We start from the raw sequence: 144,179 nt of genomic DNA on the forward strand, positions 1-144,179 counted from the left end.
TATTGATCCACAAAGTATACTACAAATAAATAAAATGTGTAACTACCACACAGTTTCTACGTAGTTGTCAGAATTAATGTGGGAAGCATTCACGTAAAATTTGCATTTTGAGCTTCTATTACAAAATCAGTATTAATTAGTCTCTATTAGTTGTTGGCAACAATTGACTGGACCCAAATAGCCCCTGACCCTCTTAGAAAGGGTGTCTTCTTATGGTTGCCACAGCCCCCAACATCTTTATGATCTTACACATAATGGCTTCTATCATTTCATGTTACCTCCTGTCCCGTAGGCATTTGATTTTTTTTTTTTTTTGCCACTCTAGCCCATTGGATTTTGAGGGGGAAATGTGACCTGTGCTAAATAACCCAATAGGCTAACTAAGCATGCGTTGAGCCTGCTCTGAAAACAGGGCCATCAAAACATGAGACTTGGTTTTGAAATCTTTATGTTCTTAAAACATGAGAGTAACTATGAGAAATGCCAAATTTGTGTTGGATTTTCTAATATCTATTTTATAGCTTAGGGGGTATTTTTAAGTAAATGCAGTGGGAACACATGGCACATCAGTAGTTTTTCAATGCTAAGACTATGTAGATCATTACATGAACCCTACGACGGGCCTCAAGAACTTTGCCCCTGAGATTTCAGGTATGGTGGGTCAGAAATTACGGCATCCTTGGGGCGCCTGGGTGGCTCAATTGGTTGAACGTTCGGCTTTTCAGCTCAGATCATGATCCCAGGGTCCTGGGATCGAGCCCCATACTGGCCTCTGCACTGAACTTGGAATCTGCTTAAGATTCTCTCTCTCTCTCTCTCTCTCTCTCTCTCTCTTTCTCTCTCTGTCCCTTCCCCACTCACACACACTCTCTCTCTCTCAAATAAACATTTAAAAAGATGAAATGACATAAAATTATTAAAAGTCAAAGGATATTGGAAAAAAACTTTGGTCAAATGAAGAGATAAAGTTTTTACTACTACATTAGCATCAAACAAGTTACTCTCAAAACAGGGGCATCCAAAAGTGAGAATTCTTCTCTAAATTGACACATTATTAAATTATATTATTAATTTAATATACCATGAAATACAGACTTGAAGAAAAAATAAGAAATTTTGTGCCAGCAAATGTATATTTCACAACAAATTATAACTCTCATGAAGCTTTACTAAGAAGCATTGAACCAAAAGGCATAGTGTCTACCTATCTGCACAGCAAAATGGTTTGAAATACTGAAAAGACTAGCACACGCAATAACGTTGGGAGAATTTTTTTAATGTTCATTTTTGAGAGAGAGAGAGAGAGAGTGAGAGTGAGCGGGAGAGAGAGGGAGACAGAGAATCCCTGAAGCAGACTCCAGTCTCTGAGCTGTCAGCAACAGAGCCTGACATGGGGCTCAAACTAATGAACCGCGAGATCATGACCTGAGCTGAAGTCAGACGCTTAACCGATTGAGCCACCCAGGTGCCCCAGTAATGTTGGGAGAATTTAACTGCCTTCCTCCCTGATATGTGATAGGTGAAAAATAAACAAGGGGATAAGTAAAAAGGAGACCTGATAAAGGCCTACAGATGAATTTAAAGGTGCAAGTACTCTATAACAGAAAATTATAACTGTCTTTGAAATATCTTAAAATCTTCTGTACTGGACCATAAAGAGACTCTCATTGTATAGGCCAACCTTCCAGAGCCAGAAAAAAAATGGCAAACTCCTTCATTTTCCCAAGCCCAACCCAGAAGATGCCTTGGAAGGAGGAAAGAATCGCATTGGTCTGAAAAACTACAGTAAAACTGTGGAGAAACCCTTGGGGAGGCAGGAAGCAGTCATGATACAGTTTGAGAGGCAACAGCAGTTTTTGGCAGAAATAGGCTGGGGAGCTGCTCAGAGAATACCTGGGGGAGAATTTGACTTGCCCTCTGTTCTCTCCACTACATTGTCCTAGAACTTTCTTGCCCACATCCTCACTCTACAAGGCAAGGAAGGAATGGCAACATTGCAGTGGCCAGGTCGGTTGGATGACAGTACAGTGGCAGCCATTTGAGGGGAGAAGTTCAAAGCCAGTAGCGGCCACCCTGTGGCCTTTGAGCTTCTCTCCTATTTCCTCCCTACCCTAAGCTAGCACTCCCACACATCCATGGCGTACGGGGTTATGATCCAGGTGAGAAATACTCCTGAAAAGAGCAGTGAGCAGTGTCAGGGCAGAGATATAAGGAGAGTTCCTTAGGACATTCTTGCCTTGGTCAAGGAGAGGCAGGGAGGGGGCAAGAGGGAGTAGTCAGGTATAGACTGTGACATCAGGGGCTCTTCGTCCTGAGATATAGTCACACACGTACACCTACATGCAGGCAGGCGTGCATACACACACACACACACACACACACACACACACACACACACACACGTGCCTATACCTTAAACTAACCCAGAAGGTTAGGAAGCAGAACTTAGGCTTCTGTTCATTACTCTGGACCACAGTCCCAGGACTGTAGTCCTCAGGACTACATCAAACATTGGGGAGGAAGACACAAAAGCAATTTAAGAAAACATTACCACTCAGGGGCACCTGGATGGCTCAGTTGGTTAAGCGTCCAACTTTTAATTTCGACTCAGGTCATGATCTCAGGGTTCATGAGATCAAGCCCCACACCGGGCTCTGTGCTGACAGTGAGGAGGCTACTTGGGTATTCTATTTCTCCTTCTCTCTCTGCTCGTCTCCTGCTCTCTCTCTCTCTCTCTCTCTCTCTCTCAAAGTAAATAAACATTAAAAAAAATTACCCCTTAAAGTAGAATTCATGGAATATATAGATTACTGTCTCAAAATAAGCCTCTCTCAAAGAAAGAGCAAAGGATTTTAGCACCACAAAGTAAGAACAGTAGCAAAGAAGACCCAAATAGATATGCAGGCCAGGAAAAGCAACAGTTTAAGTCAGGAACTCAATATGCATCATTAAGTCACAAAAATGGGTGCAGCTCATCTTATCTGGAAGCAGAGTGACCAACCATGGTGTTTTGCTGAGTGAAGAGTTTCACGGTCAGTTCCAAAACCAGAAAGGCCTGAGCTTTGGCACCCTATCCAGAAGACAAGAAGTCATTCAGAAGACTTCAGTTAGAAATAAAAGTTAGAAAAAAGTTTTAAATGTTATCAAGTAAAACTGTCAACATTCATGTAACAGGAGATCTAGAAGGAGGAATTATAATTCTTTAATTGTAAAGATTTAATGACTGAGAAATTTTCCAGAATTGATAAAGGCTGAAAAATCTAAGATCGGAAGGGTTCTAAACTGTCAAACAGGATAACACGTTTACTGTAAACATCAAAGAGAGAAAATTCTAAAAGCACACAGAAATTGGGGTGCCTGGGTGGCTCAAGTCGGTTGAGGGACCAACTTCGGCTCAGGTCATGATCTCGCAGTTCGTGAGTTCGAGCCCCCCGTGGGGCTCTGTGCTGGCAGCTCAGAGCCTGGAACCTGCTTCAGATTCTGTGTCTCCCACTCTCTGCCCTTCCCCGCTCATGCTCTGTCTCTCTCTGTCTCTCAAAAATGAATACACGTTAAAAAAAAATTTTTTTAAATAAATAAAAGTACACAGAAAGAGAGCAAAATACCCACAAAAGAACAAGCAGCAGATGAATAGGAAACTTCTCAAAAACAACATTGGATGTAGAAAAGACGATGGTCAAATATTTTCAAAGGTATCAAAAGAGATGAACTTCAAAAGTAGAATTTTGTATTCAACTAAACTGCCTTGGATATAGAAGGATCTAGAAGGCTTCAAGAACTTTGTCACACAAATCTCTCTGAAAGCAAACTTGGAAGAAATATTTCAATAAGAAAAAAAAATAAGAATAACCTAAGATACATGGACGCGACTTAGCGATATGTTCTATGGTATGAAAGAGAAAGGAACAGGGGCGCCTGGGTGGCTCAGTCGACCAAGCGTCCTACTTGGGCTCAGGTCATGATCTCGCGGTCTGTGAGGTCAAGCCCCACGTTGGGCGCTGTGCTGACAGCTCAGAGCCTGGAGCCTGCTTGGGATTCTGTGACTCCCTCTCGCTCTCTGCCCCTCCCCCACAAGTGAATAAACACCTATTTTTTTTTTTTTAAAGAGAAACTAAAGGAACAAAAAAGTTCATCCAGAACATAAATTGTAAATATCATAGTGAGGGTACGGGGGTGGCCTGTCGTGGGAAGAAATGGGACGATAAAAGAGAGATCAAGTATGCTAGAAGACAGAGATGCTTATAAGCTCAAGGAATTGAAAAGTCCTCTAAGTGGGAGCCCCGGGCTATTTCTGGCGCCGGTGCGGCCCCCTGGAGGCCAGGCCGTTTGCACCTTCCGCGGCGGTGGAGGCGGCGCGTGCTCAGCGCCCAGCACCGCGCGTCCGGCAACCCGGGGCGCGCCCCGCAGGCCCATCGCTCCTCCACCTGCTCCGGAGCGGAGGGAAGGTAAGCGAGCTGAGCTGTGACTCCAGCCAGCCCTTGACCTCCAAGCACGGAGAAGCGGGGCGGGGCAGTCTGCGCAAACGGCCTCCAGTGAGTCCCCAGACGGCGCCGGTAGGGAGTCGGGGACCCAGACAGGTGCCAGCACCTAGAGACCTCGGGCGGACCTAAGGGGAGCAAAAGCAAGGACACTGCCGAGACTGGAAAACTCCCACAACTCCAGAGAGGAAACCAAGGAGCCAGACCAAAAAAAAACCGGATTAAGAGGAAGAAGAGGGCATCTGGCAGTGTCCTCGGAGGAGAAGGGGGAGGAGCAGTGACCGCTGCGCTCCCAGCTCCTTCACCGAGGCGGTTTCCTTCCGGGACTTGCCGGCTCGGCTCCGCTCCCACTTGCCCCTTCCCCCAAGCCCGCGCGTCCCCGCCCCCCCACCTGCGCCCTCACCAACACCCTCCACCGCACACGAGCCGCCCGCAGGGCCCCGAGGCGCCCCGAGTGGGGAGCGAGTTTCCTTTGGTCTCGGTTTCCAGCGACCCCTCTCACCCACACACTTGCCCTCCCGGGCAAAGCTGACTTCCTACCTGCCGCTCCCTGCTCCTGCTGAGTCCCACACTCTGCGGTGGGAACACAGGTGACTGGGCTCTGGGTTTGGGGGTGAGGAGGTCCCTTCTGCTTCTCCACTCTTTCCTCTGGCTTCCCATAAGGGGCCTGGGAGAGCTCCCCTGGCCTTAAAAGGGGCCCAAGCCCCATCTCATCCTGATCTGCCCCCCCTCCAAGGCACTGGCAGCAGCAGCAGGTGTGGTCAATGGGGCCCCCAAATGCCCCAACCAACCTGTGCCTCGCCAGATGTGACCCAGTCCCTGGGTCCCTTGTGACCCAGGTCCCTAGGGAGGGACCTTCCTTCCCTAGTCCTTGTTCTAGGTCGGACAGCCCCTTCTGGGACACGGGAAGGGAGGCAGGAGGGGCTGCAGCCCACCACCCTCTCTAAATGGGCTCCGGCCCACCTCACTTCCACCCTGGAATCGATTGCAGTGGTGGAAATGCAACACCTTATATCCAGCTGAGATCCAGGAAGCCCAGGTTCTCTGTGGCAGCCACCTGAGCTGGGCTGGAACCACTGCCCAACCCAGCCACTTTCACCTTAGGCCTCAAGTTCCCCTTTCCTCTCCCCACTAATAACAAGGAGGTAGCCTTGCCCTCCACCACCCTTCTGCGCCTCCCCACCCTGCAAGGTTCTGGTTCCATCTTTCCTCTGTTCACAAACTACTTCTGGACAGTTGTGTTGTTTTTGTTCAATGTTTCCATTCTTTGACATCCATCATTGCTACTGTGACCAGTGCCCAATGTTCATCCTCATCACCTCCTCCTATTCTGCCCACATTTCCCTCCTCCAAGATGCTCTTAGGGGAAGGGGCTTGGGGCAAAGCAGGTGGGGGTAGGGACCACCCCAATCCCAAGGAAGGTGGGGCCCTGCCCCTAGCATGCTGCAGCAGAGTGAGGAACGGCACTCCTGTGTTGACTGGGGAGGCTGTAGGGACCACCTTCTCTCCCTGTTCTGCCAGTGAGGAGGCAGCCATTATTTTCCCCAGCCTGCCCTCACCCCCAATCTGGCTTCCTATCTGCAGTTACTCGAATTCAAAATAAAACCCCCCTTGGGGCGCCTGGGTGGCTCAGTCGGTTAAGTGTCCAACTTTAGATTGGGTCATGATCTCGTGGTTTGTGAGTTCGAGCCCTGCATCAGGCTCTGTGCTGACAACTCAGAGCCTGGAGCCTGCTCTGGATTCTGTGTCTCCCTCTCTCTCTCTCTGCCCCTCCCTGCTCATGCTCTGTATCTCTCTCCTTCAAAAATAAAGAAACATTAACATTAATTAATTAATTAATTAAAAACCCTTGAAAAGAAAAGAAATTGACAGAGAAAAATAACCAAGTAATGATCTTAATAATTTAGTGGCAACCACCTAAAAAAAATTAGAATATCATAAATATCTTTCGGTGTGACACCCCCTCTCAAAATCTGGATCTATTCAATAAAAAACAGAAAAGAGAAATAAGTAGGAAATATGAAATGAGATGGTATAAAGTTCTAAAATGTTATTACATTTAACTAATGTAAATAAATTAAAAACAGAAAGCAAAAGAATCCTAAAACTGGATAAGAAAGCAAAATACAACAAACTGCCTGTAAGATAAAAATATGCAAAAAGTTTGCAGATAAAGGGATGGGTACAGATACATGTGGAATAATAATGAAACAAAATAAACGCCAGGAGACTAATTTTAATATGGCAAAATACAATTTTTTGAGCAATGAACACCTTTATTACAGGACCAAAAGTAGGAGGAAGGAAGATTTATTTGCCTTTCAGGGCTTTAATTTTCCTTAGAGAGAAGTCTAGTTCCTTGCCCTCTGGTTACATAGTCATCTGCTCGGCCACACTGGTAACATTTATTACCTTCAGCTCTAAAGGAAAATGGAGCATTAAGACTAACAAAATAATCAAGATACAGTTTATAATGCCTTAAAGAGAGAGAAAGCAGCAACTAGTAGAATTCCAGGAGATAGATAGACAGATGTAGCTGGAAATTTTAAAGGCTGGTCACCAAAATTTATTGATAAAGCACACTAAGAACAAGTGAAGTTACAGATGCTGTAAGTAACATGATTAATAAATTCACATAGATAGCTGTATAATCAATAACAAATTTTCTGAAGCAGACACAGAACCTGAACAAAAATTCCCCAAAACGCCCTCAGCAGGCTTTTGCCTACCTCTTGCTCTCCAGACCTGTGTCTCATGGCCACCATGTACAGTTGCTGTACAAAGCTTGTAAACAGGTATTGGGGTTCACCAGCCTCTGTTGGAGAGGCAGGCAGGGGGGAAGGAGGTTGGGAATAGAAATGGACCAACCAACCTTCAGTATCTACCACATCTTGGTTGTATCATTATTCTGCCCTAACTTGAATGATCAAGAACACCTGGGTCTAAAAAAAATTCAAGTCCTATGTTTTTACGTTCAGAATTTCAGACATTGTCGGCTGGCATCCAATGCATCTAAGGCAAGTTTTATACTTGCCTCTTCCAAGTTCTTTTGTAGTTTTCCTAATTATTATTCTCTGGAGGTTTTTATGAGCTTTACTTTTATTATAATGTTCTGAAATTATGTGTGAATATGCCTAGCTAGGTCTTTTTAAAGTCATTCTAGGGGCGCCTGGATGGCTCATTCTAGGGGCACCTTGAGTGTCTGGCTTTGGCTCAGGTCACAATCTCCTTGCTTGTGAGTTCAAGCCCCACATCAGGCTCACTGATGTCAGCCTGTCAGCACAGAGCCTCCCTCAGATCCTCTGTCCTCCTTTCTCTGCCCCTCCTCTGCTTGTGGTCTCCACCCCCCCACCACCAAAATAAATATGTATATATATTTAAAAGTCATTCTACGCAGCACCTTGTGAGCCCTTTTAATCTGGAAACTTGAATAATCCCTTTCCAATTCTAGAAGTTTTCTTCTATTATTTATTTGGCAATATTTTCTCTTATTGAGACTCCAATTAGTTTGCAGATGTTGGCTTTCCTTGATTGTCTTTCTCGCCTATTTTCTGTTTTATAATTTTGGACTGACTTTTTTCTTCTCTATGTATGGTTTTTCTATTCAAAGTGTGTGCATAGCCCAGCAGTGCTGGCCTCACCTGGGAGCTCATCAGAAAAGTAGAAATTCAGGGGTGCCCGAGTGGCTCAGTCTGTTAAGCCTCGGTTCTTGATTTCAGCTCAGGCCAGGATCTCACAGATCATGAATTTGAGCCCCACATTGGGCTCTGCCCTGACAATGTAGAGCCTGCTTGGGATTCTCTCTCTGCCTCTCTCTCAAAATAAATAAGTAAACTTAAAAATAAAATGTAGAACTTCAGGCCTCACCTCAGAACTACTGAATTAGAGGGGAACCTGGGTGGCTCAGTCGGTTAACCTTCTGACTTCAGCTCAGGTCATGATCTTACGGTTCGTGAGTTCGGCCCCTGTGTCGGGTTCTGTGCTGACAGCTCAGAGCCTGGAGTCTGCTTCAGATTCTGTGTCTCCCTCTGTCTCTGCCCCTCCCCTGCGCTCTCTCTCTCTGTCTCTCTCAAAATAAATAAACTTAAATAAATGTAGAACTTCAGGTCTCACCTCAAAACTACTGAATTAGTCTTTGCATTTTAATGAAATCCCCAGGTGATTCTTACGTACATTTAAGTTTGAGGGGTATTGTGGGTTTTTCTCCCACCGTCATCCTCCATTTCTATTGAAATATTCTCATTGTGGCATTCATATTTTTTTTGTTGCTGATAGCCCTTTCTTATACCATTTCTTTTTCAAAGTATTTTATTCTGTTTTATATATATATATATAATATTTTCTTGAAACTAATTAGTCTTATTTCAAGCTCTCTCCTGTTTCATGAGTTATCTGTTTCCTCTGGGATTTGGCTGGTGGGGGGCTGGTGTATCTTGGTCTAGCTCTTTCCTTTTGCTTTTCTTTTTCTTATATATCTGTTGATCCTCGATAGTTTCTTTATATTTAAGGATAAAAGATGTGGTGGGCTATTTCATGCACTTGCTATAGGTTTCTCCTTCTGCTGCATAAGAATAATAAGCGTGTTTCCCTAAATGGGAAGCCATTGTATGTGAGAGAGACATGTTGAGCACGCTTTATTTCATCATCAGCCACCAAGGAGCCAAACTCAGGACTCCCCTTGGAAAACTGACGTCTTCAAATACCTTCCTTAGGAGTCGGATTTTTCTTTTTTGTGATGCAGCCTCTCTGGTGGGTGAGGTAGGGAAGTAAGGAGTCGATTGGAACAATTCTTCTGTATTTTCCGTCCCACTTTGCACTGTAGTCTTTTAAGCCTGTGGTTCTGTGGTCTCCCAACTACACCACTACCCACCCACCCCCCCACCCCCCAGGCTATAGTTGAGCTGCATCTTGAGCACAGCTACCCAGGAATGTATCAGCATTGCATGATGCTTTTGTAGACAAGATGATGTGATGTGGGTGGATTTGTATTCAATGGAATAATCTGAAAAGATTGAAAGAGTGCTGTTTGTTTCAAGCTGGGAGAGGGCTTTACCGGTGAAGAGCAGAGACCTTAGTAACCAGACTGTTTTTATAGCAATTGATATAATGACATTGAGAGTATGCTGATGAAATCTTCAAATGAGGTAAAAGTAGAAGGCTAAGAGATTTGATAGAAACAGAATTTTTTAAAAGGCGGTAGGTTGGAATGATGGATTTAATCTAAAAGAACAAAGTTTAATATAGGCAAGTACAACATCCAGGACTTTGTCCAAGAAACTAACCACACAGGAGTATAGCTTACAAGCAGCAAATGTGATGTGATATAGATGCTAAAAATAGCAAATGGAATTTTAAGTCATACAGATAGAAGTAGCATAGGGCCATTAATAGGTTTGGTTCTCTCTGCATCAGGCAGTCCTTATTCGTGGTATTGTATTCAGTTTGGGGAGCCATTATTTGGGAGCAAACTTATCCTTTTTTAAAAAATGTTTATTTATTTATTTTGAGGGGAGAGGAGCAGAGAGACAGAGAGAGAGAGAGACAGAGAGACAGAGAGACAGAGAGAGAGAGAGAGAGAGAGAGAGAGAGAGAGAAAATCCCAAGCAGGCTCCATACACAGTACAGAGCCCAAGGGTGGTCTTGATCCCAAAACCTTTGAAGCAGATCTGAAGACAGTGTTTTGGCTGATGACATGATCACAGGAAGAATAACTAAAAGAAGTGGAGAGGGGCGCCTGGGTGACTCAGTTGATTAAGTGACCACCTCTTGATTTTGGCTCAGGTCATGATCTCCTGGCCCATGGATCAAGCCCCACATCAGGCTCTGCGCCGACAGCATGGAGCCTGCTTGGGATTCTCTCTCTTTCCTCTCTCTCTCTCTCCTTCTCTCGCTGTCCCTCCTCTGCTCATGCTCTATCTCTCTCAAAATAAATAAACTTAAAAAAAAATAAGCGGAGGGGTGCCTGGATGGCTCAGTTGGTTAAGTGTCCAACTTCAGCTCAGGACATGATCTCACAGTTCGTGAGTTCGAGCCCCGCGTTGGGCTCTGTGCTGACAGCTCGGAGCCTGGAGCCTGCTGTGGATTCTGTGTCTCCCTCTCTCTGCCCCTCCCCCGTTTGTGCTGTGTCTCTCTCCCTCTCTCTCTCAAAAATAAATAAACATTTAAAAAAAAGAAAATCATCAAAAAAATTCACATAGGCATTAAGCATTGGCATATGCTCATATTCTTTTCAACTTTGAGATTTTATGAAATACGAGTGAGGAGGAAGGAAATACAGGTTTGATGCTTTATTAAGTTACAAATGAAAAAAGTCAACTCAGCTATTTCCAGAGAACTGATCAGTGCTCTATAAATTGTGGCTTTGATTTCAGCGAGGTCTACAATATGTCCTGTAGCCTCCCATTTGACTTCTCACACCCTCGGCAATGGAAAAAAGAGAATAGAAAATGGTGATTAATCAGATTTGTTATTCTGGAATAACCAAAATTGAAGAGGCTTGGGCTTCTGATAGAACAATTATCTTAACTGTTAGCTAAACTTTCCCCATTTTCTGTGAATTTCAATGATTCCTTCCATTCCTGTTATGATTGATGTTGAAGTTTAATAAGAGAGTCTTTAACCACGGCTGCATTCTTGGCTACATGATAATTTCTGGAGACCTAAAACTGTTCAGGTTTGTAAGAATACTAGTAGTTAGTTTCTTTTAATCAGTTAAAAGAATTAAGTGGTTTCTTTGCTGATTTACAGTTTGAAGGATAATCTCTGAAAAGCTAGTTTTACACTAAATTTTACCAAATAATTCTGGTATTCTGATTTAAGGGACCCAGGGACACGTTTAATGAGAAATGGTAAATGTTTCTCTTTTTTGCTAAGTGTTAATTTTTTTGGTTAATGCTCTACCTTTATTTCTTTTGATATGCTCAAGACATAGACAAATATTCCATACTTAACAGAGTTAAGTGACTCATGCATGTTTTACAGAAGCGAGGGGTGCAGCCAGCCCCCCTGCTGTGCACATTTCTGTCCGTTTCCAGCTACAAGTTCACAGTTACCATCATCATCCCCAAAATGTATCCTCCTCAATTGGCTCGTCTTTCTCTTTCTTTCCTTCTCTTTCTCTGTGGTTCCTGCTTGGTTAAATCACAACCCAAGGAAGTCCTGTGTGCCTCTCCCCGCACGGCTCAATATGGCTAGAGCAAGCTGCACAAACATGTTGCTGGTTCTCACTTTGAATTCCCAAGCACTGTTCTTGAATAGGCCCTTAATGCTCTCTGCCCTTAATGCCATCATCCATTTCTCCTCTTACACTGCCTTCCAAATCCTCGCTCTACGCAGCTTCCTATTTCCCTAAGAAAACAGGAGCCTGTCTATACCAGCCAGCCACCCATCTACCCATCAAACTGCATCTCGGCCGGCAGGTCTGCGTGTTCATGTTCTCCTGTTACTGTGGATGAGCTATTTGTGCCCCTCGCAAAGGTCAACGCTTGGGGGCCTTTGAACTTGCCACTCCCTCTGCCTGGAGCATGACTCCCTCCTTCACCTTGCTGGGGTCTACACTAAAGTACCAGTGAGTGTCTCCTGTTCAAAATAGTAACCTCCACCCCCACCTTCCAGCCTCTTTCCCTGCTTTATTTAGCAGTTATCATCAAATAACATGTCATATATTTAGTTTGTTTATTTTGATTATTATTTATCTCTCCATAGACGACTCAACCTCAAAAAGATGTCAGTTACCCATAATTTATCTATAAATTAGGAGGATCCCAATAAAAATATCCAGGGATATGTACAAGAGTAGGCAAGTGGATTCTAAAGTTTCATATGGCAAAAGAAATAATAGACAGGAAATCTCTGAAATAAAAGAGCGATAAGGTAGAACCAATCGTACCCTAGAATAAAATATATTATAAAAGCCTAAAGTATTAAAACAGTATTAGACAGGCATATTAATTAACAAAACAGAGACAATATGTGGGAACTTAATGTACAAGAAAGGTTGTTTCTCATGTCATTGGGGAAAATATAAACATTTCAGTGAATGAATTTGGGACAAGTTTCCCACCTGGGAAAAAATAAAGTCAAATTCAAAGCAATATGTAAATTTAATGAGAGTCCCTAGAAGTAATTTTGTTAGTTACCACTATGTGGTACGTTTCCAAATTCCAAAAAGGAAATTTAGATGAGTTAGAATTGTCCAGAAATTTGAAAAAGTAAGACTATTAGTTAGGGGAACTGACATTATCAGATATTGAAACAATATAAACCTATGGTAACTAAAAACTATGGACTGGGGGCGCCTGGGTGGCGCAGTCGGTTGAGCGTCCGACTTCAGCCAGGTCACGATCTCGCGGTCCGTGAGTTCGAGCCCCGCGTCGGGCTCTGGGCTGATGGCTCGGAGCCTGGAGCCTTTTTCCGATTCTGTGTCTCCCTCTCTCTCTGCCCCTCCCCCGTTCATGCTCTGTCTCTCTGTCCCAAAAATAAATAAAAAACGTTGAAAAAAAAATTAAAAAAAAAAAAACTATGGACTAGACACATGAACAGACAAGTTTATCCACATTCATGTTCATCCCTTCCTATTCCTGTTTGTTGAAGATAAAATACAACATTTGACTGAGTAAAGTATTATCTTTAAACTACCTTTTGTGTTATAGTTTAATCATCCGTTACTTTATTAATGGAATTTGAGTTTCCATTAATATAAATAATGTATCCGTAAGCAAATTTTAAAATAATGCTTTATCAAGTTGAAGATTGTATTCTATCTTCAACAAATGTGTGTATGTATATTTATACACACAATACCTACATTCATATAATAAAGTTTAAACAAAGTATGTGTGTATACACACATCACACACTAGATACACAGGTGTCAACATGGATGAATCTCATCAGCGTTATATTGAGAACTTGAAAAGTGTATTATTCCATTTATATGAAGTTCAAAACATTGCAAAACCAAAAACAAATTGTATAACAATAGATACATATTTAATAAATATACAGAAAAAACAAGAGGATAATAAATGCACATCTAATGTAGTGGTTACTTGGTGAACGAGGGGGAAGTGTTTGGGATGAAGGGTGATGGGATTTGGGATGGGGATAGACAGGAAGTGGAGGGCAGAATACATTAACAGCACGTCTGAGACTCATTCTCCTTAGAAAGACCTGCTTGCAAGTTTAGACCTTGGCTGGTGTCTGGGAGCTTGGATTTCATCTTGGGAGAGTTCCCACCATTGGCCGATAAGCATGTTTCGCTGTGCCTAATGACAAACAATGTAATTTATACCAAACACCTGCTATTTTTTCAGAAGTCTTGGAGCCTATAGGTCCAGCCCCCAGTAAAAACCCTGGGCACTGAGCATCTAATATGCTTCCCTGATAGGCAACATTTCATGATAGGCAACAACACATGTCACAACTCACTGCTGGGAGAATGAAACACATCTCATGTGACTCCCCTGGGACAGGACTCTTGGAAGCTTGCACCTGATTTCCTTGTGCCTTTTCCTTTTGGCGATATTGCTTTGTATCCTTTCACTGTGCAACCATTACTGGACTCTGAGTCTGTGAGTACTCCTAGCTAATACCGAAATGAGTCGCTTGGTCTTAGGAATCTCTTTCAGAGTGGGTTATATAGGTGTTCACTTTTAAATTTTTATGGGGGCGCCTGGGTGGCTCAGTCGGTTAAGCGTCCGACTTCGGCTGAGGTCACGATCTTGCGGTCCGTGAGTTCAAGCCCCGCATTGGGCTCTGTGCTGACAGCTCAGGGCCTGGAGCCTGTTTCAGATTCTGTGTCTCCCTCTCTCTCTGACCCTCCCCCATTCATGCTCTGTCTCTCTCTGTCTCAAAAATAAAAAAAAATAAAAACGTTAAAATTTTTTTTTAATTTTTATGTCTTTCATATATTATAAATATTGTATGTACTTACCAGTGAATCAAAAGGAAAATAAAGGAAAAATGAATAGTTGCCCAAAGATGAGATGCAACTGTGTAGACGGCAGCCCAGTAAAATGAAATAGAATGGCAATGTCTAGCATCAAACCATAGATTACTGTATTCCAGGAACTGAAACTGTGAAAAGGGAATCAGGAAACAATGAAACTGGAAAATTAACCAGAAACAGCCATGGCTGTGAGCCCCGTAACTTCCCCACCAACCCATCTGCCCTCCATGTTCCTCCTCTTCTTAATCTTCCTCTAGAGTGTGCTGCAAGGATTGAAGCATATTCTTATTTTTCTGTACAGATTGCCTTTTTCTCTATTACTATTTATTGAAAAGACTATGGGGGCATCTGGGTGGCTCAGTCGGTTAAGCGTCCAGCTTCGGCTCAGGTCATGATCTTGCGCTTTGTGAGTCTGAGCCCCGTGTCGGGCTCTGTGCTGACAGCGCGGAGCCTGGTGCCTGCTTTGGAGTCTGTCTCCCTCTCTCTCTTCCCCTCCCCTGCTCTGCGTCTCTGTCTCTCAAAAACAAATAAACGTTAAAATTTTTTTTAAAAAAGAAAGGACTATGAATTACTTTGGCACTTTGTTGAAAATTAATAACCTATATCTGTGTGGAAATATGGATGGATGGAGGGAGGGATTGATGGATTTTCTATTCTCCTTTTTTGATATATGAGTTTTTCTATGCTCCATTCCTACATTGTCCTGAGGCTGTAGCCTTATAATACTTTTTTATTTATTTTTTTAAAAATTTTTCAACGTTTTTTATTTATTATTTTGGGACAGAGAGAGACAGAGCATGAATGGGGGAGGGTCAGAGAGAGAGGGAGACACAAAATCGGAAACAGGCTCCAGGCTCTGAGCCATCAGCCCAGAGCCTGACGCAGGGCTCGAACTCCCGGACCGCGAGATCGTGACCTGGCTGAAGTCGGACGCTCAACTGACTGCGCCACCCAGGCGCCCCTTATAATACTTTTTTAGATTAGGCAGCATAAACCCTCCCAGTTTTGTTTAAAATTGTTTTAGGCACTCTACATTCTTTTCATTTTCATAGAAAATGTGGAATCAGCCCGTAGATTCCTAGGGGAATCTACTTTTCTTTTAAATTGTATTGAACCTTTAACTCACTTGGAGAACAACTGCCATCTTAACCATATTGAGTCTTCATTCCACGGATGTGCTCATCATTCTTGTTTGATTTTAATTCAATACTGCTTTATTTGCTTCACATTGTTTCTGCTTTGGTCACTAGGAACTCTTTCAGTTGGTTCTTGTGTTGTTTTGACATACACATCAGTGTGTGTGTGTGCATGCGTGCGTGCATATGTACATACATGTAGCACTTTCCAGGGAATCACAAGGTTCTCTACTCTGGCTGATGAGAATTCAAATGCCTCCTAGTTCTGGGTCTTGTTTAGCTCTCAGCTCCCAAGTGCTTTTCGTTGCCTGGCTTTGTGTTGTTGTCCCCTGTGCATGTGCTGTTCTGTATTTAGCCAAAACTTAAGATGACCTCTCTGCCAATTTCTGGAGTCCTTTCTCCACATAGCTTACTTCTTTCTCTATAGGACTCTGTTCTGTGAATTGTGCCATCTTTCCAGAATCTGATCTCTGTCTCTTCAACTCAGCAAGATTTCCAAGCTTTGTTGGCGTTTCCCCTCCCTGAACTGTGGTCATGAAAGAGCCTCCAGGCAGAAAGTAGAGGTCTCATTGGGAGAATATTTTTATATCCTTCTGGGTCTATTGTCTGATGTCTGAAAGCAGTTGTTGTGTACAATTTGCACATTGTCTGGTTGTCGATGTGAAAGGTAAAGGGTGCCACCAGTATTCCACTGTAACAGGAAGAACAACACCCTCTACTGTTTTGGTTGTTATTTAACATGGTATCTATTTTTATAATTGATTACATTTTCTAATATTAATTCCATATGAGGGAATACAGAAATGTAAATGTCTTGAACTGTTATTAATTCCATAATTTATATCTGGAGGTTTTTTAAGCTTCCTACATAGATAATTATGTCAATATAATATTTTTTGCGTCTTTCTTTTCAATTCTTAGAATTTTTTTTCTTTCTTTTGCTACTTTGCTTTGAGCTTCCAAGACAATATAGACTCGAAGTGGTAATAATGGGCATCTTTTTTTATTCTTTATTTAAAAAAAATTTTTTTTAACATTTCTTCATTTTTTGAGAGACAGAGAGAGAGCGCAAGCAGGGGAGGGGCAGAAAGAGGGGGAGACACAGAATCCGAAGCAGGCTCCAGGCTCTGAGCTGTCAGCACAGAGTCCGATGTGGGACTTGAACTCATGAAACGTGAGATCATGACCTGAGCCGAAGTCAGACGCTCAACCTACTGAGCCACCCAGGCGCCCCTATTCTTGATTTTAAAAGCAATATTTGATATTTGCTGTGGCTGTTTATTATTTCTTTTTTTTTAAATTTTTTTATGTTTTATTTCTTTTTGAGAGAGAGAGAAAGACAGAGTGTGAGTGGGGGAGAGGCAGAGAAAGAGGGAGACACAGAATCTGAAGCAGGCTCCAGGCTCTGAGCTGTCAGCACAGAGCCTGATAGGGGGCTGGAATCCACGGATGTGAGATCATGACCAGAGCCCAAGTCAGAGGCTTAACTGACTGAGCCACTCAGGCACCCCTCTTTTTTTTTTATTTCTTATTTATATATTGCAATATAATTGACATATAACATTATATTAGTTCCAGGTATACAATATAATGATTCTGTATTCATATACTGTATACTTGTGAAATGATCACCCAATAAGTCTATTTAACATCTATTTTTCAAAGCCTGATTGAAATACAAGTTAAGAAAGTTGTCTTTATAATTAGTTTGTGGATTGTTTTTATGGTAAACTGAAAAAAGTGCCCCCTCCCAAAGTTATGTTTTCTTCCTAATCCCTGGAACCTGTACATATTACCTTATACAATCCAAGAGTGAAAACTCATTTGTATGGAGAAAGATGTTATTTTTTTTAAATTTTTTAATGTTTATTTTTGAGAGAGAGAGACACAGAGACAGAGTGTGAGTGGGGGAGGGGCAGAGAGAGGGAGACACAGAATCCACAGCAGGCTCCAGGCTCTGAGCTGTCAGCACAGAGCCGGATGTGGGGCTTGAGGCCACGAACTGGGAGATCATGACCTGAGGTGAAGTCAGACTCTTAACCGCCAGAACCCCCTGGCAAAAGATAGTGTTAAATGAAGAACCTTGAGAGGAGTCTACTCTATGCAGGGTGGGCTCTTAATATAATTACATGGTTCCTTATATGAGGAAGGCAGAGGGAGGTTTTACACAGACATAGAGGGGATGGCCAGGTGAAGACAGACAGAGACTGGAGAGATGTAGCTGTGGGTCAAGGAACACGGCAGAAGCTGGGAAAGGCCAGGAACAGATTCTCCCTTAGCGCCTCTGAGATGATCTTGGCCCTGTCAAAACCTTGATTTTTTTACTTCTAGATTTCAGAACTGTAAGAGACTAAGTTTCTGTTGGTTTAAGCCACCAAATTTGTGGTAAATTGTTACAGCAGCCACTGGAAATTAATAGTGCTTTTATTTTTAAAAATTATACTAAATCGCATCAGATGTGTTTTTTGTATTTACTGAAATAATATACTTTTTCTCTTTTAATCACTTAATATGTGGATTATGTTAATAAATTTTTTTAATTAATTTATTTATTTTGGGGGGGGACAGGCAAGGGAGGGGTAGAGAGAGAGGGAGAGAGAGGATCTGAAGCGGGCTCTGCACTCAGAGCGGAGAGCCAGAGGTGGGGCTTCAACTCACAGAACATGAAATCGTGACCTGAGCCAAAGTCGGACGCTCAACCCACTGAGCCCCCAGGCATCCCTATATTAATGAATTATTTAATGTTAAAGTAAGTCTACATTCCTGAGACGAACCCAGCTTGTTCATGATGTATATAGGTTTTATTTGCCCTTCCTGCAGACTCTCATTAATGATATACTGTTTCCTTGTGACTTTAATTATTTTTGACTGCGTGATCCTTATTTTGAGAGGCCAAATAATGTCCCCTCTCAAAGATGTCCGCATACTAATCTGCATGGATATATTACCTTTCGTGGCACAAGGGACTTTGCAGCTAGAGTTAAATGAAGGGTCTTGATCGAGGGAGATTATCTTGTAGTAAGCAGGACCCAGCATGATCAATGGGGTCCTCAGCAGTGAAGGAAGGAGGCAGGAGATGGAAGGGAAGGTGTGTAAGGCAAGCGATGACAGAGACTTGATGGGAAAGACTGGAATTGCCCTTGCTGGCTTTGGAGATGGAAGAAGGAGCCAGCAGCCAATGAATGGGGGCAGCATCTAGGGCCAGGGATGGACAAGGAGCTGGATGCTGCCCATAGAGTCTCCAGCCAGAGGAATCAGGTGTCCTGCTGACACCTGATTTTAGCCCAGTGAGACCCGCTATTGACTTCTGACACTCAGAACTATAAGATAGTAAGTTTGTGTGGTTTTCAGCCACTGAGTTTGTGGTAATCTGTCCCAGCAGCTACAAAAAACTAAGACTTTCATTAATCTCGGGAATATACTTGTAGGGCTTCCTTAAAGCCTTAGATGAAGGAGCAATCTTCCAGAGAGAACTCATATTTACTTCTAGTTGTCTAGGGGCACTGTTAGCCCAGAAACACTGTGAACTACACTGAGGGCTTCAGGGAATGTACTCTTGAAGTTCAACTCCAAATAAAGGCCGGTGCTTTTTAGTATTTCCCTCTCTTCTTGCTCCATTAGACAAGGAAAGTTTTCTCATAGTCCCCTGGATGAGGAAGAGAAGTGAGTTGACTTCTATTTCCCCCGAATCCTGGATTAAAACCCTTTGGGGTCCAGCTTAATATGAAGAGAGCCTCCAGTTAGACTTCCCAACCCGAGTGGCCCTAGGCTTTGACTTCTGTCCCTTTTACCTCAGGAGGCTATCAAAACCCCAAGTTTAAGTTTGTCTGGACTGGAAAATGCCCTCAAGACAAAAACAATTTCACCGTCCTCTCTGGTTCTCACTTTACTTAGGTTTTGCCTTGTTTTCAGTACTTTCAAAGCTTCTTGTATTTTTTAGTTGTAGATAGCATTTGTAATTTACAGTAACAGGACTGGTCTGAATCACCTAATCCATCATATTCCAGGAAACCTATGAAAAAGTTTGCATTCCAAGTCTGTCGACACCATCATCTAAACTTCATGTTGGTCTGATTCCACTGTCTTACATTTCTGTTCCTGTTACTCCTGATGCTTTGTTTTTCTGTTTTGTTTATTTGTTCAATTATAATTTTATTTTCAACAGATCTTCACTTGCCAGATTTCTTTGTAGGGTAGGTTGAAGTTGCTTTCCTCCAGAAAGAATTTGCAGTTATTTTCTCAGTTACCTGGAGGAATGTCGACCTAGTACCAACATGAAATAATTTGCTTGAAGTTTTATACATCACCCAGGTATTATGAATGGAACCAAAAACATGCACGAAGGCTGTACATTCTCAGGGAAAATTTTCCCTGTCTTTCCTCTGCTCCAGTGTTGATCCAGGCAAATTTTCCTGCTGCCCCTGCCTGTCCCTCCCCACCCTCATCTTTGGATAAGTTTGTGTTTGTGTTTTTTCCCTCCCTTTACATCTTCAACCACTTCACTGATGATGTTGCCCTTGACATTTAAGCATTATTCAAGGTTCTCTTATAAGACTCCATAATGTGGTCATCTCAAGTCCTGTGTACATATCTTGAATAGAGATCAAAATCAAAGCTTAGTAACATCAGGGACTGGCATTTAAATACTATCTTATTTCTTGGCATCTGAGAACTGCTTATTTTATGCCAATTACTTTATATCATTTCAGCGATGCACTTGAAAAGAAAATTTAAGCATTTTAACCATCATTACTAGTTGTTATGCAACAGAAGTGTATAGGGAATCTGATCTGCCATTCTGCTAAAATTCATCATTTTATTTTGACAATGAAATTCATCATATTTATTTTTTTTTATTTTTAAAATTTTTAATGTTTTATTTATTTTTGAGGTAGAGAGAGACAGAGCATGAGCAGGGGAGGGGCAGAGAGAGAGGGAGACACAGAATCTGAAGCAGGCTCCAGGCTCCAGCCCAGAGCCTGACGTGGGGCTCAAACCAACGAACCGTGAGATCATGACCTGAGCCAAAGTTGGGACGCTTAACCAACTGAGCCACCCAGGCACCCCTGAAATTCATCATTTTAAATTGTCAACTGTCTGAAGGAAATTAAGGGGCTAAAGGACTAAGGAGCTAAGCCTGGAGATCCTAAACTATGCACCAATGTGTTCTGCCTCTAGGAAGCCCTCCCTGATTAGATTCTATATCTATCTATCTATCATCTACCTATCTATCTATCTATCTATCTACCTACCTACCTACCTACCTACCTATCTATTTAAAGTAGCCTTCATGCCCAATGCGGAGCCCAACATGGGGCTTGAACTCACAGCCCTGAGATCAAGACCTGAGCTGAGATCAAGAGTGGGAAACTTAACCCATTGAGCCATCCAAACACCCCAAATTTCATTTAAATTCAAAATGGATTAAAGACTTGAAGGCAAGACCTGAAACCATAAAACTCCTAGAAGAAAACAGACATTGGTGTTAGCAATATATTCTTTGCACCAGTATCCTCAAGCAAGGGCAACAAAAGCTAAAATAAACAAGTAGGATTACCTCAAACTAAAAAGTTTTTGCATGGTGAAGGAAATCCACAAAACAAAAAGGCAACCTATTGAACGGGAGAAGACACTTGCAAATCATTCATCTGATTAAAGGTGAATATCAAAAATATGTAAAGAACTTACACAACTAAATGTCAAAAAAGCAAATAATATGATTAAAAAATGGCCAGAGGACTAAACAGACATTTTCCCAAAGAAGACTCAGAAGATGCTCAGTGTCACTAGTCATGAAGGAAATACAAATCAAACCTCAGTGAGATACCACCTCACACTGGTAAGATCGACTATTACCAAAAAGACAAAACATAAAAAGTGTTGGTGAGGATGTGGAGAAAAGGGAACCCTGGTGCGTTGTTGGTGGGAATGTAAACTGGTGTAGCGACTATGGAAAATAGTATGGAGATTCCTCAGAAAACTAAGAAGGAACTACCATATGATGCAGGAATTCTGCTTCTGTGCATATGTTCTAAGGACATAAAATCACTATCTAGAAGAAGTATCTACACTTCTGTGTTCATTGCAGCATTATTCAGAGTGGCCAAGATATGGAAACAAACTAAGTGTCTGTTGACAGAAAATGGATAAGGAAGATGTGGTATATACATATATATGTATATATGTATATGAAATTTTATTCAGCCATGAGAAAGAAGGAAATCTTGCCCTTTGTGACCACATGGATGAACCTAGAGGACATTATGCTAAGTGAAATAAGCCAGACATACAAAGACAAATATGGCATCATCTCCCTTACAGGTGGAATCTAAAAGAAAGTTGAGCTCATAGCAGGAATGCTTGGCTGACTCAGTTGGAGGAATGTGCAACTCTTGATCTTGGGGGTGTGAGTTTCAGCCTCATGTAGGGTGTAGCAATTACTTAAATTAATAAAACTTTAAAAATAATAGAGTAAAGTTGAATTCATAGTAACAGAGAGAATGGTGGTTTCCAGAGATTGGGGAGCAAGGGGGTAAGTATTGATCAAAGGGTACAAACTTTCAATTATAAGATGAATAAGTTCTAGAAGCCTTATGTACAACATGATGACTACAGTTAATAATAATATAAGGTATATTTGAAATTTGCTAACAGGGGGTCCTGGCAGGCTCAGTCAGAAGAGCATGTGACTCTTGGTCTGGGTCATGAGTTTGAGTTCCATGTTGGATGTAGGGTTTACTTAAATAGATGGATAGATAGATAATTAAATAAATAAACTGAAAAAAAAAAGAAATTTGGTAAGAGAGTAAATCTCAAGTGTTCTTACCACACACACACACACACACACACACACACACACACACACACACGTGGTAACTATGTAAGGTAATGGATATGTTAATGAGTTTTATTGTGCTAATCATTTCACAATGTATACATATATCTAAATATCATATTGTATACCTTAAATACATACAATTTTTATTGTTCAGTCATACCTCAAAAAAGTTGGCAGGGGGAGGGGCACCTGGCTGGCTCTGCATGCGACTCTTAATCTTGGGGTTGTGAGTTCAAGCCTCATATTGGGCATGGAGCCCATTTTATTATTTTTTATGTTTGTTTTTTTAAGTTTGTTTTCATTTATTTTGAGAGAGAGAGATAGAGAGTAAGCAGGAGAGAGACAGAGCAAGCAGGAGAGAGGCAGAGAGAGAGGGAGAGGGGAGGGACAGGCTCCACACTATCAACACAGAGCCTAATGTGGGGCTTGAACTCACGAACCAGGAGATCATGACCTCTAAAGCTTGGGTATATGTTGTGGATGGAGAAGGATATAGAAGTTCTAGTCACTAAAGTTCCTTTTTGGCATTTACTGATTCAAAGTAACCTTCAGATTATTTGTTTCCCAGGCATCTTGATAGGAAAAACTTTGTCTTGAATAGAAGGGGAATTCTAGTCACTTAAAAGTGATATAGTAGGGACACCTGCGTGGCTCAGTTGGTTAAGCATATGACTCTTGATTTCAGCTCAGGTCATGATCTCATGGTCATGAGATCGAGCCCTGCATTAGGCTCTACACTGAGATTGGAGCCTGCCAAAGACTCTCTCTCTCTCTCTCTCTCTCTCTCTCTCTCTCTCTCTCTCCCCCCCCCCCCTTCTTGTGCATTCTCCCCCTCTGTGCAAAAAAAAAAAAAAAAAAAAAAAGACATAAAAAATGGTAAAATAACTCACTTGCATTCTGGGGGTGTATATCAGACTCCAGTGTGTTTGATTATCTTTAATTTGTCTATGAGGCACTGATCTACTCTGCATATATTAAGTTAACTTACTAATTTATCAACATATGAGAAACACAGTGATCGCAATTTATTGAAACCCCATGAGGCCTCATTTCAAGGGCCACCTTGACACCACCCATCATTGTACCTTCTTAAAACAGATGTTTGGGGACGCCTGGGTGGCTCAGTCGGTTAAGCGTCTGACTTCAGCTCAGGTCGTGATCTCGCGGTCCATGAGTTCGAGCCCCATGTCGGACTCTGTGCTGACAGCTCAGAGCCTGGAGCCTGCTTTGGATTCTGTGTCTCCCTCTCTCTCTGCCCCTCTGCTGTTCATGCTCTGTCTCTCTCTGTCTCAAAAATAAATAAAAAAAAAACATTTAAAAATAAATAAAAAGAAACACTTTAAAAAAAAAACAGGTGTTTGTAGCAGAATGTTCGACCATGTCTAGGGACATAAGTCAATGCCTTTTGGGTAATATAACCTCTTTTATCACAACCTGAGCCTTCTCTATAACAGTAAAATAATTTTGTCCCTTCCTCAATGACGTGAAATGAACATAAATTTGTGTAGTCATCACAGGCTCTTTCATTTCACAGCAGTGGCATAAAACTCTAAGGTGGGCAAAATACCCCCTTCTCACAGGCAACTTGCAGTAGTGTTCCCTCGGAAAGTCTGGGGGCAACAAGTGGAGGTTGTGTTTGCAGGCCAAACAAATAATTTGAATCAGGAGTGTGTGTGTTAGAAGTAAGGAAAGATTCATTGTGAGGGCAAAGATGTGAATCTGCTGGGTTTTTCGTTGGAAGGGCAAACGTTCAGTTTAAATCGATAGTTACACTATGGAGCCTGGAAATGTAGAAGTTTTCCTTGATCTTTGACTACTACTACTATTGATGATGATATGTTCTGTTTTACCTTCAGCCACTTGAAGAGCCACCCTTTAACACACGATGGAACACACCTACCAAACTCAAAATTGCTACTTAATTTAAGCTGGTGAAAGTAAAATGTTTACTTTGTATCTTCAGTATCTTACCACCCTCTTATACCACTCGGTTTCAGTATCAAGTTTGGTGAATTATAGCGTGCCCATTAAAAAAAATGAGATACAAAAAGATTGAATTATTGTAAAGGGGTGCCTGGCTGGCTCGGTTGGTAGAGCATGTGACTCTTGATCTTGGGGTTGAGTTGGAACCCCACACTGGGTGTAGAGATTACTTAAAAATAAAATCTTAAAAAAAAAAACACCTCACAATCCCGGCACACTAAAATACTTTTCAAATATAGTTTTTCACTTTATGCATATGTATTTTTAGAGCTAAAATACATTAACAGTTTATCTTACTCTTGTGTACTTAGTAGTCTATCAAATGCATTTCCCATATTTCTTATTCTAACCATTTAAAAAATTACTGTGGTTAAATATACCTGACATAAAATTTATCATTTTAAGTATTTTAAAATGTACATTTCTGTAGCACTAGGTACATTCACATTGTTGCGCAACCATCATCACCATCCATCTCCAGAACTTTTTCATCATCCCCAGATGAACTCTATACTCCCCATTCCTGCCTTCCGCTGGCAACCATGATCTACTCAGTCTCCATGAACTTGACTATTCTAGGTACCTTATATAAGTGGAATCATATAATATTTGTTTCATTGTGTCTTATTTACTTCACTCTGCATAATGTCTTCAAGGTTCATGCATGTTGTGGTGTCAGAAATCCCTCCCATTTTCAAGTTAAATAATACTCCATTATATGTGAATATACCACATTTTACTTATCCATTCATCAATCAATGGATGCTTGGGCTGTTGCCACCTTTTAGTTATTGTGAATAGTGCTGCTATGAACAAGGGTGTAAAAACATCTGTTCAAGTCCCTTCTTTCCATTCTTTCAGGCATTTACCCATTAGTGGCCTTGGTGGATCATATGGTAATTCTATGTTTAATTTTTGAGGAACCACCATGCCATTCCCCAAGTCTAATCATTTCTATTGACTGTATAATACCCCATTTGTTTTCTATACCCTTATTTCCCAAGCCATTCCAGAATGTTTTCTAAGGATCCTCAAGTTTTCATCCCCCCCCTCCCCCCATTGGATGGGAATGAGTTTTGGTTTAAACAATGCTCCAGGTTTTTGTCCCAGTTAAAAACAAAAACAAAAACAAAAACTCCTATATGGGAGCACCTGGGTGGCTCAGTTGGTTAAGCATCTGACTTCGTCCTAGGTCATGATCTCACCATTCCCAAGTTCGAGCCCCACGTCAGGCTCTGTGCTGACAGCTCAGAGCCTGGAGCCTGCTTTGGATTCTGTGTCTCCCTCTCTCTGCCCCTCCCCCACTCACGCTCTGTCTCTCTCAAAAATAAACATTAAAAAAACCCCTTATATACACATATTGTGACTTCTGATAGCTGATAATTAAGTTGATTTTTGCTTCGTGTCATCTCATAACTACTCCCTTGTACCTAGGAAGTGCCCTATCCATGGGAGCAAGTCCTCTCTAGCTAGACCTCTGCTTTCCAATCTGGTCGTCACTAGCACACATTTAAACTTGAATCAGTTAGAGTGAAATAAAAATAAAAATTCTTTCCCGCAGTTGCACGAGCCACATTTCCAGTACATAATAGTCACATGGGGCTAGGGCTACTGACTTGGGTGACACAGATGTAGAACATTTCCATGATCCCAGAAAGTTCTGTGGTGAGTGCTGCTCTAGACTCTGACCTTTTGGCTGAATTAGAGCCTATGAGTTAGTCCCAGAAATGACTAAATCCGAGGGGACAGGCCCATGATACCCCATTCAGAAGAGAAGGTCACCAACTCTAAAACGTGAGTTTCATCGTTTATAATGGGCATATCTCTTCCAGGGGCAGGAATACTTCTGCCTACTATTTCCCCTATCATTCTTCTTCAAAATATGAATTAATGGCCTCAAGTTTTTTGGTGATGGTCACCTAATCCAAGTTGGGTCGATTAAATTCCATCTCCTTCCCTTGGAATTTGAAAGCGGGAAAGTGAAGTGTTCAGTCAAGTCCTCTAGGGGTTTAGAACTATAAAGCCAGGAACGTAAGTCCTATCTCACTAGTAAAACAGATTTGGATAAAGTAACAGAAAGAAAATGAAAGCCAGGTAAGCAGAGATTAGGGTGCTGTTTAGGGTTTCTGCATTCTGGTTTCATAGGCCCATCTGCATTCCTGACTTTGGAATCAAGGACAAAGCCTACCCACATCCTAATAGTGAATTCTTGTATGCTGAAGTTAACTTAGATTGGTTTGTTTTGTCATACTGGGAGTTGGAACCCTAACTAATACACACACGGACGTACGCTATAGATATGGGTATTGCTATGTTCACATTGTAGAGGTATGCGTGGTTGTGCAAAACATTGTACTTAGTTGTTGCACTGGGCCTCCAGACCCCCTGTAGCTCCTCTGATCTTTCTCTACTTTTCCTCTTGCTTTACTTCCTTCTCATCTCAGTGCTCAGGCTGTCCTCTACTTTCCCCCTCTTCTTTTCCTGCTCTTGATCAAAGTATGCCCTTTGCTATCTTTCCGGCGTGGAAGCTTTATAAAATCAAGCCATGTAACATATTAACAACTGGCTTTATTCTTTAGCTTGTATTGCATTTTACTCTCTCAGGCCTAAGTAATTCAGTCAACATTCATTAATGAATGACTGAATAAATAACCCCCGACAGGCCAAAGCAGTGAATGTTGAGCTTTAGGATCTGGTCTGAATAGAACTGAGTAGGGTAATTATGCAAATTTAGCACACTACTTTTACTTTAGATGGACTGATTAGGAGAGACCTCACCTCTAGGACAGGATGAGTCAACTATGAAAAGAATCCCGGCATCAGCATCCCAGAGGGAAGGGACACATACAAGTGTTCTAGGTAGGAAAATGCTTAGTGTTGCCCAGGAACAGAAAGGAGGCCAGGGTGGACAGGGTGGAGATAGTAAGGCAGAGTAGCATGAGCCCTGGGAGGCAGGGCCTTCAGGCCCTGGTAAAAGGTTATGACAATATCTGAAGAGCAATAGGAAAATTCTAAAGGGATTTAAGCAAGGAAGTGACCTCATCTGAGTTGTGTTAAAAAAAAAAAAAAAAAAAGTCCTTCTGGCTAGTTTGGAGAATGAATTTTAGGACGACAAGCAGGGGACCAGTTAGGAGGCTATAACAATTGTTGGCCAAGAGATCATAAGCGCTAGGCCTATGAGGATTGGAGGCCAAAGGACATGGAGCACTTTGTGACCACATTTGAGGTTTTGAAGGTAGAAATACAAGCTCTTACTGATGAAAAAGTTGCCCTTTTTACCTTTTAAGTAGCCAGCCCCCATGTTAAAGTTGTTAATGAGTAGACCTAGACCCTAGGAAATCAAGAAGGGCATGCCTCTCCGTTTCATAGGCTCTGGGCTCAGCTCTTACCAAAGTACCTTGAGACCAACAATCCCCCAGCATAAAATCCTGCCATTTTCCTCCCTTTCCTTTGAGTGAACTTGGGAGGTGACTGCTGAAAAAAGACTCTCAGCAAGAGGACTGCGGCGTTTGGGGTTCGGTGGTACACCCCTAACTTTTAATTTCAATAAATTTTGCTTTTAACTTGGTATTGGTTATTTTACATTGCACAAAGTGAGAGCAGGCATTTTGCTAGCAGCATCTCCCTTTTCATCACGAATATTGTATTCACCGTGTCAACTCCAAACAACCAAGGGCAAAATTCCTTCAAAATAATTCATCTGCCATTAAAAATGAGTTCCCTTTCACCTATACAAATCTCGTGCATCTGGGACCCGCTTCCCGCCGCACAGACAAATGCTCTCATTGTCTGTGCACCAGTCCCCCTGGATTTTATGCAGCGTGCATTTCCTGCTCTGAGCTGCTTGCTGGCTGTGTGCGTGCTTCCCTCGTCCCCCTGCCCCCATCCGGATCCGAGGCTTTTGTTTCTCACATTTCCTCGAGACGCTATTAAAATGCATGGACTCATCGTTACTAAATAAATGAATGACTAGGAACTTTTCTCTTGGCTGTTAACCTTTAAGCCACTGTCCAGTGAAGTTCTCAAAGGCACGTGAACCCAGCATCTCACGTAAAGGGGCCAATCCACATGCAAACAACCGAAACGTGGACATTATTTCCCAAACTTGTCGTGTTACGGGGACACTTTGGCATTTCTCAGAGAAACGCTTTGCAGGGCCCTCCAAGGGCGGGCCGCGGCGCCCCACGCGGCCGCAGCGCTCGCTCCCGCGTCTGCAAGGCGCGAGGAGGGGGCGAGGAGCTGGCCGCCCCGGGCCGAGCGGAGCGGGACCTCCGGGCGGCGACGCTCTGGCCCGAGCTGGCTCGTTGGTTTCCGCGCGGCCGCTCGGGCCCGCGCGGTCCAGTCACCAGGGGGCGCGCTGGCCGGCGCCGCGGATCTCCGAGCTGCGCGGCCCGACTCGCGTCCGCCATATTGGATGCCGCAGCCGCTGCTGCCAGCGCTTCCTCCTCCGTCTTCGCTGTGCGCTGCTGGTTCCTGCGGCCCGAGCGGCGGGGAGGTGAAACAGGAGTCTGACGAAGGAAGAAGAAGGAGGGGGTGGGGAGTGTAGGGGACGGGGCTAGAGGGCGGAGGACCGAGACCGAGCGGGGCTGAGAAGAGAAGGCGCCGCGGCCCAGCCCCTCCCCCGCCCGCTGCCGACCCGCCCCGGCAGCGCCTGTGTTCCCCAGACCGGCGCTCCGCCCGCCCTAGCGGCCATGCCGGAGCCTCGCTGCCCCTGAGGGAGTCTTTCCCTGCCAGTGCTTGCCCTTCCGCTTCGGCCCCAGGGTCGCAGCGGCCGGGCCTCCCGCCGGCGCCCCTCCTCGCGGCGGCGCCGCCGCCCGCGTCTCGCTCTTCCCACCCAGTGCAGTGGCCGCCGCCTCTTCCGCCGCCGGGCTCGGGGCCTCCGCACCGACAACATGGAGGCTGTGAAAACCTTCAATAGCGAGGTTGGTATTGCAGTCTAGCTTGCCCTCCTACCCATACCTCCCACCGGGACGAGGCCCGCGTGAGCCGGGTGGGTGCGGGCCTGCAGGATTTCCCAGGGTGGGGCGAGTGGCGGCCTAGCTGTGTCGGGGAGGAGGGGGAGGGGTGTTTCTCTGCCCCGCGCCCCTCCCCCGAGTCCGAGGGGAGGGCTGGGGGAGGGCCGCCCCGGGGCGGAGGGAGGTTCCGGTGTCTCCAGCGCCCTATTGAGTGGCTTAGGGGTTGGAGGGAAGGCCCCGTTGGGCCCTCCCCCGGAGGCTCCTGGCTGGTCTCTCGGGGTCAGTTCCGCCGAGGCCTGGCCCGCCCACCTCTTTCGTGGGCTTGCGGGATTTTAACTGCACGCCGGACATCACTGCCCAGACTTCCCCGGGGTCCTTAATGAGGCAGGCACCGATGAGGGTAGTACAGGAAGGGAACCTAACAGGGGTGATGATCTATGGTCACGTTGTACGTACTGTTTATATTTGAGATACTGTTGGCTAGGTAACCTGCCAGCTAGGGACTTACGCTAAGAGAATGGTTGATGGGGACGCAGGGTTGTTACTTGTCCCTCCTCTCATCATTAGGGCATAAAGACACAAATGGTAGGCAGAGGTCTGTGCTTCAGGAGAGGGAAGATGTTGGGGAAGCGTTTCCCACGGGCTCATTCATAATGTCAAATCTAACACTAGATTTTAAAGCAGGTGTCCAGTTTTCACTATTTAATTGAATTCACTAGTCTGAAAGGAGACAGGTTTTAATAAAGTACGGTATTTTTTTTAAAACCCCGACGTAAATAGATCTTAATGCAAACATTAAACATAACGAGCACCTATCTACATAGCCAGAATTATCCTTATCTGTCTTGGAAAGAATTTTAATGTGATGCTAACTAAAGTCACATGAATTTTATGAACTTCTGATGCGGAAGTGCTGGTACTCTATTCAATAGTGTCATTAACAAAATCTTAAATATTCACCTTTTAAAATACCAGACATGTTACTGTTGATAATATGAAGAGGATAATGCTTTTTTTAAAACTGTCTTACATTTTTTTTTCTTTTATTTCTTTTCTTTTTTTTTAAGAATTGGCATTTGGGAAGCTTAGCAAAGAGGCTAAATAAAAGTTAGGTAACATTCGTGTGAGTTGGGCTCTCCATATTACAGTACACAGCAATGACACAGATGAAAACAAACCTTTTTTTATAAAGGATTTTCTTTTTTGGTATTGGATTTTCTTTCTCTTTTTTAACCATTTAATAAACAGAGCGGTAGACTTGGGAATCTTTTTTCCATTTTATTTATGAATTTACAGCTAATAACTACAAAATTTGGTTCTTTCAGCAATACTACGTAGTGCTTAAAATCTAAAAGAAAAAATATTGGTACTGTATGTTTCAATTTATTGCTAATAGTTTCTCAGCTGTGCGGGAAAGAAAACAGCTCTATGTAGCCTTTTTATTTGCTACATACTGTGTTACAGCACTATGGAATGTTAAAGTTTTAAGAATTATATATTTTTAAAAAAAGCCTTTCTCTTCTTTCCAGTGCAGTGATTTGACTTACCCCCCACCCACACTTTTTTTTTTTTTCTTTAAGTTTATTTTTTAGTAATCTCTGCATCCAACGTGGGGCTAGAACTCCCAGCTCGGAGATCAAGAGTCACATGCCTTTCTGAGTGAGCCAACCAGGTGCTCCTACCCCACCCCTTTTTGATGGGTGTTTCTTCTGTTTGTCTAGGGGTTTCCTAATATATATCTTCCCTCACTCCCAGCACCCCCCCCCCCCCACAAAATTTTGAATAGGATCCCTCATGTGATAGTTAGAGAAAAGGTGTTAACTACACTATGGTTGTCACAATAGAGCACAGTGGAATAGAAATGGTGTATCAGTTTTTCAATTGAGTATTGCCATTAAGGATAGGGGGCCTGATATTTACATGGCTAGCTGTATATTTAACCTGTTTTCTCATCTAATCTTTACAGGAATTTGAAATTGGCAGTAGTAGTTCCATTTTAGTGTGTGTAGCGCGCTCCCCTTTCTCCCTATGGATTTGAAAGAAGTTAGAAAATCTTTCAACTTTTATTTACTAATCTGCAAACTTCACCATGTTTGAATGTGGAGTTAGCTTAAAAATAGCAATATGGAGTGGTAGAGTGTTGGGGGAGGGAAGTACTGTCAAAAAAGATTCAGAGGAATATACTTTTTGTTTTAAACACAAAATACATAATCTTTTTTTCTGATTTTGAATATAGTTTCTGTGAATGTAATGCTTGCTGTTGTAGTAATTTTGTTACAAGTAAGCATATAGTCATGGGAAATAGTTCAGTAATGAATATTTTCCATTAAATCATGTATCGTAAAGAGTAAAAATAAAAAAAGAATCTTGAGTTATAGTATTAGGAGAAAAGGATATTTTAGAATGTTTACTTATAGTGAATTTGGCTTTTAAAGCCTGATTTAAAATATGAAATGCTTAGGTTTTATGGCTTGCTAATTCTCAGGTTATTATTATTTTTTTAAGTTAGTTTATTTTGAGAGAGAGAGAGAGAGCACGTGTGGGAGAGCTGGAGAGGAGCAGAGAGAGAGGGAGAGAGAACCCCAAGCAGGCTCCATGCCGTCGGCACAGAGCCCAACGTGAGGAGCTCAATTTCACAAACTGTGAGATACGGCCTGAGCTGAAACCAACAGTTGGACCCTCAACTGACTGAGCCACCCAGGCACCCCAGTTCTCAGGTTTTTTAATATTGACCCCCTTCCAGCATTGGCTTGAAAATAGGGACATACAGTACCAGAGATTTGAAAGTTAAGAATATTGATTTTTTTTTTAAAGATTTTATTTTTAAGTAATTTCTACATCCAACGTGGGGCTTGAAATCACAACCCTGAGATCTAGAGTCACATGCTCTATCGATTGAGCCAGCCAGGCAACCCAAGTTAAGAATATAGATTTTTAATTTACAAACCGTGGGTGAGTTTCAGTCTGAAAATTCATGCCTTATGCATTGTGTTTCTGAATCATGGTCAACAGGTGCTGCTGCCCCCACCCCTACCCACCATAATCTCTCAAAGGGAGTCTGTGCCCTCTCCTTCCCTGTGTTCAAAATCACTGTCAGAAGGTCCTATATGTGGTAAATTCCTTAGTTATCTTGAGTTCAATGAGATTGAGGTCTAAGAACTGATATTTAAGTGCCCACTGTGCTAGTTTTGTGGGAAAGCCGTAATTTACAGATAAGCGTCATCATTGTGATGAGTTAATCCCAGGAGCAGTAATGTCAGTTCTGAAATGATGAAAGAAAGTTTGTCCACATTGGAATATAAGATTCCCTAAGAGTCAGTGCTTGACCTGGGCAGTTAACTGAGAGAATTATTATCATTACAAGTATTGTAGTTGTAGCTGCTCCGAGATGGTGTCATACCCTTGTTATGGTGGTTTAGAGTTCTCACTTCAGTGAAAGGGGACTCATTGGTCTGCTTAAATTCTATTAACTATTTTAGGACCACAGCCGATTACTGGAATGCAGCAGTTTTATGTGAGCTGTCCCTAAGAATGCCACTGAATGGTGGTCATTGTGGTAGGGTTATTACTTTGTTTTTGAAAAGATGGAAAAGACTAGCAATGCATAACTCTTTCCTCAGAAAATCATAACTTAATCGGAGAGGGCACTTTCATGATAAAGAACTCTTTTTTTAATTAATTTTTTAAATTTATTTTAATGTTTATTTTTTTAAGAAACGGAGAGACAGAGTGTGAGTGGGGAAGGGGCAGAGAGCGAGAGGGAGACACAGAATCCAAAGCAGGCTCCAGGCTCTGAGCTGTCAGCACAGAGCCTGATGCAGGGCTCGAACCCACCAGCTGTGAGATCATGACCTGAGCTGAAGTCGGACGCTTAAAGGACTGAGCCACCCAGGTGCCCCCATGATCAAGGAACTCTTAAAGTAATACATGGAAAATATAAGAATCTGTTATGCACTGGCTATACTTAGACAAAGTAACTAGAGGAAATGAATTTTACTTGTGTGTTGGATTCTTTAAATTTTTAAGGACTTATTATACTTCAAGAAGTTAACATTAATACTTTAACATAATCAAATACCAGTTAGTGATCAGTTTTTCCCCCTAGATTCTTTGTATAGCTTGTTGAATTACTATAGTTGTTTTTTCTATCATGATCCATTTCTCTTGCTGCTCAGAGAAGGCTGAGTGGGATAATAAAGAACCAGATATGTAGATTTGAGATGTGTCCAGTAAATTACCACAATTTAAATTTTGGATTTGCCTTGGTTCATAAATTCTGAAATGGTTCTAGTACCTTTTATCATCTTTAGGATGCCTGAATTCTTGGTGTGTTTTGTCCTTAGGATCCTTCAGTTAGTCAAGATTAGCAGATGTAGACTTTTCAGAGTCAGGTTAACACCTAGGACATTTTCCTCTTCTGTGTCTTGTCTTTCTCATCGGAAGTGAAGTCCCATCTCTGTTTTACTTCATTTCCAGTTTTGTTTCCATAGTGTTCATTTGTCCAACTATAGGACATTTTGTAATCTTCCCACCAGTATCTAGTAGTAGACATGGGATGGTGAACAGTGGAAAAGGTAGAGGGAGTAATAAATAACGTGTGAATTTTGTTTTTATTTGTGTATTTTTCATTTGTCTGTGGTTCAGGAGAGGAATTTTATGTGAGGCAACCAGAAGACATTGCATTTTTGTTTCATTTTCACCTACCAGGGAATCTGTCTCCTATTTCCTTTCCTGTTTTAACTTTCTAGTGAGTACTTTGGTTAATTGTATCAATCAAGCCATCTTTTTTGTTTCCACGCTGGGAAACTCTCTTAAAGGTAGGCATACTTAGTGTTACAAAGGGAGGAACCCTTCACTAACGCCTCCCTGCTCCAGTGGTTTAGATTAGGGTTTTTCACCCTCAGTACTATTGATGTTTTGGGCTGGATAATTATTTGTTGTGAGGAGCTGTTCTGTGCGTTATATGAAGTTTGGCAGTGATCCTGGCCTCTACCCACAAGGTGCCACTATTGTGACAACCAGAAATGTCTACACATTATCAAATGTCCCTTGGGGAACAAAATAGACCTTGGTTGAGAATCACTGATTTAATTCCCATTACATGCTCTTAAAAAACTGTACTTTCACTCTTAGTGATTACTATAAGTAATATAATAATAGTTTTTCCTACCAGACAGTAAGTTTCATGAGGACAGTGACCATATATTTTCATTGCTTCATATCCTCAGTACATAGCACAGTACCTTAATACATAGTGTGTGTCAAATAAATACTTCTTGAATGAATGAATGAATGAATGAATGAGTGGTATACTGTGTACTGAATGACCTGGATCAAGGTAGTTAACATTTCTGGACATTTGGTTTTCTCCTATGTAAAGAAAATGATTGATTTGAGATATTTAGGTTTCCTGTTAGAAGATTCTTTGATTAAATATAAAATTAATGTGGGGGTAGAAATTTTTTAATTGAAACTCCGATCTGTTTGTAATGTTCAGTTTACTAAGGAGAGATCATTGGGAGGGGACTATTCCATTTGAAGGTTCTAGTTAGATTAAACTTCATTTTTTGATTATGCTATTTCCAAACCTTTTTTTGCTTTACTGTTTTTCAGTTTAAAGCAATGTATGATAAAAGTTGTGGGTTTTTCCTTATATTATTTTAAAAATTTAGAAAACAAGGATAATGGAGATTGATAATAATGGTTTTTGAGAACATGCTTGGGAGTGTTATAGTCTTAATTGTTCAAGATTAAATGTAAGCATTTTTTTGGCAAGATTGAAATAGCTCTCTCATTTTATTTAGGCTAGCACTGAGTTTGTTATAGTAACTTTGGTTGACATTTAGGGGACATCTGTATTCCCCAGATTCCTAAATAGTCATATTTTATGATCACTTGCTTCTTTTTTTAGAAGTATAGTTGGCTTAGAATTAGTGATGATATTACTAGTCGCACATGGAATTTCAGATATCTCTTTCTAGGGCCAGTTTTGCTGTTATTGGACAACTTCTAACTCAAAATTGTATGAGAAAATGTAATCAACCTTGACCTTGAACACTGGCTGAGCTCCTGAACTCGAATGAGCTCATTTTATCTGGTTTTGTTTTCTCAACATCTTTCTCTACTCCTCTCTCTCAGGATTGTGCCTCTACTCCTGCTTGTACAGACTGCTTTTTCCAGCAGCATGGACACAAGAAGCATAGTAAGATGATTATAACGCACATAAGGCAGGCCCTTTGGAAAATACTAGGTTTAAATTGGAAGTGAAATGATGTCTTGATTATATGGGCCATACTTGGGAAGTGGAATAAATTTTGTCACTTCGAATATATTAGTAGTCTTAAAGAGAACATCTAGGGAATAGCTAAATTTCTTCACAAAAAATAGGTTAAGTGGAAAAAAAAGTTATTGTGCTTAATAGTGAGCATAAATCATATATACTCTTGCTGCATTTACTTACATTCTGCTCCACATAACTTTACTGTAATGCAAAAGGAATATAACATTACCTATTTAATGTGAATAAATTGCAAACCTGTTAATTTGATGGTTGGAAATAAAATACATCTTATATTTTGAGGAAGTTCTTCAAACTATAAGATGATAGATCATTGACAGATATACTGCAGGGTTGGAGAAACAAAAAGACTACATCAAATTTTTAGTTTTCTAATTATGAAGGAGCAGATTTTGGTAGAGCTACTGATATGAGAAATAAATGCTGAAAAGAAATTTTTCTGTAGCCTGTAATTTCTTATGTAAGTTAATTCTATCTCAAGTTTGATGATAAACGATGCATTTGTGCTTTGGTTTTTAATTTTATGCATTTGGTCTTCTAATCTGGTTTACAAGAATTTCTTACACACCATATTTTAAACTCAGGGAAGGATATGTAAATGCATTCTGTTGTCTACTATAGGTCAGGAAGTGTCTCGGTAACTTTGACCTTACCACATTGGTCAGAATGGAGAATAGAGAATATTTGTTAACGTGTCTTAAACACAGTTATGGCTATGAAGTTAATGTGTGCCAAATTTGTTTTTAAAATAATTCCACAACTTAATATAATTTATGTAGGTTGATTTGAAAGACCTAGGATTTTATTCTTTCGTTTAGCCAATAAAGTGCTTACCCATGTACCAACAGGCACTTTTCTATCTGCTGGGACACAGTGGTAAACAAGACAAGCAGGAAGCATACCCTTTTTGGAGCTGATGTTCTTGTAATCCTTCCCCGCCTCAATCAGCTTTATGTGCCTGAGTGAGGTGGTGCAGAGCTGGTGAGGCTGAGCGGGCAGGCCCGACGCCGGGGCCCTGCGCTTTGGGGACCGGCTGGCCGCAGCCCTTCTCACTTCTGCTTGCTCCTCTCAGCATTTTGCCTTAAAGAGTCTAGAATGCTCATCTGTTACTCAAAATAGAGACGAGCAAGTAGACTTATTTCAACAAGAATATGGTCTTATGTTTCAATAGTGGGAAAACAAGATGAGCTACATTAAGTTTTACCTTATACCAAATTTTGTATCATGTATCTATAGAAATCAGTTTTTATTTGGAGATCGTAACTATTGCATAACAGCTGTAGGAATGTTTCCCTTTGTCACTGAAGTATTTGTCTCCACATGCAAATGATTAAAAACTTGTCTTAAGTGGTGACGAAACCTTTGTGAATTTGGAGAATAAGTTAATAAGTATTTTTATTCTTAAAGCAAACTTTTGCTTAAGTACATGAAAAAATCGGGTCCTCTTTCTTATAAACGCTTATTCTTTGAATTTGATTGGATTCCTTAGGGCTAATTTGAGTAGCTTGTCAGTGAAAGATGAAACACTTTGGATTGTGTATCTTATGTCTTGGTATATAGAATTTGGGAAATGATATAAAGATCTTTTTATACTGGGTCACAGTACCTAAAAGGTTTACTGGTACATCTGAAACTAATAGTGTTCTATGTCAGTTATGTTTTACTTAAAAAAATAAGTGGACCAAATCCTAGTTCATGGCTTTTTAAAATTTAGTAAGATTTTTACACTGTAAAGTTTTATGGTAAAAAAAATAAATAGATTGGGGTGTTTGAATTTATTGAAATATTTGAAGTATATGGGTAAAAAGAATGTTGAGTAAGTGAAAATTTTTACAAACCAAAATATATAGCAGATACCTACTTTCTGCAACAGCTGTTTGCTGTGATGAAAGATGTGTGGCTTAGGTCTTTTTTAAATACTTTTTGTTTACCATTGTTAAAAGTGAGCCACTTTACAGTATATAGTGTTGTGCTCTGACCCTCTTGACCCCAACCATCAAGTTTCAGTGGAAGTTTAGGATAAGCTTTTGAGAAAAGGGTAGGTTATACTCTCCTTTTACCAACTAGAAAACCGAGGCCACCATTGTGGTTTTACCAACAAAATGTGACTTTGTAAGTATTAGAGCTGAAACTGGAAGAGACAGACCCAGGTCTCAGCCTTTGCTTGAGATATTTTCTTACCCTTGTGTAAAGAACTGTCACTCAGTTTTTCACAATTCCTTTTTACTGTCATAATGTCCAAGTGTAAATTAGCCTTTTCCTGCTTTTGAACTTTATTTTGACAACTTCAGATTTACAGAAAAGTTACAAGAATGAAGGATTTTATGTATACTTCATCTTGATTTCTCTACCTAATTATGTTAATGAACCATTTTTGCTTTTTTGTTCACTCCCTCTTCACGTGCACATGAAAACACACAAACTTTTTCTGGCATTTTGATAGGAAATGCAATTCATTTTACTTTTAAGTGGCTGTTTTCTACAAGCAGTGACATTTTTTTACATAGCTATAGTATAGGAATCAACATCAGGAAATTAACCTTGATATAATGCAGTTGTTTGCAGATCTTGATCAGATTTTATTAATTATATCAGTAATGTCCTTAATAACGGAAAGAGTAAATGCTACTCCACACCTTGAATTCATTCATCTTGTCTCTTCAGTATCCTTTACCCTGAAACAGTTGGTTATAACTTTGTCTTTTATGACCTTTGATTGTATTTAATGATAATAGGCCAGTTATTTTTAGAATTTTCTCAGTTTGAGTTTTCTTCTGTTGCTTAATGATTAGGTTAAGCTTACACATTTTTTGCATTCTGCAGAAATGATATTGTGTTTTCAGAAAGCACATGGTGTCTATTTATCCCATTAATAGGAATGTTAGCTCCCCCCCCCCCCCCCCCCCCCCCCCCCCCCCCCCGCCCCAAGGTTTCTCTGTTGTGAAGATACTATTTATCCCTTTGTAACAAGTATCTTATGGGGAGGTATTTTGAAACTAAGCACATACCTTGTTGCTTATCAAACTTTAACCCATTTGTTTAAGCATCTGTTTAATTCTTGCCTTGAATCAGTACTAATGCCAAAAGGTGATTTTCTAAGTCTATCATTTCTTTATTATTAGCATTCTGTAAGAGCTTTTCCTTCTTCCCACTTAATGTGTTTATGTATATGTATGCATATCAGTATGAACTCGTGGATTTTTTTTTTTTTTTAACCATTGGAGTTTTTTGATGGAGAGTGTCTCAATTTTGACCAGTCAGAGCTATTTCAAGCTGTCTTTTGTGTCCTTTTGATGTGTGGTCGTTATGTTTTGAGAATTCTCTTTCTTACATAATAAGATATTCCCACCCCAGCCTTGGAATCAGCCATTCCTCCAAGGAATTCTAGTTTCTTCTCATGGATATTTATTAGTGGATTGATCTAGAAATTATATACATTTTATACATATATATATAATATATAATATATAACAATACTGCATATATGTATGTATGTATACATGTATACGTATGTACATAAACATATATACACATGAATTTTTGGTTTTTAACTGTCTGCTTATCTAAAAAGCCATGGATTCACCCTGATAACCTCCAGTTCCAGTCCAACAACTGTAGGGTTCATTCTAGTTTTTCGCCTTTCCAATTCTGTAATTACTTTCTCTGACAGCAAGAAAACTAGTTTCTGTTACCCACAGTGTATTTACATATTTGATCAAACCTAAAACACACAGAAAGTAGTTTCAGAATTGCTAAACCATATGTCTCTGAAAACAAATGTATTAATTAGCATTTAATATTTGTTTATAGTTCTCTCTCTTTTTTTTTTTTTTAACCTCAGGGTATGTAGTCAAAATGCTATGTTTAAACATGGCTTGGTTAATTTTTTCCCCTTAATGTGGTTCTGCTATTCATTTGAAGTATAATTAGATTGGGTTTTTTTTGTATTCCATTTTGTTTTTTTTTCTTCCTTTGTCCATTTTTGGTATTTTATTCCTTTAGTGTGGAAGACATTAAACATAAATTAACTTTATTCTTCCCTTTTTATTAGCTTGAGCATTCGTAACCATTTATGTTGTGGTTTAAAAATGTTTCTTAACATTTTTCAAATCAAAAAGCCAGAATTCAGAAGTTTAGATGTAGAGAAGGTTTTAGGTGAAAGATGTGTTTCTAATATTGTAGATTCATAGGTGAAAGAAGTGTGTATTCAAAAAACTTTCATTCTTTTGTGAATGGAATCTCCATCCACAAGGACCAGTAAACTCTTTCTCTAGAGGACCAAATAGTAAATATTTTTAGGTTTTGTTAGCCACTTAAGGTCTCTTTCACAGACTTTTTTTTTTTTTAACTTATTTTGAGAGAGAGTGAGTGTGGGGGAGGGGTAGAGAGAGAGGGAAAGGAAGAGAATCCCCAAGCAGGCTGCATGCTGTCAGTGCAAAGCCTAACATGGGGGCTGAACTCATAAACCCATGAGACCATGACCTGAGTCGAAATCCAATCAGACGCTTAACTGATTGAGCCACCCAGGTGCCCGTCTTTTACATATTCTTTAAAACAATTTTTTTTTTGATATTTATTTATGAGGGGGGGGGAGGGGGAAGCAGGGGAGGGGCAGAGAGAGGAGACACAGAATCCGAAGCAGGTTCCTAGCTCTGAGCTGTCAGCACAGAGCCTGATATGGGGCTCCAACCCATGAACTGTGAAATCATGATCCAAGCCGAAGTTGGACATTTACCGACTGAGCCATCAGGTGCCCCTCTTTCACATATTCTTATTGGTCTTTCACAATTCTTTTAAAATATGAAAATGTTCTTGGCTTGAGGGCCTACAAAAATAGGCCATAGGCCATAACCTTGCTGGCTCCTACTGGAAACTTTGAAACCTGAGCACTTGATTAATAGTATGCTACTTATAATAATTGTAATTGAGCAGGAAGATATATTCCTTGTGGCTTTATAATAGGCTTATTTGGACATCAGCAATAGGAACAAACAACTTAAAAAGCTGCCTTACTGAAAATAATTTATTTAAAATTTTTGAGCACTTACACCAAGTGCAAATGCTATTCTAGGCTCTAGAGATTTAATAGTGTACAAAACAGACTCCACAACAAAACACAACCCTACCCCCCGCCAAAAAAAAAAAAAAAAAAAAAACCTGCCCTCGTCTAGTTTACATTCAGTTTTGTGTGTTGATGTTTTCACGGTTTTATAAAATTCATGTTTTTTGTTTTTTTCATTTAGTGACATTTATCTATTAAAAATTGTTTTCAGGGGTGCCTGGGGTGGCATAGTCAATTAAGTGTCTGACTCTTGGTTTCAGCTTAGGTCATGATCTCATGGTTGGTGAGTTTGAGCTCTTGGCTGCCAGTACAGAGCCTGTTGGATTTTCTCTCTCCCTCTCTCCCCGCCCCTCCCCTGCTCATGCTGTCTCTGTCTTTCTCCCCCAAAGTAAATAAACTTAAAAAGAAATACTTACAAAAATAAAAAAATTATTTTCATATTAATTGCAGAGTGAGCATTTTCTTGAAAACTGGATTAAAAATGCAGCAAAAGGGGCACTTTGAAAAGCTTGGCTCATTGCTTCCCATCTACTAATACTACTTTTGTGTGTGTGTGAAGTGTGATTTTTTATTTGAAAATGATTCTTAGTCCTGATGCTTTCAGGTTATAGCTATACTAACTCACTAGAAGATGACAAGCTAAGCCTCATTAATTGGGACAAAGAACCCAGACTTAATTTAGTGATAAATATATGTGTGTTGTAGAATCTTAATTTAAAAAAAAATTTTTTTTAATGTTTATTTTTGAGAGAGAGAGAGAGAGAGAGAGAGAGAGATAGAGAATGTGTGCGGGGGAGGGGCAGAGAGACGGGGGCGGGGGAGAAGCTGGCTCCAGGCCCTGAGCTGTCAGGGCAGAGCCCAACTTGGGGCTCCAACCCATGAACGTGAGATCATGACCTGAGCTGAAATCGGATGCTCAATCTACTGAGCCGCCCAGGCGCCCCTGTTATAGAATCTTTAAAAAATATGATTCAGATACATTAGTCTTTAAGGCTTTAACGAATGAATGATAATGGAATGATTCTTAAAATACTGTCTGGGGCGTGCAGGTGGCTCAGTTGGTTAAGTGTCCGACTTTGACTCAGGTTATGTTCTCACAGCTGGTGGGTTCGAGCCCGGCATCAGGCTCTGTGCTGACAGCTCAGAGCCTGGAGGGAGCCTGCTTTGGATTCTGTATCTTCCTCTCTCTCTCTGCCCCTTCCCCACTCACACTCTGTCTCTCTGTCTCTTAAAAAAAATAAACATTAAAAAAAATTGTTTTAAAATACTGTCTGAAGTTGCTAAATGTAGTTTTCTTGAAATAGGGAGAACATGTCCTGATAGTGTATTTATTTATCTAATAAAAGCTCCAGAGCTATGTGCAGGTTACCTATCTAGTCCCTGGGTAAATACTGAATAAAACTCATCACAATGAGTTTTTACAATGTTGTAAGTTTGTTGTAAAAGGACTTTTATCTTTGAGTAGTTTTTCTACAAGCATTTAATTAACCAGTAAGTGCCCTTTTTAAAAACTTTATTGAGGTATGAGTAACTGCTTTTGTAAGGATTATTAACACCTTGAATTTTTTACACCAAGAAAAATATTATGGTAATTACTCTTATTGAGCAAAATTTTCCAAATTCTTGTTTCTATTTCTGTCAGGAGAACTCAAAACCTTTTTTAAAGGCCTGTCTCTGCTTCTGTGGCAATTGTAAGAACAAGGGTTGTAACCAACTTAGCTGAAGGGTATTGACATTTTAAAGGAGTTGGCCAGAGATACCACATCCTTGTACAGAATTTCCCAGTTTTTTTAATTCATTGCATAATCAAAGGATTAAGATGCCTTAGGCCCCTTAGAGCTGTAGTAATTAATGATTTGAGATAATTCTGTGAGAACTTCTTTATTTACAAGTCCTTCAAGATCGTTAGACCATTTTTTCATTCTATTTTACTTAGAATTTTCCAGTTGCTACAATGTAATTATAGCTGATGAAGGTTTTCATGTAATAGGAACTAGTGGTTGGAAAGAATGCTGCAAGAAGTAGTTGCTGGTTGTTTGAGCTTTATTTTTTATGCATATGTGCCGGCTATCAGGCGTTGTATTCTGCAGAGTGGTTATCAGCCTTAACTTAGATACCTGTGTTCTGTTTCTCAATTCATATTCCAATAGGGGTGGGAACGGGAATTGAATACTACAAAGAGTAGTAGGTAGTGTAATGAATATTATGTTACAGAAAATAGTGGTACAGCATGTGTAAACTGTGTGTAAGCTCTTTATCGTGTATGTCATGATGTATACAGAATGAGAGAGGAGATGTTATGTGATGCAAAGGATAAAAGATGATTTTCAAGAAAATAGAAGCTTTAGGTAGGGGATGGGGTTGGGTAGATGATGGAAAATGGGCCAGGGATGTTCTGAGGAAGGGCCTTTGTACACTGTATGTAAGACCTCATTTTTAATCAAAGAGGATTGGAGATTCTGAAGGGTTTTGAAATTGTGTTTCAGAAAAATGAGTAGTATCTTTGAAACAGGGCAGGACAATGGAGGGATGAGATTAGAAGGGAGGCTAAATTAGTATAGAGAAGATGAGGGGCTCAACTAGAGTGATAATAGGGAGAAGAAAAAGGGATGAATGCAAGAGAAATTTCATAATAATAAGGAGCTAGATATGAGGACAAGGGTGGTGCCAGGGCTTTAGCTAAGTGACAAAGTAAATAAAGGGGTATGGTATCAATCACTAAGAGGGGCAGATCAGGAGGAGCTAAAAACTTGAGAAAGATAATTTGGTGGGTTGGGTTGAAGGGAGATCGTTTTTAATAACCTGGAATAAAAGAAAGATCTTTACTATGGAAGGACTGAAATACTACCCATATCTCAACCACCAAAAGTTACTTTTACTATTTTGCTGACTACAGTAGTAATTTTGAGAGTTTTCTGGGGAGATGATACAGAAAAGAGAAGCAGGCTTAAGGCAAAATCTTGTGGAAGCTTTATGTTCTTCAGTTTTTTAATGTATTTTTTTTAAGATAAGACTTTGATCCATTCTGTTATATTGTATTTGTGAATATGAGGACATTTAAAAGCAACTCTGTATGCATAGGAGATGCTTGATTTTAAACTCTGCTTATAATGCAATTGCTGTTCTTCTGTGCAATTAAAATATAAGTTGTATATGGAGAGATCTGTGAGTAAGATTGATTTAATTTTCTTTAAGGTTTTTATTAGAACTTCTTAACATTAAGCTTACTCATATCATTCAGCATTTTATTAGCTCCTGTTAGCCACATAATTCTTTACCTTATTTAACTATGTCTATAATAACCAATTGTGAATGTGAAATTGTAAAGGTAAAGACTATATCATTAGAAGTAGAACCCGTTATTTATCTGAGAAATTTCAGTTAATATGGTTTGTGGGGATCTGTTTTGAAGAGGATTTAAAAATGAATTATTCTTTCTCATGTTTTTTTTTTTTTTTTTTTTGGCCATTTCATTATTACTAGTACTTCTAAAATTAAAGGATATAAAATTCATATCATTTTATTTCAATGTTTCACAAAAGACATAGGGAACTGAAATTAAAGAAAGTTGGATTGTTTGGATCTCAGGGAAAATTTAAAGAGTTACTTTTATATATGTGTATGTTTGTTTATATTTATGGATTTTGGTTTCTCCCATGGGGAATCATTTCTGTTTCCTTTGACTTTAGGATAGTCAGAGACCATTACAGTCATGTGACACATTTGTAGCTATCGGCATAACTGAAGTGTGTGGTTCTATGATTGGGTTTCTTGTTTACTTCCGTGCTTAAACTTGATTTCCAGAAATTACAGATTTTAGACCTGAAAGATGTATATCACTTAACAAACAAACAAAGATGTGTATCACTTAACAAACTCATTTTATGGATGAATAATCAAGACCGAGAGACGATGAAACTTACTTGGTATCAAAGACACATAGTCAGCAACCAAATTAGAATTTCTGCTCTTGTGACTCATTTTAGCATTCTTATTTTTTCAGTGTGTATTTGTTTAGTGGGATTTTGGTAGTACTGAATGTGTGTGTGTGTGTTGGATGTAGAGGAGGAGTGGAAATAGGGTATTCTTAGTTGATTATTATCATTTCATGCTGCCCCTGGGTCAGGATAAGGAATGAACTATTATGTTATACTGCTGCTCTCCTGCCCATAAGATAAGGTGCCATAGGAAAATATGCATACCTTGGCAAAGAAGTACCACACAGTAACACCCCTCTAGCCAGCAGTTTTCTAGCAATTCAACCCTCTCCAGAAAAGTGAAAAAGCCATTGGGTCAAAGCTCACATATCTTACACCTTCTTTGTGGGAAAGGAGTACAATTACTCTGTAAGCCTTTATCCTGAGCATCTTCCTAATGTTCACATTTTAATAGTGGTGGCTACTTTGTAACTACCTTTAGATTTTCTGGGACTGCTGTTCTTACAAGGCTTCTGGTTCAGGTATTTTAAAGCAAGGCTGCAGGGTCAATGTGGTTACTGTCACAGTAGGATGTGATTTTAGTTGACAAGGGAAGAGATAGTTGTTGTATCATTTATAAAATGGGGTTACACAAGATAACCTTTAGGATTTCTTTAATATTAACCCTGATGAACACGTTTTCTAATTAATTTTTCTTGGCTTCAGTTTAGTTATTTCAAAAATAAAGATAATGATGCCTTCCTTGACCACCTCTAAGAATTTGTTTAAATATTTAAAATATTGGCTTGTTTTAGAATGTTTAGAAAAGCTCGTTTAAGTAAAATAGTAAAATTATTTTTTCAGTATTTGCGAAGTTAATACAAGTTCTAGGGACACCTGGTTAGCTCGCTCGGTTAAGCGTCCGACTCTTGTTTTTGGCTCAGGTCATGATCCCATGGTCGAGGGATTGAGCCCTGTGTTGGGCTCCATGCTGACCGCACAGAGCCTGCTTGGGATTCTCTCTCTGCCCCTCCCTAGCTTGCTCTCTCTCAAAAATAAACATTAAATAAATACAAGTTCTAATACTATGTTTTTAAAATTTTTTTTAAGTGATTATTTCAGACAGAGAGAGAGAGGGAGAGAGTGTGTGTGTGTGAGCAAGGGAGGGGCAGAGAGAAAGGGAGACACAGAATTGGAAGCAGGCTCCAGGCTCCACACTGTCACTGCAGAGGCCCATGCAGGGCTCCGTCTCACGAACTGTGAGATCATGACCTGAGCTGAAGTTGGATGCTTAACTGATTGAGCCACTGAGACGACCCTAAGAAAATCTATTTTAAAGTTATTAGGAGTATAATTTTGCACTAGAACGTATAAAGTATTTATTTTACACAGATACATATATACACACTTACAGTATTTGTGTATGTACATAGGTGCGTATAGAAAATTCTGGAAGGCAATCTACCAGTCTTTTAACAGTGGTCATTTCTTAAGAGAGCAGTAGGTGGATAGTGTGCAGTGAATGAGATCTTTCAATATTTGGAATTTTTCATTTGGAATTACCATGTTACATTTATAATATCCCTCAAACCCAAAATACTATGTTTCTTAGCTTTTGTGAGAAAGAGGGAGTTAGTCTATCTTAATAATAATACTATTTTTTTAATGTTTTATTTTATTTTTGAGAGAGACAGTGCAAGCAGGGGAGGGGCAGAGAGAGAGGGAGACACAAAATCTGAAGCAGGTTCCAGGCTCTGAGCTGTCAGCACAGAGCCCGACGCGGGGCCTGAACCCATGAACTGTGAGATCATGACGTGAGCTGAAGTTGGACACTCAATCAACTGAGCCGCCTGGGCACCCAATGATACTACTACTTTTCAATGCTAATTAATATAATGAGATCACATTTTGTATATATCAACTGCACGTTTATTTTTAATATTTATTTATTTTGAGATAGAGCACAAACATGAGCAGAGGAGGGGCCGAGAGAGGGGGAGAGAGAGAATTCCAAGGAGGCTCTGTGATGTCAGTGCAGAGCCCAGTGAGGGGCTTGAATTCATGAACCATGAAATTCTGAACCAAAATCAAGAGTTGGATGCTTGACCAGCTGAGCCACCCAGGTGCCCCTGACTAAATCCTTTAGAGAGTGAGCTTCCTTGTTAAAGGTTGGAAGATTGTTAAACTTTATTTGACGATTGCTTAAAATTCATATTTAAATGAAATTTGTTTAGCTGTTATTTGGTCAGTAGATGCATAAGCTTCATAATCTGTTGTCTTTTGATCAAAGTCTTCTTGGTTATTCGTTAGGTTGATGCTATTCAATGGCACGTCTCCACAAGCATCTACCATTTTACTCAGTGAGTCACTTGTGTATGTTTAGTTGGTGGCTGGCTGGTGGGCTTTTTTGTTTGGTTTTTGGAAACCGAGCGTCTGGATAGGCAGAAGAACTGGGTTTGGGACATGGTTCTGTAGCTTACTACCAATTTGAATTGAGTTAGGTTACTTACCCTAAATTTATCCAGCTATAAAATGAGAACAATATTAATGTGTCATTCTGAAGATAAAAGTGATACAGCATTTATGATAGTACTTAATAATTGACAAAGTATATGAAAAGTAATTATGACTATCTTCTTTATCATGCTACTGCCTGTCCCTTGTTTTAATTCTGTATATTTGTTGCTCATATTTCTGGAATCATTTCACCCGAAGGCCTGGTAGGCTCTTGTTCTTATTCTCTCTGATACTTAGTCTTTGGTATTTATTCTTTATTTCTTTAACTGTTATCTCTTCAGGAATGACTTGTATTTTTGCTTTTCTCTTCTGGGATTCAGTCTCATGTTTTTTAGGTATATTCTATCCATGTGCACATGAAATCATATTGTTATCACTTGAATCCAAACTTGTATTCCTTCCACAAACTTCTTTTAGACTTTCTCTTTTTTTCTTCTCATTTTATATAAAAGAATATTTTAATTCTTGCCCTTAGGAACTGGAAAGACTATACATATTTGGAAATGAGCCTGTACCAAACAGTGGCCAAAGAAAAATCTGCGACTCTATGCCTTTTCTTTGTTCTGGTCGCTCAGAGATACAGTGTTATCAGCTGTGATTGTTGTTGCTTTTTGCCTCACATTATTTTTGTCTGTGTGTTCAACGTAGTCTACTTTCCCATCGGCATAGATACAGGACCCCCTTTTCACATTCTAATATGCCACATCTCTGAGGCCTGATGGGAATACTAATATTCTGTGTTATGTTGTCTTGTGACTGACATCACCCATCTGGTATGTTTCACTTTCCCCTGATTGCCACATCTTATTCATTGTTAGAGAAAATATTGTGACTGGGTTTTTCTTTTCCACCTGTCTCATGACAGGGTTCTGACCCTCTTGCCCAGGTAACTGCGTACGATTAAGAGATGTTTCAAGAACGAAGCTGCTAGCTATTTCAGATTCCTGTCTTACAAAGTGATGGAATAGCTCTGATGCAGGTTTTCAAAACGTGGCTTTTATTTGCTTTTCCTACAGTCTAGTCTTCCGTCCTCCCCGGATGCTCTAGCCTGAACCTAGACTTCCTCTTTATGTCAGTAGTAAAATCATACTCCCAAATACCCAGACTTGAGAACTTGGAATTTTCCTAGGTGCCTCTTTCATTTATATCTTCTCAGTCATAAAATCCAATGAGTTATTTTTAAAAATGTGTTCTGTATCCTTCCTTTTTATTCTTAGTATTAAATAATAAAAATAAAATGTTGATACTTTAGTCCAGGTCCTCATTATGTCCCCCCCTTGGTTTGTTATAGTTAGTTTTGAGTTGGCTTTTAATTTACTATTCTCTGTTCTCTCTAGTTCCTACTGTAGAACTAAGTCTTTTTATATTATTAGATTAATTTTTACTACATTAATCTTTTCAGACAACTGTTTTGCTTGAATCGCTTTACACTTTTAAAAACATTTCATATTACCTTTGCGTTCAACTGTGCAGACTTCTTAGCTCTGGGTTTCAGGCTTTTTATAAGACTATATTTTAGAAATGAATAAGATATTTATAAGTAAATGTAGAAGTGTGCTTATCATACACATCGTATATACACAACACTATGAAATGGGAACATTATAGTAATATATGAAGGTATGCATTATATATTCTTATCTATGTGTCTTATTGTTTTGCTCCTCTTGATTCTCCAGTAGGAAAGCACAGCATTCTATTGATATTCTAATGCATTCCCATTAGGAAATAGCCCTCTTCTCCAATCCTTCTTGAAAATTCCTATTTGTAAAGAGAGATTTATTGATGAGTGTGTTATGAATGTAAATAGTGTGGAAGCAGAAGCACAGCTGTTAACAGAAATGCTCTCTTTTTCCAGTCAGCGCATGTCACTTCCGTTTTCTTTACTAAACCTTTTCTCTGTTAGCAAATGCATATACATTTCACTTGTTTGAATGTAGCATTTTTTATCCTGGCACTAAATTATGCCATGTGTTTTGTTTTCATGAGGCAAAATCTTCAGTTTCTCATGGGTCCCCCCAATTTTAAATACCACTTTAGTATATTATTCCTCTGTTAAATGCAAATGAGAATTTGAGAGAAGAGGAACAAAGATCCTCAGCCACTAATAGTTACGTAAATTGTTTTCCCATACATCAATTTTTTAATATACACACCTCAAATTAGTGTCTTCACAGAATTACCCGTGATTACATTTTAAAGACATTAGGGATAATTAGCTGACCATGGTGAATTTCAGAATGCTAAGAATCTGCTATGTCATAGTAATGGTATGTCACTGACCTCCCCTTCTATGTCAGTAGATTGTTACATATTTGAGGTGAAGTTCTTCAAGGTTTTTGTTGTTTTTTGTTTTTTTTGTGTGTGTTTTTGTTTTTTTGGTTTTTTTTTTTTTGGTTTCTTAAGGGCTTAATATTGTGCATATCTGCAGATCTAGTCAGTGACTGTTGGTTTAATTATATTTAAATCATTGTTTGGCTTTTACCTATTAATTGGTTGAATTTGGCTTGGTATTTCTCAGTTCTTTGTTTTTAGTTGATAACACCTTGATAATAAGACTTTATTGATCTGAGTAAGAATATTGAGTGGTGATGATTAACTCTGAAAGTCAATTTGAAAATTGTATAGAAGAATGATTATTATATAATATTGTAAATGATATTGGGGATTATTTCAGAGTGAAGCATTCTTCTGCTTTGAAATAATTTCTTATTTTCATGAATATTGGCATAGAATTATAAATAAAAGGCTGCAAAGATTTTTTTTTTTAATGTTTATTTTTGAGAGAGAGAGCCAGCAAGCAGGGGAGGGGCAGAGAGAGAGGGAGACAGAGAATCTGAAGCAGGCTCCACACTGTCAGCGCAGAGCCTGACATGGGGCTTAAACTCAACAAACCATGAGATCATGACCTGAGCCAAAACCAAGAGTGGATGCTTAACAGACTTGAGCCACCCAGGTGCCCAAGGCTGGAAAGATTGAAGTTCAGGGGGGAAAAATAAATGTATATCTTTACCTGTGGTTTTCATATTCCACTTCTTTGAGCAAAATAGATCTGTTTCATTTGAGTGAATTTAAATATGAAGAAGCCTGATAAATTTTTGCTGATTTGTATTTGGTTACTTGATTACTGTTGGAACCCAGTAAGCTGCTTGATCAAAGTTGAATCTGCATATATGTGGATACCTGATATGTTCAAGGAACTATTTTAGACATTGTGGAGGATATGAAATAAAGGATACTGATACTGGTTCCTGTTTATTGAAGGTTTACAATATGTGAGGTCAGTGCTTTCCAAAGTGGGTGGATGAATGGAAAGATGGATAGCCAGGTAGGTAGGTAGATAGAGACAGACAGACAGACTAAACAGAGAACAAATTATTACCAAATAAATTTACCCTTGTGATAAGATTGCTGTGAAGGTAATAAGCAGGGTGTGTAACAGTTGCAGGAGGATATATACATCACTAGTGGCACAGTGTGATTTAAGATATGAAAGTTAACTCCATTTTCCCATTTTACTGATTACAACTAGGAAGAAGTCTGAGTTTTGTATCACTATGTCTTTTACATTTCTAGGTATTTGCTGTCTTTAAAAAAATAAAACAGAGATTGCACTTTAGACTCAGCCTTTGGCAAGAATTATCCAGAGAGAATTTAATCATGTTTTACTTTCCTTATAATTAATTTTAGTGTTACCTTCTACTTATGACTGTGGGCTAGCTAGAACAGTGTCTCAAAAAATTTTTACAACCCACAATAAGAAATATAATTTGTGGGGGCACCTGGGTGGCTCAGTTGGTTGAGTGTCCAACTCGTGATTTCAGCTCAGGTCATGATCCCAGGGTCGTGGGATCAAGCCCAATGTCAGGCTCCACACTGAGCATGGAGCCTGCTTAAGATATTCTCCCTCTGCTCCTCTCTCCTGCTCGTGCGCACTCTCTCTCTCTCTCTTGCTCTCAAATTAAAAAAAAAGAAGAAATTTAATATGTGTCATGAGCCAATAGTCACATATGTAAATATAACAGGACACAAGTCTCACCCAAGATTAGTCAGTGTGTACTTCATTATTTTCTATTTTATTCTGTTTTATTTTAATTGGACTAGAATTACCATGAAAAAGTTTTCATCTAGTTGATTAAATTATGGTTTGAAAAAAAAGTAAAAGAAAAAAATGCATGAAATAGAAAAAGGAATGTGTGCTAGGACTTTTGTTTAATTGTAAGAAAATTATGTGTGCCTAATAAATTATATTCAGTTGTTATAACACATATTTTTCTGAATGTTTTTCTTATCTTTACATTTAATTCTTACATTTATAAAACTAGTTATTACAAATATTTTATATTTGTCATGTAATATATTAGGTGTTTCCATATTTCTATGTTAATAATGTATGTATGTTAACTTAATGTCTCTTAGAATACCTTACTAAATTTTTATTCTTGAACATTTTTTAACTGTTATATAAAATGTTGATGTGGGGGCGCCTGGGTGGCTCAGTTGGTTAAGTGTCTGACTTTGGCTCAGGTCATGATCTCGCGGTTTGTGAGTTCGAGCCCCATATCAGGCTGTCTGCTGTCAGCACAGAGCCCTCTTTGGATCCTCTGCCCTCCCCCCGCCCCCCTCTTCCCCTGCCCCACTTTTGTGCACGCTTGCTCTCTCAAAAAAAATACACATTTAAAAAAATGTAAAAATTCCATGATTCTGACTTGCTTCTTAAAATATATGAAGTCACTCATAAACATTTTGTAGCTCTTGTATTTAGCACTATACTACCTTTTCCTTCCAGACATTAGTTTTCAGTTCTAAAATTTTCAAATTTTCAGTTGGTTCTTTTTTGTAGTTTTTCTTTCCTTGATGAAAACTTCTGTTTTTGCATTTATTTCAAGAATTTGCTCCTTTGCCTTATTGGAGATGATTATAATTTCTTTAAAGTTTGATAATTCCAACATCAGCATCTTCCTGTGGTTGGCATCTGTTGATTATCCTTTCACTTGAGCGTTTTCCTGGTGTGTGTGTGCGTGCATGTGTGTGTGTGTGTGTGTGTGTGTGTGTGTGTTTGTATGTCCAGGAAGTTTGGCTTGTATACTGGGCATTTTCAGTATTATATTGTAGGACTTTATTAAAATCATCTTAAGAGTGTTGATTTGTTTTCTTTAGCAGGCATTCAGCTTGGTTAGGTTCAGGATGCAATTTCTGTCTTCCCTTTTTGTAGTGGTTTTAACGTCAGTTCCATCTTACAAGCATTTTGCGTTTTGCTGTTTAGGTGTACTCAAAGCATGTGCCACTCAGGAGTTAGTGGTTTATACAGATTTTTGTTCTCAGAGCCTTTGCTGGGTTTGTTTTGGGCCTGTTTCACGCAAACACAATTCCAGAATGAGCCCAAGGCTTTTAAGTTCCTGCACAGAATTAGAGGATCCTCCTCAGATCTCTGTGCAATTCCCATACTCTCTTTAGATCCCAGGGCATCCTTTTCTCTGTTCTCTGGCCAAAAAATCAGGTTTCTCTCCATGTTGAGCCTTCAGAGATGAAGTGGTGAGAGAAAAAAATGGGGATTCCTCACCATACTTTTTGGATAACAAAGGCTCCTTTTCCTAGTTCCTCTATCTGGAAGTTGCTATTCTTTGGGGGGTTTTTAGGTGCTGGCAACAGTTGCTTCTCTCCAACCCATCGCAGGGCCCAGGGGGAAATGAGAGGGGGGAAGAAAAGAAGATTGCTCCTGATGCCCAGCTCAGCAGCATGGAAGAGACCTTTTACCTAGTGTTCTGGCTGGACACGAGGGGTTTCCTCTAGTGTTTCTGCCTCTAGCATTGGCTGCAGTGATTCTGCCTACTCTCGGGGATCGAAGCCTGTAGATAATACAATTATTTACAACATAAAGCAATATGAAATTTACCTCAGTCCCTTCCCCTGCCATCACTGGTTATTCTACTCCAGTTTCTGGTCGGTCAGCTTCCTTTTGTTTTTACTTCTCAGTCCTCAGGTAGCCTCAGGTTGCCTTTGTGTGTTTAGTCTGGCATTTTTAGTTGTACTCAGTGGGGGAGAGAGGCTGTATTGGCTTGCTACATCTTGGCTCACTGCAACTCTGGTATACCACTTTAAGAGGTTTTTGTCATTGTCTGAGAGAGAGAGAGAGAGAGAGAGCGCGCGCGCGAGCATGAGTGCGAGCAGGGGAGGGGCAGAGGGAGAGAGAGAGAGAATAAGCCCACATTGTGCATGGAGCCTGACTCCGGGCTCAATATCACAAATGTGAGATCATGACCTGAACTAAAATCAAGAGTCACTCAGGCACCCCAAGAGTATTGTTTTATCCACTTTATCCCAAGAATTTGGAAAGGATATGTAAATTTTTGTATTGAATTAAGGGACTACGCAAATAAATTTTTGTTGTCTAAATTTAGTTTTTTAAGTAGTAGTTTTTGGGGGAGAGTTGATTATAGTTTTTCTTTGTTACTAACGCAGTTTTATTTATTAAAAAAATTTTTTTTAGTGTATTTATTTTTCAGAGAGAGAGCACATGAGCAGGGGAGGGGCAGAGTGAGAGGGAGACACAGAATCTGAAGCAGGCTTCAGGCCCTGAGCTGTCAGCACAGAGCCCGATGCGGGGTTTGAACTCACGAGCTCTGAGATCATGACCTGGGCCGAAGTCAGATGCTTAACTGACTGCCCCCCCCCAGGCGCCCCACTAACACAGTTTTAAACTGTAAGTTAGATTCTAAAATAAATGGCTTCCTTTTTATAAGAGTGTTCAAAACTATAATATTAATCTTAGACCCCTGCCATGGTTGAGAAATAGAATGTTCTCCTTGGTAATATACAATGTTAATTATTTATGTGAAAATACTTTAGCCCATAAGAAAGCATACTTAGTTACAAAGCATGTAAACATTTATGTTTGTCATGATAATTATGTTATTAGCACTCATACATATCAAATTCTGGCTTTTTAAAAAATATTTATTTTTGATAGAGTGCATATGAGAAAGGGGCAGAGAAAGGGTGACAGAGGATCTTGAGCAGGCTCTGCACTGACAGGCTAACAGTAGCGAGCTGCTGAGTTGGACTCTCAACTGACTAAGCCACCCACCGCCTCACCAAAAGCGTAGTGTGTAGGTTTGATCTTACTAGACAGATGTTTGTGTACTTCACATTTATAATTTTAAGAAAATAGGCATCATTTTTCCTGATAATATTTTATACTTCTATATTTTCTGTTTTTTACTTTAGAAGAGAGCATACTTGAGCTGGGGAGAGGGGCAGATGGGGTGAGAGAAGGGAGAGAGAGAGGACAGCGAGAGAAAGAGGGAATCTTAAGTAGGCTCCATGCTCAGTGCAGAGAGTGATTCAGGACTTGATCCCAGGACCCTACGATCATGACCTGAGCCAAAATCAAAAGTCAGATGCTCAACCTACTGAGTCACCCAAGTGCCCCACTTTTTTTTTTTTTCAAAGGGGTTCTGGATTTGAGATCCTGACAGAGGTATAGTTTTGCATACCCTTCACTAAATAATAATTACTTTCGTTGTATACTTAATTTTACTTTGCAAACTGTTTGTTAGAATATTACCTGTCTCGAGAAGCATGCTGTCTGTTCCATGAGGACAGAAATGTTGTCAGTCTCTTCTATTGGATCCATAGTGCCTGGCACTAATGAGTATTTTTGGATTGAGTAATGAATTGTTGGATTATAGAGAATTTGCATTTTCTGTCATCTTTGGGCTTTTTAAAATATTTTCCAATTTTTCTGTACTAAAATATAATCACAGAAAAGGTTTTAAAGCCTAAAAGCCTTTAAGGTTATATTTTAAAGGAAAAGATTATTTCTTAATTTTGCTCATTGATTTTTAGATTTATAACATTTTAGATTTTATGTGCTGTGATGTTTCAATTACATATGGTTTATTTATTTCAAAGATGCACTTGAAACATTGGAAATTTTTAAAAAGTTTTTAAAAATACTTATTTTTGACAGAGAGAAAGCAAGTGAGGGAGGAACAGAGAGAGAGAGGGAGACACAGAATCCGAAGCAGGCTCCAGGTTCGGAGCTATCAGCACAGAGCCCAACTCGAGGCTTGAACTCACAAACCGTGAGATCATGACCTAAGCTGAAGTCGGATGCTTAACCGACGAGCCATCCAGTCACCTCAAAACATTGGAAATTTTTATACGGGCACATTATTAGTTTAAAATCAGGAGCTGTGCCTTTGTTAAAAGCTTGATCTGGGGCGCCTGGCAGAACATCTGTAACATATCTTTTGCTCTAAAAAGTCCTGATTGTTCAAGAATATTTCTACTTCAATGGAAATAACCCAAGCTTATGTATAGTTTTCATTCAAACATTTGTTACAAAGAAATTTACTTAAAAAAATCTGAGGTAGGGGCAACTGGGTGGCTCAGTTGGTCAAGCTGGGTGGCTCAGAATTTGCGGTCTGTGAGTTTGAGCCCCGCGTCGGCCTCTGTGCTGACAGCTCAGAACCTGGAGCCTGCTTCAGATTCTGTGTCCCCCTCTCTGTCTGCCACTCCCCTGCTCACATCCTCTCACAAAAATAAAAAACATTAAAAAAAAAAATCTGGGGCGCCTGGGTGGCTCAGTCATTTAAGCGTCAGACTTCAGGTCAGGTCACAATCTCACGGTCCATGAGTTTGAGCCCTGTGTCAGGCTCTGTGCTGACAGCTCAGAGCCTGGAGTCTGCTTCAGATTCTTTGTCTCCCCCTCTCTCTCTGCCCCTCCCTCGCTTGTGCTGTTTCTCTCTCTCTCTCAAAAATGAATAAATGTAAAAAAATAAAAATCTGAGTATAAAGTCACTGTTGGTCACATTATTCTTTTAGAACATGCTTTTAATGTTGCGTTTTCTTAGTGTTGAATCTGCTACTGTTAATTCTGTTGTTACTTTCTGGTCACATTCTGCTATGTCAAGTGCAACTGATTTTATGTTACTTCGGTACATGCTTACTGTATCTAATATTTCATTGTATCTAATATTTATCTCAAATCAAAAAATAATTTGGAAGATCCTGCTATATAGGAGAGGAGAACTTGTATATTAGGGAGTGACAAATTTTGGATATAGTTGAAGTAAACCTTGTAGTAAAGTAATCGTTCTCAGGTATTACAGTTGGAGAATAATCTCTTTAAAGTGACTATCAGTGAAACAAGTCTCTTACTTTTTTATTCCTATATGCAAAACACTGAATTTCTATTTTTTTACGTTTCAAGTTATTTAGGAAATTTTTTCATTTTAATTTTGACTTTGAATTACAAAAATAACTTTCACAAAAATATTTTGCGAAAGTTAAAAAAATCTATACAGTCAAGATATAATGAAGAAAAATCATTTACAGCTTTTTTAACTGTGTAAGTTTTCTGTTGCTGTGTAACACATTGCCACAAATTTAGCTTGTGGCTTAAAGGACCACAGATTTATTTTACAAATTCCATGGGTCATGACCCAAGCACTAGTTTGCTGCCTTTGCTGATGGGCTCACCAGGCAGAAATCAAGGTGTCATCTAGGCTGGATGCTCTCATTCAAGACATGAGTTTCTCTTCCAACTTCATTTAGGTTGCTGACTGAATACAGTTCCTTGCTGTTATAGGGTTGAGGTCTGGTTAGTTCGCTAGCTATGGGCTGGGGGGTTTTGCTCTCAGTTCCTACCAGCTACCTCAGGTCCTAGTAGTCATGTGGCCCCCTCACACGGCCATGTGAGAGAGCTAGATCTTTGGTGTCTCTTCTAATGACACTAGTCCTGTTGACTCAGTCTTATGATCTCTTGTAACTTTACACTCTTACAGTCTCATGTCACTTTACCACCGTGTAGGCTCTATTTTCAAATACAGTCACATTAGTGGTTGGGGATTCAACATAAGAATTTTGAGGGGAGAGATACTGTGGAGGGCCATTGTGGCAAGTATAGTTAAAACAAGATTGCACTAAAATATGATTATTATATTTTTCAAAGTAACATAGGCATGTAATTTTTTTAAGGACAAAAGAAATTTTATTTGAAACTCATCCTTCTCACCTTACGCTGGATCCTCCAAAGAGAAAAATGTTTTAGTTCTTAATACTTTAGTTCCTTTGCTGATTACGTTCATGTATCTAAGCAGTATTTTTGTAATACTGTTTCTTGAATAGTCGATTTTAGATGTTATTGACTTTTTGCAAGAATAGATGAGGTATTAGTTCAATTGTGTTGCTCTTGCTGTCTTTAATACCTCAATTTTGCGTGGTGGGACTCTGGAATTAGGCAGGACAAATTATTTTCCTCTGCGTGTATCTTCTGTGTGTACTGTGGCTTGTGGTTTCCTCTTTATGTCCTCAGTTACTAATCCCCTTAATAATATTTCCAGTTTTTGTAAATTTGTGACATCTTGTTTGCTGATTATACTCCCCTTCCTATTCTGTTTTCATTGTGAGGTTTTGTTTTTTGTTTTGTTTTGTTTTTTACCTGTTTAAAATTGTATTCCTTTATTGTCCCCCTAATAGGAGGAAGAGGAGAAAAATGTCTGTAGTCAGCTTGCTGTCTTGAATTTAAAGTATCAGGATTGTGTGTGTTCCACAATTTCTGATTTTCTGATTTTGGAGATTTGAGGGATTCTAACTAGTACTATCAAGGCAGTAAAGGACCATTGTTGGGAAAGATGGATTGGATTGATCACTGTTTTAGTTATTTTAGGTTTACATAGTGGGTTAATTCCGTTGATCATGGAGCCACACCCTTGAAGGTTTAACAATTAACCTGTAAATGAGAAAGATTTTACCTAAATTTGATTGTTCTCCTGGGTGGTCAGTTAAGTTCTTTTTTGGGCTCTTCCAAGGTAATGATAGAATTCATGTAATACCTATGCTCAAATTGGGAAAGGCACTGAAGTTTTTGAAGTGAGTTCCCTTAAAATAACAGCATGAAGTACAACATTTTGTTAAGTTTTGGGTGATGAGTCACACTCAGCGTGTGGAAGAGGGTGGATCAAGGAGGACATGAATATGCTTTCCAGAGACATGAGATTGCAGTGTTTATCTAAAAGGAAAAAAAAAGTGCACAGTTCTAGGATTGAGAAACATTGCCCAAGTTCAGAGTTGGCCTGCTTTTGTAGGTAACTTCTCTTGGAACATACCCTGCCCACTCATGTGTGAATTGGTCCTCGGTTGCTTTCTTGCAACAGGGGTAGAGCTGAGTAGTGTGATAAGAGACCATGTAGTCTTAGAGTGTAAGATACTTACTGTGGTGACTATTCCTTGGCCTAATCAGTAGTTGACAGCTAGCAACTTTAAAGATCTTTATTCTAAATAAAGCAGCCAGCAGCAACTCACATATCTCAGTGTAGGTAAAAAATTTCTCAAAACTTGATTAAAGTCATTAGAAACTGATTTGATTAGTTGTTGTTTTCGTATCTAAAAAATACATTTGATGTGCCTACAAGTTCCTGAAGGGAGTGAAACATAAGGAAGGAATTAATTAGACTGAAACCCAGGCTATTGTTTAATGTCTTTGTGTAAATAAGTCTTGAGTAGCCAAAGGAAAGGACAGGTCAAGACTGGGACTTCATTTCAGTCAGAGGTCAGACAGATACGGAGAGTTTGTATAAATAAAGGATTGTCACATGAGATTAAATAACATTGGAACATAGCGTTTGAGGGGAAGAAGCTTGGTTTTCAGACACAGCAGGTATCAGTAGCCCTAGAAAAGTTAAAATAGTCTTAACAAAGGGAATAATTTGATGGAACAAACTAACAGGAATCAGCAGCCACTTTAGACTTTAGAAAACACTATAGCAAGGAGCCAGCCAGACCCCAAAAAATTGATGTGTAGGATTAAAACATATACATGAGAAAACAGGATATCTAGAGAGCCCAAGCTTAGAGTGCATGCAGCCCCGATCTTCTGACCCAAGCATAGTGGTGGGAATCATCAGGCAAATGGAAAAAAAAAAAAGTCCCAGAGTAAACTTTCATTCTTCTCCAACATTTTCCAGTATAAAACCAGATCACATTTTGAGAATACAGGGAGAATAACATTGCCAATTTTTGGTGAGGGATTGGTATTTCTGATTAGAATGAGGATTGAAATGAAGCTTGGCACTTCCTAATGGCAATATTGTAGCAGAATTGAGTTATCAGTTGGGTATTACAGGTTTATTACTGTCTGTCATGCATTATGTCATATCCTGTAGATTTAAAGATTAAATATACTCTCTTGATATACATTGGATTATTTATAGAAGTTTTTTAAAAGCTTTGAATGGTCTGATAGTGTATTTCATCACTATTTTCTTTTTCTAAAATACTGAATGTTGTAGTGATAATCGTACAATTCTCAACAAATAGTCTTTAATGCAGGTCCTAGAGGATTGAGTTTGATGTTGAGGGAATTGACAACAGTGAAATATATAGAACACTTAAATTGAGATAGAAGTTGAATAGAAGGAAAAGTGGATAATGACAAGCTGTCTCTGAAGTCATGTGCTTAGTTCACATTAGTTCATTAAATGTATAAATTTATATTCCACCTACTTCAAAGGAACTTTGAAGCAGCTTATCAAAATTAGACACCCATGAAAATACATTTTATTTTTAGATCCAGTAAAACTAATAGTTAAATATAGCACAGAAGTAGATGTCAATAGACATTTGAGATTTATGTTCAGACAAGTAAAAGAAACATCGGCAGGCTCACTTAGAAGCCAAGCCACAGGATGGGAGAAACATTAATTTTTTTTTTTTTTTGATTAAAAAAGTAAGCACATGAAAAGTAGCTGAATCATTATCCTGTTTCTGTATTCAAGGAGAAAATACTTTGGGAATTCTTGCATAAGGGATTTTGGGGGGGGGTTAAAGATAATTTCTTTAACAGATTGGTAAAACACAGTGTACTTACAGTTTAGTAAAGGCATTTGGTGGGGAATTAAATGAAATGATCTGTGTCCATATTCTGATGATCAGATTTAATAAAGAAATGAGATTTTAGAGAATCCAGAATAATGGTTAGTCAGAAGTGTATATATTAAGTGAGCCTTGGAAAAGTACTTTATTATCAGTATTTCTCTGAGTACTGCCTTAAATTTCTGCAGTAGCTGCATTTAAAAAGGGGGAGGAGATGTCTGGTGAAAGATGCCTTTTAAAAATGTTTTATAGGTCTAAATTGCATGTCCCCTAACTCACCCTCCAGCCCTCAACACACACAAAGAGAAAAAACGAAGCTTTGGTGTGCTGTGATATGGACGAATACTTGATTGAGACTTGGGGGCTTTGCTACACGCAATGTATAGTCACCTTTGCTACATGCAATCTATAGTCAACGCATAGAACCTGATGCGTTTTCATCTCCCTAGTAATAGAAGTTATTTTAGAATGGACTTGCAAGTATTGGAGTGAATAGATGTTTGATGGACCCCTTCATATTGTTCATTTAGATGGAGAACATCTACCAGAGAGAAGGATTTTAATTTTAATAATGGCTAGCCTTGTTGGGTAACTTTAATATGTTCTAAAAGCTTTATTATATGTGATGTTTCTGTGAAATGAGTTTCTACTTTGTGAATGAGAAAATGAAACTTCAGAGCTTTAGCAACTTGTAATAAGGTGACATAGTTGGAATTTCTATCCAGGTCTTTCTGTGCAAAGCTTGTACAATGTTGTGTCTTATGTGTATTCATTTTAATTTATTCTTTACAAATATTTATTTTTTGAAGATACTGAAGGTACAGTTTGGAGAAAAGGAGAAAAATCTAAACAAAAAAGACACAGTTTCTATTTTTGAGCTTACTCTCTTGTAGGAGAAGGCAAGAGTGGGTCTCAGACAGGCAGCAGCCAGAGCCTATGAGAAATTCTGGGAAATTGACCTTTACTTTTTATATACAGCTTGGTGTAAGCACTGTAGAATGTGTTGATGTTATTTTGTACCTGGTGAGTAGACTGGCATATGGGTAAGAATTGAAGACAGAAATATATTAAAATTCCCTTTGAGGGGCACCTGGGCAGCTCAGTCGGTTAAACGACTGACTTCATCTCAGGTCATGGTCTCACGGTTCATGAGTTCCATCCCTGCGTCGGGCTCAGCATTGACTGCTTGGAGCCTGGAGCCTGCTTCAGATTCTCTGTCTTCCCCTCTCTCTCTGCTCCTCCCCTATTGTGCTCGCTCGTTCTCTCTCTCTCTCTCTCTCTCTCTCTCTCTCTCTCTCTCAAAAATAAATATTTTAAAAAAATTCCTGTAAATTTGACAGAGGTAGTTTCTTATATCATCTGATGGGATCTTGACCCTAATGGGTGGCAGTGTCATCAACAGGTGGGTACTTCAACGGAAGGATATTTGTATGCCTCACAATTGATTTCAGCTTGAACAGCTCTTGTACCATTAATGTCATATTAACATAAACTGTATTAAAGGAACTTACATTCTTTGTCCTTGGTGTTACTGTCATTTGTGACAGTTCTTTTAAAAATCAAGTATTAGTTAAATGGTCAACAAATAAATGTCAGAGTGCTATGATGAGTGCCTCAGAGCTGAATTTCGTACAGTAAGAGCATGAAAGGGGATTATTGATCTGGCTGATTCCTCATTGGGTGTTGCTTAAACTAAGATGTATGACTGCACATTAACCGGCAAGGAGGCCATGGTGAGGAGTATTCCAAATAGAGGGAATGGGTCCGTTTTAAAGGCTCTGTGACAGGAAACTGAAAAAAAAGACTATTGTGCCTAGAGCAAAGGGCTCAGGATGGGAGCATGGGGCGAAATGAGACTGGAAAGGTAGACAGGAATTGAACCATGTGTTTATTCAAAGCATGGGAAGTCATTGACCTTTTAAGGGGTATTAGTCAACTGATCAGATTAGTTTTTGAAAAGATAGGCATGCACATCCATTTAGAGGTGTTGTCTGTGTGAGAGATGAAAGTGATTTGAGCTGTGGTTGTGATGGTGGTAGGAGTAGGAAGAGGAGACAAATATGGGGGAAACTGGGTAAAAATCAGTAGAATTCATTGATAGATGAAGCAAAACCTGTAGAGGACTCCCTAAATTGCCAGTTGACTAACATTCTGTTTAAGTTACTTTTAAAGTCTGTTCAGATTTATTTTGGCCGTATTCAAATGGCCAAAGCTTAGTTTTCAGACTTGAAATTAATAATCTTGTAGCATTATAGTTAAAATCTTAGCATCACTGAGTACAATGTAAATTTTAATCAGTATTCATTTAAGCTTAGTTATTTTTTCACTGCCTGATTTTTCCCACCTTTTTTTAAAAAAAATTATTTATTTATTATGAGACAGAGCGAGAGCAATTGCGGGAGAGGGAGGGAGAATCCCAGGCAGGCTCTGCATCATCAGTTCAGAGCCTGATGCAGGATTCGAAATCACAAACTATGAGGTCATGATCTGAGCCAAAGTCGGACGCTTAGCCTACTGTGCCGCTCAGGTGCCCCCTGATTTTCCCACCTTTAACTGATTTTCTCTCTAAGCAGTTTTATCATCCTTTGCTTATATGAGAAATTTCAAAACAAAATTATTTTTTTTTTGGCGTGGGGGATTACTGCTAAACCTTAAATCCTTTGATTTCTAAAAAGTTTTGAGGTATAATTTATATACCATACAGTTAACCAATTTGAAGTGTATAATTCAGTGGCATTTAGTATGACTGTACAACATTACCACAATCAATTTTAGAATATTTTTATTACTACCCAAAAGCAATGTTGTACACATTAGTAGTAACATATCATTTCTTCCAAATTCCCCCAGTTGTAGGCAGTCACCAGTAGATATGATTTTTCTGAATATATCATATAAATGGAATCTTGTGATATCTGGTCTTTTTAATATAGTTTTTTTAACTGAGTATAATGTTTTCAAGGTTCATCTATTTTGTAGCACGTATCATTCCTTTTTTGATGGCTAATATTCTGAATGGTTTTAACATATTATGTTCATTCATTAGTTGATGGACATTGGGTGGTTTTCCACTTTTTTACATCACTTTTTTATGAGTAATGTAATGACCATTTGTGTACAGCTTTTATGTGAACATTATTTTCAGTTCTTTTGGGTATATACCTGGGAGTGGAAATGCTGTGTCATATTATGTATTGCTATGTTTCACTTTTTGAGGAACCACCAAGCCATTTTCCAAAGCTGCTGCCCCATTTTACATTCCCACTAGCATTGTATAAGCTTTCCAGTTTCTGCACATCCTTGCTCACTCTTGTTATTATCTGGCTTTTTGATTATAATCAAGTAAATGTGAAGTGGTAACTCATTGTGGGTTTTTGTTTTTGTTTTTTAATGTTTATTTTATTTTGAGAGAGAGAGAGAGAGAGAGAGAGAGAGAGAGAGAGAGAGAGAGAGACAGCAAGCTGGAGCAGGGGAGGGGCAGGGGGAGAGGGAGAGAGAATCCCAAGCAGGCTCTGTCCTGTTGTGTACAAAGCCCCACACAGAGCTTGATCCCACAAACCGTGCCTGAGATCATGACCTGAGCTGAACTCAAGAGTCAGATGCTTAACTGACTGAGCCACCCAGGTGCCCCCCTCATTGTGGTTTTGGTTTGCATTTCTCTGATGGCTAATGTTGTTGAACTTGATTTTTAAAAGAAACCAGCACTTTGATTGTATTGAGACTATAAAAATGGAAATGTTTGGTAATTTTCTGTAATTGCTTAGAGACCATTAGTTTTGCTGTATTTAAAATTTGTTCTTTTTTTTTTTCTTTTTTTTGTCAGTTGTATTCCCTGAATGACTATAAACCACCCATTTCTAAAGCCAAAATGACCCAAATTACTAAGGCTGCCATCAAAGCTATTAAGGTGAGTAATAAATTTTACACTTGAGTTTTCAGAAGAAAATACTATACTAATATTTTAGAGGAGGAATAATTGTTAAAGATTATATAGTTGACCATTGAACATCACCGATTTGAACTGCACAGTCCTCTTACATGTGAATTTTTTTTTTGTTCATAGGTACAGTGCAGGTACTGTGGATTTTTTTTTTCTTCCTTAGGAGTTTCCTAATTACATATCCTTTTCTCCAGGTTACTTTGTTGTAAGAATATGGTATATGATACATACAGAAAATATGTGTTAACATTTTGTTATTGGTAAGGCTTCTGGTCAGTAGTCCTTAATTTTGAGGGAGTCACAGTTCTGTGCAGATTTTCGACTGTGCAATCAGTTGGTTGCTCCTATAACTCTCATGTTGTTTCAGGGTCAACTGTGTATTTTCTTCCTCTTTACAGAGTTAATAAGTGTTCTTGGGGAAAAACACAAAAATGAAAATCTGGTTATCACCTGCTAGCTCGCCTACCTAGAGCTAAACATTTAACATTTTGATAAATGTTCTTCCATGAACTTGAAGCTATCATTTTTCTTTACTTTTCATAAGCAAGATTTAAGATAGGGCCACATTGTGGAGAATGTGTTTATGCTCTTGTTTGTCACACCGACTTTACAGAATCTTGGTAAAAGGTTTCTAAATAAAAATTTATGTTTTTTTTTAATTCTATATATTTGAAAATGAGACATTATGAAAAATAATTGAGCCTTATTGTTTATAGGACATTTGAACTGGGGGTAGAGGCCACAGGCATTTCGCCATTGCTCTGATACAGTGGTTTTGAGCCAATCTGTGTTGACTCATGGATATTCTGAAAATCTCAGAGAAAGGTTGGACTTTCTGTAGAGAAATATACAGATGCACAAAATTTTGCATAAAATTTCTTGGCCTTAAGGACCTTTTGAAGTTCAACCAGACACCTCTTTCTAAGAGGTTCTTGTCCCCAAAGTTAAGACTCCCTGCTTTAGTAAGCTGTTAAAATTGAGAATGAATGAGTGCTTATTTTTAATTAAGTAGGTTTCAACCTGTGGATATTTGGTGATATGTTTTCCTACTATAAATAAGAACATCAGCCATAACCAGAAGCACCAATTATTTGAATAAGTTGTCCTTGAATAACCGTATTATCTATTAGATTTAACAAATTCCTATTTACAGAGAGAATTGCCACTAGGAAAAAATTGACATAGTTGATTTTTCAGTGTTCTGATGGCCAAAGCTTAGTTTTCAGATGTACAGTTAATTTCTTACATCATTATAGTTAAAATCCCTGTTTATATGTGGAAAACCAAAGAGGTGATAACGATAAGGACAGTGACCAGTAAGCACTTAGCCAAGAGAATTTTTCCAAAAAAGTGATTTTTCAGGGTATCTGATAGGCTTAGTATAGAATATTTAGTTTCTTGGACTTTCTTTATCCTATTTTACATTGTGATCTGATTTTTATGATCATGATCTGGAGAGTGTACAAACATGTATATTATTACCATTTTTATTCTGTGAAAATAATTGATGTATTTTATGTAAATTGAGCAAGAATACTTTTTAAAAATTGTTTTCAATAAAGTATAGTTGGCGCATAATGTACTCATTTCGGGTTTACAGCTTTGTGATACAGTATCTCTATTCCTTGTCCTGTGCTCAACACGAGTAACTGTCATCTGTCACCATACGTTGCTATTACAGTATCATTAATTATATTTCCAATGCTGTACCTTTTGATAACCTATTTATGCCACAACTGGAAGCCTGTCTCCCACTTCCCTTCACCTATTTTGCCCATCCCTCCACCCCCTTCCCTCTGAGAATACTTTTTAATTAAAATACTCTGTAAGTATTGGCGTCAACATTATTTCTATTTTTCAGGTGTAGGGAGGACCTAAGAGAAATTAATTTGCAATAGTCAGCATAAATACAGCTAGATTTGAATCCACGTTTCTCTTAATCAAGAACCTAAATATTGATATACTATACTATTTTGATTTATTGTTATTGCTTTAAATTTTTTAATTTTGAAAATTCAACATCGATATTGCAAAATATAATGAGCAACGCAGAGTCTTCTCTTAGATTTGCCAGTTGTTAATATTTTGCTACATTTGGTTTGTTTCTGCACACACAAACACATTTTTTGGCTGAATTGTTTGAGTTTCAGATTTCATTCATAATAACACTTAAATCCCTAAATATTTGATTTTGACTCTCCTAAGAACAAAGACATTTCCTAAGTAATTATGTAGTGCACTGATCACATGCAAGAAATTTCAGGATCCAGTAAGATTGTGCATTACATTTGTCTTGTCACTCAGCCTGACCCAGCTTTTTTTTTGTTTTTTATGTCATTGACATTTTTTAAGAGTTCAGACCAGTTGTTTTGCAGTACTGTATTATTTTAAACTGCATTTAGTACATAACGTAAATTGAGATTTGAACTGCCTTTTAAATCAGATTTAAATGATACTGTGGTTCATACTGAGGTAAGTCATTGTTTTTCTTTTTTAATCAGTGTTTAGAGGCATGATTATTTTGATGGGCAGTTAACATTGCACACTGTCAGAAAAATCTCACAGATGAACCTATTAGGGAAGAAGGCCTATGTGAATTGATAAACTTTGAATTAAAATTTAGTAAGCAGTTTTACTCAGAATTACATGTAGTAAAATGGCTAGAAGCAGGAAGCATTGTCAAGATGTTTTCCAGAAGAATTATTATTTAATAACAATGATTCAGTATGCAATTAATATTTTGTATGTTAATTTTAAATGCTTAAGTAGTGCTTAACTAACTTTTAAGTAGTTGTTTTCCTTTTTTTTGCTTAAGCAACTTAAACTTGTGAGTAAACTATTCCTTTATAGTATGAAAATTTTAGCCAAACTTAAATTTGGATATTTTGATTTGATGACTGTTAGTAATGAGGTTTTCCTTTATTTTTTATTTTATAAATATTGGATTTCATGATGCAGTTCAGAGGAATGTTCTTGTGTCTCTCCAGTCTAGGAGGATGGCCCTTAAAAATATAATTCCTGAGATGAAAGTATAAATAGAAGCACAATTGAAGTCCTTTAAACAAATATGCTAATATGCAATTGCCATAAACTAAAATATATTACACACAAATTGTAGATACCTTTTGTTAAATCTATAATTTTTGTTTTATTCCTTTTTAGGTGAATTGTTTCTAAAACTTACATCTATTTTCTTATAATTGATAGTAGCCCATTACTCGTTTTTAATCTGTGTGTTTACTTCACTTCCTTTGATTTGTTTTAGCTGATCCATGAGAACTTAATACATCTCTGTATCTTATTACATATACTTGTTCCATTTTCCAGGAGAAGCAGAGGGAGATAATGAAGTTGAAAACAACTCCCTTGTATTCATTTATTAATACTATTCATTATTTGATTTTTCTAGTATTACCCTAATTTAAAGATACTGTAGGAGGTCTTTCCCTTCCATGAAAGTAAGAATATACCTTTGCCTGTGTGCTTATTACCAGTACTTTGCTGTCAACATAACTACTTGGGAAAGTATGGTTTTATAAGGACCGTGATTGAATTCTTTTGTATCTCTTAACACACTTTGGATACATAAATTGGCAATTCATATCATGGGGGGTGGGGTGCTGATCCCCCCCACACAGTCGAGAATCCATGTATAACATTGGACTCCCTCAAAACTTAACTACTGATAGGTTACTGTTGACCTGAAGCCTAACTGGTAACATAAATAGTTGATTAAATACAGTGTATGTACTATATACTATATTCTTACAATTGAGTAAGCTAGAGAAAATAGGATATTATTAAGAAAATCATAAGATAAAATACACTTACAGTACTATATTTATTGAGAAAAATCAGCGTGTAAGTGGACCCACACAGTTCAAACCTGTGTTCAAGGGTCACTTGTACTGACCATGCGTGTATGTATGTATGTATGTATGTCAAGAATTCTTTACTAATTAGATGTCATAGTTACATGCTTATGAATGGGAGTGACATGTTTGTCTCAAAATTCATGATTAAAAATTATTGTTTAGATAAACCTTTGAAACTATGTTAAACCTATGTGTAACAGGAAAATTTGAATCTAATTGAACAAATTTTAAAAGTACACTTCATGTTTTTTCTTTCAGTTCTATAAACACGTGGTACAGAGTGTTGAGAAATTCATTCAGAAAGTAAGTATATAGTTTTCCATATATACACTAAATATACTATAATTCTAGATTAATGCCTTGTGCTCTACTCTTTTAAATCAGATACTCAAGTTTAAATTGTTTTGATGGGCTATTAAAAGTGATTTCACTTATTTTCTAATTAATAAATAAAATGGTAGTGCTTTTTGTATAATTCTAAAAACAATAGCTTTTATTCAGGTAGATGTTATTGTCAATTTGCAGTGCCATGGTGAGCATCTGTCACTTGAAAAAAATGGTGTGCATATGATTGATTTTAAATAGCATCCTAAATTTGTTGCTTTTTATAGCTTTTCAGGAAATTCTTTCTGGTCATTTTAAGCAGAATGCCTAGATAGCAAGACTTTTAGATAAGGTGTGGAGAAGACATTGCCTACCGGCTACTTCTCTTCGCTAATTCATTTTGTCTCATCCATTAGGACATTATACATCTCAACATCTTATTAGGTAGACTTGAAATTCCATTTTCCAGGGTAAGCAGAGGGAGATGAAGTTGAAAACGGCTGTCTTACACACATGTAGTAGTGCTTTTTATAAGCAGTCTTGGTGATCAGTGCCCTATTCATGCCACAGTTTGGGACAGGAGTACATAGTGCTTAAAATTTTAAAAATGGTATTATGTTTGTACTTTACTGTAATTGAATTTAGGTTTTGTACTCTGCCCATGTCCATGTGCCTAGATGTAACCACAACCAGTTTGAGAATCAGTGGTATATGGCATTAAGGATTCAGCAAGGTAGCAGTGTTTCTTAAAAATAGTTGACCGAGAGAAGGATATGTGAATCAAAGTGAGGTGACTGTGTCACTAAACTAGGTAGGTAACCTTGAGTAAATCAATTAACCTTTATGTGATTCAGCTTTTATCTAATGTCTTGGTTTCTCAATACTTAACGGTATTAGTAAAACATATTTTGAGATGAAGAACTAGTGAAGTGAGGCTAAGACACAAGGTAAAATAAAATAATAAGTGTGCCATGTGTTTTAGGCAAATCACAGTATGAAATAAAAACGTTGGTGATTTGGAAAATACCCCTGTTCTAAAGCTTTTAAAAGTTTTTTTTTTTTAAACATTTTCAAATGTCGGGGCACCTGGCTGGCTCAGTTGGAAGAAGAGCATGCAACTCTTGATCTTGGAGTCATGAGTTTGAGCCCCACATTGGGTGTCAGGATTACTAAAAATCAATAAATAGATGAACTTACAAAGACATTCCAGATGTATAAAGCAGTGCATCTTAAACCTTTTTGTGCGTAGGATTTAGCTAGGGATCTTTTTTTTTTTTTTTTAACTTTTATTTAAATTCTTGTTAGTTAACATATAGTGTAATAGTAGAATTTATTGATTTATCATTTACATGTAAAACCTGGTGTGTATCACAAGTGCCCAGGCCTTAATACCCATCACCCATGTAGAATTTATTGATTTATCATTTACATGTAAAACCTGGTGTGTATCACAAGTGCCCAGGCCTTAATACCCATCACCCATTTAGCCTATCCCCAGCCCACCTCCCGTCTAGCAACCCTTGGTTTGTTCTCTGTCGTTAAGAGTGTCTTATGATTTGTTTCCCTGTCTCTATTTTCTACCCCCCATGTGTTCATCTGTTTTGTTTCTTAAATTCCACATATGAGTGAAATCATATGGTATTTGTCTTTCTCTGACTTATTTCAGTTAGCATAATATACTCTAGCTCCATCCATGTTGCAGATGGCAAGATCTCATTCTTTTTGATGGCTGAGTAATACTCCTCTGTGTGTGTGTGTGTGTGTGTGTGTGTGTACGTGTACACACCACATTTCTTTATCCTTTCATCAGTTGATGGACATCTGGGCTCTTTCCATAATTTGGCTATTGTTAATGCTGCTATAAACATCAGAGTGCACGTACCCCTTGAGATCAGTATTTTGTATCCTTTGGGCAAATACCTAGTAATAGCTGAGTTGTAGGGTAGTTCTATTTTTAGCTTTTTGAGGAACCTCTGTACTGTTTTCCAGGGTAGCTACACCAGTAGCCACCCCTAACTCCTAACTCCTGGGGGTCATTAATCTGTTCTCTGTCTCTAATTTTGCCATTTCAAGAATGTTATGTAAATGTACCCTTTGAAATTGGCTTGTTTTGCTCATTATAATTTTATTAAGATCCATCCAAATAGAGCTCATGTCTAATGGTTCCTTCTTTTTCATTTTTTTCCCCCTTCTTTTCATTTTGAGTAACATTCCATGGTACTACGCATGTACCCCAGTGTGTGTACCCCATCATCTGAGTCGTTTCCATTTGGGGGGGCTGTTAATAAAGCTGCTAGGAACATTTGTCTATGGATTTTTGTGTGAATGTAAGTTTTCATTTCTCTGGGAAAGTAAGTGCATGTTTCATTTTATAAGAAATTGCTTCTGTTTTCTAGAATGGCTGTACCATTTTATAGTCCCACCAACAATGTATGATCCGTCCATTTTCCACATTCTTGCCGTCATTTGGTGTTACCACGATTTGTTTTATTTTAGCTATTCTGATAAGTGTATAGTAATGTCTCATTGTGGTTTCATTTGCATTTAGCTAGTGGCTGATGACATTGAACATACTTTCACATGCTTATTACTTGGCATTTTCAGTGAAATATCTTTTTGTGTCTTTTGCCCATTTTCTAATTGGATGTTTTTTTACCATAGAGTTTTCAGAGTTCTTAATATTCTAGATGTAAGTCCTTTGTCAGTATTATGGTTTGTAAATATTTTGTTTACTAGTTGGTAACTGGTCTTTTCATTCTCTTAACACGCAGGTGTTTTGCAGAACAGAACAAAGAGTTTTTAGTTTTGATGAGGTTCCAGATTGCATATAATTTTTTAATACTAGAGGAAAACTTTTTTTCATCCTGTTCATTTAAAATAAATTTTTTTAATGTTTATTTTTAAGTGAGAGAGAGAGTGAGAGCGAGAGAGCATGAGATGGGGAGGGGCAGAGAGATAGAGGGAGACACAGAATCTGAAGCAGGCTCCAGGCTCTGAGCTGTCTGCACAGAGCCTCACATGGGGCTCAAACCCATGAACTGCGAGATCTGAGCTGAAGTCGGTTGCTTAACCAACTGAGCCACCCCAGGTGCCCCTCCTTCCTATTCTTACTTGAAGTTTAGTATTGGGGGTGGGAGACAGATAAAACTTACGTAAAAATGTAGCAGTAGTGGTTGTGGTAGGGAACCAGAAGCTCACTTCACTAGTTTTATTTTCTGCCCCCATAGCCCTTGAGGCCATTGCATAGATACTTTGTTCTATGGAACCCAGTTTGTAAAACCACTGAATTAGAGTATTGCTTATAGTCAGAAGTACTATTTTAACAAATTTGTGAGAAGGTCCATTTGTCAATGTATATAGTCAAATGAGAGATCTAAGAAAAATTTGAAGTATGAATTAATGATATTAAACTTGTAATTTTGGGTATCCTCCAACTCCAGAACACCACATATTAGCTTCTCTGTACTGTCCCTTCACCCACCATAGACAGTGCAAGGAAAGGAGAAGTCTGGCAATAGTTTGATAATCTGTTACTTGTGAGTCTAGGTTTTAGCTGTGAAGGATTTATAGATTAATGAGAGATAGTAATAAATGAAAAGATAAATCAACAATATATGATGGTATTCCACAGGCTAGAAATACTACTTGAAAGTTTACTCTGGCCTCTGGCCTCAGGTGTAGGTTACACAAAGATTTGGGCACTTGGCCAGAGAGTGTTTTGAAAACAAATTTTTAGATTCTCACTTGTGTACTTGTTACTAAAATTCTTTTGCCCCAGGATATTTTAGATCCATTCTTTTTCCCATACACCTTATATGTACATTTCAAATATATCTCGAGCTTATCAGTCCTTGTTAATGTTTTGCCTATTGTTTTTTATTTAAGAACTTGAGGATGTTTATATAAATGTTTCTTTTTTAATATGACATTTTTTTTTAAATTTTTTTTCAACGTTTATTTATTTTTGGGACAGAGAGAGACAGAGCATGAACGGGGGAGAGGCAGAGAGAGAGGGAGACACAGAATCGGAAACAGGCTCCAGGCTCTGAGCCATCAGCCCAGAGCCCGACGTGGGGCTCGAACTCACGGACCGCAAGATCGTGACCTGGCTGAAGTCGGACGCTTAACCGACTGCGCCACCCAGGCGCCCCATTTTTTTTTTTTTTTAATTTTTTTTCAACGTTTATTTATTTTTGGGACAGAGAGAGACAGAGCATGAATGGGGGAGGGGCAGAGAGAGAGGGAGACACAGATTGGAAACAGTAATATGACATATTTTAACACGTTTACAGAAAAGTGCAGAAAACATGTAAAGCTAAATTTTTTAAAGTTACCTGTGTAACTACCACTCAGTTCAAGAAATAGAGCTTTGACTAAAGTCCCCAAATGTCTCTTCTTGATCATATCCCTTTAAGTGAACATAGTCTGAATTTTATGTTAGTCATGTCCTTGTTTGGCCTTACAGTATTACTCTGTAAGTCTTAATTCTTAAACAATGCTGTTTAACCTGTGTTTTACTTTTGCATAAATGGAATCCTGTATTATGTATTCTTTAGTGCACTAACCCTTTATCTGATAAATCATTTGCAGATATTTTCTTCCATTTGGTCAGATGCCTTTTAGTTTTGCTGATTGTTTCCTTCGCTGTGTAGAAGCATTTTATCTTGAAGTCCCAATAGTTCATTTTTACTTTCCCTTGCCTCTGAAGATATGTCAAGTAAGAAGTTGCTGTGGCCAGTGTTAAAAGGTTGTTGTTGCCAGTTTTCTCCTCTAGGATTTTGATGGCTTCCCGTCTTACGTTTAGGTCTTTCATCCATTTTGAGTTTTTTTTTGTGTATGGTATAAGAAAGTATTCCAGGTTCATTCTTCCGGATGTTGCTGCCCAGTTTTCCCAGTACCATTTACTGAAAAGACTGTCTTTTTATCCATTGGATACTCTTTCCTGCTTTGTCAAAGATTAGTTGGCCATATGTTTGTGGGTCCATTTCTGGGTTCTCTATTATGTTCCGTTGATCTATGTGTCTGTTTTTGTGCCTGTACCATACTGTCTTGATGATTACAGCTTTGTAATACAGCTTGAAGTCCAGAATTGTGATGCCTCCAGCTTTGGTTTTCTTTTTCAGGATTGCTTTGGCTATTCAGGGTCTTTTCTAGTTCCATACAAATTTTCGGATTATTTATTCTAGCTCTGTGAAGAATGCTGGTGTTATTTTGATAGAGATTGCATTGAATATGTAGACCGCATTGGGTAGTGTTGACATTTTAACAATATTTGTTCTTCCAGTTTGTAAGCATGGAATATTTTTCCTTTTTGTTGTTGTTGTTGTTGTCCTCTTCAATTTCTTTCATAAGCTTTTCTATAATTTTCAGTGTATAGATTTTTCACCTCTTGGTTAGGTTTATGCGTAGATATTTTATGGATTTTGGTGTCATTGTCAATGGGATCGATCCCTTGATTTTTTTCTGCTTCATTATTGGTGTATAGAAATGCAACCGATTTCTGTACATTGATTTTATATCCTGAGACTTGGCTGAATTCATGTATCAGTTCTAGCAATTTTTTGGTAGAGTCTTTTGTGTTTTCCACATAGAGTATCATGTTGTCTGTGAAGAGTAGAAGTTTGATTTCCTTCTTGTCGATTTGGATACCTTTTATTTCTTTGTGTTTTCTGATTGCTGAGGCTAGGACTTCCAACACTATGTTGAATAACAGTGGTGAGAGGGGACATCCTTGTCATGTTCCTGACCTTAGGAGGAAGGAACACTCTCAGTTTTTCCCCATTGAGGATGTTCTTAGCGATAGGTCTTTCGTATATGTCATTTATGATCTTGAGGTATGCTCCTTCTATCCCTACTTTCTTGAGGGTTTTAATCAAGAAAGGTCGCTGTATTTTGTCAAGTGCTTTCTCTGCATCTGTTGAGAGGATCACGTGGTTCTTATTCTTTCTTTGATTAGTGTGATGTATCACATTGTTTGATTTGTGCATATTGAACCAGCCCTCTATCCTAGGAATAAATCCTACTTGATTGCGATGAGTAATTCTTTAATGTATTGTTGGATTCGGTTTGCTTGTATCTTATTGAGAATTTTTGCTTCTGTGTTCATCAGGGATATTGGTCTGTGGTTTTCCATTTTAGCGCAGTCTTTGGTTTTGGAATCAAGGTAATGCTGGTCTCGTAAAATGAGTTTGGAAGTTTTCCTTCCATTTCTGTTTTTTGGGACAGCTTCAAAAGAATAGGTGCTAACTCTTCTTTAAATGTTTGGTAGAATTCCCCTGGAAAGCTATCCAGCCCTGGACTCTTGTTTGTTGGGAGGCTTTTGATTACTGATTCAATTTCTTTACGGGTTATGGGTATGTTCAAATTTTCTATTTCTTCCTGTTTCAGTTTTGGTAGTTTTATGTTTCTAGAAATTTGTCAGTTTCTTCCAGATTACACAATTTGTTGGCATATAATTGCTCTTAATATTCTCGTATTGTTTGTATTTCTGCGATGTTGGTTGTGATCTCTCTTCTTTCATTCATGGTTTTTATTTGGGTTCTTTTTTTCTTTTTGATAAATCTGGGTAGGGGTTTATCAATTTTGTTAATTCTTTCAAAGAACCAGCTCCTGGTTTCATTGATCTGTTCTACTGTTATTTTAATTTCAGTATCATTGATTTCTGCCCTAATCTATTATTTTCTTTCTTCTGCTGGTTTTGGGCTTTATTTGCTGTTCTTTTTCCAGCTCTTTTAGGTGTGGGTTTAGGTTGTGTATTTGAGACCTTTCTTCTTTAGGAAGGTCTGGATTGCTATATACTTGCCTCTTATGACTGCCTTTGCTGCCTTCCAGAGGTTTTGGGCTGTTGTGTTTTCATTTTCATTGGCTTCTGTATATTTTTAAATTTCCTTGGGGCGCCCGGGTGGCTCCGTTGGTTGAGTGTCCGACTTCAGCTCAGGTCATGATCTCACACGGTCCGTGAGTTTGAGCCCCGCGTCGGGCTCTGTGCTGACAGCTCGGATCCTGGAGCCTGTTTCAGATTCTGTGTCTCCCTCTCTCTCTAACCCTCCCCAGTTTATGCTTTGTGTCTTTCTGTCTCAAAAATAAATAAACATTAAGAGAAAAAAAATTAACAATTTCCTGTTTAATTTCTTGATTAAACCATTCATTCTTCACTATGGTGTTCTTTAATCTTGAAGTATTCATGGTGTTTCCAAATTTTTTCTTGTGGTTGATTTCGAGTTTCATAGCGTTGTGGTCTGAAAATATGCAGTGTATAATCTCCATCTTTTTGTACTTGTTGAGGGCTGATTTGTGTCCCAGTATATGATCTGTTCTGGAGAATGTTCCATGTGCACTCAAGAAAAATGTGTATTCTACTTTAGGATGAAATGTTCTGAATATATCTGTTGAGTCCATCTGGTCCAGTGTGTGCTTCAAAGCCATTGTTTACTTGTTGATTTTCTGCTTAGATGATCTGTCCATTGCTATAAGTGGGGTATTGAAGTCTCCTACTACTATGGTATTATTGTCAGTGAGTTTCTTTATGTTTTTGATAATTGATTTATGTATTTGTGTTCTTTCACATTGGGGGCATAAATATTTACAATTGTTAGGTCTTCTTGGTGGATAGACCCCTTAATTATGATATAATGCTCTCTTCATCTCTTGTTACAGTCTTTATTTTAAACTCTAGTTCATCTGATATAAATATAGTTACTCCAGCTTTCTTTTAATGACCATTAGCATGATAGACCCCTTAATTTCAATATGCGGGCATCTTTAGGTATTAAATGGGTCTCTTGTAAGTAGTATATAGATGGGTCTTGTTTTCTTATTCATTTTGATACCCTTTGTCTTTTGATTGGAGTGTTTAGTCCATTGACATTAAGAGTGAGTACTGAAAGATATGACTTTAGTTGAATTTTGTTGCCTTGTAGACTTGGTGTTGTTCTCTGGTCCTTTCTAGTCTTTGTTGCTTTGGGTCTTTTTTATTCTGTTTGTCTTTTCTCCACTCAAAGAATACTTAAAATTTCTTACAACCTGAGGCGCCTGGCTGGTTCAGTCAGTTAAGCGTCCAACTTCAGGTCATGATCTCAGGGTTTGTGAGTTCGAGCCCTGCATTGGGCTCTGTGCTGACAGCTCAGAGCCTGGAGCTTGCTTCAGATTCTGTGTCTCCCTCTCTCTGCCCCTCCCCAGCTTGCACTCTGTCTCTCTGTCTTTCTCAAAAATAAATAAATGTTTAAAAATTAAAAAAAAAAAAAAGATTTCTTGTAGGCCTGATTCAGTTGTCATGAACTCTGTAGTTTTTGTCTGTCTGGGAAACTCCTTATCTCTTCTATTTTGAATGAGAGCCTTGCTGGATTAAGAATTCTTTCTGATTCAGCACATTGAATATATCGTGCTGCTCCTTTTGGTCTGCCAAGTGTATGTGGATAGGTCTGCTGCGAACCTGATTTGCCTTCCCTTAAATGTTAAGGACTTTTTTTTCCCTTGCTGCTCTCACAATTCTTTCCTTGTCTGTGTATTTTGTGAATTTGACTATGATATGCCTTGGTGATGGTCGGTTTTTGTTGAATCTGATGGGATTTCTCTGTGCTTCTTGGATTTTGATGTCTGTGTCCTTTCCCAGACTAGGAAAGTTTTCTGCTATAATTTGCTCACATAAACCTTCTGCCCTTTTTTCTCTCTCTTCATCTCTGGGACTCCTGTGGTTCAGATACTATTCCTTTTTAAAAAGTCACTGAGTTCTCTAAGTCTTGTATCATGCTCTTTTGTCTTTGTTTCCCTCTTCTTCTGCTTCATTATTCTCCATAATTTTATCTTCTAGATCACTGCTTTGCTGCTGTGCTTCATCCATCCTTACTGTTGTGGTGTCCATTTGATATTGCATCTCAGTCATAACATTTTTAATTTCGTTTGGACTAGATTTACTTCTTTTATCTCTGCAGAAAAGAATTCTTTGCTTTTTTTCAACCCCAGCTAGTATTCCTATTATCGTGATTCTAAATTCTAGTTCAGACTTCTTGGAACTTCTGAGGTTGCACACTTTGGGAAAACTTGAATCATCAGAAGTCTCAAAAATGACAGAAAAGTAGTGTGTTTACCATCTAAAAGAAGATACCACTTATTCTTTACACTTATTTTGTGTTTCCAATTTAAGTTATGTAATTAAATGTTGTTTCCTTAAGTAATATGTAGATTGGTTCATAGCAGTAAAGATTTTGTAGGCTCAATTATATATGTTTAGTATTTGTTGAACCTTCCTTCCCAATCTTTGTAGCTTTTATTTCCTTTTATTGTCTTATTGCATTAGCTAGGACTTCCAATATGATATTGAAAAGCATTGGTGAGAGGGGCATCCATACCTTGTTGTCATCCATACTTGGTCTTTGTGGGAAAACTTTTAGTTTATCACCAGTGAGTATGATGTTAGTTGTAGGTTTTTTATAGAGCCTGTATCTCTGGATCATGGACTTAACACATGCTTCTTAGTTTTTCTTAATCCTTTTTAGGCAGGACAGGATGGCTATAGTAGACTGGAGTTGGGTATTCTTCCTCCGGGTCATTGAGGCTCTGGTTAAATAGATTCTCCTGAGCGCATACCTTCTTAAGAACAGAATGCTGCTGGCTATCTCAAAATGGTTCCTTTTCTCCCCCTTCTGCCAGAAACAGGAGAGGATTTTTCTCTGGTATTCACTTTGAGAACTCACGTAGTGTCAGGTATGGCCGTGTCCTGGGAACAGCCCTTTACTACATGCTTTTGTCAGCATCTTTCAGTGCTTTGCAAGTACAGCCACATGCTCCTGGTTTTACCATTCTAGCTTTGTTTCCTTTAATGTTAACTTTTTGATTTTTTTTTTAATGTTTTATTTATTTTTGAGGTAGAGACAGAACATAAGCAGGGGAGGGGCAGAGAGAGAGGGAGACACAGAATCTGAAGCAGGCTCCAGGCTCTGAGCTGTCAGCACAGAGCCCAACGTGGGGCTCGAACTCACAGACTGTGAGATCATGACCTGAGCTGAATTTGGACACTTAACTGACTGAGCCACACAAGTGCTCCTAATGTTAACTTTTTTTTTTTTTAATTTTTTTTTTCAACATTTATTTATTTTTGGGACAGAGAGAGACAGAGCATGAACGGGGGAGGGGCAGAGAGAGAGGGAGACACAGAATCGGAAACAGGCTCCAGGCTCTGAGCCATCAGCCCAGAGCCCAACGCGGGGCTCGAACTCACGGACCGCGAGATCGTGACCTGGCTGAAGTCGGACGCTTAACCGACTGCGCCACCCAGGCGCCCCAAATGTTAACTTTTAATAGCTGAAAATGGCAGCACAAATTCTAATAATAGAATTGTTATATAAATGCTATGTGTTATATAGTACTGATCTAGCTGCGTTTCAGGGAGGAGACAAGCTGAGAGTCTCCATGCTGCTCTGCCATCTTGATTGCAGTCTCAGTCTAATGAATCATTAGATTATGTAATAGTTCACATATTGCAAAGTATGTGGTCCAAGTAACCTAGAGAGTATTTTTGTCAAAAAACCCTGACTTTGATGGTATTCACATAATAGCTTAGATAACATTAGAATGAAAATCACAAAATATGTTCAAAGATGCATTCTCCCTGTGTTACTGCCTTTCTCTCCCTTTAAAAAGGGCTATTTCTGAAGCACAAAAAATTAGAAACTACTAGAATGTAGTTTGAAGGTGTTATAACTGAAAACTCAATATGACATAAGTTTATGCTTATTATTTAAAGAGTAAAAATTTCTCATACCAGTGGAAAGCCTTAAGAATTACTGCATTTTTAGTACTGATAGAACTTGAAGAGAAAATTGAAAAAACATCTCACATTTTTGTTTTTAATTTTTCCTTAGGTTTCTAGTTGTGGACTTAGCTATGTTTACCAATTATTAAGTTATTTTAAAGCATGAGGTCATACTTAAGAATTTTTTTTTTGTCATTTTATGTGACTAATAGTACCTAATCTATAAGTGAAGGAAAATCTGTCCCACAACATTTTAATGTATAGTATATCTAAAGATCCTGTGGATGAAGAAATGTTTTTTCCCTTAGGCCTTACAGCTTATTACTAAACTGCTAATATATTTTTGAAGCTTTGGAATCTTCACAGTAGGCCATAAAGGTCCATTTATTATCTTATGCACTCATGATTCTTCTGTGTTGTGAGTTTGTAATCTGAGTTTTTGCAGAAATCAAAGAAAAAGATGCATTTCTTAAAAATTTAGTACATTCATTACTTAGCATTCAGTATTAATTTCTGAAGTTCTTATGAGCAACTTCTAAATTCTGTTCAGTCTTACTCTCAGGGTAGTTATTTATATGAAATATTTCAGATTATTTTGTCTTTAGGAAAATTAAAATGCCAGTAAAATATTTAATAAATAATTATTAATCACTTATCTATATTTGTGGCATTAGGTAATAGATACATTTTAACAAAATGAATATCCTGCTTTTCATTAAATTTAAAATTTTTCTTCTCTTTACTAAGATACATTTTTTGCTTGGTTAGGTTTGTTTCTTTGAATGTATAGTAATCAGGAAAATAGCCTTGGCCAGATACATGAGCTGAAGGACAAATAATGCTCAATGTTTTTGGAACTTGAGGGAAAACTATTTCAGACTTTCAAAAACCTTAACTTTCAACCTTTAGGTAGGTTCACTTAAAACTTCAGTATCCAAACACCAACATTATTGCCCTTCTATGAAATATTTCAAGTTCTTAACAGTCAGAATGTTGCAATAGATTCTGTGAATTGGTGCTAAAGGACTCCTCATTTTCTTGAGTAAATAAGACTTTAAGGATAATGTTCTTGAAGAGTATTTGAAAGGGGGTGCCTGGGTGGCTCAGTTGGTTAAGCGTCCAGCTCTTGGGCTGTGCACTGATGGTGTGGAGCCTGCTTGGGATATTCTCTCTCTCTCTCTCTCTCTCTCTCTCTCTCTCTCCCTCTCCCTCTCCCTCTCCCTCTCCCTCTCCCTCTCTCCCCCTCCCTCCCTCCCTCCCTCCCTTCCTCTCCCCCCCTCCCCCCCTCTTGCCCCTCCCCTACTCACACTGTCTCTCTAAATCAATAAACTTAAAAAAAAGAGTATTTGAAGGAACAAATGAAGCATCATCTTGTCTTTTTGCAGAATGGAATCACTCATTGTCTCCATTGATAATGCCATTAGAAATGTGTGTGTGTGTGTGTGTGTGTGTGTGCGCGCGTGCGTGCGTGTGTGCGTGTGTGTTGGGGGTGGATTGAGGTACTTGAGTTTCCAAGGATTTTTCAAGAATGTAATTGTACTTTAGTGCCATATATGATTGCCAGGAAGTTACTTTAGGTGAAATACTTACCTAATTAAACCCGAAAGTTGAACCTTGCAGCCATGATTCCATGTTAAGTAACATATGCTTGAGAAGCAGGTTTTCTTATGCTTCTGGATATAGGGACAAACCAGGAGCAGTAAACTTAATAGTAAAAGGATTCTTCATTGTGCTCACCTGACCAGATAGGCTAGAAAAGCTTCTGGCAAGAAAGTAGGAGGCTTATATTATATTCCTCAATTTGGGTGGTGGAGAAGAATGTTGAGAAACATTTATCAGTGGAGTAGCTAAAAAATATTTTTATAGGATAGATTCTTGTAATCACAATGGTAGTTTCTTATCTTTCTTACAGGTGTGGTAGTTGAGAAAACTTTTGAGACTTTAGGGTCGGTGTATATACAGTGTTATAGTTTGTCTTGTTATTTGTTCCTTCCTTAGTACAGAAACCCCTTTGTTACACATTTCAGATGAAGTTTAATACATGTTGGCCATGCTTTTTTCTAGAGCTCTTTCCTAAATTTGCTGCTTCCTTCCTTGTGGCTTTTCAAAATCATTAAAGAGAAAAAATTTTCTTATAACAGTGCCTTATTTATTCTTTTATTTGTCATCCAAGCTAGTTATGCAGTACTATTACAGAACTTAGGTGATTGGCAGTTGAACTGGGTGTCTGGAGTAGCCAAAGTAGATTGTTTAAGATGCTATTCTAGAGACAGATGGTGTGGAATAGTCAGTGTCTGAATATTCATTATGTCTACATAAGCATTGTTTCTGTACTTGTATAGGATTTATAATGAAGGTTACCTTCCTTCTCATTATTCCTTCCCTTCCTACTCTTCTTTTTTCTATCAGTGTAAACCAGAATACAAGGTACCTGGACTTTATGTTATTGACTCTATTGTACGACAATCTCGACATCAGTTTGGTCAAGAAAAGGATGTGTTTGCACCCAGATTTAGTAATAACATCATTAGTACTTTCCAGAATTTATATCGTTGCCCTGGGGATGATAAGGTATGCTTTTTTTTTTTTTTTAAGTCATTACATTACCTTTTGGTCTTAATGAGACTCTGAATTATCTTAATTTATGATTTTGTTACCCTTTAAGTAATTTTGAATTTGAATATTTAGTTATTACACTATCCATGTTCTGAGATTCTTAGAATCTTATGAAAGTGGAGAGATGTAGATGATTTTGCTAATTTTTAACTTATTGAAGCAGTTGGTCGGTGTTAAACTGGCAATAATAAGCTTTTGGAAATACACTAAAAGTGTATTTATTTGCACACAAAACTAATTCAGTGTTTTGATATTTGACCTGAGCTGGTATGCACCTATTAAGTGTCTATGAAACATGGGTCTGCCAAGCAGTTGATAGAAAATAACTGCATTTATTTTGTTATGGTGGAGTTTCACCAGTGCCAGAACCACACTGCTGCCTGCCAGTCCGAGTGAATAAATATTCCATACCACATAAAAAGAAGGCTTTGGAACCTGACAGAGAATAAAAAAGTTTATGTGTGTCCAAAGATGTTAGAATTTTACTTATTTTGGATGCTAATTTGGAAATTTAGTAATCTCTTCTGATAGGTTGATTGCACTATTAAATTTTTAAAAAGTCATGTAAGATAAGGACTTTGTCCTGAAGTTCGTTATTTGTTTAAAAAATAAAGTTAAAATGACCTGTAAATACAGCTTTGGTGCTGAGATGAATCCTGATCACCTCAGCAGCCTGAACGCAGTCTCCAGCCAGCCCTAACCAGCGATCTCCTCAGACCTCACATAGAAGCTGGAACCTCGTTGCCATTCTTGCCTTTCGCTAAATGTGGCTTTCATTTGCCTTGTATATCTGTCCAGATGAACCTTTTTTTCCAAGTGTGTTAAGCAAATGCAAAATTACAGAAACATGATTTCAGAGGTGGAAAGGACTATAGAAGTATTTTAATCCGTCCTTCCCATTCACTGCTCAAATAGTCTCTGAAATGACTGTGCTAAGGCTCTGAAAGCAAAAAATTAAAATGTCATTTTTCTTTTTACCTCTAGAGTAAAATAGTGAGAGTATTAAACTTATGGCAGAAAAATAATGTGTTTAAGAGTGAAATTATTCAGCCTCTTCTGGATATGGCAGCAGGGATTCCTCCCCCGGTTGTCACACCTGTTTTGGCCAGTACTACTGCTGCTATGAGCAACACCCCAGGTATGTTCCTTCCTTAGAGATTTGTTCTCCGAATATTCTACTCCTGTTTTTCAGGTGATTATTCATACGTAAAATAGCTGTTTGACAGTGCAGGAGAATTTATCTAGCATTAGATAACTGAAAGGAAATGTAATTTGAAGGAAAAATAAACTCAGATTTTATATTTGTGTGTAATTCTTTTCTAAAAATGTTTTAAATCCCTAGTAACAGATATAATGAATGTTGGGAAATTGGTTTGTCACTTAGGTTTTTTTCCTGGTTTAGGCTGCCTGTAGTCTTTTAAACTTGCATGTAAATCACCTCAATATTCACAGTTTAGTAGGGGAACTTAATATTTATAAGGAACCCTGAAAAAATTATTTAATGGAGCCAAGAATACTTTCATAATAATCTGAAAATCCTGTTTTTTGAAGTATATTTAAATGACATTTAAAATTTATAATAATTTAAGTATTAACATTTGGTTTATATTTAGTTTTTGTTGTGTGTGTCTGTGTCTATACACCTATACATCCTTTTTTGTTTTTTGTTTTTTAAGTTTATTTACTTAGAGCAACCAGGGGAGGAGCAAAGAGAGAGGGAGAGAGAATCTCAAGCAGGCTCTGTGCTGTCAGCACAGAGCCGAATATGGTCTATGAGATCGTGACCTGAGCTGAAACCAAGAGTTGGACATTTTAACTGAGCCACCAAGGTGTCCTCATATACATCCATTTTAAACAAAAATAGCTTTATATTATACATACTGTTTTATATTTTTTAAAATTATATTTTGAATATTTCCTCCTGTCATTGAATCTTCTTCTGTAGTAAGATTTTTAATGACTTCTAAGCATTGTAGGCTCCTTTAAAGTAGTAGCTTAGTTAATGAGGACAAATATGGACAGATCCTTTTGGTATTTTTTTTCAACCTACCTAATTCTGTAATTATACAATAAAATAAAAACATTTATTTAAGTTTGTATATATTTTATAAAAGTGACAAAGCAAATCTCTCTACCTTTCCAAGTCTTATTTATTTACTTTACATATTTGTTTGGGTGGGTATGTCTTTTTTAAAAGGAACGCCTGTGACACCTGTTACTCCAGCCAATGTTGTTCAGGGTCTGCCAGATCCATGGGTATCTCAGATAACAAATACAGATACACTTGCCGCTGTAGCTCAGATCTTACAAAGTCCTCAAGGCCAACAGGTGAGCATTTTTTTTGTTACATGAACAGTGATTTAGAGCTCATTTTCATAATGTACCACCTAAATAATATGTGTTTTCTTATTTTGTAAAAATGAGATCACACTAGTACTCGGTAGCTTGCCTTTGTTTTAAATTTAGTAAAACATCGTTATATGTGCTGTTCTATAAAAAATGCATTTTACGCTAAAATATTGATTTAGCACCTAGTTTTTGCCAAACATTATTAGAGCTATTGTTACTCCGCTGACAAGACAGGGAGGTCTTCTGTCTTGGGAAAGATGTCTTTCTTAAGCATAAAACTTTATTTAGATAGTGACACATAAGTTAAAACAGAGTGAATTTTTAGAGGGACTAGGTTTCGGAGAAGGGGTCAGAACTAGGGAGGGTAGCCAAGAGAAGGTGTTTTTGAGGAGTGGCATTTGAAATGAGACTTTGAAATGGAACTAGTCATGGGAGGATTTGAAGATAGCTCATTCTTAGCATCTTTTTTTTTTTTAACCTGTCCTTTAAAAACCAAATTTATTATGATCTGTGCAATAAAATCCCCCAAACTCTTTTTCCAGATATTCATGAGATTTCAGCCACCTGTAAGTTTTTGTTTAAATGTCACCTCACTAAGTCCTTTAAAAAGTGATTTAAAACTGCACATTCTTAATGGCACATTCTTGCACCCCCATACTTTTTCCTATCACCTGCCTGCCTTTTTTTTTTTTTTTAAAGTTTATTTTAACTTATTTTGAGAGAGAGCGTGTGTGCAAGCAGGGGGTGGGCATGGAAAGAAAGAATCCCAGGCAGGCTCCACACTGTCAGTGCAGAGAGCAGTACGAGACTCGATCCCACAAACCATGAGATCATGACCTGAACTGAAATCAAGAGCCGGATGCCTAACTGACTGAGCCACCCAGGCGCCCCTTTTCTATTACATTATATAATCTATCTTGTATTACATTATATAATTTACTTATTTTGTTCATTCTCTGTCTCTTCCCACTGGAATGTATGAAGGACATACATACAGAAGGACGAGGAGTTTTTTGTTGTTTTGTTCACTCATGTATCTCCAGTATTTAGGTAGCAGATGATCAGTACATTTTTGTAGAATGAGTGAGTAGTGAGTGTATAGAGCATAACAATGCTGGGTACACAAAAGATCTTTTAGAGTTGAGATGTCTGGAGGATAAGATGGCCTGTGTATATAAGTTAACGATGACAAATCTGAAATCGAAGACCTAAATGTGGGACATGGGTTTCAAAAGACAAATGGTAGGCTGAAAAAGAAAGGGCTTAGCAGTGTGGAATCGCCACAGATTTTTATGTTGAAGTCACATGATCTGAATGGTACTTTAATGGATGAGGGGAGAAAGAAGCCTAGAGATAGCAAGTATTGGTAACAGTGATAAAGGAAAGGAAGTAATGAATATGTGAAAATAGAGTAGTAGACTCCAAAAGGACAGTCTCAGAAAAAAGGGACTATTCTAGAGTTTCAAACATGTAAAAACGAATTGGGAAACTGAATTGGGTATTAGATAAAATTATCAAATTACTAATTTTATTTTGTGATAATGATGTTTGAAAATAATTCATAAAGAAAATGTTCTCATTTAAAAGACACCTATTAAAATAAATAATTTTGGCAGGAGAAGTGATTTTTCCAGAAGAAATAGTACAAAGAATTTCCAGATGAAACAGTACAAAGAAAGTTAAGACACAGTAATCGGTAGAATATGAAGTCTGAGTAGAGGGAAAAGTAGGATGCTGTGGTGCTTTGAACCTGACTGAAACAGTAACAGTGCTGTGTGGAAAAATGGGGATGTCAAAAGAGATGTGTAAACCAGAAAATAGGATATTAACCCCCTTCACTCCCCCCCCCCCCCCCCGCCCCCGCCCTACCCTTCCTCCTCTCCCTACCTTTCATCCTCCTTCCCCTTCCCTCCCTCTGTCCTGTGTGTTCTGGAGCAGTAACTCAGCTGTCATATGTTTTTGTATTACTTTCTTTGCTCTCCCATTAGTAGCTTGTAGTAGTTGTTTATTTGATAGCCAGATGACTCTAGATTGTTTCTTATGTTGCTGTTTTTAGATAGGCCTGAAATTACTTACTTTCATCTTGGAAGGCTTTTGTACCTTCTCCCACCGTAAATTGATCTTCACTTAAACAGTACACATTCATTGTTTCTATGTTGAAGTGATAATTCTCAGATTTAACCCAGGTTTAGTTCTTGATTAGGAAAGTATTAATTACTTGTAAGATGTACGTAGGGTTTATCTAACTATGAAATATCTTCAGGATCTTAACTGTTGTTTCTGCTTTTTCAAAGGATGAGTGAATAGGGGGAACAGGGATTTGCTTTCAATAGTTGTTGGCACTATTCACCTTTAATTTCCTTACTTCGAGACTGCTCCAGGAGACAGATTTCTTACTTTTTCTGCTTTCAGGAGATGTGTTATCTGATGAGAAATCTGAAAGATAGCAGAAGCAATTGTCACTTGTTCTTTTACAGAGATGAAGGAGTTTATTGAAGAAGGAATGAAAAGCTTAATGAAAAAAAAATCAGTCTGTGTATGACGAGTTCTTTACCTGTTATGATATGACCACTTTATTAGGCTTAAAGTTCAAGACTTCCCAGAAGCACAGAAGACCTATTAAGGATTTTTTTTAAATCTTTTTTTTTTAATTGTTGTTTTGAGTTCATATAAATTTTTATTTTTCCAAAGACTGTAGGATGTAGAATTTTATTGACTGAAAGTTTTAGGTGGGTATTCTTACAAATAAAACTCAGCATGTGTTTGTAATGACTTTTCCTTTTTTCCCTTCCAGCTTCAGCAGTTGATACAAACTTTACAACTCCAGCAGCAGAAGCCTCAGCCTTCTATCCTGCAGGCCCTGGATGCTGGGCTGGTTGTGCAGTTGCAAGCTCTCACGGCCCAGCTGACGGCGGCAGCTGCAGCGGCCAACACCCTGAACCCCTTAGAACAGGGGGTGTCTTTCAACAAGGTAGAGATTACGTTATCGGATCTGTTCTGTATGAAGTGTTCAATTGTATATGTTATCGTGTGGATTCTAAGTCTGTAGACTACGTTTTATTATAGAACTATTATAATATGCATTGGACTGTATAAGACATTATGAATTTTACAAAAAGTTTAGGCTTCCGAAAGAACTCCACTTAAAACATTTAGAATATTCTCTTTTAACTGAAATTAACTAGTTGGTAAAATTGTTTTTTTACCGTTGAGGCAAATGATAATTTTCTGAATTTTTGAATTTCTTTTATGGATGTTACAAATACACTAATTTTCATGTTCTATGTTGTAAAATTTTAACTTGCTAAAATTATAATTGTTCAAAATGTGGAAATTCAAAGGAGCACTTCTCTACAAGTTGTCAATATGCTGTAATATTATGATAAATTGAGGCCTGACTATAAAGAACAGTGGTTTTAAAGTTGAAAGTCATTCATGTGTAATTTATTGTGTTAGCCTCAATAGTCTTGTTAATTATGGGACTATTAAGATATCTTGGAAGTATTACCCATATTATTTGTGCTTCTGCTGCTGTATTTTTTAAGGAAAACAAATGTTGATTTGTTTTGTTATTAGACTTTTTTAGCTAGCACCTTAGTCTGAAAGTAAATAGCTAAACCACATAAAAAAACCTTTAAATCGGTCATGTAAAAGATAGTAGAGCATCCTAAGAAGAGAAATGTACTAGGAATAGATCCATTGATTATAGTTGCAGATGTTTTTCAATCAAGCTTTATTCTCATTGGGAAGCCACTTAAATATTTTAATCCCAGTCTTTTATAAAGCATCAGTATTTATTCCGTGTGTTGTGATTTGTTTTGTTACATAAGGCAGTGTATGTCAGGGTACTTTAAAATAAAGATCCACTCATTAAATGCTTTGTTATAGCATAACATAAGATTATATAAAACATTTTTGTATTAAATGGTACAGGTAAATTAATGGGATGTTATTGACATTCAGAATAGCATTAGTAACATACTTTCATGTGAAGCACTTTTTAATTTGTCTTTCTCTTTTTTTTTTCCTCCCCCCGCCTCCCCACCACTTAGAAGTTGATGGATAGGTTTGATTTTGGGGAAGATTCTGAGCATAGTGAAGAACCCAAAAAGGAAATTTCAGCTTCTCAACTGTAAGAATTCTTTCTTTATAACTATAAACTTTTCCCATTACTGCGATAAACATTGGATGGGACATTGCCTCCTGAACCACCAAGTGTACTGTGAATAAGTTGGGATATAATTTCAGGTTGTTGAGCACTCACACTACAGAAAGATGGTGGGGTTTTGTCTTGTTGCCTCCCTCTATTATTTGGACTCTCAGATCTTTGCAAATATTTGGGATATATCAAAATTCTTTACAGGGAAATTGATAGATGTTGATAAATCTAGTTGTGATATTTTCTGTCTGTATTAGGCTTTATGTTATTTAATTCAGTTGTAAGAATATTTTAAATAATAGGAAAGAAGCTTACTTCTAATGTCAATGACTACTTCTAGGAAGTCTGCCAGATTCTGGGAGTGTTTCTGACTAAGCAGGAGTAAGGATTAGGACTGTAGGGACTTTGGTTTTTTTTAAAGATATGGATTGTATATTTTTATTTAGATTAGTGTTTTTTATTTTTCTCAAACAGTTCTGTGCAGCCCTAGGTTCTTGTGGGTTTGAGAAAAGACCAGTGGGGAAGAGGATGTTGGAGAGTGGGGGTGTAGAAGTTGGGGGTTTGGAGGAGGGGTGATGAATGGGGAGAACACCTCTGGGAATCTTGTTTTAAGCAGAGGTTATTAATTTTATATATTGGGATAACATTTTTAAAAAACATTTATATACATAAAAATACAAATATATCCTTTTGGTAAAGATATTCTACTTAAAAAATTAAAAACTAATGTTTTAGATTGTGAATTATAAAGTTAGAGGAGAAATATTTAAGATCATGTTAGATCCGTGTCCTGAACAATGTAAGAATCTCCTTTAATGGTTCTGATAAGGTGTTTTGTAATGTTTTATTTTTATGCCTTATATGATGAGAAGTTAAATAATTTCTTGTTACTGAGTCTTGTATGATTTACTTAACACACACTGATCCGTTTGGCATTCTGAAGCAAGGAAACAAATTTGCTCCATTATCTTTTGAGACATAGCCTTTCAATATTTGAAGTTAGGTATCATTCTTCCCCTTAGGTTTATTTGCTCCAGATGAAGTACACTTTTTTTCAACTGTTTCAAGACTTCTCACCATCCTGATTGCCCCTTTTGGGATGCCCTCTTTTTTGTTCATGTCTTACCTTGTGGCACCCAGAATTCCAGGTGTATTCCAGGTGTGAATTTCCCAGAGTATAGTTAAATTATTATTTCCTCTTACCTAAATACTGTTTCTGTTAACATACCTAATAATTTGAATGCTTTTCTAAAGAAAGCAGATTAGTTTTATAAAGTTTATGGTCAATTACAATTGTAGATTTCACATGTACTGATTGATAGACCATTTCTCCCGCTATCTTATAGTTAGAGAAGGAGTTAAAGTGACAATGTTTAAATACATTTAACTGTTTTTATGTGTTTTCATTGAGATTTTCTTAAAATGCTCTAATGTAAAAAATACTAATTTATATGCATTTAATAGCTTGAGACCATAATAACAGATCTTCCATCAGAGTATCTTTAACATGTTATCCATCTATTGAAAGACTATTGGAGAGGATCTTTCTATTTTAACATATTAATGTTCTGAGGTATTCCATTTTCTCTTAATATTTCAAAAGTAAACATTGTAGTAGAGTATGTTTCATTTAATTGGCATTGGGGGAGTTGAATATTCACTTATTTTCATATTATCTTTACTGGGTTTTAAAATGTATTTCCATTTATTTTTTTCTTCTAGTTCTCATGTTTCAGAATCTGTGAACAATTCAATTTTTCATCAGATAGCAGAACAACTACAGCAGCAAAACCTTGAACATCTCAGACAGCAGCTCCTGGAACAGCAACAGCCTCAAAAGGTTTATAACTCCATCTTGTGGTCTTTAGAGTTATTGCTGCCTGTGTTCTGTAAAATGTTGTTTCTCAAGGATGGTGGTTTTTCTTCAACTTTATTACAAGATCAGCCTTTTCAGAACCTTTATATTTTTTGTTACCAGAATGTGTTCTGGATATATGCATGTGCTTGCTCGGTACACTCGAGGTGGTGTTCTCGTATTACATCTTGAAACTTCACGTGCTTTCCTCTCCGCTCAATTCCCAAACAAGGTCATGATGATTTTGCTTCTGTTGATGGTGATGATGGCAAAATAGATTGCTATTTTTAATTAGGCTATGATCGTGTGGCAGGAGGTTTGTGAGGCATGATAACATTTAATGCTGTGAGATAGATTTTTGATGCCCATTGTACATTACAGAAAGTTGTACCTTAGTGAAATGAAACATCCATTGCAAAAATATACAGCTGATATCATATATCATTAGTCCTAAGATGCATCATTATTTTATGTATGGCTAAGAATTTTTAATCACTTCAAAAGTACAACATCCTATGGAGTTACAAGAATCCTATAAATTGCAGGGATAATATATGAAGAAGAATCATATCTTAGAATTGATAAAGTGGCAAAGGCAGGGTTAATCCATTACGAAGCCTATTTTTGCTCTATATGAGAAATACAGATATAAACTGTTTAAATAAGACTGTTTTCAAATCCCCCCCCACCCCCCCCGCCACCCAATCACACTTTTTCCTAGTATCTAAAACGTTTTGGGGTCGCCTGGGTAGCTCAGTCGGTTGAATGACCAACTTCGGCTCAGGTCATGATCTCACGGTTTGTGAGTTCGAGCCCAGCGTCGGGCTCTGTGCTGACAGCTTGGAGCCTGGAGCCTGCTTCAGATTCTGTGCCTCCCTCTCTCTCTGCCCCTCCCCCACTCATGCTCTGTCTCTGTCTCAGAAGTAAACATTAAAAAAAAATTAAAACTTTTTGGCACTAAAATAATAGTATAAACATTTAAAATACGAGTGATACATTGTTAGACAAATGATATATACGAGATGAACAAAAAAGCATCTGGTCTCAAGTAGTCTCTTCTCTAATGGAGCACATACATCTGTATGAACATAGGGAAGAATTCTAGTTCCTGTGATGGTAGAGGTGCAAGTGAAGGACAGTAGAAATAAAGAAGACAGAAGAAGAGTTACTTAAAAAAATTTTTTTTTTTAATGTTTATATATTTTTGAGAGGGAGACTAAGCACGAGCAGGGGAGGGGCAGAGAGAGGAAGACACAGAATCTGAAGCAGGCTCCAGGCTCTGAGGTGTCAGCACAGTGCTCAACGCAGGGCTCGAACCCGTGAACTGTGAGATCATGACCTGAGCCGAAGTTGGATGCTTAACTGACTAAACCACCAGGTGCCCCAAAGGGAAGAGTTATTTTAGATTAAAGGTATGGCAAACATTTGAGACACTGCTGGGATCTGAACTTGTCTTTTTCATGCAAACAGTAAACATAAAATGGACATTAATGGTATTTGCTAGGTTGGAACTTACACCTGGAGTTAGGAGAATGGAATTCTGCAGTATTTTATGTCAGGCAGATAGGTCTGCCTGAGCATTCAGAGACTTAAAGGTAGAGTACAATGCAGAACATTTGGATGTTGTTTAAAGAAAAGCACAAGTTGTAAATCAATGGAAAAAAACAGGTTGTCAGTGATATAATAAAAAATCACAGAGCTGTCAAAGAGACGGGATAATAGTGAAGGAAAAGTTTATCCAAACAAGAGATTTGTCCAGCTATAAATGTGACAGTTTTGATTGTCTTAGATCTAGTTTCATTTTAGAAGGTTTAACAGAAGCAGTAAAATGAAGGTAGTACTTTTAAAATTAGCACCCAAATTATTGAAGTGAAAATTACTAGAAACTTGAGAGAGGGCTATTCTGTCTGAAGAATCTCACCAACTAAAGAAAAACAGAACTCTGGTCTCTTAGTTAATTATCCTATACATTATCTCCACAATTTTATTTATTTGTTTTCCTCCACAGTTTTAAAGGATACAGTAATATCCTTTTTTTTAAATTTTTTTTTTAATGTTTGTTTATTTTGGAGGGAGAGAGCGTGAACAGGGGAGGGGCAGAGAGAGGGAGACACAGAATCCAAAGCAGGCTCCAGGCTCTGAGCTGTCAGTACAGAGCCTGATGCAGGGCTCGAACTCAAAAACCACAAGAACATGACCTGAGCCCGAAGTCCAACACTCAACCAACTGAGCCACCCAGGCATCCCAGTAATAAGATCCTTTTGAAAGAAGTAGATGTTCTTAAAAGCTTCTGTTGTTCAAAAAAGAGTGTTAAAGAAAGGGAGTAGTGGAATAAAAGCAACTTTTCTAATACATCAGGTGGATAATGTTCAAAACCTATGGCAAATTTAGAATCAGAAAGTGTATCAACAGAGTAACCATTCAATTTAATAAAGTGTGTAATTGGCAAACCAGTTGCCTTAGTGTGTTTAAGATAGGGTGACATGTGCAGAAAAAGGAAGCATTTGGTTCACCAGTGAGCTCATTATGGCGGCCTAAAAGTTTTTATGTCTCAGAGAAAAGAATAGGATTGCTGGTGCCACCCCATTCATTGCAGCCCTGACCACACCTGCATGCAGGTTGAGATCTTGTGTCCCTAACAAGGGAAAACCACTGAAAACAGAGCCCTTCCAGGGAGTGACCGAATTGTGAAGGGAGTGATAGTCATGTCAGAAAGGGAATGATTGCTGTTGTCTTGAGTAAGTTGTAGATCATGATATTGGTAATTGTTTTATCAGGATATTCAAAAGATGTCAGGACAGCTATAGCTCAAAATGAAATGCTGACAATGAAAATAATATGACTAACAAAAAGGGCTTTTAGAAGAATGTTAGGAATAAAACAATTATGGAAGATTCAACAACTTAATGAAGAGCTGTCATTATGTAACTTACTTTGATTCAGTAATTTTTTTATATAGGAGAATATATGGACCAAGTAAATTGAACATGATGAAACCTAAGATGGGTGATAGTATTAAGAGCCTTGAGTTGATGTCTTGGCTCACATAAATTGCATTTCATGGTCCTGAGGTTGTAGGATTATAGCATAGCATATGGGGATTTCAGTAAAGCCTTTGAAGTCTTTCCTGTCACTTATACAGAAAAAAGTGGAGGAATGGGGATCTATAACTGATTAAAATGTGACACTTAAGTTTTTATTTTTATTTATTTTTAATGTTTATCTAGAGAGAGAGTGTCTGCAAAAGTGAGGGGAGGGACAGACAGAAAGGAGAGAATCCCAAGCACGTTCCACACTGACAGCTGATCAACACAGGGCTCGATTCCACAAACCATGAGATCATAACTTGAGTCTAAATCAGCAGTTGGACGCTTAACCCATGGAGCCATCCAGGCATCCCTCAAAATGTGACATTTAATGAGTGTTAATCCAACCTCGAAAAAAGTCTCTACTAGCTGCCATTAATTCTCTTCTATTTTTTTGGTATTGATGCTTTACATGAGGACATCATTGAAGAAAGTAGAGATGTATACCAGGACGTATACTAAAGATGTATACCACTATATCAGAAAAACAGTCATTTGCCACCTGGGTCCAATGGATCCTTTTTAAATATACTTGGCATCATCTTACAGATAATTTACAGAAGTGAGGCTAAAAGAGATAGGGAAGAAAACTTCATGAGCAATTTTAATATATGTAATTGAAATGCTACCAATTAAATTCAAATGTCCCATGTTCTTGGGGCACCTGGGTGACTAGGTTAAGCATCCTACTCTTGATTTCTGCTGAGGTCATGATCTCAGGTTTGTGGGATTGAGCCCCACTGCAGGTTCTGCACTGACATCAAGGAGCCTGCTTGGAATTCTGTCCCTCCCTCTCTCTCTCTTCACCCCTCCCCTGCTCTGTCTCTCTCAAGATAAATACACCTAAAAAAAATGTCACACGTTCTTTTAGCAAAATAGAACAGTCCAGGTGCTTGTTGCACAATGGTGCAAGATAAAGTTCTTCTAGTTATGTGACTAAGTAGTTGAAAAGACCCTAGTTTTGTTCTTAGAGACAATTTTTCTGCCATTAGTTTTGGAGTTTGAGAAGTACATTTAGGATGTAGACGTCTGAAAACTCATAGTCTCCTGTTTCACTTAGATACTAAATTTCACCATCATCATTGGAGTCTAGAATGCTGCTCTTTCTTTGTATTCATCTTTATTTTGTATAATAATTATGAACTATGTTCCTCTATCACTTTTCTTCTCTTTGCCATTATGTACAGAAATGGAAAAACCTAAATATTCAACCGTGTTCCAAGGAGAGCTTAAAAGCAGACTACAGAGATAGTGTCTCCATTTTTATTTATACCTTGAAATATACAGTATTTTTAGTGACGCAGTAAAACTGGATGATGATGATTTTATTGCACTGTTGAATTACCCTTCTTGACAGTTAATTTGCTTTTGCTTTTGTGTATTATTTTAGTCTTTTTTTTTTTTTTTTGAGATAGAGAGTGAGAGAGAGCATGAGTGGACGAAGGGCAGAGAGAATCTTCAGCAGGATCCATGCCCTGCATGGTCGATCTCATGACCGTGAGATCATGAGTTGAGCCGAAATCAAGAGTCAGATACTTAACTGACTGAGCCACCTAGGTGCCCCTATTTTAGTCTTTCTTGAAATAATTGGGAACAATTGATGAATTAGAATAATTCTTAGGATGATGAAAAAGCAAAATGTTTCAATATATATAGGAATATAAGACCTCTAAGATCCCAAAATATATCTTAGATATAAAAAAGGATCTAGTGGACTTAATGCTGCTAATTGCAAGATAATAGGATGAATTTTAGTTGAATTTTTAATGTAAATTTTCTCTTCATTCTTCACAAGACCTTTAAGAAAAAATAAAGGTCATGAAATCACAGTCTTTCCAAATGGGTAAAACTCAAAAAAGCAACTCAGAAACTAAAATTAGTTGTGGTGGATCTTGGTGGTTATACCAAGAATTAAGCATTAAACAGAAAAATAGGGTGAAAAACAAGGGTGGGTGGATACAAAGCTTAAGATAAATGGAGAAGTAAGAAAAATCTGATGTGAAGAAAATATGTGTACTGAATCAGGACCAAATATAAGACTCAGGATGGAACTGATTATTCCTTGCTGTGTTAAAAATTCTATTGTTAGTATACTGTTGTAAAGACCTAAGCCAGGACTGTGCTTAAAAGGTTTTTGTTTGATTTGTTCTGGAAGAATATGCTTGCTTACTGACATTTTGGCCAGTACTGTGGTATGTGGTAGGTGTTTCACAGAAGTCTTCTAATTCCAACTTCAGCTTTATTTCTCAATCTTGAAAATGTTAGTTATTCTTATAGAACCTGTTCCTTCGTAAAATAATAAGAGACTTGGAACGGTTCTTTAAATGCTCTTTTTGGCTCTTAATTTTTATGTTTTTTTTTTTTCTTTCAGATTAAATGTCATTAGAGTAAGATTTTTTTTCCCCCCCTTAACCGTTACTCAGGGTGCGCCTGGTTGGCTCACTCAGTTAAGCATCTGACTTCATTTCAGCTCAGGTCAAGATCTCGCGTTTCGTGGGTTTAAGCCCTGCATCAGGCTCTGTGCCCACAGCTCAGCCTGGAGCCTGCTTTGGATTCTGTGTCTCCCTCTCTCTCTCTCTGCTCCTCCCCTGCTCATGCTCTGTCTCTCTTTCTCTCAAAAATAAATAAACATAAAATATTAAGATATAATTGACATAGAACTATGTAAGTTTAAGGTCTACAACATCATGATTTGATAGATTTATGTATCCCAATTAGCTGACACCTCTATCATGTCATAAAACTGTCATTTCTTTTTGTGGTAGGAATGGTTAAGTTTTAGTCTGTGAGCAACTTTGAAATTTATAACGTAGTCACTATGCTGGTATTCCTCTTATAGATGGGACTGAAGTTCACAATTCAAGTAACTTGTTCACAATCACAGAGTCTGTAGCAAGGGAACAGACTTTTTGAGTTGTTCTTCTCTGTTAATTATTACAGTAACTCCCCGCTTGTGTACTGCCAGGAACTGGTTTTACTGATCTTCAACACCTGTGAAGATGTTTTAGGAAAGTTTATGTAGGGAGACGTTTTCATAATTAGTTTCCTCATATTTGGTTAACACCATAGTATATGTAATTGCTGAATCAGATTCATACTAATAAATATCACATAAGCAGTGTCGCTATATCATGTTGCTGTAAATCTAGTCCCAGCAAAAAAAAAAAAAGGGGGGTAAGAAGTGTTCAAATTAAAGTGTTCCTTTAATTAGTCTTCATTGCCTAACTTTTATTAGTTTCAGAAATGTTTTACATATCAGAGTAATTCTTAGTATTATTTTGCAAATTTCTAGAGATGGAGGTTGAGGAAGGCCCAAGTTAGGAACTGTTTTACAAGATCAGTTAATTTGATAATGGTATTTGAGCTTTGCTTTTCCTTTATACATGTAATATATGACTTTGTTCCTTAATATACAATGTTTTAATATTAAAAGTATTACAGCATTTTAATTTATAGCATTTTATAAAAATGCTAATTGCCATTGAAATTCTGGATTCATTTAACTTAGTGGCACTATATATCATTCATGATATAATCCCTTTATTTTTGAAAGTATAATGTTTATATTTTTCCACAGTTTAAAAATTTGAAGACCTACTTGCTCTTACCATTCCATTCCAGTATATCCTTTTCACTCATTTATGGAGATGCCCCATGCTCTTACGTAAACTTGGATTTCTACGAAACTGTAATTTTAGGTTGATTAACATGGGATTTCTATATGTGTTGGGCTCCTTTTTAAAACTTTAATTGTGATATTTGCATGTCTCAATTCTTTTGTAATAATATGCATACTTTCCTAATGTTTGTGTGTTTGTATCCATTCTCAATAGGCAACCCCTCAGGATAGTCAGGAAGGAACATTTGGATCAGAACATTCAGCATCACCATCACAAGGGAGCAGTCAGCAGCATTTCCTCGAACCTGAAGCAAATTTGGATGATTCTATAGATATTCAGCAACAGGTAAAAAGTAAACATTTCTCTGGGTCAAAAATTTTTTTAATTAATTAGAGAAAAATATAAAATGTAATAATTTTTATTGTATGTAAAATATTTTTATGTAAAATAATGGTACTGTCCTAAGTATTTTTTCCTCACACTTAAGCTCCACACTAACCATTTTACTATTAGGCATTGATGCTACTATGGTGAATATTTTGTAGGGCAGAATTGTCAATATATACTGAAATTTCAATCAGGCATTTTTTTTGCCCTTCTTTTGACTTTCAAGGACATGGATATAGATGAAGGGCAAGATGGAGTGGAAGAGGAGATCTTCGAACAAGAAGCAAAAAAAGTGGCTGTTCGCTCAAGATCAAGAACACATTCACGATCTCGTTCAAGGTTCTACAATAATACTTAAGAATAGCTGTGTGTGAACTTTTAAAAGTTGGCTCTATTTCCTTGTATCAATAGTAAAGGAAATGTATTTCTTAGAGTGACATCTTATATTCTCTCAGAAAGGAGTAATTAGAATATCAAAAACAGAAAAATACTTTTTTCTCTTTTTAATCAGATATATCTGTTGCCATTTATTTGAATAATATACATTAATTGCAGCCATATCATAAGAATGGGATTTTGGATTATACCTGATTTTAGTTAGTAATATTATGATGACACCCAGCTTAGGATATTATTGCCTCTGAAAACTGTTAAATCAAACTATAGAGGAACAGTATTAGAAATTCCATTATAATCCTTATATTTTGTTTCATCTTATAATAATACCGAAAATGATCATAAAAATAAAGCTATAAGAATTATCTTTGTAAACATTAAACATAGTATCAAATTGTAAAATATATAATTTTTCTTTGTGAGTTTCTTTTGTGGGCTTTTCAACATAGCTGAGACTCATTAATGTACATGCTTATTCAGATTTGAGTTGAAGATTCCTTAACCTGTTAATTCTCATGTACATATACATTGTTTTTACTACATATTGTCTTAAAACTTAAAGTCATTAGTTTCCAATATAATATACCCTATTTTTTGCACATTAATACCCCTGAGAATCTGAACAGTATATGCTGGAAGAGGGGCAGGATCTGACAACTTTTTCAGTCATTTCTTATATGTTTCAAGAAGTTATTTGTATTTACCTCTTATAAACGAGAACCTGTCAGTTCACCCTTCTCTAGACCCATCTCAGTCATTGAATAATCTTGCTAAAGCAATGACAGTGTTAGAGCTGAAATCTTAGCAGACACTTTGTCTTAATAATATCTCCTTATTAAGCATTTTGAAGCAGTGCAGTGGCTATGGTTGATAGGAAAAAAAGAAACAGTGTTTCAGTATCACCTTATATTCTAAAGTCAAGCACCTTGAAATTTGAGAAGTGAAAAACTTAAAAGCAGAATTCTTTAATAGCTAATGGTCTGTTGGAAACATTCTCTCTTCTCTCATTTTAAAAGTGTAACATCTTACTCACCTAAGGAATCTTTTTATTTCTTCAGACTTTTATCTCTATTCTTAATTTTTGTTTAAAAATTAGTTGGAAGAGACTAAGGAAAGTAAGGCCCTTAGTGGAGTCTCATTCTCTTCTTCCCGGTCTCAGTAAGAATCATTGCAAACAAACATCTATTACTAGTGTGGGCCTGAGCAGTACATAGATTTGAGAAAATGCCTGTTTACTTCACTATACTTAAACATTTTTTAAGAGGTAGCTAAATATAAGACATCCTTGTGTGTGTGTGTGTATTTTGTTCTTACCTAGAAGTGAGAAATTTGATAGAAGAATAATACTGTCATTAGAAGTAAAATAAGATTTTTTTTTTTGGTAGATCGCCAAGGAAACGAAGGTCTCGGTCGCGATCTGGTTCTCGAAAGCGTAAACACAGAAAGCGATCACGCTCACGCTCAAGAGAAAGAAAGAGGAAATCATCACGTTCATACTCAAGTGAAAGGAGAGCAAGAGAAAGGGAGAAAGAACGACAGAAGAAGGGATTACCTCCAATTAGATCTAAAACATTAAGTGGTAAGTGACATGCTTTTACAAAGCTTTGGTTTCAACAAATATTAAGAAAATAATCAACTGCTAAAGTTAACTGTATTTTTAGACTAAGAAACCAGAGAGTCGTTTGGTAAATGAATAATTTTATCCTTGGTTTTTGTAACATGAGAGAGTAGGAAAGAAAAGGAATAGCAGGTTCTACTGAAACATATCACTGAGAATTCATTTTTTTTTTTTTTAACGCAAGTTAGAAAATTTAGAACTTTAATGGTATATAAAGTGGATTCGGCCTACTATCTATTACTTGGACACTGTGATTTCTATTCATAGTGTTGTAACCAAGTATGACCACCAGGTCTGGGGAGTAATTATTGAAAGAATCATGTAAATTTTAATGCTAATTATAAACTTACTGGATCAGCTCTGAGGGAGAGATTCCCACTGTACAAACTTTCTCTCCTTTATGTATTAATCTGTAATGTATAATTATAACAAATTTGGTGATTGTGAGAATTTGTGGGAGAGTTCACTTGGTGGGCATGTGAGTAGTAATTAGTGCCACATTCTTCCTGAAGATTCCTAGTGAGTTATGATTTCTAAGGTGAACAAACAGACTGCAGAGGGGCAAAGTACATGAAATGGAATAAATTATCATTCTCTCAACATCAGAGAATCAGCTGAACACTGATCTGGTTGTCTGGTTTCTCGAGGTTTCCAAATAAATTCTTTGCCATGAGGTAAATAATTGGTATAACTTATCCCGGAGCATCCATCTTATTAAGTTCTGGCAGTTTGAGCAAGCTGATCTTGCCAGAATCTTACGTGATTACCAAAGTAGGTATTAATTTAATCATGTCGATATTCCAAACTCTAAAAGTTTCTGTTTGTCACTTCAGGGTGAGAAACCAAATTCAAACATTTTAGTGCTGTCTGATAAAGAAATACCATCAAAGGTGTGACCATAAAATCTCCGTTGTGCCTCCTCCTGTGATTACTGTTAGGACATTCAGAATCACCAGTTTTAGGATAGGGCTTTTACATTCAGTCTCTTTCATTTAGTTCCTCACTTTACCTGTCATATTACAGCTGCTGCCATTTACATAGTTAGTGACCATGGAGTTTATTTTCTATTATGGTGGGGGGTTTTTTGTTTGTTTGTTTGTTTATTTTTATGGGTAAAACACAGTAAGATTCAGAAAGTACATAAGAAAATACAGTGAAAAGTAGGGGCACCTGGGTGGCTCAGTCGGTTAAGGGTCCGACTCCAGCTCAGGTCATGATCTCACAGTTTGACAGTTCGAGCCCCGCATCGGGTTCTGTGTTGATAGCTCAGAGCCTAGAGCCTGCTTCGGATTCTGTGTCTCCCTCTCTCTGCCCCTCCCCTGCTCTCTCTCTTTCTCTGTCTCTCAAAAATAAACATTAAAAAAAAAAAAAAAAAAAAAGGAAAGAAAATACAGTGAAAAATATGTCCCTCATTTTTTTTTACCTGAAAACTCTCCTTACCCTGAAGCAATCTCAATTTCATGTGACCCAGCACATTTTAAACACTTAAGATAGTATTTCCCTACCATTGATTCTTAAAACACAAGCGTATTTGTGACTAGTTCAGTGGATATGAAACATCAACAAGCAATAATGTTCTAGGAATCTATGTCCTCTCCTCCTGGGATGAGGGAGATTGATTATTGCTTTTTGGATTTAAAAAAAAAAAAAGTTGTCTGTGGGAAAAATTTGTAGAGAGACTACCTTGAAACAGAGGAAACATGGAAAATATGTCAGGGAGATTAAGTTAAAGCAGCTGTGATGTGGTAGACAGAATAATGAAGAGGTGGGAACTCTTCAGTGAAAGAGGTCCAGAAATTTCCTGAGGGTTTGTGGTAGGTTGAAAAATGGCCCTCCAAAGATACTCACATCCAGATCCAGATCCACGTGATAAAAGGGACTTTGCAGATCTGATTAATCAGGATCTTGGGGTAAGAAGATTAATTCGGGTTATCCAGAAGGACCCTTCTGTGTAATCCAAGGGTCCTTTTAGGAAGGAAATAAGAGAGTCAGAAAAGGTGATGTGAAGAGGGAAGGAGAAAGATGAAGATAGGTAAATGCTCAACTGTTGGCTTTGACGATGGAAGTTGGAGTCATTGAGCCAAGGAATGCAGACAGCTTGTAGAAGCTAGCAAATTCTTCCCTAGAGTCTTCAGAAAGAATGCAGGCTTGTTGACGCATTTTAGACTGCCAGAACTGTAAGAGAATACATTTTTGTGTTTTAAGCTACTAAGCTTGTGATATTTTGTTACAGAAATAGAATAAAACTAACATACTGCTCCTGGAGACTTTTGTTGAATATTATGTGTGTATAGGGTGAGAGTATGTGAAGGAAAGAATGCTACCAGGGAGTCCGTTAGCTGAACGATTCCTAAAGCTAACACTGGTCTAGAGAACGTTTGAGTTCGAATAAACTGTAATAAAGAGACCTGGTTGAAAACCTTCGTTCAGTAGAGATCTTGCAATGGTCACATCTTAGGGCGGCACTGAAATTAGCTATAGAGTAAAACCTGCTGTAGGCCTGCCCTGTAATAGATAAAAAAAAAGCATCAAAAAGCTGGAAACTTCGTGTTTAAAAATGACATTGGTTTAATCTAAATTTATTGAAACTCCACAAACACATCAGCTGTTGTTAACGTTTTACAAGTAAGTGTCTTCAGGAAAAGAAAATGTTCATGGACGCGTGAACCATACAGCTTAAAGTAGGTAAGATGTCTCATGTGTAGCTTTGTTTCTTAAAGGGAAGTGGTTTCCCATAAAGTATCTTTTAAGTTTTTCATGATAACAGGTTCTAATTCAGCCTTTTCCCTTTTATATCTCCATGCAAATTATTTCCTTAAGGATAAGGTGCCATCTTCAAATTCAGCTATTGATTAGAAAGAAACATCCACTTAATCATTCCAGCAGAGAAAGATTAAAGGTACACAGCTAGGATTGCAGTGAAGTGTTTTTGTGACTTTGTTGCACATTAGAATTACCTACAGAATTTTAAAACTCCCAGTACCCATCTGTCATGCCCCATAGCCCTTCATCTTTTAGAGTGAGACCCAGGTATCCACAGGTGATTCAAGTGTACAGCCAAGCTTGAGAACAGGTAACACACAAGAGGTTGATTCATAATAGATGTGAATGGATACCTGGGATTTTAGTTCATTTTAAGTGTAGCAGATAAAAATGTCACTTAAGTTTTAAATATCCATCTTAAATTATTGTTCTTAGTGCTTTTTCCTCAGCTGCTTGCAAGAAGTAAATGTGTCTGTGTGATTTAGAACGTTTGTCTCTTTTATGTCTTGACAGTATGTAGTACTACTTTATGGGTTGGTCAGGTGGATAAGAAGGCAACCCAGCAAGATTTAACCAATCTGTTTGAAGAGTTTGGACAAATTGAATCCATTAATGTAAGTATCACTTCTTATACAATAGTTTATATAGAGGATTTTCACACATACAAAGACTCACTTTGGTTCGTAATTAGCCCAGTAGTGTCCTTTTTAATATTGCACATCTTTACAAAGATTATTTGACTTTAATCATTTCGTGTTTATTTCTGCTGCTTTGTTTACCTCAATTAATTTTGCCTACGTAGTGGAATTCTAACAAAATATTCTTAGGGGTTTTATAGCAGTATAGCACTTGGTTCCTAAAGTCATCAGATGTTTGGGTTAGCAGGAACCCTATGTGTGACCTAGTTTAATTCCTTTTCTTTTCTTTTTTTAAATAATGAAAATGAGGAAACTGAGTCCCAGAATTGTAATCACCTGCACATGAGCACATAGCTAGTATTGGAGACACAGTTGGACTTGGGGACCCAATCTTTTGCCAGTCCACTCCCCTTTCCCCATCTCCCTCTGAGGCAAGAAAATCTGTGTGGCCACTGCATCTCCAGTAACTTGACCATAACTCACTCCTCAACTTGATTCTTGCAGTGCTTTGGCCCCACCCAGTCTCCCTTCTTTGAGTATTTGCTTCTTCCTGGAGGTCTGTTGTGTTTCCCTGGGGCTAAAACTAAGTAATGGAATGTTTTATATTTATTTGCTTGTTTAAGGAGCTTTCTGATTCATTAGCCCTCTGATTTTATTCACTGTTCTACTTTTATGTCTGTTTGGACCTTTTATCATTATTTACCGGGAAATTGGCTGATTTTCCTTTCTAGTCTTAGATCCCAACATTTTTTAAATGGCCAAATTTGACTTTTCCACATTAATCACAGCACTCTTCATATGAATTGACCATTTCATATACTACTTTCGACTATATATGATCTGTTTGGAATCTCACAAGAAGCTGGTTAAGTAATTCCCATGTTGTTATTTTACCAGTGAGGAATCTAAGTGATTCGCCTGAGTTGCAGAGACAATAAATAGATGATTCATTGATGTTTCAACTTAGGAGTTTCATATTCCTCTTTCTACACCATGAGAATGTTATAGGCATTTCTTAATCTTTTGTCTTTTTAAATTTCACCTGTCAAAACATGACTGTCATAGCCCTTCCTTGATCATGTAGCCTCTGATTTTGTTTCTGATTTTCTCTTAGCTGAGATATCAGAAATGTATTGACATTTGAAAAAATAGGGATGTGCGGGATCAGTGTCTTTAGGTTCTTATCACGGTGTCCCAACTTAAACAGGTGATTCTAATGCAGAGTCAGGAATCATTGCTCTGAATAGATCGTGAATCCAAGTAGCATTTGGATTGTCATAATACTTGCGACATTTGTAGTCTTTCCTGTTCCACACTCATTTGGGCATTAGTTTGCCTTGTCTCTTCCCCTCTTCTTTATTGCCTTTTTTTTTTTTTTTAACATTTTTATTTATTTTTGAAGAGAGAGAGAGAGAGAGCTCGCGTGCGAGTGGGGGAGGGTCAGAAAGAAATGGAGACACAGAATCCGAAGCAGGCTCCAGGCTCTGAGCTGTCAACACAGAGCCCAACATGGGACTCAAACCCACGAACTCAGAAATTATGACCTGGGCAAAACTTGGATGCTTAACCTGCTGAGCCACCCAAGGCGCCCCTGTATTACCTTTAAAGAGCATACTGCTTATAAACAGTAGGCATCGAGTTATTTTGTGAACTGGAATATATTGAATGGCTAGTGATAAAATCCAGGATTTGAAAATTTGGTGAAAAATTTATAAACCTTTCACTTGGTTTTGAGAGAGTTTGAGAACTGAGTAGAAAGTCTGTTAGATTTATCACTTAGTGAAGTTGAAGAAAATTTTTCAGTGCATTGGTACAAGTGTTGGATCTATATTGTAAAAGATGAAGAAGTATGTAAGGGGTGAGATAGACTTCTCTTTTGAGAAGTTTGGGATTGAAGTTTGGAAAGTAGCTTGAAGTGAACTCTGAGTGAAAGTGTAAACACTTAAGGCTATTGTCTTATTCTGGTAAAGCCTTTATCCAGAAGCAGTTGGACAAAATGAAGTTTTATACAATTGAAAAACTTTAGTTTTATCATTTGTTGTAGATTATAGATTTTATATTAAGGACAAGATATTTCCCTAAACAAAAATCTTCTCACATTGCTAGATGTAACACGTGGAAAAATTGAAATACTATAAATAAATTCTGTGCTTTCAGATATGTTGGCCATACAATATTATTTTCTTTTTACCTGGTGGTGTATCCATATCTTTTTACATTTTTAAAAATTTCTTTATTGTGCATTAGAAAAACTTTGACATGTGATAATCAAGATTTTGCTTATGTTATGGCTTAGAGTGCAACCCAAATAAGTTTTGAATTTTTTTTAAACTAAGTAATTAGTTGTACATGGATTGTACCAGTAAACAGCCAAAGGAAGAGAAGGGAAAACCATTCAGTATTAGTAATGATTTGTTTCATTAAAACCATAAAATAATGCCAGAATGAATTGCCTTACTTACACCTTACCTAAAGAAAAAATTTTTCTTAACAGATGATTCCTCCCAGGGGCTGTGCGTATGTCTGCATGGTTCACCGACAAGATGCTTTCCGGGCTCTTCAGAAACTTAGTTCTGGATCATATAAAATTGGGTCCAAGGTCATTAAGGTAAGATTGGAGAGGAGGGACCCATGCTCTTGTTTTATTGGATTATTAGAATGTATATTCGAATTATATATTTGATCCATCTTCATTTTTTAATGTTACGGGAAAACCTCTAGGAAACTTTATTATTTCAGTGTTGTTGGGTTATCGAATTGGATATAGGTAAAACAATGACTAAAACTTTTAGTCCAGTGATTCTTTGAAATCATACTTGTAGTTCTCTTAGTCACCCAGGGCACCATTTTATGAGCAGAATTTTTTCATTTTTTCATTTTTTATTTTTTATTTTATTTTTTTTTGTTTTATTTTTGAGACAGAGACAAAGCATGAACGGGGGAGGGTCAGAGAGAGGGAGACACAGAATCTGAAACAGGCTCCAGGCTCTGAGCTGTCAGCACAGAGCCCAACGCGGGGCTCGAACTCACGGAACGCGAGATCATGACCCGAGCCGAAGCCAGCCGCCCAACTGACTGAGCCACCCAGGCGCCCCAGAACTTTTTCATTTTTATAAGGCTGCCTGCCTGCCTGCCTGCCTGCATGCCTTCCTTCCTTCATTTTATTTTTAAATACTCTCCACATCTAAAGTAATCTCCACACCCAACATGGGACTCAAGCCTACAACCCTAACATCAAGAGTTACACACACCACTGACTGAGCCAGCCAGGCGCCCCAACAAGTTTATCTTTCATTCACTTCTCCCTCCCAGTGCTTCCTAATCATACTTCTTAATTACATTATTATTTTCTCCTTTTTCACATCTTGTGTTATAATCAAAGGCCACTGTGAAGGACTTACATGTTTTGTTTCCCTCTGCCTTTAAACTGTTAATTGTGTATTTTTCTGTGGCTAACATTTTATTTCCGCTACTTGGAGATAATTTATTCCATCAGGTTCTGCAACTGAGTTAAAAACTTTAAGATATCTACTTTCAGGGTTATTATGCCCATGCTTTGTCATTTCATGGCAGTGAGTTTATGTAAACTAAATTGTCTCCTTTCCTGGACTACCAAGATTTTATTTAAATTATTCTAACTATTCTAATTATTGCTAATGTAGGTTGACATTTTTTTTTTTCAACGTTTATTTATTTTTGGGACAGAGAGAGACAGAGCATGAACGGGGGAGGGGCAGAGAGAGAGGGAGACACAGAATCGGAAACAGGCTCCAGGCTCTGAGCCATCAGCCCAGAGCCTGACGCGGGGCTCGAACTCCCGGACCGCGAGATCGTGACCTGGCTGAAGTTGGACGCTTAACCGACTGCGCCACCCAGGCGCCCCAAGGTTGACATTTTTATGGTGAAAAGTAGATTTGATTGTTTCTGGAAATGTGATTTTTATTTTATTTATTTTTTTTTATTTAAAAAAAAAATTTTTTTTTAACGTTTATTTATTTTTGAGACAGAGAGAGACAGAGCATGAACAGGGGAGGGGCAGAGAGAGAGGGAGACACAGAATCCGAAACAGGCTCCAGGCTCCGAGCTGTCAGCACAGAGCCCGATGCGGGGCTCGAACTCATGGACTGTGAGATCATGACCTGAGCCGAAGTCGGACGCTTAACCGACCAAGCCACCTAAGCGCCCCTGGAAATGTGATTTTTTAAAGTGTTAGTAAGAAGTGGAATAAATCCCATGTTAGAAATACCATTGCTTTCTAGTGTAGGCTTTATTTTAAAAACAAACAAAAAACAGGACATACGTGGAAAAACTTTGGCTACTATTATTTTTCTAGCATCCAGTGAGGCTTTGCTCTCCAACTAATTTTATTCACATAGTTTACATACAGTTTTGAACATTTTACTTTGTTTTTACAGTATACCTGAGCTTTCTTTTTTTCTCTTCATTCCTGATAGATTGCTTGGGCTTTAAACAAAGGTGTAAAAACAGAATATAAACAATTTTGGGATGTGGATCTTGGAGTTACATACATACCATGGGAAAAAGTTAAAGTGGATGACTTGGAAGGTTTTGCAGAAGGAGGCATGATTGACCAGGAAACTGTAAATACTGGTAAGAACATTAAGGGTAGTTTTATTGTTTAACAAAAAGTGTGCTTAAAAGGTTGTAATTGATTAGAGTTTGGATCATAAGGGAACTGTGTGTATTTCCTGGATACTGCCCTCCCCAGAAGGAAAAGAAAATGGAAACACTGCCTTTTCCAATGTATATGCTTAATAGGTCTTATTTCTAAGTGTCTGAGTATTGTGTTTTAGAAATCTATAAATGTAGTATTTTTCTTGTATGTCTTTTAGATTTGCTCTTTTAGAAACTAAATATTTCAATTCCTTGCATTTAAATAAGAACTGGGGACTTAAAATGTTTCTTTGAAAAACTTCCTAGATTATTTTGATTAGTATCCATGTTGAGAATGACAGAAATAGAATGTTTAAAGAGCTATAGTTCTGATGTATGTAATTCTAGAATGCTTATAACTAAATGATCATCTCGCCTATTTTTTTTCAATTTGTGTTTTTATTTTTAAAAATACCAGTTATAAATCCACAAAATGATTAGCATTTGTAACCAGTAAGAAATCTTAAAATGGATACTTGAGAAAGTAATTGAAATGTGGTATATGTAGCTTTTATTTCTTCACGTCTTAGCTCTTTTACCAAAATAAGCTAATTTTCAGGGTATTTTCATTTTCAGGCCAATGCGCATATTTTCTAAACGGTTTTTCAGTGTTTTCTTCTTGTCAGTCTTTTTTTTTTTTTCTTGATGAATATTCCTCCAAAACATTCATTCATTCAGTAAATATTTTAGTTTCTATTGTGTGCCAACCGTGATTTTAGGAATTGAGATTATAGTAGTGAGACAGACAAAAATCCTTCCTCTGATTGCATGCACATTGTAGTACAGGGGATGACAGCCTGTAGGCCATAGGTCAAATCCTGCTGGCCGGCTATTCTGTAAAATTTTATTGAAATACAGCTGCACTCACTTACATTTACTTCCTTTATATGACTTTTTTTTTCAACAGCAGCTGAGTAGTTGCAACAGAGAACGTATGGTCCACAAAGTCTAAAATACTATAGGGAAAGTTTGCCAACCCATGTTCTAGTGAAAAGAAACATACAATAAAATAGGTAAACTATATAGTATTTCTATGTTGATAAGTTCTAAGAAGAAAAAGCAGGGAACAGGGAGGGAGATATAGACAGTATTGCTGTGGAGCAATGCAGTTTTACATAGTTGAGGAAGATCTAATGGAGAGAGTGCTGTTTGAAGGAGTAAGATGTGGAGCTCTCTGGAGAGAATGCATTCTATACAGAGGGAACAGTAAGTGCAAAGTCTCTTCAAAAATTATAAGACACCAGCATGGTTTGAGCAAAGTTAGTGACAAATGAGTAGGAGGTGAAGTCGGAGAGGTGTACAGAGAGACGCAGTCATATAAAGTCTTATTAGTCATCATAATGACTTTGATCTTTACTCTGAAGGAGATGGAGAACCATTGGAGGAATGATGAGAGCTTCTTTGCTTTATTTTTGCGCAACTATATTTTTAGAAAGATTTTCCTTAATTTTTTTTTAACATTTATTTATTTTTGAAAGACAGAACATGAGCAGGGGAGGGGTAGAGAGAGAGAGGGAGAGACAGAATCCAAAGCAGGCTCCAGGCTCTGAGCTGTCGGCACAGAGCCCGACGTGGGGCTCAAACCCACGAACCGCGAGATCATGACCTGTGCCGAAGTCAGATGCTTAACCAGCTGAGCCACCCAGGCACCCCTGAAAGATTTTTCTTTATTGGGTTAATAATACCTTCCTTGTTGGTCTCCCCTTGTATCTTGTGACACAATATAGAATAAGATTGGTTCCTCTTATATCAGATAGTCTTTGAGGTCTGTATCTATTATGTCCTAAGTGGTCTCTCTAGACTAAATATTTTAGTGTCTTTCGTTTCTGTCTTGTGTCATGCTGCTTTGGATTCCTTGGTGTTCTCATCAGATTTATCTGGGCAAAACCTAGGTTGGCCCTTATAGTTGTGGACACATCTTAAAGATGTGCCAAGGTACATGGAGGACTTAGAGATGAAGTAAACGTATACACAGAAATAAAATGAAAATTTTGCACCTACACAGAGGAATCAATTTCAAATATTTTGTTTAGAGTGGGAAACTGTGAAAAGCTCAGAACCTGTTAAAGAGACGGTCCAGACAACTCAGAGCCCAACTCCAGTTGAAAAGGAGACAGTGGTCACAACCCAGGCAGAGGTTTTTCCTCCACCTGTTGCTATGTTACAGGTTAGTGCTGGATGTTTCTGTTATTATTAATGTGTTGTCTTACATTTCTGTTTTTACTCATGTATTTACTTTATAAAACTTGGAAGAAATTGTCCAAAATAAAATAAATAGCAGTTTAGTCCCAACAGTTTTTGGAAAAGAAATTATTTTTAGAAATGGTGGCCTATATATTTAAATGTTCATTTATGACATGCTGTTGCCTGCTTCTATGACATTCACTGTTCTAGGCACCCAGGATAAGGATACATCAGTGGGGAAAAAGCACACAAGTCCCTGCCTTTATGCAGCTTTGGTTTTCAGTAGGAGAGACAGAAAATGCAAGATGAGTGGGTTTGTGAGATATTATAGAAGGAAAAGGGAGAGAGTATAAGGATTGTCAGGAGTACCTGGACAGGTGCTTATCATTTTAAGTGGTCAGAGTAGATTTAATTGAGAATGTGGCAACAGTTGCTGAGGGAATTAACCATGTGGCTACCTGAGGAAGAGCATTCCAGGCAAAAGGAACAGCCAGTGAAAGGCTCTAGGCCAGGAGTGTGCTTGGTGCTTTCCAAATAGTAAGTGGGCTAGAGTGAAGTGAATGAGAGGCAGCTTAGCAGGAGTGTGATCTCTGATAGGACTTTGGTTTTCGCTCTGAGATGGGGTGCTGTTGCAGAATTTTGAAGAAAGGAGTGACTTCATCTGGCTTTAAAGGTTTTAAAAGATCTGGTTTTAAAGGATTGTACTGGCTATTATTCTGAGAGTAGACTAGTGGGCATTAGTAAAAGCAGGGAGACCAGTGAAGAGACCGTTGGAGCAATTGAGATGAGAGCGGATGGTGACTCGTGGACTGTTGGTAGTGCAGGGAATCAGAAGTGCTCAGATAATCGGGGTATAGTGATGGTGTGTTGAGTGGGACTTCATGGCATGATTAGATTGGAGTTGTGAGAAAGAGAAGAGGCAAGGTTTTTGGTTTGCAAAATTGGAAAGATGAAGTTATCATTATCTGAGAAGGGTCAGGACAATGAGTTCAGTTTTGTGCATGTGAAGTTTGGAGTCTTTCAGACAATGAAGTTGAGATGTTGAATAGACCACTGAGAAATGTGAAATTTAGGAAAGGGGTACACCCATGGTACAAGTAAATATTTGCGAATTATTGTACCTAGGATGAGTATAAAATATTTATGATAGGAGTAGAAAATTAACTTAAGAGAAATTCAAGCCATTTTGAAACTGTTACTGACAGGTTTCCTAATGGTTAGGTTGCTTACCATATGTAGGTATTATAAACTTAGTGGGGGATGGCAGCTGAAAACTGATCATGATATTCGCTCTTCAGGTCGGTGCCCATTTCTGTACATCACTTGAATGTAAGATAGATTTCAGCCTCTATGTATACTATCTGTTGACAATACTGCCTTGCTGTTACTTTAAGTTAGGGTCACTTACAAGTGTGCAAAAAGGAAAATAACAAGACGACTTAATACAGTGGTTTTTGTTACCTCCTTAGAAAGAAATAGAAATAAGTTACTTCTAGTTGTTCCAAGATGTATTCATTGCAGATGGATAGAATAATTTATGGGCTTTTTATTTTCTATTCACAAAAGATTCCAGTGGCGCCAGCTGTGCCTACAGTTAGTTTAGTTCCACCAGCATTTCCGGTCTCCATGCCGGTTCCTCCTCCTGGATTCAGTCCAATCCCTCCACCTCCTTTTCTGCGAGCGAGTTTTAACCCTTCACAACCACCTCCTGGTAAGGACTTTTCATCTTATGTGTACTCTCCGTAGAATATAATTTAAATTGTTATTTTCCAGGTTAAAATGCTATATAGAGCATCAGTTCTCAAGCCTTAGCATACGTAGGGGTCCCTCAGAGAGCATGTTAAAGTAGAGTCCTGGGCCTGGCCTCCTTTTGCTTCCCCAAGTCTGAGGTGGGGCAAGACACTTGCATTTCTAACAAGTTCCAGGTGATGCACGTGGTTGGAGGACCACACTTTAAGAAGCACAGATGAGAAAAAAATGGAATCCTTTAAAAGCATTGAAGTACTCTTAAAATAATTTAAAGTTTATGTTGAATTTTTGGTATCAGAATTGTCTGTAGTTACCACTCATACATCAGGAAGTATGTATTAATGTATATAGATTGTTATTCCTAAAAATCATTAGGTTTTCATTTTGACATTACAAATGATAATGTATCTTAAAATGCTAATTGAATTTGTAATACTTTTTTTGACCTAATCTTTGATAAAAGTTTGTTGAATCACCATTTCTAGTTTAGAAACTATAGATTACTTGACACTCGTCAATTAAATATAAATAATAGCTTGTATAGCTTAGAGATAGAGTTTTTAGTATTAGCCCATGGGAGGTTAGAAGAATGAGAGGAAAGCACAAAGGATTAAATGATATATATTATTTTTCAAAAAGCTGTTTTTATCTTTCTTTGAACTTCATGGATTTGCATATTGTAAGAAAAGAAGTACTTTGATTTCTATAATTTAAGTTCTTAGCCATTGTACAGAATTCCTAAAACTGTCAACAAGGCCAAAAATAAATTCGTTGTCTGAGAATGGTTGTAATTTATTTGCTATGTAACATAAAATTTTCACATTATAATTAAATACATACTTTGAAATTAATGCAGGTTTTATAAGTATTTTATCTTTTTATATTTTAAAGATTGGAAGATTACTCTTGTCAGTTATTTTCTGTATTTGAAATCTGAATTAAAACTTTTTTTCAGGGGCAGCTGGGTGGCTCATTTGGTTAAGCATCCAACTTCGGCTCAGGTCATGATCTTACAGTTTGTGGGTTCGAGCCCTTGCATTGGGCTCTATCCTGACAGCTCAGAGCCTGGAGCCTGCTTCAGATTCTGTGTCTCCCTCTCTCTCTGTCCCTCCCCCTCTTGTGCTCTGTCTCTGTCAAAAATAAACATTAAAAAATTTGTTTAAATTTTTTTTCAGAAGATAATTTTCAATGATTAACTCATATCATCACATAGACTTTGTAGTATCATTGTCTAGCATTTATTTGTTGATAGTCACAGTATTTTTAGCCACCTTTTCTTTTAATGTTTATTGAATTTGAGAGAGCATGCTCAAGAGCAGGGGAGAGGCACAGAGAGAGAGAGATTGGGAATCTCAGGCGGGCTCTGCGCTGTCAGCTCAGGGCCTGATACGGAGCTTAATCTCCTGAGCCATGAATCAGATCACCTGAACTGAAAACAAGAGTCAGACACTAGCTAACTGTGCCACCCAGGCACCCCTTTAGCCACTGTTTTTTTAATTGAATTTAATGGTAGCTCTGTATTTTTTAAAAAATGTTTTGGAATGTTTATTTATTTTTGAGAGAGAGAGAGAGAGTGCAAGCAGGAGAGGGGCAGAGAGAGAAGACAATAGGCCTCAGGCTCTGAGCTGTCATGTCAGAACACAGTCCGACACGGGGCTCAAACTCACAAATGGCGAGATCATGACCTGAGCCGAAGCTGGACGCTTAACCAACTGAGCCACCCAGGTGCCGCTGGTAGTTCTATATTTTAACAATGCAAGGAAACAGATTTATTGTTTGATCGTTTGACATTTAAATTTATTAAAAGTCAATATTTAAGTTGAAGATTTATTTCAATGCTCAAAGCATAATATAGTAACATCCAAGGTTATTAGAATAATTTGATCTAGCACATAAACAGCATATATAGCAAAGAAATACAGCAGCACATTTTACAAATAACATTATTGCATATAGTATTATCAGCAGCTTGAAATACAATATTTAGGGGCACCTGGGTGGCTCAGTCGGTTAAGCGGCCGACTTCAGCTCAGGTCATGATTTCACGGTCCGTGAGTTCAAGCCCCGCATCGGGCTCTGTGCTGACAGCTCAGAGCCTGGAGCCTGTTTCAGATTCTGTGTCTACCTCTCTCTGACCCTCCCCCGTTCATGCTCTGTCTCTCTCTGTCTCAAAAGTAAATAAACGTAAAAAAAAAAATTAAAAAAAAAAAAAGGAAATACAATATTTAATTTCCCATGCAGTTATTCTAAATTACAAAACAGGTGTCTGGCTTATGTTAATTTTGATTGTACAGCATCATAGAGAGTGCCATAGGACTTCCACAAATGAGCAAATAAATAGGAAGTGATAGTGATAAGAATGTCTGTTCCTAGCTTATTAAGGATCAAATATAAGACAGTGTTTATAAAAGTGATTTTTTAAATGGAAAATATATTCACAAATAAAAGGTCATAGTAGTGGAAAGCTGTTTTAAGAATGTAGGATTTCATGTATAGCTGTTGAAATCTTTGAGTTAAAAGAAGTAAGTCTTCTTTTATTTCTGGCCCTTTTTTCCCTTGTAGGTTTCATGCCACCTCCAGTTCCACCACCTGTTGTACCGCCACCTGCTATTCCACCAGTAGTACCAACATGTGAGTTTCCTACTTTGAGACTTTTCTTTATTCATGGTGGTGTTAACCTGTTGGTTCTCATTCTTGTGAATTATAAATTTTTTTATGAAAGTTTTAAGTTTTTATTTATTTTAATAAAGCATAGTTTTTGAAAAGTTCATTTATTTACTTCCGGAGAGAGAGAAAGAGTGTGCACAAGCAGATGGGGGGCAAAGAGAAAGGCAGAAAGAGAATCCCAAGCAGGCTCCACACTGTCAGCACAGAGCCCCATGTGGGCTGATTATCAGCTGAGCTGAAACCAAGAGTTGGACATTTAGCCAACCAACTGAGTCACCCAGGCCACCCCTATTATGAAAGTTTTTAGAAAAATACTTTTTTTTTGCTAAATAATTTCCAAAAAACTAACATTATTATATGATAGTCATTCCATATTCAGATTTGCTCTGTTGTCTCAAAATGTCATTTATAACTGGTTTGTTTTAGTTGAAATTCAGAGAAGAGGCCCCAGATCACATTTGTGTGATTTTGTTTTGTGTATTAAATATCTCAGTCTAGAGGAGTCCTGCTTAGACCTTCCTTTCTTTTTTAATCTTGATTTGCTGAAGAAACACTTCACTTCTCTATGCAAGATCCCAAACAGTGGATTTGATTTGTCCTTCTTTGTGGTATTGAATTTGTTCCTGCATCTTCTGGATTTTTCTGTACATAGGAAGTTTTTTAGCACCAAAGGTTTGCCAAGGATCTGCTCCAACATTTTTAGCAACAATATTTACCTGGTGGAGTGTTATATAGACTTGATATTATATCACATCAGGAGCCATGCAATTTCTTTTTTTGTTTTTGTTTTTTTGCCATTCAGTTTCTTCTTATCCCACTTCTAATGATTTTAAGATGGATCAGAGCATTCAGAAAATGGAACCTGGTCATTAAAATCCCTTCCAATATTCATCTGATCTTTTCATCAACTGATTATTATTGCTTTTTAATCTATTTTCCATTGTTTGTAAAGTGGTAATCTTTTGAATTTTGTAAGTTTTCTACATTTCTTACCTAGAATTTTTTACTAAAGAAATCTTTCTCTTACCAGCTGGTAGTAGTTACTTATCTTGAGGTATAGTTGTATGGGAGAACTGTGGTAGATGCTAAATTCTTGCCCCTAAGTGCCATTTTTCAGCACAAGTTTAGTTCTGTGGGCATTTCCAGTAATATCCAGTGACTGAAGTGGGGAGAAGAGGCTTTCTCTTACTTCTCTTTCTCTACCTTTCCCTTCTTTCTCCTTCAGTTTCTGTAATGTTTGTGGATTAATAGACTTTTACTTTAGAGCAGTTGCACTCATTTTTCATTTTGAAGTTCAATTTGTTTTATCTTTAGTGAGTAAGAGACCTTTCATGTTGCCTTTTTATCCTTTTGAGACGACTACATGAGTTTTGGAGAACTTCTTAGCTTTCTGGCCCATTACTGGTTCAAAGGATTTTATTGTAAAGGGAGTTTATATGATAGAGAACTTACCTGTAACCCACTTCCCTTATATTTATAACTTCTTTTCTCTCCTTTAGTGTTCAAACAGGATTAGGATCCTTCTTTTTTTATTGTTGGTTAATTAGGAAGCATTGTTTATTTTTTCAAAAAATTAGACAAGTATTTAGAAGCCGTTTTTGAATTCAGCATTCAGAGACTCATCCTAGAGCTTACCTCCCCCAGTCATTTCCTTAGCTTATTCATTTTAGAAAATCTGGGATCAGTTTAATGGAGAAGGAGAAATATAGCCATGTGCCAGGTACTGTCCTCATTGTTCACACTGTACTGTTTAATTCTCATAATTCCTACACATGATTGCAGGTGATTTTGTTGCTATTTTATAGCTCTCTTATGTGCTAGCAGTTTGTCCAGATAAGCTAGAGTCAAAATGTGAGGATAAAACAGTTCTTAAAATTCCCAAATAAATGATGTAAATGGTGTTGTGACATAAATTGGACTAAAAATTCTGATGGCTTAGTTGTGATTTTATATTCCTCTAGTTCTGGTTTTTTTAAAGATATAAATGACATATACACTTAACAGAGTTTTCTACTCATTCTTTAAAATGGAATGTTGGAGCGCCTGGGTGGCTCAGTCGGTTCAGCGTCTGACTTCAGCTCAGGTCATGATCTCGCGGTTCGTGAGTTCAAGCCCCGCGTCGGGCTCTGGGCTGATGGCTCGGAGCCTGGAGCCTGTTTCCGATGCTGTGTCTCCCTCTCTCTCTGCCCCTCCCCCGTTCATGCTCTGTCTCTCTCTGTCCCCAAAATAAATAAACGTTGAAAAAAAAAATTTAAAAAAAAAAAAAAATTTTAAAAAATGAAAATAAAATGGAATGTTCATGGGGCTCTGGGGTGGCTAAGTCGGTTGAGTGTCCAACTTCAGCTCAGGTCATGATCTCATGGTTCATGGGTTCGAGCCCTCCCCCACCCCTGCCGTCGGGCTCTGTGCTAATAGCCCAGAGCCTGAAGCCTGCTTCTGATTCTGTGTCTCCTTCTGTCTGTCTGTCTGTCTGTCTGTCTCTCTCTCTCTCTCTCTCTCTCCCCCTCCCTCCCTCCCTCCCCCCTCCCCCATTTGCCCTTAGTGTGTGTGTGTGTCTCTCTCTCTCTCTCTCTCTCTCTCTCTCTCTCTCTCTAAAAATAAAAATAAACATTAAAAAATTTTTTTGGAAAAAAATTTTTAAAACATGGAATGTTCATACCTTTTTATTTGTAGTTCACATTACCGCTTATATGATGGGGTTTCTAACCTCATTTGATAAAAGTAGAGAATGTAAGGGCATTAGTACATTATAATTTCAGGGGGTTTGAGCAGATTCGTATTGTTGTGTGTATTTGTCATTCTGCATGAATCATTTCTGTATATTCAGAAATTCATGTACTGACATTCTTGGAAATTATGATTTTTTTTTGTATTCTAAAGTACTGGTCCATATTTTACTAAACACTTTAAAATATTTCCAAAAATTGTTTTCCCTGATTAAAAAAAAGTAAAACTTTCTAAATGTAACTTAGCCTCTTCATGATGACTGATTTGTCATTCTGAGCATCAATTATTATATAATGTGCTAGGTAATAAAGAGATGCCATAAAATGAAACAGACAAGCTGTGAGAATTTAGTTTTCATTATAAATAAAATAGAGGGACCAGAAGAGAATTCAGTATGTCACAGTAACTGAGTAGTCTTACCAAACTGGGGAGAGAGGAGAGGAAGTCATTGAAAACTTTGGCAAGGGCAGTGTTGGTCATAGTTAATATTTTAACTTAACACATGATTTGCTTGCCTAATTAAATCTGAAATATATTTTCTCGCTCTTTAAACAGCTTTAGTGCAGCCGCCATTATCCATGACTCCAGAAACCGTGAAAGATGTTGGATTTGGTAGTCTTGTTTTACCGGGTGGTTCTGTTGCCAGCAATCTTGCTACTTCTGCTCTGCCAGCTGGAAATGTTTTTAATCCTCCAACTAAACAAGCAGAGCCTGAAGAAAAAGTACCTCATCTTATAGACCACCAGATTCCTTCTGCTGAAAACACCAGATCAGGTAAAACAAACAGATTCCCCAGAAATACAAATTAAATCATAAGCACTACTCCTCTACATTGGTGTTTAATTCTGAGATGCCTTGCACATTTGTACCCAGTTCAGTGCACCAGTATTGAAATGTTGCAGTGTTTCAAAAGAGATCACTATCTCCTAAAATTTCTGTTAGAAAAAGTTGGCATTCTGTTCAGGATAGTGTAGATTTTGGCACGTTTAAGACCTTTCCCTTCCCTTTTTTTTTGGCCTATTGGGACTGCATCAATGTGTTGTTATCAAAATACAGTTTCACAGAATATGTATCCTTAGAGAAAGATTAGAACAAGCAAAGATTAGGTATAAATAACTTACTTCTTCCAGTATTTTTCAGCCAGGTCTAAAAGAGAAATATGATATTTCAAAGTAGCCAGTCCTCTTTTATGGCAGCACTGTTAGTATATTAAAATTTGTGCTTTAGAAAGACTTTTGTTAAAGGTGGAGAATTCTACAATACCTGACATTTTTATTAAACTTTAAATGTTTTGGGGCGCCTGGGTGGCTCAGTCGGTTGAGCGTCTGACTTCTGCTCAGGTCAAGATCTCACTGCTCATGAGTTCGAGCCCCACGTCGGTCTCTGTGCTGACAGCTCAGAGCCTGGAGCCTGCTTCAGGTTCTGTGTCTCCCTTTCTCTCTCTGCCCCTCTCCCACTCATGTTCTTTCTCTCTGTCTCTCAAAAATAAACATTAAAAAAAAACAAAACCCACCTTTAAATGTTTTATGTAAAGATCTTAGGTAACACCCCACTTATGTCTTAATATTTAAATTTCACTATGCATAGTAATTTTAGCTTTAAGTTTTGTTTAGTATCTAGTGCATCTTGATTGTTGGGGGATATAAGCAGCTAACTCTAGGCTAACTACTGGGAAATTAAAGCATTAGTAACTATAAATATAGTTTCCTTTTACATGAATGATTTTTATGTGTGTTATTTTTCCTTTTTCTGTTTTAGTGATTCCAAATGATATTTCAAGTAGCTCTGCAATTTTAGGAGGACAGCCACCAAATGTGACAAGCAATTCTGGAATTTTGGGAGTCCAAAGACCAAATGTGTCGAGTAATTCTGAAATTATTGGAGTCCGGCCATCTAATGTTTCCAGTAGTGCTGGGATTATTGGACCCCAGCCACCAAATATTCTAAATAACTCTGGAATTTTGGGACTACAGCCACCAACTGTGTCAAGTAGTTCTGGACTTTTGGGAGTGCTACCCCCAAATATTCCTAATAATTCGGGACTAATAGGAGTACAGCCACCAAATGTTCCAAACACTGCTGGACTTTTGGGAACACAGCCACCAGCCGGGCCTCAAAACTTACCCCCTTTAAATCTCCCTGGTCAAAGGATGCCTGCAATGCCAATGTTAGACATTCGTCCGGGACTAATACCACAGACACCTGGACCAAGATTCCCTTTAATACAGCCTGGAATCCCACCCCAGCGGGGAATCCCTCCCCCGTCGGTACTTGATTCAGCTCTTCATCCACCACCCCGTGGTCCGTTTCCTCCAGGAGATATTTTTAGTCAGCCAGAAAGACCTTTTCTGGTTCCTGGAAGACAAAGTGTAGACAGTGTTACTAATCCAGAGAAAAGGATACCACTCGGGAATGATAACATTCAACAGGAAGGAGATAGAGATTACCGGTTTCCTCCCATGGAAGCCAGGGAAAGCATTAGTAGACCTCCCCCGGTGGATGTTAGGGATGTGGTTGGACGGCCTATAGATCCAAGAGAAGGTCCTGGAAGGCCTCCATTAGATGGTAGGGATCATTTTGGAAGACCTCCTGTTGATATTAGAGAGAATCTTGTGAGGCCAGGCATAGATCATCTTGGTCGAAGAGACCACTTTGGCTTTAATCCAGAGAAGCCCTGGGGGCACAGAGATTTTGATGAGAGAGAACATCGGGTTCTGCCTGTCTATGGTGGTCCAAAAGGCTTACATGAAGAAAGAGGTCGATTTCGGTCTGGAAATTATCGATTTGATCCTAGAAGTGGTCCTTGGAACAGAGGATTTGGACAAGAAGTTCACAGAGATTTTGATGACCGCAGAAGACCCTGGGAGAGGCAAAGGGATAGGGATGACAGAGATTTTGATTTCTGCAGAGAAATTAATGGAAACCGTCTTGGACGAGATAGAATTCAAAACACCTGGGTCCCCCCTCCTCATGCTCGGGTTTTTGATTTTTTTGAAGGGGCCACTTCTCAACGAAAAGGTGATAACGTGCCTCAGGTTAACGGTGAAAATACTGAGAGACATGCCCAACCACCACCTTTACCAGTACAGAATGATCCTGAACTTTATGAAAAACTGACATCTTCAAGTGAAATAAACAAGGAGAAGAGTGACACAGTTGCTGATATAGAAAGTGAACCAGTGGTAGAAAGCACAGAAACTGAGGGGACATAATCATCACTCAGTAGGTAAAAGATACCTTTTGTAAAGTTGTCATCTCTCTGTAATAGATTAATGGCTGACTGGACCATAGTTGTTCACTTTTGTCTGCCAGAATTAAGTTAATCTGATGTTCATGTTCACCTTTCTCTTAAAATAATTGTACAACTGACTTGTATAGACATTGTTCTTAATATGAACATGGTAGGTAAACATTTTTTTATTTTTCTGATAAAATATAAATGTTGCCCCCAGATTCTTTTAACTTCAAGGAAATGAATAACAGCTTGTCAGAGACTTCCTATGGAAGAAAGAATTTTTTTAGATACTACCATTAGGTTGGATATGGTAATAGATATATTTCAAAATAGCAAGTGGTGGTATATCTTATCCATATCTTTAGGCTGCTGCAGAATTTTAAAGTAATAGACAAAGCTGTGATATTTTATGCAAAGACTGGCTCTAGATATTTGAGGAGCACAATACAGAGATTTTAAAAAGTGATTTTGTAAAATCTACACTATGGTCTCTGTTTCTCCAAAGTAAGTGTTTGTGATTTGTTCCTCATACTGCAGTGAGTAAAAAAGAAAAAAAAAAAAAAAAAAAAGAAAACAACATAAATATTAAAGTACGTTTCAATGTTGGGTGAATTTTGTTTTTAGATGCCAATAAAACTTATTTGTTTGATAACAGTGTTCTAGGAATTGTATTTTTTTAATCTACAAATTCTTAAAACGTTGGATCATTAGCAGCATGTGCTTAGTTGTTGCAGAAGTTTTTTTATTACTCTTGATAACAATGAAGAACTGTGTGGTGGAAAAACATGTACTTTGATATAAAAATCATGCAGTCTCATTAGTATGTATGTAATATCTGTATATATTTATTGTGTAAATCCTATGTAGATTTTTCTGTTTCTCTGTATGTCTGTCTTCATGTACGTACAGAGAAAAATAGTTGATAGTTTAGATTATAAAATATTCTTTAAAATCGGATAGAAAATTAGAGAAATTTGGCTAATTGACAATGCTCATAGTCAAAACTCTTAGCCTTTATGAAGGTAAAATAAGAAATATTGTAAAGAAATGCATTGACAGTTTGGCAGTTCTTTTTTAACATAGTTAGGCATGAAGCCAGAGTTAGCATGGAGCCAGAATTCACGTAAATGCTTGCATTGCTTTGTTTCACATTATATTTGCTATTCTGCATAGATAGTGCTAGTACTAAAGTACTTATCGGTCACTTGCCTGAGGTGAATTTCTTAATTGCACAGAATATATAGAGGTGTTGATGGATTTAAAAACATTATATTTCAGGAACAAAGTGTCCATCATGTGTTCTGTAGGCTGTGGGTAACACTGTTCAGATTAGCCTCCAAGGTAAACTGAGTAGCAGAAAAATTGGGGATTGGTTTCCTATTTATTTATTTATTTTTGCTTTTAATTTTCATTTATTTGCTATTTGTTTCTCCTTTGGGTTTTACATATATATACATATATTAAAAACCATTGGTGTTTTTTTTTTTTTTCATTCCTAATGAAGGCTTTTATTTGGTCCTACGAATAGTCCTTTTGTTTCCTATGCATTCCCAGCCACTCATCATTTGCTCTATTTCTCTAAAATTCTTAAGCTACATTTGTCAAGCCTGCCTAAAATAAGGATAGAACACACCAGCCCTGTAAAGTTGGATTTAAATGTAAATTTAAAATGGGATTGGTTTGGCTTACCTCTTGATAATCTAAACAGCTGTAAGAGCTTTAAGGTTGGTTCCTGGCCAAAAATCAAGTCATTTCTTCTTAAAGGTTCTGAACAGAAATAGTACATTATTACTTTTGTTATGTGAAAAAGTGGGTAAGCGTGGAAATTTGGTGTTTATTTTTAAGGTAATTCAATATAGTCCAGTAATTTGAGTTGGTTTCAGATCTTTTCCTTAGGGTAACAGGAAAAACTGTGACAGTGGTGCAAAGTATCAACGTTCAGGAATGATTAGCCTTGTCCTTAAGGAAATTATATTGACTGGGATTTCAAACTACTTTAGTTGTATTTACCATTATTAAAATTAAGTGATATTCACTTGGATTAAGTAGCAATAAAAAATGTAGACTTTTCAGTGACTTTTGATCCCAAGTTTTTAATCACTGCTGGGCCTTCATGTGCAAACTTGAAAACAAAATATGTAGAAGCATCGCAGTGGTTTGAAGATTCTGGTGGTGACAGTTAACCTAATCAGTTGTCAGTAGTATATCTAGAAACCTATCTTGGGAGTGTGTGACACTCTTAAAATAGTTGAGAAAAATCTATGTCTACTTGTTCTCACTTTGTCCTTATTTTGTAGTATAGTATTTAAGTGAAAGGATATTACTCATCCTTATACTGAATTTCCGATGTTTATATTTACGTTCACCAGTTTTTTCAATGATGGAGAGAAATTAATTGTCTTTGATTAAGTTTGACGTAGAACCTATCGTGTTTTTGGTGCGTTTGATCCCAGTGCTGTCACTAGAATACTAGCCAGTAGAAATAGCAAGGAGTGACCTGACCACTTGAGTACAGTTGTTCGAAGTGCTGCAGGCAGTATCTACATGAGCCACCAAATCAATAGTGTCTTGATTTGTGATGTGTTGGAGAACAATATGACTCTCAGTATAATAGACTACAGTTTTAGTAGATGCTTTCTAAATGTTTTTTTGCATTTAAACATTTCGTTAATCATTGGCTTCTGTTTATAGCATAAATACATACAGTGCACTTTGATCATTTATATTGCAGTTAGAAACTTATTTTACAGCACAGCAGTCATCTGCAGCACATTGTAGGTGGAATGCTAAATTTATTTCAGTATGTAGGATGGGAAATGTTTAGCATTGGAAGGTGGAATAGTATAAAATTATTTGTTTAAAACTCTGGAAATGACTTTATATAATATTTAATTGATAACATTTGTTCATTATTTAAGCTATTACATTCTTACCAGAGTTTCTTTTGTCCTGATAATTTAGTGGTCTCATTAAATGTATTGGCCATTTCACTCATATAAAAGATTATAGTTTATGGAGCCACACGTTTAAGGTTGTTTTGGGGTGGGTCAGTTTTATTACACTCAAAAAGAAAAACTTACCTCTTTCAGTTTGAAAAAGTATTTTTTTTATAAACACCATTGTTCATCAGATCTAAGGTGCCATTTATTGTAAGAAGCATCGTTCAGGAATAAAAACTGTTTCCAGCATGACATGCCAGTGATTACAAGACCCGTCCTATTTCGGAAATGTCAAATCTAATGGTGTCTTAGAATCAAAGAAATGCGGTATTCGTTATAAACTTTATATAGGTATATATATAATCCCTTATTCATTGAGTGATTTAAAGAACATTTTGATGTTTTTTTGTCATTGTATATATTTCAAATGGGCACAACTTTAAAGAAAAAGTAAATTTTAATATCCAATTAAAAATAATTTTGTTATACCTTATGTGCCTTTATTATTACTTTATGGGGTGCTACATTAATAAAATGTTTTAAGGGCTTTTAACTTCCAGAGAAAGGAAACATTAAAATTTTTCTCTTTAAATGTTTTACATAATGTAGAAGAGGAGAAGCAAGTATCTTTATATTCATTTTTAAGATAGGCAAAATTAAAAACTAAATATTTGTAAATATAATAAATACTGCAGTGTGGCAGAGAATTATAAATGTTTCCTTAATTGAGGATGCTGTGGTTTTATATAAAACATCTTTTAAACTGTAACTTAAGTTTTTTAAGCACTAAAATTTTAATTTTCCACTTCAAAAGAAATAAAGGTTACTACTTTTTAATGGGAGATTTAAATACAAGACACCTTGGTTTAGCAAAACTTTCTGGAATTAGAATTCAAAATTAATGGCCCAGATTGTTTTCTTTAGGGGGGTGTATACTTTAAATAGGGATGTACATATTGAAAACAATTTGAAATACTCTGTGGTTCTCAGACAAGAAATATACAACAGAATCACCTGTGGAAATAGGAGGTGGGGGGATGTCACCACAGACTTACAAATACAGAATCCCCTAGGAAGATACATACACACACACACACACACACACTGACACACACTCTTCCCTGGGTGTATATGTATGCTTTTTAGAGCCCCACAAACTACCACTTCAAATAGATTAAAACATGTAAATACTTAATATGCCATGCACTTGAGATTCTTCAAAAAAAATTTTAAGTAAAATGCTTTGGTAATACAAAAATTATTTTTAATGTTTCAATAAAGTATATACTTGTGGCAGTTGGCATTGGAGTATGAATAAAAAATAGAGAAGTCATTATCACAGTTCTAAACTCATTAAAGCATTAAGAATTAATCTAAAAGATGAATTAAGGGAAGAAAGGCATGGAAGGAAACATCTTGACATGGTTTTATAGGAAATATTTTTGACTCAATTGAGACTTAGTTATAGGATACCTCAAAGAAAAATTTACTTGATTTAAATGCTTTGATTATGGAAAGGGACCCTTTGGGACAAGATTGTGAGTGTCAAATTTATCAAGGACTAGTAATATTTCTAGTAGGACTACTTAGATGTGGTTGCATGTCAGAAACTAACGCAGACCGGTGGTTTATTTTGCATGAGCTTTGCTGAGACATTTTTCTTCCCCTCTACTTAATTCTCTCCTGTTTTGGGGTTCTCTCTTCATTCTGTATGTACACTTAGAATTACTCTGCCCTGTTCTAATCATGCTATAGAACAAATAATCTAAGTAACTTATAAACTATAATAGTAGATCAAGGGGTAGAATTGTGCTAATGGACTAAGTTTACATCATAGAAGTGGTAGGTGCATCAGATAGTAGGATTGTAGCAGGATTCTCACACAGAAAGTCATGACACCAAGGCTTTTCTTTCCAGGAAGCAACTTTATTCATGCCAGCATGGCTCAGTTGTGTTCCTACCCTAAGAACTGAGCCCCGAACGCCATGTGGCATAGTCTTTTATGCATTTTTGACTTCTTTGTTTTCCATATATGGTAACACACAAACATGCAGTCTGATTAAGTGGTCTCATGTTACAAGGTCGTGAGCGAGGTTATGTTCCTGTGTAGCCAGGTTGCCTTGAGGGTTTTTGTTTTTTGGGTTTTGTTTTTTCATTTTTTAGGGAGGGGACCCTACCACAGGATGACCTATAGTGAAGGAAGTGGAGGAGGGAGCTCTTATGCACAGAGCTCACTAGATGGTAGAGAGTAAACTTAGAACTTGTGACTTTGAGCCCTGAATTAATGAGAAGTAGAGGAGTTTAATGAGCATGTTACTCTGGCATAGCAATGGCAGATATGTTGCACTTGGTAGACCTGTGTTGTTTGGCCCTCTCCACACTCCATGGGAGCTATCACTATTTTGTCCTACTTTTCTGCCTTTCTCAGAATTCTCCAATCCTTCTCGGGGCACCTGGGTGGCTTAGTTGGTTAAGTGTCTGACTTCTGCTCAGGTCATGACCTTGCAGTTCATAAGTTTGAGCCCTGCGTCGGGCTCTGTGCTTGACAGTTCAGAGCCTGGAGCCTGCTTCGGATTCTGTGTCTCCCCCTCTCTCCCTCTGTCTCTCTCCGTCTCTCTCAAAAATAAATAAGCATTAAAAAAAAATGTAAAAAGCGTCATCATAGCACTCCAGCCTCCTTTTTGACCCTTTATTCCAAGCAAGGACTATCAGTTGGATATAATTGTATTGAAAGCAGTTTGCTGCCCCTTGGCTTAGCGGTTTCTAGGGTCATTTCTAGTGTTTAAACACCTTGAGTATATGAAATAAATTTTCTCCTCTGTAAAAGGCCACTTGAGGAAACCAGAGGAACAAAAGGAAAGACTAACAACATTGGAACTTTTTAAGAGACCACAGATTTCCATGCCATTAGGTTTTCAAAACTATTTTTAACATTTGCTAGATATATACGTCTTTTAGACAAGTTACTGTACTTCCAAGCATCATTTCTTAATAACTAATCTGCACGGTTACATTTTTAAAATGGTCATTGGTGATGTTAGCTAGTACTTAACAGACGTGTACTATGTGACAAGAACTGGGATAATTTTATTACCTGTATAAGACTCATGACAATCTTGTATTTTAATATCTATTTTGCTAACAAGCCTGTCACAGATTTGTTTCCCAGGGTCACACAACTTGTAAATATTTGAGGAAAGATTGAAACCCAGGTCTGTCATTTTGAAAAGTTAGTGTGTAGCACCTGCTAAGGTTCGAGACATACATGGCAGAGGCTCACCAACTGTTAGCTCCTCTTCTCTTTAAAAGGCAAAAAAAAAAAAACCAAAAAAAAAAAAACAATAAAAAGATAAAAGGCAAATAAATTTGTGCAGGCAGACATAAACTTGAACAGCTAGTCTTCTCCTTACAGGATAAGGCTTCATTTAAACACTAAACTGAATTTGTATTTTCCTTATTACAAGTACCTGTGGGACTCTCTCCTTTTCCTATAGCTAAGTAATCACTCCAGCTGCATTTTCTTAGATTCTGTTTTCAGGGTTTGGGTTTTTCTTAAGGTTATGCTATGATATAATATGGTTAACTTTCTTAAGATGGTATTTTGAGGTTTTTGTTTTGTTTTTTTAATGTTTTATTTATTTTTGAGAGAGACAGAGCACGAGAAGGGGAGGGGCGGAGAGAGAGGGAGACACAGAATCCGAAGCAGGCTCCAGGCTCTGAGCTGTCAGGACAGAGCCCTACTCGGGGCCCAAACTCATGAACCACAAGTTCATGACCTGAGCCAAAGTCAGACGCTTAACCGACTGAGCCACCCACGTGCCCCAATAACATGCTATTTTGGAGGCAAGTTTGTATTGCACTGATATTAAGTAAGATTTTTTTTTTTACTGCAACTTTCCCACAAATAAAATATCAAAACTTATTTATCTTTTAAAATGTTTAAATATATGTAAAGCGGAGCCAATGGTTGCTTGCAAGTTTATATTTTAGATTGTGGCTGTAGGAGCTCCTGTCAAAATTCGGCATTTATGCACTCTATGTATTGACAAAACTTAGTAATCCGTTTTCTTGTGTGTATAGCTCCTATATTAAGAATATTCCATGGCTTGAATTAAGTGAAATATGTCAGGTTGTCTTTACACATAGTAAGCATTCAGTATTGGTCTTTATTCACCACTTGAAATCAGGCAGTTTTAGAGCCCAGCTCTGTTGTCTTTGACAGCAGTGGATAATTTGCAGTCATTTTACTTTTCTCAAATATATAATCTGATTCTAGGTTTTCTTTCTCTTCAAGTCTTCTGTTCAAATCATGAAACTTAGATTCATTTAAGTTTTAATTCATAGCGTGTCCTGGTGCTGGCCTTTGATCACCTTTTCCCAAGTCTTTGGACAGATGACTTTAAACATTGTGGCCATATTACTGGCTAATTTGCATGTCAGGGGAACTTGCTTATTATATTTGTGAGATTTCTGTTTCTACTAATCTTGCCAAAGGTAATTATTATTTTACTTATGATTATTACATGAAATAAAAAGTTCTGCGTTTGAACAATGAGTTTATAGTAACAGGAGTCTTGTGTTTATTACTGAACTTGGGTCAGTTTGCATATTAATAAGAATGTTAGTAAATCAGAAGACTTGTGATGAGTAAAATTAACCTTTGAAAGTATAAAGGATAAAACTGCTTCAGAATTGATCTTTCTGTGATGACTGAAATTAGTTTGGACCTTTTAAATAGGAGAGGGTAGCACTTACCATCTCCGCAAGTTCTGAAAAGCATCACATCTTATATAGTGTGATCATACCCAGGATAAGGATTTAGAGATTGCTAAATAGTTAAACTATCAGGGCTTACGTTAGGACATTTTTAAAAATTTACTTAATAATATTTTAACGATAGCCCTTTGTTTTTATCATACTACTTTATGAATTGTTAGTCAAATGACCACAAGTTAAAATGCATTCTTACTGCAGGGAGAGAACGGCTTGGGTACGGAGAGGCTTAACATTTTTGACCTCTGTGTTGTGAACATTGTACATAATTTATCTTCAGAAATACACTGTTTGGTAGGATTGTTACCTCTTTTTTACAAATGAAGAAGCAAATTCAAGTTCAGGGTTAAACGGATTTAATTTGCACAGGTGTTTGATGCCAGGTTTTGCTGACTCTGAAGCTATGCTTTACTTTAAAAGATGCTGTTTTGGAAAGGTAGATTTTAATTCATGATCTGTGTAATTAGTTTCCTGCTATAACAACATTGCCAAACATCAGGGGTCTTAGAACAACAGAAACTTAGTCCCTCACAGTTCCAGAGGTGAGAAGTCTGAAATCAAGGTGCTGGCAGAGCCATGCCTCTCTCTGAAGGCTCTGGAGGAGAATCCTTCCTTTCTGCTCCTTAACTTCTGGCAGTTCTAAGCAGTCCTTGGTGTTCTTAACTTGGAGATGCACTTCAGTCTCTGCCTCTGTTGTCAGATGATGGGCCGTCTTCCATCTCGTGTCTTCACATCATCTCCGTGTGTGTGTGTGTGTGTGTGTGTGTGTGTGTGTGTGTGTGTGTGTCTAAATTCTCCTCTTATAAGGACATCAGTTCTATTGGATTAGGAGCCCACCCTACCCCAGTATGGCCTCATCTGAGCTAATTACATCTACAATGACCCTATTTCCAAATAAGGTCACATTCTGAGGTACTGGAAGTTAGGACTTCAACATATATTTTTGGAGGACACAAGTCATAACAGCCTAGGACTGAATTCTGTAACTATTTAAGATCTAAGTAAACAGACCTTGAAAAATTTAAAACACACACAGTGGGAAAGGTAGTCACATTTTAGAGTGACAAAACACATCTTTATTGAATTCTATTTTTAAATTACTTTGGGTATTACAACAGTCAAATCTCTAGTACAAGAATTGCAAGCCGTTAAAATGCAGTAGCACTGCCTAGCTTTTTAGATGAATTTGTAATGCCCATAGTATAAAAGTTAATTTCTTTAGTAATAATTCAAAGAATTTGGAAAGAAAATGCTGTACTATTAGTATTATATAGCAAAGAATCTTTTTACTGCAAATTATTCTTGCATTAAAAAAATTGACTTTAAAAGGTGGAGGTTTTTTAAAAACTTTATTAAATATAGCTACCCTGAAAATTGCTATGTGTCTTTCTGTTTCACTTCTGTTTGTTTTAAATAGTTTAGCATTTTCTTGTCTACTCATTAAAAATTTACCTTAAGTGATAGGACTATCACTTTGCCATTTCATTGGTTTATTAGAAATTAGTTTTATTATTTGCCAAATAAATAACCAATTTATTTGCTATTTTTATTTAGTGTTACAACCTTAATACATTTCTCTATTTCTTTTGGTAGAATTAGCACAATTTGTATTTGATCAAGTAAAAAGAACTTTGTATCAACTGAAATCAAAGTTACATGAATATATAGGTCTTTACTAAATAGGTGTCTTAACAAAGGCCCCTGTGACTTCATAGAAATTTGGACAGTTCTTCTTGTTTTTGTTTGAAGAACACCCAAGCACTTAAAACACTGCCTGGCATGTCATATTACATAGGTGTTCACTATTGTAATTGCAGATAATGGCCAGTAGAGACTTCGGGACATGCAAAGTAGTGTTGTAGTGGTTGCAAATAATTAAGGGATTATTTGTACAGATTTGAATATTCAAAATGAGGAAAGAGATGATAGGGGAGTTTTGTGTGGTTCTTGGAGCTTTATAGGTCTTTTGAGACTGTTTTTTTTAACCTCCAAAGCTTCAACTCCTCGAGTTTATTTGTCTGGTGCTTTAGGCTAGTGGCAAGCATCCTGTTGGCCCAAGTGGCTTGCCTGTCATGAAGAGGTGGCTGTGGTCTAATAACAGGAAGAACAGTTAAAAAGCTTCCTTCCTGGGGCACCTGGGTGGCTCAGTTGGTTGAGTGTCTGACTCTTGATTTTGGCTCACGTCATGATCCCAGAGTCATGGGATCGAGCCCTGTATCAGCCTCTACACTGAACACGGAGCCTGCTTGGGATTCTACCCACCCCCCCACCCCCGCCCTGTCCCTCTCCCCAGTTTGTGCTCTCTCTCTAAAATAAAATTTTTAAAAAGTCTCCTTCCTTTTGTTAATTGCTTAAATATGTCCAGATAGTAGTAATTCAGTGGTTAAAAATAGAGCATTCCTCATTTTTTTATTCAATAAAGCAGGAATTCGAGTTTTAAGAGTATACATTTTTCATGAGACTTGAGAAAGGCTAATTAGGAGTGAAGAAACGATTTACACTCCTATGAATATATTCATGCTAAAAATGTTGTTAATCACTGAAATAAACTAAATACTTCCTTAAATTGTGTCTGACTCAGTCCATTGAATGGGAAACCAGTTAGAAAAATGATTTTCCAGTTTGTTATTAGATCTCCTTATTTGATACTAAGAGTTTGAAAAACATTTAATCCCAAAATAAGTGTCAAATAAAATTTGAGATCCAAGAGATTATCTGTTGGAGGAGAGGAGTAAAGTTACTTAACTACTGCCAATTCTGAAATCTCTAGTCACTCATAGTAGCCAGTTTAAGAAGATACATAGGATTCTTGACTCCATTAGCAATCACAAAATGCAACAGTAACTAGTTATCTGTACTTTCAAATGTGAAGCAGTAATTTTTAAATCATAGCTTTACAAAAATAACAGCTAGACTCTTTCGGGGATAATGTAAAATTTAATTGTTACCTTGATACAGAAAGCTAATTTTGGAATGGGGCAATCCCTTAACATGTTAAAGCTCTTACCTTTCTTTGCCACCTTGGTCATTTTAAGTTTATTTGTTGGACTAAAGATACAGCTGTAGCTTTAGTCTTTATGTGGAAGAGTCGAAATACGTAGTATACCTGCTGCCAAATTCACAATTCAAAGCCTTTATTTTCTTTTAAGCTGTGTATTTCAAGTTTTCTCTGTAATACAACTTCTATATTCTGGGCATGTAGAAATCAGTAGTTCACATTTTAATCAGTGGCAGACTAAGGTTGATTTCTAAATTACTGTTGGTTTTCAAAGGGTGAAAAAATGGCTTCCCTCACTGCAAAAACAATTGTATTTAACCAATAGTAAAGCTAGGGAATGTGGAAATACTCATGGATGAAGAGAAAATTTTGATGGGAGGGTTCACCTGAGAAACTATAGGGATAAAGGCACTAGCCTTTAGATCTCATGAGCCTCTAGCTATCTAAGGGTTATAGACAAGGGTATGGCCCTGATTCTTTCTAAGCCACTAAACATCAGATGGAAAGGATTTTAAGAGTGTGGAAATGGTGTGACTAGGTCTTGAAAACAATGGTGATATCTAGGTTCAGAGAATTAAAGGAGGCTGACACTTCGAGATTAGTCATTAAGTCCTTTGAGGTGTAATTGTCTCAATTTTTCCAAAGGAATACTTGCTAATTTTCCCTTTGTTCTTAGCAATTTGGACAGCTCTCCACTCCTTTTTGTAGCTCTAGGTGTCTTTTTGTCTGATGGGAAGGAAAAGAAAGTGATTACAGAGCAAGGCCTTTTGTTGGGTTTGGCCTTTAATGTTGTGTTTGTCCTCAAATTATCTACTCAGGCACACCTTACATAGAGCACTTACTCTGACAGGAAGTAGTTAAGCCAGGTTGATTTTTCTTGGTAAATATTTTTGCTATTGTTCAGTGAGTAGTCTGACTTTACTTTTTTTCTGTCTTGGCTGTTTACCTTTTTAATTTAACATTTCAAATAGTTTCTGATCAAATACAACTCATAGTTGGAAATATGTGTGTGCACTCATATACACATGCATATATCAGATACCTTCTCAAAGAATCTTCAGCAAACGTAAATTTTCTTTTGACCTTTTTGTAATGGCACTTGACTGTTCTCTCAGGAATCAGACAACTTAAAATCAGTGTCTTGTCTTTCTCAGATTTGAGTCTCACATCTGCTTGCCAAACTTGTACTGCTTTAGGAATTAGATCTTTACATTCTTATTGTCTTATCTGGGCCAGCTCAGTCTTCTTTAAGTGCTCCAATAACCAGAAATTAATACTAAATGGGTACTCAGTACTAAATATATTCTCAGAGAATGAAGGTGAGCAAGAGCCACCTTTGTATATAGTCTTTAAAGCAGTAATATTGGGGCATCTGGCTGGCTCAGTCAGAAGAGCACATGACTCTTGATTTCAGGGTCATGAGTTCAGGCCCCATGTTGAGTATAGAGATTACTTAAATACAATTTTAAAGACATAAAGCAGTAATATTTCTGACAGCTGGCTAAAGTACTAGCTTTAAATCATTTTTTAGTTACTCATCTTCTAATTGATGATAGCCTAATAATACTCATTTACTATCCAGTGCTCTTAATGCCATCAGTACTATGGGTCACTTTGTGGATTTGCTTCAGCTTTTTTCTTGGACCAGCTGAGTCCAAAGCTGCCAAAAGTCAGCTGAGGATGAACAGGACTTGAGAGAGGAGCCAGAGGGGTGCGGCGGTGAGAGTGACTGCGACAGGGGTGGGGGAGTGGCCCTGTGAGCCTTTGACCAGATGCTTTCTGTTCAAGCTCAGAGCCCTTTTCTTTTTCTCTTTTCTCTTTTCCTGTATGGACATATTCTTGGATGTCCTAATTGATGAACCACTATTCTAAACTCCTTTTTTATCAAACTGATAAATTCAAAGCAGAGCACTTCATTGTATTGAGCCGGTGTACCTAGGATTGATTCATAGGAATAAAGATGGCATGTTTGGCTCATCATGTATCACAAGTACATATTTGAAATGCCAAGCAGTAGACCTCTTGGGATGATGATTAAAAAACAAAAAACCCAGACATTTCTCTGGTTTTGGAATTTAGCCCAGGAAAGAAAACCCCTCGGGTGCTCCTGCTCAGACAGCCAGATACACACCCTTGAGCCCTCTAGTAAATGAGCACTCATGGCCTATTCATGGCATTCCCAATGCCTTTGTGCCACCGTAATTATTCATACACCGTTATGCTTGCTAAGCATAACGTAATCTGGAATTTACTTCTGTAACAGAACCTCTGAAGCCTAGCTAGCACTCTTGCTTCTGGCTTTCCCATATCTTTCTGATCTTACAGCTTTCGTCTACAATTTAAAAAAATCTTTGAAGCCATAGGTGAGGGACTCACGTTATTTTTAACTGTAACTTGCACAGTAGAAAGAACCGGGAGCCTGAGGAAAGTTAACATTGTAATTGATGAGTAATGGAATTTGTTATCTTTTTATGCTACAGCATTTGGGTTTGTTTGTTTTTTATCTAGAGCCAGAGTAAAAAATATAGAAGGCGTACCAACATTTCCTTCCCCCCGATGGATAGACACATAAACTTTTACTCCCACAACTATGACAGATACCATTACGCTCCTTCCTACCGACAGACTCCTCCCTGCTGAGTCCCAGATTTTCCACGTTGCTGCTCCAACAGTCGCTGCGAGTCCCTTGTTAGCTTTAGATCTGAAACTTCTTCCTGGTCCTGAAGGAAGTTACCAAAAGTTAAGGGGTTAATTGTATGCCTTTTTAAAGCAGTTATTCTGGTGTCATCCTCTCAAGGTACAGGGTACAGGTTTTTGCTTCTTAAGGTGACATTACATGATGTTACTTGACATTAACACTGTAACGATAATATCCTGTCTTTGCCTTCACTGGCCTTGAGATGCAGTCTAATCTTGCATAAGTTAGTGAATTAAGTGTTTTGTTCTGAATTCTTCCAAGTATTTTTCAAACAAAACTAGGAATATAAAGTTACTTATTAACTTTTTAACTTTATTAACTTTTAATTTCATGGGTGTCCTAATGCCCTGGTTATATTTTGGCCTTATTTTAGCTTATTTTTACCTTATTTTAGGGCAAAGAATCCTTAATGAAGATGTTAAATGGAATAATTACATCTTTTGCCATTTGTTTTAGGTTGGCTTTAACCTTGTCAGTAAAATGGCTTTCAGTTACTGGAAACATGCTAAGGCTTGACTTTTGAACCCAGTTAATTTTTGTTTCAGATATAAAATAAATTTTTATTTTTTAAAAAAAGTTAAGGGGACAATTATTTTTATTGAATTAGATTAGAGGAGGAGGTTTGAGAAGGAAACAGAATTGGAAAGAACTCAGAGAATGGAATTAGGATGAATATATTTGCATTATTTCCCAGAGAAAATAAAACGAGTGAGAGGCCAATGCTAAGATTATTTAAGAAAAGAGCAGGAATTGTTTAGCACCTAAGTAACCTGGATTTCTTTTTGAAATGAAAAGGTGAAGTGTAACATTAAGTTTTCATGATTATATAGTCCAAGTTGTTAGTATAAAATATTTTAAGATTATGGGTGATCATGGAAATCAATGCATATGGCCTTACTGACTTTGATGTCGAGCACCCTCAAAAACTGGATCCATTTTGTTTATATCAAGAAAAATAAAAGTTTCAGAAATTTGTCCACTTTGGAACTTGACTGAACTCTGTACTTTGAATTGATTGAAGTGTCTAGTAAAATCTGATCTAATGGTGGCTTTGAAGTAATTTGATTTTTAATGTGTAACCATACATAGACTTGTTTTTCTATGAGTAGCTTAAGACTTGAGCCAGATAATTGAAATCCTTAGATTTGCTAAACTGTAATTGAATTATATTATGTCTAGACTGTCCTTTAACTATACTTATATTCCCTTTCTTAATTCTTACGCTTTTTTGCATGTTTCCAAAGCACATGCAATTTCTGTTCCTTTTGGGAGGAATGGAGACATAACCTAACAACCTTAGACATAACCCTGATTGCTGTATGAACATGTTTACCTTAGGTGAATTCTTTTGCTTGGTTGTAATCCTAGGTATCATTTTGTAGTTAGGTTTTGGATAAAGTGCATGGGATTTTCCTAATATGCCCACTATCAGAGATCATCACATCACAGGCCTTAAGTGTACAGATCAAATTGCAATCAGAGATACACTTGGATGATGTTCACAGTGGTCTTTAAAATATGGAAGTTCAGCTTAATTTTTCGTCCTTTGATCAGTCTATACAGCAGACCTGAAAGTGAATCCAACTTGAATTTTCTTTCTTTGGAAGAGAATGGATAACATATCCAAAGCACTTACTCAGTATTAATATTAACTTCAGATGGTTGCAAAGCCTAAAGGAATTCTGTTTAGCGAGTGAAGCTAATCAGAGTGAGATTATAACCAACACTGGTTTCTCTCTAGTGGTTGCTCTCATACTCTTGAACATGTTCTTGTTTTGCGGTTTAGTTAGTGCGGATGAGAATTGTTGCCTATTATTTCTGGGACTTTTATTTTAACATATTTTGGTGTGAGATGTGTTTGGTTCTTGAGGAAGATAACTGCTTAATGCAAACCCAGTTCCATTAGCTACACATGAAGGTGCTTCAGTAAATTTATGGATCCAGGAAAAAGAAAAAAGTTTCTGGGGCAAGTTTCCTTGTTTTTTAAAGGATGTTTTTAAGAAGATTTTTAAATGAGACACATTTCTTTGCAGATCACTTTTCTTGGTAATTTTGACAAATATTGCACATGTGGTCTCTTTTCCTTTGTATGAGGGCAACTGCTTAAACAAGTAACCTTTTGATATTTTCAGGAAATTATAAATATAAATGTTATTAAAACATAAATCAGATTTTCAAGTTGTAAAGACTCTATTTGGAGGATAAAATATCTAAAATGGCTAGTTAAAATATCTTCTGAACTAGTCACTTAAAAAAATTTTTTTTAATGTTTATGTATTTTTGAGAGAGAGACAGACAGAGCATGAGCAGGGGAAGGGCAGAGAGAGAGGGAGATACAGAATCTGAAGCAGGCTCTAGGCTCCAAGCTGTCAGCACGGAGCCTGATGCAGGGCTCGAACCACAAGCCATTAGTTCATGACCTGAGCCGAAGTTGGATGCTTAAGTGACTGAGCCACCCAGGTGCCCCTGAACTAGTCACTTTTGATAGTGTAAAGCAGTGAAGCTTTTGGGGCCCAGGTATTAATTTTTTCTCTACACTGAGCATAAATGTAATGTGGACTAATACCCAGCAGCATATGAAAGTTAATATGACAGTTTTTCAAATGTGATGACTAATTTAAAATACTAGGTTATTTTACTTTCGTGTCTTAAAGAAAAGTGTTGATTGTAATGGGTAGGATTTGGGACAAATAAAATACAGAAACTTTCCTATTGAAGACTTTACAAAATTATGGTAAAATCACATATTCAGGGGGCACCTGGCTGGCTCAGTAGGTAGAACATGCAACTCTTGATCTTGGGGTTGTGGGTTTGAGCCCCACGTTGGGTGATTACTTAAAAATAAAATCTTTTTTAGAAATTGCATCTTTGGCAGAAAAAAAGATCATTTTTTACCTGTAAATTTTTGTTCTGGCCAAAAAGAAGATGGTTCTTTTAAGAGAATACTTTTTACGGTTATTCATTTCCTTAAATTGTTAAGATATTTTATTAAAGATCCTTCAGTGTAATCCTTAAGCTCAGGTTCCTTTTGTGTACTATTTTCTGGAGAGCTCATAAAGGGAAGGCACGCTACTTTTGAAGCCTGGGAGAATAGAAAGTATTTCTTAGACAGATTGCTTTCCCTAGTTACATGCCTCTACCATTCTCTGCAGAATGATTCCAAAACCTTTCCACTCAACACAAAACATGCTTATTTCCCCGTGACGGAGGACCTTCCTCTTTTCTAGTGGTACAGCTGAAGGATGGGAACCACTTGTTTCAGCCAGTATATCTGAGCTTCCTTAAAATTATCTGATCTCTGCCACTGGACCATTTGTTCTCAACCAGGAAGATTTTGCCGCCCTCTTTTCCCCGGGTGACATTTAGCAATGTCTGGAGACATTTTTGGTTGTCATATTTGGGATAAGGTTGGGAATGCTATTGGTGTCCAGTGAGTATTAGGAGCAAGGATGCTGTTAAATATCCTGCAATGCATACAACACCCCCTATGACAAAGAATACTCTCTCCAAATGCAAAAGTGCTGGGGTTAAGAAACCTTACTGTAGTCTTAGGAGCACATGTCACTCCTTGCCTCCCTCCTGTATTTTTAACTTTTTCCTCTTCACTTGCCCCAAGTTTTCCTATTAATGTGCTTAAGTCTCACACAAAGTAAGTGTGCCCTTGACCTTTTCTTCTTTTCTGGTTTCTGGCCTCCATATTTCTTTACAGGAAGATCTTTGGAAAGGGTGTTTCATTTGTTTCCATTTCTTGTTCCTTCTCCTCCTCTGTGCACTGTAGTCTGCTTTTGACCTCACCAATCCACTGAAATTGTTCTTTCTAAACTCATCACGGCCATGCTGGACTCCATGATCTGTTTACCTTTCCCTGGTGTCCTTATCTGGTCTCTACCATAAACATTGTGTTTCATCGATTTGATATAATTTGCAGCTCCTCCAGAGTGTTTGACTGCTTGTCTTGAAGTTTCTTATGCCTGCAGTGGGATCCTCCCCTTCTCTACTGTGCAGACTCCTGTTTATCTTCAGGACTGAGGGCAAGAGTGGCATCTTTAGCCTTTTCTCCTTTCCCCTGGAAAAGTAGCCATTCATGCTGCATATCTTTATTATTAGAACTTTGTGGTTATGGTGCAATTACTTGTTGACATGTCTGCTCTTCAGAGGCTGAGATCAGATCTTATTTGTGCTCCTGGTGAAGTGTCTGAATCAATACACATTTAGTAAAAATTTCTTGAAAGAATTTATAATTTGGGGTGCCTGGGTGGCTCAGTCGGTTAAACGTCTGACTTCGGGTCAGGTCATGATCTCACGATTTGTAGGTTCAAGCCCCATGTCAGGCTCTGTGCTGACAGCTCAGAGCTTGGAGCCTGCTTCAGAATCTGTGTCTCCCTCCCTTGCTCACACTCTGTCTCTCTCAAAAATAAATAAACATTAAAAAATTTTTTAAAGAATTTTTAATTTTTTGAAAGAATAATTATTAAAAGAAATTAGAAGAGCCAAAAAAAAAAATCAGAGATCTGGAAAAATTTGTTCTTAGCAACATAAAGCCTTTAGACTACAAACAAGTTCACACTTGGAAGCTTGTTAGAAACTCAGAGTCTCAGGCTCCATCTCAGATGTACTGAATCAGGATCTGCATTTCTTTTTTTTTTTTTTTTTTAATTTAGAGTATGAGTCGGGGAGAGGGACAGAGGGAGAAAGAGAGAATCTTAAGCAGGTTTTACACTCAACGTGGCACCTGATGCAGAGCTCAGTCCCACGACCCATGGCTCATGACCTGAGTCATAATCAAGAGTCAACACTCAACCATCTGAGCCACCCAGGCACCCTAGGATCTGCATTTTTAAAAGCTCCTCTGGTGATTTGTAGGAATGATAAAATTTGAGAAACAGGGCTCTAGTTCATTTCTCTTTCCCCTAACAAATGTGGGTTTTCAATATGTTCAGTTGGAATACACACAATATTTTTGATGTTTGTGAAGATTAGAATATGTACTTTCATAATTATATTTCTCATAAAACAGCAGTTAGCAGAAGCCCTGCGGGATACTTATTTCTGACAAGGAAGGGAGATCATTTTTTAACTAGAAGTGCTTCTTCTTGGTCGATGTAAGAGTTTTGATACCACCTCTGATAATGTTTGTAACAAGAGCTTTGAGTGTATTTCTCATTCTGTCTGAAAATGGAATTTCGTTAAATCTCGTTATAGGCACTGTGAATTTGGATTAAGGAGATAAATGCATAGACTTCTTTTAGTCCTTTCTGATTTGGAGGCAGAGGTCCCACTTTACCAGGAGATACTGGCATTGTGCCCATATGGAGTGGATATAATTTAATAAAATATTTGAAAGGTTTAAAAGTTATTGAAAAATGAGGTGTAGAAATTGGAAACTGTCAAGGCTTTGTTATTGAAAAGTTACTATAGAAGTATAACCCAGCTGTGCTTTTAAGATGAGCATATAATGGTGAGTGCTGTTATATGGCACAGCTTTTGTGTATTAAATATGTAGGGTTTCAACTGTACTATTAAAATTTCTATAACATAATTTCCAAAGATACAAGAAATCTGATTTTTTTGGTTAATGGGTGTGAAAAAAAATGACAGCTCAAAGTTAAATGTTTTGATCAGACATTTAAAGTTCCAAGTCTCTTGTCAAATTCTTTGAAACAGTTTAAAGAAGTGTATTTATTTATTTACATTTTTTATTTTTTAAGTAATCTCTGTGCCCAACATGGGGCTTAAATTCACAGCCCCGAGATCGAGAGTCGCAGGCCTTTACGAACCGAACCAGCCGGGTGCCCCAAAGAAGTTTAAATATTTTAAATGCTAAAACTCTATAAATGCTCGAGGGGTGAAAGTTGGAGAAAGTGTGTTACCACATGGGTTTATCATCGGAATAATGGAGAAACAAATTCACAGAAAATTCAGCAAATACTTACTGAAGAATGTGTATATTTAGTACTTTGATAGATAAAATTGGTGGTGGTAGTAGGTGATGGGAAAGATAGCAGGGGACAGACAGAACACAGCCCTTGCCTTGGAGGAGCTTGCCTTCCAAATGGGAGACCTCCAGTAAACTGTAGTCCGGTATAATGTGCTAAGAGCTGGAACAGAAGGATAAACAGGATGCAGTGGACGCTAGTTGTTAGATTTTGGTTACAAGTTGCATTTGTATTTCAGCAAATGAACTCCCTAAGTCTCAGTATCCTTATCTATAAAACAAAGGTAAATATATCTTTCTGGAAGGCTTGTTTTGAGGATTAAATGCAAATACACGTCCAGTGCTTTGTGCAGTACCCAAAATAGACTGATGGCTTAATAACTGTTTGCTCCGTGGCAGTTACTGTGTCACTGTAGAGAATCCTTCCTTCTAGCTTTGTGCCTTCTGCCTTACTTCCTTTTTTCTTTTCTTTTTATATTCATAGCCCTTGCGCATGGATTTGAGGGAGGCTCTCTAGAATCGTGGAGGTCAAAATCTAGATGCCTTTGGAAATTTATTTTCTCTTATTACTCCCCTCTCAATGTCAATATAACCCAAGTTATCTTTCCATTTTTTTTTTTTTTAAGTTTCTGGAACGTGAGTGGTGTGGCGCTTTTACAGGATATTGCCTCTCATCGATTAACATCCGCAGTGTCCTGTAAGAAAGTCCCTGGGCTCATGTGGCTATTTAACTGTTAAAAATTAAAAATTCGCGGGGTGCCTGACTGGCTCAGTCAGAAGAGCGTGTGACTCTTCATCTCAGGTCGTGAGTTCAAGCCCCATGTTGGGCAGAAGAGTTTACTTAAATTCATTTTCTCGTCACACCACCTACACTTGAAGGCTCAGTAGCTACATGTGGCTTGTGGCTACCAAACTGGATGACATAGTTGTGGAACACTTCCAAACAGTTCTACTTCATAGCGCTATGTAGAGCAGCGATTGCTGGCCCAGGAAGTGGGGACCCAGGAAGTGGGGTGTTTACCTTAGCCGTTTTATGATAAATGGCCATAATTTAAAAATTTATATATATATATATGTTAAAAAAAAAAAGGCCCATTAACTTTGGTTATTTTTCATTCAAGAGTTAAAATGTGGGGCGCCTGGTTGGCTCAGTCGGCAGAACAAGGGACTCTTGATCTTGGGGTCATGAGTTCAAGCCTCACATTGGGCATAGAGCTTACTAAAAAAAAAAAAGAAAGTTAAAATGCTTGAACAGTTTTGATTCTTATAAATTATGAATTTTGTACTTTAATTCTCAACTGAAGAGTTTTGCTAAAACATCTTGAGTTTTCAAATAAAATTGAGGAAAGTTAAAACATTTTTAGCCATCTTTGAAATGTTTTTTATGATTACAGATAACAATGTCTAATGAGACAGACTGCTGTAATCCCTTCTTCTTCAGTCTTTCCTATCTTATACTTGCCATTTGTTTTTTTGTTTTTTTTTTTCTCAACAACTCAGCCTGGTGTTTTCCAGACTGTTCTGTTAAGGGGCTTCATACTGCAGCCACCCTTTACAGCTGCGTTGTTACTGAGGGCGGGAACACAAACACACGTGCTGACAGATAACTTTGAATGAATCCACAAAAGTAAAAAGGCCAGAAAGCTTCTCTACACACTGTTGCCGTTGGCCAATTTACAGTGAGTGGAAGTGTTCGGTTATACTTAACATTCCAGATCAATTCGCCACGAACCTGACTGTTCTTCCCCGAGTATCCTCCTGTGTGCCTATCAGGATCCCCCCAGACAGACCTTTTTTTAAAAGAAATTCTGTAGCCCTTAAAATGACATTCTTTATTTTCTGGCTTCTTGCAATAAAAAGAAATCAGATGTCCTGTCTAATTTTTACTGCATGCTTATGATTTGAAGCCATATTCTCTATAGGATAGTAATTATTCTTAAAGATTGGGGATCAGATCAGAGTTGAATAGAAAGGGAATAATCCTCTCAAGTTTTTAAAAACAACTTGTATTTAGAGTTTGAAAGCACCGTAGAGATCATTGGCTATATTTTCACACAAGAAAAAACTTAGATCATGACTTTCACTTACGGTGATGGACCTAGGTAGCAGTATTTTTTTTAAATCTTTCCTTCATATAATGTGTGCCTATAATTCACCTAGCATTTATAGTTTGTGCGTCTTCATAGGAATGCAATAAACAAATTTGATCAAAGTGACTCAGAGAGGGCACTTACTTCATCTGTTAGGCTCAGGGTTTTTTTTAAATATAAATGGCCAATCATTACAGCTAACTCAAGTATTTGCTTTGGGGTCTTAAAAAGTAACACAGCTACTGGGGCGCCTGGCTGGCTCAATCAGCAAAGCAGGGAGCTCTTGATCTCAGGGTTGTAAGTTTAAGCCCCACGTTGAGCGCAGAGATTACTTTTAAAGAAGTAACGTGAGGTACTAATACATGTTACACTATGGTCAGCCTGGAAAATGTGATGCTAAGGGAAAGAAGCCAGACACAGAAGACCACATATCGTATGATTTATTTATATAAAGTATCCAGAGGAGGCAAATCAATAGAGACAGAAAGTAGATTAGTGCTTGCCAGGGGCTGAGGGGAAGGGGGAAATGGAGGGTGACTGCTAACCGGTACACGGTTTCTTTTCGAGTGATGAAATGTTCTGAAATTAGATAGTGGTGTTGCTTGTGCGGGTCTGTGAAAATGCTTCAAACTGCTGAATCATACACTTGAGAAAGGTGAAAGTTGTGCTATGTGAGTTGTTCCTCAGTAAGAAAACAAAAACCAGCAATGCGTGTAAACCTACCACATAATTAGCCCTGCGTAAAGATAAGCTGCTACTGCTGTTAGGAACCGTTTGTGAATTTTAAGAAAACAATGCCGAAAATCCCGGTAGTGTAATATTATTTTATTTCACCGCCTGAAATACTTATAAGTGGTTTAAGCACTGATAGCTTATTTTAATTATTTTTGTTATCACTGGCAGTGCTTATGATATAAAACAGCTGTTTTTCCAAATGCAGATGTTAACTGTAGCGGTATTTTTGCAGGAAAGGATTCCATGTTTTAGTCAGTATTCCAGTATCATTTCAACAGTTCTCTTAATATAAACATAAGTACCATTAAAATGGTAAGTTTTATGTCAGTACATTTTACCACAATTTAAAATATAATAATTAAACAAACATGAAGTCTAAAGAGAGTTGTTTATCCTGAATTAGTCTCTATGTGCCATGCTCTAGTCTTGTCTGTTTTCATTAATTCAGAAGAAGATAATCACAGATACAAATCCTTAAAGATAGCAGATTATATATATATATATATATATATATATATATATATATATATATATTCAGTTTGGAGCTTTGAAATCTTTAACAGCTAACATTTCATGTTTATATATACCAGGTGCTGAATAGGGCACACAGGAAATAAATTCCATACCTTAAATTTATCTTAAAATGTTAGCATAATAAAAGATTCAGTGATTTTGGTGTGTGTGTGTGGGGGGGGTGGTGTTAGCTTCTCACTCCAGCTCCCGTATCAGTTGTCAGTAACTCACACAAATAGAAAGCTCTAAGTTTCAGAATCTATAATAAAGAGGTACTGTAGAGCTTCATGAATGCTGGGAGCAGAAAAAAAAAACCCGATAGTTTCAAGGACTTAACATGAGAAATAGTTGCAGACAGAGACAATTTATTAAGTTGTAGCCCTAGTGCCTGGTAATAGCACTTGATGCATTAATGCAAAATGTTTACTCTGGTGCCTGGGTGGCTCAGTTGGTTAAACATTCTACTTCGGCTCAGGTCATGATTTCACAGTTCGTGGGTTCGAGCCTGCGTCAGGCTCTGTGCTGACAGCTCAAAGCCTGGAGCCTGCTTCCGATTCTGTGTCTCCCTCTCTCTCTCCCCGTCCCCCACTTGCGCTCTCTCTTTCTCTCTCTCTCTCTCTGTCTCTCTCTCTCTGTCTCTCTCTGTCTCTCTCTGTCTCTCTCTCTCTCTCAAAAATAAATAAACATTAAAAGAATTAAAAGTAAAATGTTTACTCAGATATTTGTTTGATAAGTTGACTTAGAGGTCTTCATTGGGGTAGAATTGGTTAGTAAATAACATAAATTGTGGTAGCTGTTACCAAGCTACTTCAACAGGACTAGCATTTGGTTTGAGTGTGAGTCTAGGTTGGGATGGAGATAGCAAGAAGTTTTCTCAGTGTTATTGCCTTCAAGGAACTTGGAAAGTCATTGAGGGGAGGGAGGGTGTGGAATACGATAAAGAACGGTGTATTAAGACACAAGGCAGAGTGTGGTCCACTGCGTCAGTATTTGGTGAAGATGTGAATGAAATGCTACAGATCACCAAAGTGGTGACTGCACTTATGGTGGAAATGATATTTAGGGTAGTCCTTGAAGGACTGCCTTAAGATGAAGAAGGAGTGAGAGGTATTCCAGGCAGGAATATTGACCCAACTTGGTTAAAGGTGTAAGCCTACGAGTCAACCATGATAAGACCCAGCTGGCTGGAGCTGGCAAGGTCACGTTAGGAATAAGGTGACATGTGGTTGGATTGGTTAGTTTGACACTGGATTACACAGACTCTTAAGCATCAGGAGCTGAGAAGTTCACATTTCGTCAGGCTGTGAGGGAGCCAGTAATTTGATGACTTGGTGTTCCAGGAGAGATTAATCTGGTGGTTTTATGTAGGATAGGCGAGTGTGAGTGGAGAGACTAATGGGGTTGCTCAGAGTACCCTTGTGGGTAGCATACGCTTTTCTGTGACACGTAAGACTGGTCCTAGACGGAATTGTTCTAAGTAAGTTGTTACCTTCCTTTTGCCTTTTTTTTTTCCACTTTTTCTTCTCATGTCTCTCTTTAGTGCCCCCATCCTCATAATAGATGCTAGACAATTAGTTGTTATTCCTTCAGTTAGTGATTTTAGATATAATTTTTTTTCTTTTCAAACTCACTTTAATTTTTTTTTTTTCAACGTTTATTTATTTTTGGGACAGAGAGAGACAGAGCATGAACGGGGGAGGGGCAGAGAGAGAGAGGGAGACACAGAATCGGAAACAGGCTCCAGGCTCCGAGCCATCAGCCCAGAGCCTGACGCGGGGCTCGAACTCATGGACCGCGAGATCGTGACCTGGCTGAAGTCAGACGCTTAACCGACTGCGCCACCCAGGCGCCCCTCAAACTCACTTTAATAAGTG

The 144,179-nt window shown here is 37.8% G+C and overlaps 1 protein-coding gene across 1 annotated transcript; it reads left to right on the plus strand.

The window, feature by feature from the left end:
• The first annotated feature begins 28,783 nt into the window (after positions 1-28,783).
• On the plus strand, positions 28,784-120,193 carry SCAF8 (SR-related CTD associated factor 8). The gene is given in 23 exon segments (XM_023254520.2): positions 28,784-28,879; positions 29,223-29,306; positions 35,478-35,510; positions 35,512-35,541; positions 63,836-63,919; positions 68,086-68,130; positions 81,311-81,472; positions 82,502-82,655; positions 83,715-83,845; positions 86,661-86,837; positions 87,919-87,998; positions 89,748-89,865; positions 96,800-96,931; positions 97,200-97,312; positions 98,755-98,948; positions 102,264-102,364; positions 104,883-104,996; positions 106,843-106,999; positions 109,096-109,229; positions 110,813-110,957; positions 113,558-113,626; positions 116,945-117,163; positions 118,148-120,193. Coding segments are annotated over 23 exon segments (4,011 nt in total). The 5' UTR covers positions 28,784-28,798; the 3' UTR covers positions 119,602-120,193.
• Positions 120,194-144,179: the final 23,986 nt, after the last annotated feature.

The sequence above is a fragment of the Felis catus genome, chromosome B2 (assembly GCF_018350175.1).
Source record: "Felis catus isolate Fca126 chromosome B2, F.catus_Fca126_mat1.0, whole genome shotgun sequence".
In the NCBI taxonomy this organism is placed as follows: domain Eukaryota; kingdom Metazoa; phylum Chordata; class Mammalia; order Carnivora; family Felidae; genus Felis; species Felis catus.